This window comes from Phalangium opilio, unplaced genomic scaffold (assembly GCF_054372755.1).
Source record: "Phalangium opilio isolate 3A_F unplaced genomic scaffold, DU_Popi_V2 ptg000060l_1, whole genome shotgun sequence".
NCBI lineage: Eukaryota > Metazoa > Arthropoda > Arachnida > Opiliones > Phalangiidae > Phalangium > Phalangium opilio.
Genome location: NW_028324177.1, coordinates 6,382,875 through 6,515,053, shown reverse-complemented (window position 1 = coordinate 6,515,053; position 132,179 = coordinate 6,382,875). Strand labels below are relative to the sequence as shown.

The 132,179-nt window shown below is 37.1% G+C and overlaps 1 protein-coding gene, 1 long non-coding RNA gene and 109 other non-coding genes across 113 annotated transcripts; 110 read left to right on the top strand and 1 right to left on the bottom strand.

Annotated features, from left to right (window-relative positions):
* Positions 1–47,115: 47,115 nt before the first annotated feature.
* TRNAT-CGU (transfer RNA threonine (anticodon CGU)) lies at positions 47,116–47,188 on the top strand. The gene has a single exon. It is a non-coding gene; the product is annotated as a tRNA-Thr (tRNA).
* Positions 47,189–47,499: 311 nt separating this feature from the next.
* Positions 47,500–47,572, top strand: TRNAT-AGU (transfer RNA threonine (anticodon AGU)). Its single transcript has one exon. It is a non-coding gene; the product is annotated as a tRNA-Thr (tRNA).
* A 124-nt stretch (positions 47,573–47,696) lies between these two features.
* TRNAT-CGU (transfer RNA threonine (anticodon CGU)) lies at positions 47,697–47,769 on the top strand. Its single transcript has one exon. It is a non-coding gene; the product is annotated as a tRNA-Thr (tRNA).
* A 508-nt stretch (positions 47,770–48,277) lies between these two features.
* Positions 48,278–48,350, top strand: TRNAT-AGU (transfer RNA threonine (anticodon AGU)). The gene has a single exon. It is a non-coding gene; the product is annotated as a tRNA-Thr (tRNA).
* A 321-nt stretch (positions 48,351–48,671) lies between these two features.
* Positions 48,672–48,744, top strand: TRNAT-CGU (transfer RNA threonine (anticodon CGU)). The gene has a single exon. It is a non-coding gene; the product is annotated as a tRNA-Thr (tRNA).
* Positions 48,745–48,868: 124 nt separating this feature from the next.
* TRNAT-CGU (transfer RNA threonine (anticodon CGU)) lies at positions 48,869–48,941 on the top strand. Its single transcript has one exon. It is a non-coding gene; the product is annotated as a tRNA-Thr (tRNA).
* Positions 48,942–49,055: 114 nt separating this feature from the next.
* Positions 49,056–49,128, top strand: TRNAT-AGU (transfer RNA threonine (anticodon AGU)). The gene has a single exon. It is a non-coding gene; the product is annotated as a tRNA-Thr (tRNA).
* A 321-nt stretch (positions 49,129–49,449) lies between these two features.
* TRNAT-CGU (transfer RNA threonine (anticodon CGU)) lies at positions 49,450–49,522 on the top strand. Its single transcript has one exon. It is a non-coding gene; the product is annotated as a tRNA-Thr (tRNA).
* A 114-nt stretch (positions 49,523–49,636) lies between these two features.
* Positions 49,637–49,709, top strand: TRNAT-AGU (transfer RNA threonine (anticodon AGU)). The gene has a single exon. It is a non-coding gene; the product is annotated as a tRNA-Thr (tRNA).
* A 124-nt stretch (positions 49,710–49,833) lies between these two features.
* On the top strand, positions 49,834–49,906 carry TRNAT-CGU (transfer RNA threonine (anticodon CGU)). Its single transcript has one exon. It is a non-coding gene; the product is annotated as a tRNA-Thr (tRNA).
* Positions 49,907–50,030: 124 nt separating this feature from the next.
* On the top strand, positions 50,031–50,103 carry TRNAT-CGU (transfer RNA threonine (anticodon CGU)). Its single transcript has one exon. It is a non-coding gene; the product is annotated as a tRNA-Thr (tRNA).
* Positions 50,104–50,414: 311 nt separating this feature from the next.
* TRNAT-CGU (transfer RNA threonine (anticodon CGU)) lies at positions 50,415–50,487 on the top strand. Its single transcript has one exon. It is a non-coding gene; the product is annotated as a tRNA-Thr (tRNA).
* A 124-nt stretch (positions 50,488–50,611) lies between these two features.
* On the top strand, positions 50,612–50,684 carry TRNAT-CGU (transfer RNA threonine (anticodon CGU)). Its single transcript has one exon. It is a non-coding gene; the product is annotated as a tRNA-Thr (tRNA).
* A 124-nt stretch (positions 50,685–50,808) lies between these two features.
* Positions 50,809–50,881, top strand: TRNAT-CGU (transfer RNA threonine (anticodon CGU)). Its single transcript has one exon. It is a non-coding gene; the product is annotated as a tRNA-Thr (tRNA).
* A 114-nt stretch (positions 50,882–50,995) lies between these two features.
* TRNAT-AGU (transfer RNA threonine (anticodon AGU)) lies at positions 50,996–51,068 on the top strand. The gene has a single exon. It is a non-coding gene; the product is annotated as a tRNA-Thr (tRNA).
* A 321-nt stretch (positions 51,069–51,389) lies between these two features.
* Positions 51,390–51,462, top strand: TRNAT-CGU (transfer RNA threonine (anticodon CGU)). The gene has a single exon. It is a non-coding gene; the product is annotated as a tRNA-Thr (tRNA).
* A 311-nt stretch (positions 51,463–51,773) lies between these two features.
* TRNAT-CGU (transfer RNA threonine (anticodon CGU)) lies at positions 51,774–51,846 on the top strand. Its single transcript has one exon. It is a non-coding gene; the product is annotated as a tRNA-Thr (tRNA).
* Positions 51,847–51,960: 114 nt separating this feature from the next.
* On the top strand, positions 51,961–52,033 carry TRNAT-AGU (transfer RNA threonine (anticodon AGU)). The gene has a single exon. It is a non-coding gene; the product is annotated as a tRNA-Thr (tRNA).
* A 321-nt stretch (positions 52,034–52,354) lies between these two features.
* TRNAT-CGU (transfer RNA threonine (anticodon CGU)) lies at positions 52,355–52,427 on the top strand. The gene has a single exon. It is a non-coding gene; the product is annotated as a tRNA-Thr (tRNA).
* Positions 52,428–52,738: 311 nt separating this feature from the next.
* TRNAT-CGU (transfer RNA threonine (anticodon CGU)) lies at positions 52,739–52,811 on the top strand. The gene has a single exon. It is a non-coding gene; the product is annotated as a tRNA-Thr (tRNA).
* Positions 52,812–53,132: 321 nt separating this feature from the next.
* Positions 53,133–53,205, top strand: TRNAT-CGU (transfer RNA threonine (anticodon CGU)). The gene has a single exon. It is a non-coding gene; the product is annotated as a tRNA-Thr (tRNA).
* A 311-nt stretch (positions 53,206–53,516) lies between these two features.
* On the top strand, positions 53,517–53,589 carry TRNAT-CGU (transfer RNA threonine (anticodon CGU)). Its single transcript has one exon. It is a non-coding gene; the product is annotated as a tRNA-Thr (tRNA).
* A 114-nt stretch (positions 53,590–53,703) lies between these two features.
* On the top strand, positions 53,704–53,776 carry TRNAT-AGU (transfer RNA threonine (anticodon AGU)). Its single transcript has one exon. It is a non-coding gene; the product is annotated as a tRNA-Thr (tRNA).
* Positions 53,777–54,097: 321 nt separating this feature from the next.
* Positions 54,098–54,170, top strand: TRNAT-CGU (transfer RNA threonine (anticodon CGU)). Its single transcript has one exon. It is a non-coding gene; the product is annotated as a tRNA-Thr (tRNA).
* A 311-nt stretch (positions 54,171–54,481) lies between these two features.
* Positions 54,482–54,554, top strand: TRNAT-CGU (transfer RNA threonine (anticodon CGU)). Its single transcript has one exon. It is a non-coding gene; the product is annotated as a tRNA-Thr (tRNA).
* A 124-nt stretch (positions 54,555–54,678) lies between these two features.
* On the top strand, positions 54,679–54,751 carry TRNAT-CGU (transfer RNA threonine (anticodon CGU)). Its single transcript has one exon. It is a non-coding gene; the product is annotated as a tRNA-Thr (tRNA).
* Positions 54,752–54,875: 124 nt separating this feature from the next.
* Positions 54,876–54,948, top strand: TRNAT-CGU (transfer RNA threonine (anticodon CGU)). Its single transcript has one exon. It is a non-coding gene; the product is annotated as a tRNA-Thr (tRNA).
* Positions 54,949–55,259: 311 nt separating this feature from the next.
* TRNAT-CGU (transfer RNA threonine (anticodon CGU)) lies at positions 55,260–55,332 on the top strand. Its single transcript has one exon. It is a non-coding gene; the product is annotated as a tRNA-Thr (tRNA).
* A 114-nt stretch (positions 55,333–55,446) lies between these two features.
* Positions 55,447–55,519, top strand: TRNAT-AGU (transfer RNA threonine (anticodon AGU)). The gene has a single exon. It is a non-coding gene; the product is annotated as a tRNA-Thr (tRNA).
* A 321-nt stretch (positions 55,520–55,840) lies between these two features.
* TRNAT-CGU (transfer RNA threonine (anticodon CGU)) lies at positions 55,841–55,913 on the top strand. The gene has a single exon. It is a non-coding gene; the product is annotated as a tRNA-Thr (tRNA).
* Positions 55,914–56,027: 114 nt separating this feature from the next.
* Positions 56,028–56,100, top strand: TRNAT-AGU (transfer RNA threonine (anticodon AGU)). Its single transcript has one exon. It is a non-coding gene; the product is annotated as a tRNA-Thr (tRNA).
* A 321-nt stretch (positions 56,101–56,421) lies between these two features.
* On the top strand, positions 56,422–56,494 carry TRNAT-CGU (transfer RNA threonine (anticodon CGU)). The gene has a single exon. It is a non-coding gene; the product is annotated as a tRNA-Thr (tRNA).
* Positions 56,495–56,805: 311 nt separating this feature from the next.
* On the top strand, positions 56,806–56,878 carry TRNAT-CGU (transfer RNA threonine (anticodon CGU)). The gene has a single exon. It is a non-coding gene; the product is annotated as a tRNA-Thr (tRNA).
* A 114-nt stretch (positions 56,879–56,992) lies between these two features.
* Positions 56,993–57,065, top strand: TRNAT-AGU (transfer RNA threonine (anticodon AGU)). Its single transcript has one exon. It is a non-coding gene; the product is annotated as a tRNA-Thr (tRNA).
* A 321-nt stretch (positions 57,066–57,386) lies between these two features.
* Positions 57,387–57,459, top strand: TRNAT-CGU (transfer RNA threonine (anticodon CGU)). Its single transcript has one exon. It is a non-coding gene; the product is annotated as a tRNA-Thr (tRNA).
* A 114-nt stretch (positions 57,460–57,573) lies between these two features.
* On the top strand, positions 57,574–57,646 carry TRNAT-AGU (transfer RNA threonine (anticodon AGU)). Its single transcript has one exon. It is a non-coding gene; the product is annotated as a tRNA-Thr (tRNA).
* Positions 57,647–57,967: 321 nt separating this feature from the next.
* Positions 57,968–58,040, top strand: TRNAT-CGU (transfer RNA threonine (anticodon CGU)). Its single transcript has one exon. It is a non-coding gene; the product is annotated as a tRNA-Thr (tRNA).
* A 114-nt stretch (positions 58,041–58,154) lies between these two features.
* On the top strand, positions 58,155–58,227 carry TRNAT-AGU (transfer RNA threonine (anticodon AGU)). Its single transcript has one exon. It is a non-coding gene; the product is annotated as a tRNA-Thr (tRNA).
* A 321-nt stretch (positions 58,228–58,548) lies between these two features.
* Positions 58,549–58,621, top strand: TRNAT-CGU (transfer RNA threonine (anticodon CGU)). The gene has a single exon. It is a non-coding gene; the product is annotated as a tRNA-Thr (tRNA).
* Positions 58,622–58,745: 124 nt separating this feature from the next.
* TRNAT-CGU (transfer RNA threonine (anticodon CGU)) lies at positions 58,746–58,818 on the top strand. The gene has a single exon. It is a non-coding gene; the product is annotated as a tRNA-Thr (tRNA).
* Positions 58,819–58,932: 114 nt separating this feature from the next.
* On the top strand, positions 58,933–59,005 carry TRNAT-AGU (transfer RNA threonine (anticodon AGU)). The gene has a single exon. It is a non-coding gene; the product is annotated as a tRNA-Thr (tRNA).
* Positions 59,006–59,326: 321 nt separating this feature from the next.
* Positions 59,327–59,399, top strand: TRNAT-CGU (transfer RNA threonine (anticodon CGU)). Its single transcript has one exon. It is a non-coding gene; the product is annotated as a tRNA-Thr (tRNA).
* A 124-nt stretch (positions 59,400–59,523) lies between these two features.
* TRNAT-CGU (transfer RNA threonine (anticodon CGU)) lies at positions 59,524–59,596 on the top strand. The gene has a single exon. It is a non-coding gene; the product is annotated as a tRNA-Thr (tRNA).
* A 114-nt stretch (positions 59,597–59,710) lies between these two features.
* On the top strand, positions 59,711–59,783 carry TRNAT-AGU (transfer RNA threonine (anticodon AGU)). The gene has a single exon. It is a non-coding gene; the product is annotated as a tRNA-Thr (tRNA).
* Positions 59,784–60,104: 321 nt separating this feature from the next.
* Positions 60,105–60,177, top strand: TRNAT-CGU (transfer RNA threonine (anticodon CGU)). The gene has a single exon. It is a non-coding gene; the product is annotated as a tRNA-Thr (tRNA).
* A 124-nt stretch (positions 60,178–60,301) lies between these two features.
* Positions 60,302–60,374, top strand: TRNAT-CGU (transfer RNA threonine (anticodon CGU)). The gene has a single exon. It is a non-coding gene; the product is annotated as a tRNA-Thr (tRNA).
* Positions 60,375–60,498: 124 nt separating this feature from the next.
* TRNAT-CGU (transfer RNA threonine (anticodon CGU)) lies at positions 60,499–60,571 on the top strand. The gene has a single exon. It is a non-coding gene; the product is annotated as a tRNA-Thr (tRNA).
* Positions 60,572–61,079: 508 nt separating this feature from the next.
* On the top strand, positions 61,080–61,152 carry TRNAT-CGU (transfer RNA threonine (anticodon CGU)). The gene has a single exon. It is a non-coding gene; the product is annotated as a tRNA-Thr (tRNA).
* A 114-nt stretch (positions 61,153–61,266) lies between these two features.
* Positions 61,267–61,339, top strand: TRNAT-AGU (transfer RNA threonine (anticodon AGU)). Its single transcript has one exon. It is a non-coding gene; the product is annotated as a tRNA-Thr (tRNA).
* Positions 61,340–61,660: 321 nt separating this feature from the next.
* Positions 61,661–61,733, top strand: TRNAT-CGU (transfer RNA threonine (anticodon CGU)). Its single transcript has one exon. It is a non-coding gene; the product is annotated as a tRNA-Thr (tRNA).
* Positions 61,734–61,847: 114 nt separating this feature from the next.
* Positions 61,848–61,920, top strand: TRNAT-CGU (transfer RNA threonine (anticodon CGU)). Its single transcript has one exon. It is a non-coding gene; the product is annotated as a tRNA-Thr (tRNA).
* Positions 61,921–62,044: 124 nt separating this feature from the next.
* Positions 62,045–62,117, top strand: TRNAT-CGU (transfer RNA threonine (anticodon CGU)). The gene has a single exon. It is a non-coding gene; the product is annotated as a tRNA-Thr (tRNA).
* A 124-nt stretch (positions 62,118–62,241) lies between these two features.
* TRNAT-CGU (transfer RNA threonine (anticodon CGU)) lies at positions 62,242–62,314 on the top strand. The gene has a single exon. It is a non-coding gene; the product is annotated as a tRNA-Thr (tRNA).
* Positions 62,315–62,428: 114 nt separating this feature from the next.
* TRNAT-AGU (transfer RNA threonine (anticodon AGU)) lies at positions 62,429–62,501 on the top strand. The gene has a single exon. It is a non-coding gene; the product is annotated as a tRNA-Thr (tRNA).
* Positions 62,502–62,822: 321 nt separating this feature from the next.
* Positions 62,823–62,895, top strand: TRNAT-CGU (transfer RNA threonine (anticodon CGU)). Its single transcript has one exon. It is a non-coding gene; the product is annotated as a tRNA-Thr (tRNA).
* Positions 62,896–63,019: 124 nt separating this feature from the next.
* On the top strand, positions 63,020–63,092 carry TRNAT-CGU (transfer RNA threonine (anticodon CGU)). The gene has a single exon. It is a non-coding gene; the product is annotated as a tRNA-Thr (tRNA).
* Positions 63,093–64,191: 1,099 nt separating this feature from the next.
* Positions 64,192–64,264, top strand: TRNAT-CGU (transfer RNA threonine (anticodon CGU)). The gene has a single exon. It is a non-coding gene; the product is annotated as a tRNA-Thr (tRNA).
* Positions 64,265–64,378: 114 nt separating this feature from the next.
* On the top strand, positions 64,379–64,451 carry TRNAT-AGU (transfer RNA threonine (anticodon AGU)). Its single transcript has one exon. It is a non-coding gene; the product is annotated as a tRNA-Thr (tRNA).
* A 321-nt stretch (positions 64,452–64,772) lies between these two features.
* TRNAT-CGU (transfer RNA threonine (anticodon CGU)) lies at positions 64,773–64,845 on the top strand. Its single transcript has one exon. It is a non-coding gene; the product is annotated as a tRNA-Thr (tRNA).
* Positions 64,846–64,969: 124 nt separating this feature from the next.
* On the top strand, positions 64,970–65,042 carry TRNAT-CGU (transfer RNA threonine (anticodon CGU)). The gene has a single exon. It is a non-coding gene; the product is annotated as a tRNA-Thr (tRNA).
* Positions 65,043–65,363: 321 nt separating this feature from the next.
* TRNAT-CGU (transfer RNA threonine (anticodon CGU)) lies at positions 65,364–65,436 on the top strand. Its single transcript has one exon. It is a non-coding gene; the product is annotated as a tRNA-Thr (tRNA).
* A 124-nt stretch (positions 65,437–65,560) lies between these two features.
* Positions 65,561–65,633, top strand: TRNAT-CGU (transfer RNA threonine (anticodon CGU)). The gene has a single exon. It is a non-coding gene; the product is annotated as a tRNA-Thr (tRNA).
* Positions 65,634–65,747: 114 nt separating this feature from the next.
* TRNAT-AGU (transfer RNA threonine (anticodon AGU)) lies at positions 65,748–65,820 on the top strand. Its single transcript has one exon. It is a non-coding gene; the product is annotated as a tRNA-Thr (tRNA).
* A 321-nt stretch (positions 65,821–66,141) lies between these two features.
* Positions 66,142–66,214, top strand: TRNAT-CGU (transfer RNA threonine (anticodon CGU)). The gene has a single exon. It is a non-coding gene; the product is annotated as a tRNA-Thr (tRNA).
* A 124-nt stretch (positions 66,215–66,338) lies between these two features.
* Positions 66,339–66,411, top strand: TRNAT-CGU (transfer RNA threonine (anticodon CGU)). Its single transcript has one exon. It is a non-coding gene; the product is annotated as a tRNA-Thr (tRNA).
* Positions 66,412–66,525: 114 nt separating this feature from the next.
* On the top strand, positions 66,526–66,598 carry TRNAT-AGU (transfer RNA threonine (anticodon AGU)). The gene has a single exon. It is a non-coding gene; the product is annotated as a tRNA-Thr (tRNA).
* Positions 66,599–66,919: 321 nt separating this feature from the next.
* On the top strand, positions 66,920–66,992 carry TRNAT-CGU (transfer RNA threonine (anticodon CGU)). The gene has a single exon. It is a non-coding gene; the product is annotated as a tRNA-Thr (tRNA).
* A 311-nt stretch (positions 66,993–67,303) lies between these two features.
* On the top strand, positions 67,304–67,376 carry TRNAT-CGU (transfer RNA threonine (anticodon CGU)). Its single transcript has one exon. It is a non-coding gene; the product is annotated as a tRNA-Thr (tRNA).
* Positions 67,377–67,500: 124 nt separating this feature from the next.
* Positions 67,501–67,573, top strand: TRNAT-CGU (transfer RNA threonine (anticodon CGU)). The gene has a single exon. It is a non-coding gene; the product is annotated as a tRNA-Thr (tRNA).
* Positions 67,574–67,697: 124 nt separating this feature from the next.
* On the top strand, positions 67,698–67,770 carry TRNAT-CGU (transfer RNA threonine (anticodon CGU)). Its single transcript has one exon. It is a non-coding gene; the product is annotated as a tRNA-Thr (tRNA).
* A 124-nt stretch (positions 67,771–67,894) lies between these two features.
* TRNAT-CGU (transfer RNA threonine (anticodon CGU)) lies at positions 67,895–67,967 on the top strand. Its single transcript has one exon. It is a non-coding gene; the product is annotated as a tRNA-Thr (tRNA).
* Positions 67,968–68,091: 124 nt separating this feature from the next.
* On the top strand, positions 68,092–68,164 carry TRNAT-CGU (transfer RNA threonine (anticodon CGU)). The gene has a single exon. It is a non-coding gene; the product is annotated as a tRNA-Thr (tRNA).
* A 124-nt stretch (positions 68,165–68,288) lies between these two features.
* Positions 68,289–68,361, top strand: TRNAT-CGU (transfer RNA threonine (anticodon CGU)). The gene has a single exon. It is a non-coding gene; the product is annotated as a tRNA-Thr (tRNA).
* A 124-nt stretch (positions 68,362–68,485) lies between these two features.
* On the top strand, positions 68,486–68,558 carry TRNAT-CGU (transfer RNA threonine (anticodon CGU)). Its single transcript has one exon. It is a non-coding gene; the product is annotated as a tRNA-Thr (tRNA).
* Positions 68,559–68,682: 124 nt separating this feature from the next.
* TRNAT-CGU (transfer RNA threonine (anticodon CGU)) lies at positions 68,683–68,755 on the top strand. Its single transcript has one exon. It is a non-coding gene; the product is annotated as a tRNA-Thr (tRNA).
* A 124-nt stretch (positions 68,756–68,879) lies between these two features.
* TRNAT-CGU (transfer RNA threonine (anticodon CGU)) lies at positions 68,880–68,952 on the top strand. Its single transcript has one exon. It is a non-coding gene; the product is annotated as a tRNA-Thr (tRNA).
* A 124-nt stretch (positions 68,953–69,076) lies between these two features.
* TRNAT-CGU (transfer RNA threonine (anticodon CGU)) lies at positions 69,077–69,149 on the top strand. Its single transcript has one exon. It is a non-coding gene; the product is annotated as a tRNA-Thr (tRNA).
* A 114-nt stretch (positions 69,150–69,263) lies between these two features.
* On the top strand, positions 69,264–69,336 carry TRNAT-AGU (transfer RNA threonine (anticodon AGU)). The gene has a single exon. It is a non-coding gene; the product is annotated as a tRNA-Thr (tRNA).
* Positions 69,337–69,460: 124 nt separating this feature from the next.
* TRNAT-CGU (transfer RNA threonine (anticodon CGU)) lies at positions 69,461–69,533 on the top strand. The gene has a single exon. It is a non-coding gene; the product is annotated as a tRNA-Thr (tRNA).
* A 124-nt stretch (positions 69,534–69,657) lies between these two features.
* TRNAT-CGU (transfer RNA threonine (anticodon CGU)) lies at positions 69,658–69,730 on the top strand. Its single transcript has one exon. It is a non-coding gene; the product is annotated as a tRNA-Thr (tRNA).
* A 124-nt stretch (positions 69,731–69,854) lies between these two features.
* TRNAT-CGU (transfer RNA threonine (anticodon CGU)) lies at positions 69,855–69,927 on the top strand. The gene has a single exon. It is a non-coding gene; the product is annotated as a tRNA-Thr (tRNA).
* A 114-nt stretch (positions 69,928–70,041) lies between these two features.
* TRNAT-AGU (transfer RNA threonine (anticodon AGU)) lies at positions 70,042–70,114 on the top strand. Its single transcript has one exon. It is a non-coding gene; the product is annotated as a tRNA-Thr (tRNA).
* A 124-nt stretch (positions 70,115–70,238) lies between these two features.
* On the top strand, positions 70,239–70,311 carry TRNAT-CGU (transfer RNA threonine (anticodon CGU)). The gene has a single exon. It is a non-coding gene; the product is annotated as a tRNA-Thr (tRNA).
* Positions 70,312–70,435: 124 nt separating this feature from the next.
* Positions 70,436–70,508, top strand: TRNAT-CGU (transfer RNA threonine (anticodon CGU)). The gene has a single exon. It is a non-coding gene; the product is annotated as a tRNA-Thr (tRNA).
* A 125-nt stretch (positions 70,509–70,633) lies between these two features.
* Positions 70,634–70,706, top strand: TRNAT-CGU (transfer RNA threonine (anticodon CGU)). Its single transcript has one exon. It is a non-coding gene; the product is annotated as a tRNA-Thr (tRNA).
* A 124-nt stretch (positions 70,707–70,830) lies between these two features.
* On the top strand, positions 70,831–70,903 carry TRNAT-CGU (transfer RNA threonine (anticodon CGU)). Its single transcript has one exon. It is a non-coding gene; the product is annotated as a tRNA-Thr (tRNA).
* Positions 70,904–71,027: 124 nt separating this feature from the next.
* On the top strand, positions 71,028–71,100 carry TRNAT-CGU (transfer RNA threonine (anticodon CGU)). Its single transcript has one exon. It is a non-coding gene; the product is annotated as a tRNA-Thr (tRNA).
* Positions 71,101–71,224: 124 nt separating this feature from the next.
* TRNAT-CGU (transfer RNA threonine (anticodon CGU)) lies at positions 71,225–71,297 on the top strand. The gene has a single exon. It is a non-coding gene; the product is annotated as a tRNA-Thr (tRNA).
* Positions 71,298–71,421: 124 nt separating this feature from the next.
* TRNAT-CGU (transfer RNA threonine (anticodon CGU)) lies at positions 71,422–71,494 on the top strand. The gene has a single exon. It is a non-coding gene; the product is annotated as a tRNA-Thr (tRNA).
* Positions 71,495–71,608: 114 nt separating this feature from the next.
* TRNAT-AGU (transfer RNA threonine (anticodon AGU)) lies at positions 71,609–71,681 on the top strand. Its single transcript has one exon. It is a non-coding gene; the product is annotated as a tRNA-Thr (tRNA).
* Positions 71,682–71,805: 124 nt separating this feature from the next.
* TRNAT-CGU (transfer RNA threonine (anticodon CGU)) lies at positions 71,806–71,878 on the top strand. The gene has a single exon. It is a non-coding gene; the product is annotated as a tRNA-Thr (tRNA).
* A 124-nt stretch (positions 71,879–72,002) lies between these two features.
* Positions 72,003–72,075, top strand: TRNAT-CGU (transfer RNA threonine (anticodon CGU)). Its single transcript has one exon. It is a non-coding gene; the product is annotated as a tRNA-Thr (tRNA).
* A 124-nt stretch (positions 72,076–72,199) lies between these two features.
* On the top strand, positions 72,200–72,272 carry TRNAT-CGU (transfer RNA threonine (anticodon CGU)). The gene has a single exon. It is a non-coding gene; the product is annotated as a tRNA-Thr (tRNA).
* A 125-nt stretch (positions 72,273–72,397) lies between these two features.
* On the top strand, positions 72,398–72,470 carry TRNAT-CGU (transfer RNA threonine (anticodon CGU)). Its single transcript has one exon. It is a non-coding gene; the product is annotated as a tRNA-Thr (tRNA).
* A 124-nt stretch (positions 72,471–72,594) lies between these two features.
* On the top strand, positions 72,595–72,667 carry TRNAT-CGU (transfer RNA threonine (anticodon CGU)). The gene has a single exon. It is a non-coding gene; the product is annotated as a tRNA-Thr (tRNA).
* Positions 72,668–72,792: 125 nt separating this feature from the next.
* TRNAT-CGU (transfer RNA threonine (anticodon CGU)) lies at positions 72,793–72,865 on the top strand. The gene has a single exon. It is a non-coding gene; the product is annotated as a tRNA-Thr (tRNA).
* A 321-nt stretch (positions 72,866–73,186) lies between these two features.
* TRNAT-CGU (transfer RNA threonine (anticodon CGU)) lies at positions 73,187–73,259 on the top strand. Its single transcript has one exon. It is a non-coding gene; the product is annotated as a tRNA-Thr (tRNA).
* A 124-nt stretch (positions 73,260–73,383) lies between these two features.
* On the top strand, positions 73,384–73,456 carry TRNAT-CGU (transfer RNA threonine (anticodon CGU)). The gene has a single exon. It is a non-coding gene; the product is annotated as a tRNA-Thr (tRNA).
* Positions 73,457–73,580: 124 nt separating this feature from the next.
* TRNAT-CGU (transfer RNA threonine (anticodon CGU)) lies at positions 73,581–73,653 on the top strand. Its single transcript has one exon. It is a non-coding gene; the product is annotated as a tRNA-Thr (tRNA).
* Positions 73,654–74,173: 520 nt separating this feature from the next.
* On the top strand, positions 74,174–74,246 carry TRNAT-CGU (transfer RNA threonine (anticodon CGU)). The gene has a single exon. It is a non-coding gene; the product is annotated as a tRNA-Thr (tRNA).
* A 124-nt stretch (positions 74,247–74,370) lies between these two features.
* TRNAT-CGU (transfer RNA threonine (anticodon CGU)) lies at positions 74,371–74,443 on the top strand. Its single transcript has one exon. It is a non-coding gene; the product is annotated as a tRNA-Thr (tRNA).
* A 124-nt stretch (positions 74,444–74,567) lies between these two features.
* Positions 74,568–74,640, top strand: TRNAT-CGU (transfer RNA threonine (anticodon CGU)). Its single transcript has one exon. It is a non-coding gene; the product is annotated as a tRNA-Thr (tRNA).
* Positions 74,641–74,764: 124 nt separating this feature from the next.
* Positions 74,765–74,837, top strand: TRNAT-CGU (transfer RNA threonine (anticodon CGU)). The gene has a single exon. It is a non-coding gene; the product is annotated as a tRNA-Thr (tRNA).
* Positions 74,838–74,961: 124 nt separating this feature from the next.
* Positions 74,962–75,034, top strand: TRNAT-CGU (transfer RNA threonine (anticodon CGU)). The gene has a single exon. It is a non-coding gene; the product is annotated as a tRNA-Thr (tRNA).
* Positions 75,035–75,355: 321 nt separating this feature from the next.
* On the top strand, positions 75,356–75,428 carry TRNAT-CGU (transfer RNA threonine (anticodon CGU)). Its single transcript has one exon. It is a non-coding gene; the product is annotated as a tRNA-Thr (tRNA).
* A 124-nt stretch (positions 75,429–75,552) lies between these two features.
* Positions 75,553–75,625, top strand: TRNAT-CGU (transfer RNA threonine (anticodon CGU)). Its single transcript has one exon. It is a non-coding gene; the product is annotated as a tRNA-Thr (tRNA).
* A 124-nt stretch (positions 75,626–75,749) lies between these two features.
* Positions 75,750–75,822, top strand: TRNAT-CGU (transfer RNA threonine (anticodon CGU)). Its single transcript has one exon. It is a non-coding gene; the product is annotated as a tRNA-Thr (tRNA).
* Positions 75,823–75,946: 124 nt separating this feature from the next.
* TRNAT-CGU (transfer RNA threonine (anticodon CGU)) lies at positions 75,947–76,019 on the top strand. Its single transcript has one exon. It is a non-coding gene; the product is annotated as a tRNA-Thr (tRNA).
* Positions 76,020–76,330: 311 nt separating this feature from the next.
* TRNAT-CGU (transfer RNA threonine (anticodon CGU)) lies at positions 76,331–76,403 on the top strand. The gene has a single exon. It is a non-coding gene; the product is annotated as a tRNA-Thr (tRNA).
* A 30,330-nt stretch (positions 76,404–106,733) lies between these two features.
* Positions 106,734–107,582, bottom strand: LOC149666845 (uncharacterized). Its single transcript, XR_016368242.1, has 2 exons — positions 107,434–107,582; positions 106,734–107,368 (listed from the first exon to the last, which is right to left on the bottom strand). It is a non-coding gene; the product is annotated as an uncharacterized LOC149666845 (long non-coding RNA).
* An 18,033-nt stretch (positions 107,583–125,615) lies between these two features.
* On the top strand, positions 125,616–126,686 carry LOC149666844 (uncharacterized). 3 transcript variants are annotated; one of them, XM_089841734.1, is made up of 3 exons: positions 125,616–125,722; positions 125,812–126,269; positions 126,349–126,686. In XM_089841734.1, the coding sequence occupies exons 2-3, from the start codon at positions 125,947–125,949 to the stop codon at positions 126,488–126,490; spliced, it is 465 nt and encodes a 154-aa protein (XP_089697860.1). In that variant the 5' UTR covers positions 125,616–125,722; positions 125,812–125,946; the 3' UTR covers positions 126,491–126,686. The 3 variants fall into 3 exon arrangements, with proteins under 3 accessions (XP_089697860.1, XP_089697861.1, XP_089697859.1); XM_089841735.1 differs by having other exon boundaries at positions 125,812–126,273; XM_089841733.1 differs by having other exon boundaries at positions 125,812–126,294.
* The last annotated feature ends 5,493 nt before the right edge of the window (positions 126,687–132,179 follow it).

Sequence of the window (132,179 nt, the reverse complement as noted above, 5' to 3'; positions counted from 1 at the left end):
GTTCTCTACTGTCTCGGCCAATCGGATTCTCCGATTCATCGAGGCGACAGGACTCTTCGCAGTCTAATCAGCTCGGGGCGCACAATATACCCTTGGTATCGGTGCTCGACGCGGCGACGCGTCACCCCTTTCAACAATACAACAATACAACAATACAAGTGAGCTTGTTATTTCAAGCAAAATCTTTAAAAGTGGTGTCGATCCACTGTCATGGCAATCGTTGAAAAGGTCATTTTGTGCGTCAACGTGACTATCAGTCTCGTTGCCGGTAATTATAGAGCGAGCGTGCAACCAAACGTATATTTCACAAAGGATCTCATTTCCAAGTTTTAATTGGATACAACACTTTTCTAGATTCATAATATTAGAAACACATTTAAATTCGGATTTTCAAACTAGGCGATGAATAAGGGCAACTACACCACGAATATAGATTTCAAAAGCTGCTTTTTCCACTGACAAGCAACGTAAAACTACATTTCGCCAAGAGCTTCAACTCAATATTCGTTGTACTTAAGGATTTATATGAATTCTCCGTTTGCGAAGTTTTCGAAACCGATTTATGTTTTGAACTATATTCTCATGCCGTTTAATTACAACGTTAATTAAACTATATCGACTGTTTATGTTTCAAATAAACCGTTTCCAGACAAGGAATCAGAAACTCTTCGCCAGCATTCGTTTTCGGCGAACTCCCCTATTAGTACAGTTTAAAGGAAAAAGATTTTGCAGTATCTGAGACCATCTTACTTATGGGCAGGCATACTAAAAGCGACTTAGTTTGAAATTCCGGCTCGTCAAATTATACTGATTCATGTTTAAACAATCCGCCGAAGCAATATTATAAATGATATAATAATTCTACCTCAAGTTCTCTAACACTGTTTACTTCACCATTAGCACTAGCAATGACAGCTTAGAATAAATCTCTATTGGAATATTATATAAACTTAAAGAATGTGTAGCGTTCCGCGGACACAGCCTTGTTGAATTCAACGAAACCATTTCTAAAACCTCCTCATGTTGTGAAAAGATGTGACTTTGTTTAAAGAAGAAACAAACAAGTAAACAACTTACTGAAATATATATAAGGTTAAGTTTAAATTTATGCACGTAAAATTCTATGATTTTTGTTTTCTTAGTAACGATTTTTCGACTTCTTTCTCGGACAAAAATGAAGGGTTTTGATTATAACGTAACAATTATGAATTTTGAAGATACAGTAAGTTCAGATTACAAACATTTCAAACTCAAATTGAATCTTGCTAAACGCAACTGAAAAAATGAAATATCAAAAAAGTATTTTCTATTGATAACTTTCTATTTATTAAAATGTCCCGATAAATTCGATAATTCAAAAAATGAAGCTTCAATATACCTACTTATTTCAAATTGCAATTTTGTCATATTGCCGAAAATATTAATTTTATTCAATAACGCTCAGAATATTTGGGTATCCAACTGCTACTATAATAAAAAGCTATCGGAAAAACAGTATGTTATTTTCCAAAACCTGAACTGTAAATGGGTGGTAATTTACTCGAATATAAAGTTTACAATAATTTAACATTTTTAACCATTTACCATCATAAATAGATAAATACGTTCGACCTGCGCGCCTCACTTTTAGCGTGACGTTACACTCTTTTTAAATAGCGGCTGCAATTTTGAGATAATAATAATAGAATAGAATAGAATATAAGTTTATTGTGCATTTCAGGTATGGTAAGGTTGAGCTTAGGTTCAATCGCGTAGTTAGGTTAGTTTTCCTGTAACCAATGGGAGCAGAGATAAACCAAACATGAAAATTGCCGAAACATACACTATCGCCCGTATTATTAGCTCCAACGGGTTTTTCAACTAGTACTTAAATATTCCAATGTCATTTCTAGGATCCAGGGTTGCTACCTAACGATTCATTTGACAAAATGATGTATTACATTTTCGAAAACAACAAACGTCTCAAGTATATACATACTAGCGAATATAAGGTAAATAATGATACTCGCACATGCCTAATACCATAAGCATATCAAACCTCCCGTAAGCGTGAATCAGAGGGAAATTAGCCATAGGCATTGTCTTGGCAAAACTCGTGACACGGGTCTTTCTGGTGGCACAATAAGGAAACATTTTTCAAATCGCGCAAGGGATGCTACCGGGAGCTTGGACATAAATACAAGGATTAGTATATATCTTATTCTTACCTATTATATGCTCTACCTAAATTAATACTTGTAATAATAACAAACAATTTAAACCTTGGGTTTTGATGTTCGCGTCTTTGGTAATGATCAGGGAGGGGGAGGCGTGCAAAGTTAATGTTTATTTTAATTTTATTTATTCATCTATTTATTCGGATGGGAGAGTACACTGAATTTTTTTAACGGTTAAAGTGGCGAATACAAAACTTGCGGTAACTTACTCTTTCATCTTTGGTTATTATAATATTAATTTTAAACCATATGTATTGTGTAAACTAATCACTATTAGTTTTTCTATTTTGAACAAAAATTCGAGATAATTTACGCTTAATAAACTTAAAATAACAACTGAGGTAATTGGCGGCGGTAATCGTAGTATAGAAGTAGACGACTGCTGAAATTTCCGAGTTAAAAGGTAGTAGGGGGATACGGGGAAGGAGAGAATTGCTTCGATTCCCCTCGAGGTGGCGCAGGACCTCAAATCTCTCTCTGGCGCTATTGTACAATGGTGATTACCCGTGGTCGTATTGTGAATTCATGCATACTGGTGGTATGATATGCTTATGCTAATACCTAGAGTGAAGGTTAAGAAATATGGATTTAAAATATTTTAATAGAAAATATCTAAAATCTCTTACATTATTAATATCGAAAATTAATTTTAGAACATATTTTCAGAAAGTAATGGTGATACTTCAGCCAGTAATTTATGACAAACCACCATACAACAAGTGGCTATTTGTAAAAAGAATACCAACTGTAGAACTCTTGCATTCTTGTCATAGATTTATCTCAGCAAAAAACAATATATTACCTCTCCAAGTCAAGAGGAGGACTACTTACAAACTTATTTACGTAGATATGGAATTATTTCTCTTTTCTCGATGAGCAATTGCCGAAGATAAAATTAAACAATTATTAAGCAGTACGACATTTTGCATCCAATAAGGATAGTTTTGTTCACATGAAAATCAGTCAATGGGGAAAAAAGGGGAAATGACGAGTATACATTTTGGAGAAATATTACATTTATATGTTGGTAAAGGCTCAGTTGTCTACGCCTCAAATGAGTATCCTTTATGTTCAAAGCTGTATTCAAAACTGGTTGCTGTGTAAACACTGTCCTCTCATTTATGCTAAAATGCGTCATTAAGTACAATTATCTTGGAAGTTTTCATAAGTTATACTTGGATCAGTGGAGCGTTTATTGTAAACAAATTGGATAGATAGTACCAGAAGTACAAAATACTTCTCTTCGAGAGCAGTGTACAATAAAGCTTAGTAATTGTAACATGATCTTTCCAAACATCAGAAAATTTGGAGCAAGGTTACTAAACCGAATCGCATGCGCGATAAATAGTTCTCTCATCATTACTCTATTAGCATTTTACTATTTGCCAAGGAGCGCTTGTTCATTTTTGTTCCACGTCAAGAAGGGGTTTGTGGATTGATTGCTGAAGATTTAGTACCAAACAATTATAGAAGTTTGATGAGCGGGATAGCAAACAAAAAGGGTGAGCCTGGGAAGAATAATTTACGTAACTATAGCATTAAGATGATACAGAGTGTCATCCTTTTATCATTATCCCCTTCTCATAGTACTGACTTTCCGAAGTAACTAAAGCGAAGTCACTAGCTTTAAAATATCAACAATTTCGGGACTGGTTTGGAATAGGTTTTCAGATTCTTCAAAAACAAAAAAAAGAAAGAACGAAAACAGCAGCTGCTAAACATAGTGAGAACTAACAACAAATTGTATCTTAACAAACAATTTGTAAGTGGATACGAATAAAGACAGATATGCAACTGTGTAAATATTATCAGACCTTTGGATAAGAAAGTCATCTGATGCCAGTTGATATTAACTGTTGGTACCTTGATTTCTGATTCGAGATTTTAGATTTTTCAAGAGATAAAATAGCTTCTCTAACAGGAGGGTAACAATGCATGCTACGATACCAACACCAAAGATACGAAATGCAACCTCTGTTTGAGATAGCGATACTGGTGAAAGTGTCTTCTTGGGCACTTGCCATCTCACTAGTTCAGTGACGTACGTCGATTGTAGAAAGACATTATCGAAACATTTAGTTTCAAGTATTCTCTCAACACTAAAATTTAAAAAAAATGCCATTATTATCTTGCTAGATGACTATAAGAACAGTGCATGATAACAATAACTGCTTATCGATTCGTAAAGTTTTGCCAAGCAATTGCAGGAGATCTAAAAGCGACCAAGTTTTCAAATGGCGGTCATTAAGGTTAAGCATACCAATTCTCGCACAAAGTCGAGATTATAAAAAAAATTCTTGGCCTATATATTGATAAGAAATTTAGAGAATCTATAAAAGAATTGTTAATGCACGAATATCATATTTTGCTCTTGAAATTGGATTTAAATTGTTGAGGACTTTGGTTAAACGGAACAACGTGATAATATTAAATCATATTGTAACCCTCTGTATGATAATTTAACCAAGGGAAAAATCCCCCCGAGGGCCATAAAAAAGAATAAAGACAACTTACTGTTTGTATCCAATATAAGAAGACTGATCTTCTTTAGTTTATTCTCAAAGAAGAAATAAGGGACAACGATCCCGAAACCTAACTTGGTTTATACAGAAATACTCCGTCTTAGAAGACTTTAAAAAACGGGGGAGAGAACCGCTCTCGACCCGAGACTAATCGTAACTAAACTTTTCTTGTGATCTATCTCAACAAGTAAACTGGAGGAGGAGTATGTAGCATGGAGTCTTAATACCCTGCCAGATCCAAGGAGTAGAAACTCCCGGAATCCGGCAGCCATGCTACATCCCCCCCTCGTTAGGAACTCTTCTTATAGAACAAAATATCAATTAATGAAACAAACAACAAAACAGGTTACCCCGAGGAACCTTGCAGTTTCTGACTGGGTTATCACAAAAAATTAAAAAATTTTTTGTTTTTCTTTCTTGTATTCTTGGCTTTCTTCTTTCTTATGTTTGGCATCTAAACGGGCTATCCTTCGGGCTTCTCTCCTCTTCTCCTTAGCTTTACTTCTCTTGTTTGGACAGTCCGACACGACATGGTCGCCGCTTTTATGACATCGCCAGCATATAACAGTGTTCCAAATCACTGGACGCCTTGCGTCAGGAATAGCGGAATACACTAACGTCTTCGGGAAGGTTCTTTTGGGAACCCATCCCATGGAACCAAAACGTTCCCAGTTATCGTCCTCCACCTCAGATGATTCTGGTAAAGGTTTCCATTTATGTGAAGGAGGGAGTGGGAGTGGATTCGGAGATTCGTTGACGTGCATAGGAGTAGGGTCTGCATTAGCTTGCTCCCTCAATTTACGGTAAGCAGTGATAGGTTCACGGACTGCAGTTTGTAGATCATTGGGAGGCAAATACGGAGTAAGAGAAAAAGGGTCAAAACCCGCTTGGGAGGTCACTTCTCAATTAAGGGTAACCCCAGCAGTTTCTTCTTGCCTGGGAGACGAAGAAGGCACACTCAAGGGACTCGATCCCTCAGGATTCAGGAATTCTTTTAATTCTTCCTGAGGAACTTCTAATACGAGAGACTCCTCCTCCAAGAAAGGACAATCGGTTCCCGAATGCCCTTGGGTATAGCAGTATGGGCAAGAATATGTTGAATTTCTAAATCGATTGGGTACGTAGCAATCGTTGGCGACATGTCCTAATTCACCACAGTTTCGGCAATGTACTTGATTTTGAGGATCAACTGGGCAGTACTTTTCTAATATCTCAACGGACTTGCCAGTTGAGCTTAGGGGTTTCAAAGGTCTATTCTCTTTAATTTGAACTCCTTTAGGTACTTCAAAATACCAGGGAGTCTCTTCAGGTCTTTTATTTTTCCCGTTCCCTTCGGACATCTAAAGTAAAAAGTGGTTAGTATTTTCTTTTCGTTGGTTGGGAAATAAATTCCCAAGGGAAAACAGAAATTGGCTTTCGGGAGAAACAGAAATATTCCCTTTTTAGGTTCTTTATGTTATTATTATTATTATTATTATTATTAACCTCTCTTACACACCTCTCGTCGCCATCCCAATTTAAAAGGTTCTAAATAACAATCGGGTAAGGAGGCCCTATTCAATCTAGGAGTTCTCATTGATTCCGACAACGTGGTTGATGAACTGTCTGACGCACGCTGTGATTGGGATTTCGATTGAGGTATCTGTTCAGGGTTAGATATTTCCTCCGAAGGAGTAGAAATCGGTTCAGGAGGTACTATTTCCTCCGCAAAACCAGAAGAAGGTGACTGGTGTAACGCCGGGTCCGGTACTGATTGTTCCGAAGACGTTGATTTATCTTCTGGCATTAGAATTTCTTCCGAAAAACTGGATGTGTGTATGTAGCTTAGTTTCCACGACTGATTCATGATCAGACGGGGAAGCCTCCCCTGCCGCAGAAGGCGGACTATCGTTAGAGGGATGATCGAGCTGAAAAGCCCTCATATCGTGATAGGTAAAAAGGAGGAGAGGTGGGTCTTCGAAAAGGGCCATGCCCGGTTCACTATCAGAATCTGTAGGTTGATGTGAATCATCTCGAACTGCAGGAGGGATCTGTTGATCCGCTGCTTGATCTTCTAGAGTAGTTGATGTCGAGGTTTGAAGGACATCTGGCATAACAGGAATAATCGGTTGATTGATTTCCGGACCGTCCTGAGGCGGTGACGGTGACGTAGAAGATGATGATGATTCTGATGACGTGGTTGAGGAAGTCTCCGTAAGATGGCGGGCCGCGGTACCACCATTAGTTGCGGGACTAGACTCAGGATCATCTGCAACGTTCGATTGAGAAGTGGGGGCATTTTCGGTATTGTCGAAGACAGCTACGTTAGTCCAGTAGAGTTTCAGATGCTCTAGATTAACTTTCCCTACATTTTGCCCTGAGTTAGCGTCTTCTAACTCGTAGACAACGGGAGAATGTTTTGCTACTATTTTAAAGGGACCTGCCCATTTAGTACTAAGCTTTTTCATAAGCTGACCTGTCGTACTGGATAAAGCATGAGTTTCTATCCATACTAAACTTCCTACCCCAAACTCTAAATGGTCATGGCGGAGGTCATAGTATTTCTTCTGGTGTGCTTTAGCTAACTTAGACAATTTATTACTGAATACTAATTGTTCCTTAAGAACCTTTAAAGCTTTACTACGACTAGGGTCATCAGGGTCCTAAATGGGTTCTTCAATGTCTAAATCCCCGCCCTAAATTCAAAAAGAAAGGGGATCTGCCCGTGGTTTATGGGGTGCGGAATTTATAGCGAATTGAAGAAGGTCAAGGGATTCATCCCATCTATCATGGTGATTCCCTACATAAAATGATATTAACTCGCCTATTACTCTATTTACTCTTTCGGTGGGATTTCCCTTAGGTGTGTAGGGGGTGGTAAACTTTGGGTTTATTTTAAAAGCTCTGCACATCTGCAGCCAAAGTTTCGAAGTAAACTGTACCCCTCTATCACTAAGAATAGCTTTAGGAGCTCCCCACCTAGTGATAATAGACTTGAAAGCCTGTACACAGGTCTTAGCAGTAATAGTTTTTAATGGAATCATTTCCACGAATTTAGTCATATAATCAACAAAGACTATTAAATATTTAAAGTGGTGTCTACTCTGAGGGAAAGGTCCCATTATGTCGACACTGATTTGGTCCCAAGGACGTGTTATCTCAGAGGGTTGCATTGGCCCTGGCTTCTTTCTATTCCTAGCCTTAAATTGTTGGCATAAGGTGCATCCTCTTACATAGTCCTGGACATCATTAACTATAGTTGGCCACCAATACCTAAATGTCACTTTACTGAGGGTCTTATCTTTGTCCCTGTGAGCTGATAGTGGGTGGTCATGTAATAACCTCATGGCTTCTAGCCTTAAACGAGGAGGTAAATAAATTTTTCAGGATGGTTCCTGTAAGGTGTTCTACAAAGAAGATCATTTTTCATTTCAAACATTTTATGCCTAACAGGGTTAGGTCCTTGCAAGGAATTAATAATAGGGGAATAATTCAGCTCTCGCAGCAAACAGTCGCGTGTTTTTCGCTCCGTCTCGCTTATCAGCATTGCTTATCAGCTACTAGTTTTTTATATATTTAAACATGGCAGAATTCTGTGCTAGCTGTGATAACGAAATAACGACGACTAAAGACATAATTCAATGTGTTGGTGAATGTATGAACTATTACCATGCTAAATGCACCAGTTTAAAAACCGAAGAAAATTTACGAAAGTTAGGAGCCAAGGAAACTGCCTGGAAATGTGACTCTTGTAAGCAACCGGATTCGACTAAACGAAAAAACTCAGCAACGAATCAGCCCGTAAGTGAAGTACAATCTACTGATGTTCTAAGGGAAATAATGGCCAAGATTAATGAGATGTCCCATAAACTTGATACGTTGGACACTATTAACCTGAAAATTATTGATTTCGAAAGAGCCAGGCAATTTAATTCTGATAAAATTGATGAATTCGGTCAAAATATGTCTGACTTAAAAAAATCAGTGGGTGAAGTTAAAGAAGAGTTTACCGGAATAGCATTAAAAAACAAGGAGTTAGACGACAAGTTCCAATTTTTAGAGGAAAAAGTTGCTAATCTGGAATTCACTCAAAACAAAAACTGTCTAGAGTTGTCAGGAATCCCAGAGACTAAAAATGAAGATACTGTAAAAATTGTTCAAATTGTGGGGAAAATCCTAAATTTAGAAATCCCTAATAATCTAATCGTTAAATGTTACCGTAAATATCAACCCGGCACTCCGAATACCAAAAAAATAGGCAACCCTATAGTAGTTAAATTCTATGACATTAAGTTGAGAGATCAGTTTTTGAAAACTCTAGATCTAACAAACTGGATCTTTTTTGCAATAATATTCACCAGTCGCTAAAAAATGAAAGATTCTACGTAAATGAAATTTTGCCATCTTACACAAAAAAACTTTTGTATGAAACGAAGGCTATGCAAAAAATAAGGGAATAAAATATGTATGGGTTTGAAATGGAAGCATTTTGACGCGCAAGGATGAAGGATCTAAAATAATGAAAGTTACTTCATTTCGGAATCTTCGTTCGACCTCATCGTAAAGACTTATTTATTATATATTAAACCTTTTCCGATTGTGATGCCCTTCAATAATTTTGCTGACTTTTCCGACTGCATAGGTCTACCGCACAATGAAATGTTTCCAAATATCTAAAATGATTTTTTTCAATGTCATAAAAAAATTTGTTCTCATTTAAACCGCTTTAAAATATTTCATCTGAATATTAGAAGTATCGCTAAAAACTTTGACGAACTCTGTTTCCTTCTAAATGAACTGTCTGCAAATTTTGATATTATTATATTAACGGAATGTTGGCTAGAGGGTAAAAATCCGCAACACTTCCAATTTAGCAACTCAAACAGAAGTGACGGCGTGGTGGTCTTTGTGAAAAATACTATTAACTTTGAAGGCTTTGATATAAGAATTGGTGGTTCTAGTTCCAAATATATAGAAATAAAATTAAACGGTTTATTAATGTACCGTATTTTATGTATCTACCGTTCCGGTAATAATGATTTGCAAGAATTTTATTTGACCTCAATAAAACGCTAGATAACTTTGCGAAAATAAATATTGACAACATAATCCTAATTGGCGGTATTAATATAAATATCCTCCCAAATGAGCCTAGTATACTAAATTCGGATTGTTTAGATATTCTACAACTTCATGGCTTTATCCCACTTAATAGAAATTTTACTAGAATATCAGATACATCAAAAAAATGTTTAGATCATTGCTTTATAAAGCAAAAACATTCTAGAGATATAATATCTGTAATCTTTCAAACGTTTATCACGGACCACTTCCCAATACTACTAAGTATCGATAGCGAAGTGACTATAACCAAAAAATATACTGATAATTTAAAAATACCTTCGAAAAAAGACTACCAAAAACTAAAAATGCTGTTAGGATTTGAGACCTGGCTCTCAGTTTATAAGGAACATAACGTAAATATAGCACTGGAAAATTTCACTAATAATATAAAATTCTACGTTAATTTATCTAAAACAAATATCTTAGCAAAACCTAATGATAGTAATAAAGTTAAAAAATTAAAGTTGATTAAACCCTGGATGACTCAAGCCATTGCCTTTTCTATAAAAAAAGAGATAAATAAAACTTAGAAGTCTGAGTGAACCCCTCAACTTTGGGCTAAAGGTGAAATATAAAAATTACCGCAATAAACTGTCCACCTTAATTAGAGTTGCAAAAAACAATTACTTTTTACAAAATATAAATCAGCATAGTAATGACAGCCGTAAAATATGGCAAGTCATTAACGAATCTACCTCAAGAGTCAAAACTAAACTGCCTATTATGAATATTCTTCATCCGGAACTTAATATTGAAATTGATGCTATAAAAAATCCGCAAGAATGTGCTAGACTATTCAATGATTATTTCACTAACATTGAAGGGAATATGGCTCGTGAAATAAAATACAATATTAATCATTCAAGCTTAGTCCCACCACCAGAAACTAGCAGCCTAAAGCAGTCGAGCTCCATATATCTAAGACCAGTAGATGAAGACGAACTTACCACAGAAATTAATAAATTAAAAATTTCAACCGCTACTGGATCAGTGCGATGGTACTTAAATCGATTGCAAATTATATAATTAAACCCCTAAAACACATAATAAATAATTCTATCTCTACTGGGATATATCCTGATGCCCTCAAAATAGCTATTTTCTCACCTGTACCAAAATCTGGTAGTCGCTCAAAGTTAACTAATTACAGGCCTATATCAGTACTCAGCCAACTGTCAAAACTTTTTGAAGCTTGCCTTAAAAAATGTTTAGAGAATTACTTAACAATGAATAGAATTGTATCAGGAAATCAGTATGGATTCCAAAAAAATCTCAGCACCAATGATGCTATTTATCATTTCACAAAAACCATTACTAATGCACATGATAATTGTAAAAAAGCCCTGGCAGTATTCCTTGATCTAGCAAAAGCGTTTGATACAATTTCCCATGAAATACTCTTGGTAAAACTTAGGCGATATGGTGTGAGGGGTATTGCCCTTGAGTTATTTAAAAGCTACCTAAGTAATAGGAAACAGATAGTGCGCGTGGGTAATTCATATAGTGAAGCTCTATCAGTAAAATGTGGAGTACCACAAGGCACCATTTTGGGCCCCATTATGTTCTTAGTCTATATAAATTATTTTTGTGAAGCTAAAATATCCAGCTCGTTAATATCATTTGCTGACGATACTGTCCTAATTTACATAGATGAGACATGGGAAAAGGTATACTCGGCAGCCTCGATAGGTCTCAAAAAGGCATTTAATGTATTGCAAATAAACTTGTTAAGTTTAAATATCCCGAAAACTAAATATATAACCTTTTCTATGAGATCGCCTACTGACATACCAGAAATTGAATTGAAAATACATAAAATGAATTGCTCATCATCAAACTGTTCGTGTATCAAACTTGAAAAAGTAAATTCTATTAAATACTTGGGCTTATATATAGACTGTCAACTGAAATGGGATACTCATATACAGCATGTTACTAAAATATTAAGATTCGTATCTTTTAATTTAATAACCTTGAGTAAATTCTTAAACTTAAAACTATTAAGAATGGTATATTTCGCCTTGGTCCAATCGCAACTTCAATATGGTCTAATAGCATGGGGCAATACGCATTATGCGATTTTACGCCCATTAATTGTTCTTGTTAATAGGATATCGCGTATTTGTTTACATAAACAATATGACTATCCAACTAAACTCTTGTACGAAGAATTCAATGTTTTCTCGGTATCTAAATTATATGTGTATAATATCCTACTGAATGGATTTAATAAACGATTTAAAACTGCTGCGATAAGCCATGGAAGGAAAACTAAGTTAGTTTTAAAAGGTAGCCTGGCTCTACCCAGGGTGTTTACCTCTCTGGGACAAAAACATGCTTCGTATACAGCAATAAGTTGTTTTAATAAGTTGCCTCAGAACATAAAGAGTCTAAAAAATTATAATCAATTTAAAACGGCTGTTAAATTTTACATAAAAAATAATGATATAGAACTAACCTATTAACATTGAACTGAATTTGTAATTAACATATTATTTAATGTGTAATTAATATATAACTAAATTTGTAATTTATATGTAACTAAATTTGTAATTAACTTTGTAATTTATATGTAACTAAATTTGTAATTAACTTTGTAATTTATATGTAACTAAATTTGTAATTAACTTTGTAATTAATATGTAACTAAATATGTAACTAAATTTGTAATTAATGTGTATCTAAATTTATAATTAACTGAACTGGAAATTAATACGTAACTGATCTGGAAATTAATATACAACCGAATTGGTAACTAATATATAACTTAATTGGAAACAAATGAAAAGCCGCGAGATTAGCCTGCGCGCGAGAACAATAAATAACAGATTAACATGTCGCCCGCATACAAGTCTTACTTAGGCGGACGGCGAAATTCCTACTAAATAATCATGTCAAAAATATGTAACAATTGTGGAAAGTAAAAAATATCAAATATCAAATATCAAAAAAATGGGTCTTCCCTTAGACTTTCTTACGTCTTCTATGGTTAAGACTGAATATAAAGCTCTAGGACCTGGAGGACGTATCCGACCTTCAACAGAATCACTAGAGGAAGTTGAATTTCTACTACCGGTAGAATTTTGACTTGTACTACTACTAGTGGGATCTTGATTACTAGTAGAATTAGAAGTAGAAGAGCTAAAGTTAATACTTAAAACGTTTATCGGGGCCCTCGACAAAGCGTCAGCTACTGCGTTTTCTACTCCTTTCTTATGCTTGATTGTAAAGTCAAATGTTTGAAGGTACATTGCCCATTTAACTAGACGAGAATTAGGTTCCCTAATATTAAACGACCACTGTAAAGCCTGATGGTCAGTGAGGACAGTGAATTTACGACCTTCTAGAAAGGGCCTAAACTTCTTAACCGCCCAACAAATGGCTAAACACTCTTTCTCGCTAGTGGAGTCCCTAGTTTCCGCATCTTTTAATCCTGTACTAGCATAAGCTATAGGAACTTCTACACCATCTTGTATTTAAGAGAGAGAAGGGCACCTAACCCTGCATCACTAGCATCTGTAGTGAGAATGCACGGGGAATCCCTTCTAAAGGAAGCTAAGGGATGAGAGAGAGTATAGCTGCCAGTATACGGATAAGATGTCCGTATAAAGGCGGCTTATATATAGCCCTAGGCATTTACTAGGCCTGTGCGAGTCCAGTTTTTTCGGCTTCGAGTCGAGTCTCGAGTCCCAAAAAAGCTCTTATAGAATCTCGAGTCGAGTCTTTTAACTGGTATCGAGTCCTCGAGTCCTAAAGTCAGCTTCAAAACTACGTTTCAAGCCCAGTGTCGAGTCCTGATAAATTATATCAAGCCCCAGTCGAGTCCTAATAAATTATTTCATGTCAAAATCAAGGCTAAATATACTCATATCTTTTATTTTTTATTCTTCATTTGTTCAAATATCACAGCTTAGATATAAAAAGTAACAAACGTCAATAAACATGTTCTAGCTGATGTAAAATTTTTGTCCAATCCCCTGTCTTCTCTAAAATCTAAATCGGTAAAACCCCACTAGATCCCGCGCTCTACTAGATATTCCGAGTCACCGAAATCAGGGGAAATACATGGATAACGGATGAACGTGAAGAAATTTGTTTTCACGCGAGAGGGTAGGCAACTCCCTACCTCAGAAGGCAGCTTATTCGATATATACTTTGTTGCAGCTTCAGTTGTCAGCACGGGAAAGCTAGGCCTCTAAGTAATGTAGACTTGTGTGTGCTGACAAGAAGAAGAATAAATTCTTTATCCATGGTAAATATTTTTGGACTTGATATGGTGTTAAACCTCGGTTCGAGTCCTCCTCGAGTCCAGTAGTGAGGATTTTTGAGGACTCGAAATTATCCTCAAGTCCTAAAATTTTGATTTTCAAGTCGCGAGTCGAGTACTCGACTCGAGACTCGATCGAGTACTCGCCTTTGATCGAGTACTCGCACAGGCCTGGCATTTACCCCCAACCCATTTGTTGCCCCCCTTTTCTATCTATCTTTCCTCTAGGTTGTGCCGTGCTTGAGGGGTGGGGGGGCATAACCATTGTCATGCCCCCTAGTTGTGGCGGGAGATCTGGTTGATTATTACTATTTGCCAAGTGTGTATCATGCCTGAGGGGGTGGGGGGTTGGGAGGAATTGACAACGTTACGTGTCACGTGATGTTGTTGGCGGGAAATTTGAATTTATTTTTAGTGTATTGGTATGACGTCATGTGACTCGGTGAAGGCATTCATCGTCCATAGTGTAGTTATTTTGGTGCTATTTTATTTATTTTAGGCTATTGTATACATTTAGTGGATGATTTCTTGGTAATCCTATAGGTTCAGTAGACCCTTTCTGCATCTACCCTTCCAGTAATGTTGTTCTTTGTATGATTTTAATTTATCTCCATGTATGATTATGTTATACTAAAGAACTAGATTTAAGTGAGATAAGGTTTACATTACAAAAGGTACAAACTAAACTATGATGATGTTCTAGGTGTACTCGTGTTTTGTATTGTTATTATTAGGTGTATCTTTAGGATATTGTGTACATTTAGGATATGATTTATTGGTAATTCTATAAGTTCAAGTAAACCCTTTCAACACCATCCTGTAATGCTATTCTCTGTATGATTTTGAGGTCTCTCCGTGTAGGCTTATATTATACTAAAGAACTAGTTTTAATTGAGATATGGTTTACATTGAAAAAGGGTACAAATTACACGCGGTTCTAGGTGTAATCATGTTTTGTATTGTTATTATTAGGTGTATCTTTAGGATATTACGTTCATTTAGGGCATGATTTATATACAGTGTGGAAAACATCAGAGTGCCCAAATTTTTCGGAAATTTTATAAAATAAACTCAAGATCAATGAGGAAATTAATTGTAGTACATTTTCCAGACTCATGGAAATTTAATTAAAGAATTCTCTGGCATCCACTCAACAAATCGTTCATGTAGTTTCAAATTATCACAAAAATGAGAATTTGTAAGAAATCAATACAATAATGTTAATGAAAAATTAATTAGTTTTTGTAAGATATCATAAATTTTGCAAGATTAATCCTGCAACAATTAGGAAATTAATGTCCTTTAGCGCAAATGTTCGATGTGTCTACCATCCTGATGTAGGCATTCTTCAAGTCTACTGGCCATTGATGCGCGGGCGTGGCGAAGCATTCCTGGGGTGATGTTGGCAATGGCGATTCTTATTCTGGCTTTAAGGTCGTCGGGTGAATCTGGTTCAGTTGCGTATACCTTTCCCATGACATAGCCCCAGAGGAAGAAATCTAACGGAGTTAGGTCAGGAGACCTTGGAGGCCAGAGCGTTGGTCCACCCCTACCAATCCATCGGTTAGGGAACTCGTTATTCAGCCACTCTCTTACGGGTACGGCGAAGTTAGCCATCCTGTTGGAACCACATATCCGTCACTACTGCCAATGGTAAATCATTAATGGCATCAGTAAATTCTTGACGCAAAAACTCCAAGTAACGTTGCCCGGTGATGTTCTCGTCAAAAAAGAATGGCCCAATGATTCTGTCGCCAATGATGCCAACCCACAAATTGGTTTTCAAACGCACCTGATAATAATGCTCCCGAAGCCTGTGAGGATTTTGCTGTGACCAATAGTGAAGGCTTTGTCTGTTGACGGTTCCAACTTCTTCAGAGAACATAACCTTGCTAAGGAAACCTGGCATTTCTTCATCGAGGAACCGCATTGGCATACAAAAGTCCTGACGCCTAAGATAGTCATCCCCTGTTAACGCTTGGTGTAGGTGAATTCGATAAGGATGGAATCGGTTCCGATGCAAAATCGACAGAAATGTACGATGGCTAATGCCACACTCGTCTCGTAATGCTCTACTGCTGGTGTGAGGGTCGGCTTTGAACCTTGCCACAATGTCCATCTCTCGAGCTTCGTTTGCAACTATCCGGTCAACCCTACGTTGACGTTTTTTGAACCGTAAAGCTGTAGCTTTCTGCTAGTATGTTAGCTTCTAGCTTACCAAAAGTCCTTCGAGCAGGTGGCCTTCGGTTCGGAAAGCGTTCGGTGTACAAAATAACTGCCAGGCGAGAATTTCCTCGGCATTCACCCATAACGTAAATCATATCCAACTTTTCGCGATTAGTAAAACGCGCCATCATAACCAAGTACCAAGCTAATTTAATTCGTAGGTCGGGCACACTTCCGAAGTAAACTACCGTGAGATAACCACGTATTTACGGCCTAGATGTCACAAACCTAAAAAATAACCTTTAATGCACATTGGCCCTTGTTAACAGCCGCAATAGTTCTGCCTTTCATGGCAGTAGGTGTTTTTTTGTTGTCGTTAGAAGGACATTAATTTCCTGTTTTTGCAGGACTAATCTTGCAGCATTTATGATAAAAAGCAAATTTTTCATTAACATTATTGTATTGATCTATTAAATTATCGCATTTTTCTGATTATTTGAAACTACATGAACGATTTGTTTAGTGGATGCCATAGAATTCTTTAACCGATTCCATCCTTTTCGAAATCCCCTACACCAAGCGTTAACAGGGGATGACTATCTTAGGCGTCAGGATTTTGTATGCAAATGCGGTTCCTCGATGAAGAAATGCCAGGTTTCCTTAGCAAGGTTATGTTCTCTGACGAAGCTACATTCCATCGAGATGGAACAGTCAACCGACATAACCTTCACTATTGGTCACAGCAAAATCCTCACTGGCTTCGACAACATTACCATCAGGTGCGTTTTAAAACCAATGTGTGGGTTGGCATCATTGGCGACAGAATCATTAAGCCATTCTTTTTTGACGAGAACATCACCGGGCAACGCTACTTGGAGTTTTTGCGTCAAGAATTTACTGATGCCATTATTGATTTACCATTGGCAGTAGTGACGGATATGTGGTTCCAACAAGATGGCGCCACCCGTAAGAGAGTGGCTGAATAACGAGTTCCCTAACCGATGGATTGGTAGGGGTGGCCCAACGCTCTGGCCTCCAAGGTCTCCTGACCTAACTCCGTTAGATTTCTTCTTCTGGGGCTATGTCAAGGGAAAGGTATACTCAACTGAACCAGATTCACCCGACGACCTTAAAGCCACAATAAGAATCACCATTGCCAACATCAGCCCAGGAATGCTTCGCCACGCCCGCGAATCAATGGCCAGTAGACTTGAAGAATGTCTACAACAGGATGGTAGGCACATCGAACATTTGAGCTAAAGGACATTAATTTCCTGTTTGTTGCAGGATTAATCTTGCAAAATTTATGATATCTTACAAAAACTAATTTTTCATTAAAATTATTGTATTGATTTCTTACAAATTCTCATTTTTGTGATAATTTGAAACTACATGAACGATTTGCTTAGTGGATGCCAGAGAATTCTTTCATAAAATTTCCATGAGTCTGGAAAATGTACTACAATTAATTTCCTCATTGATTTCGAGGTTTTTTTTTATAAAATGTCCGAAAAATTTGGGCACTCTGATCTTTTCCACCCTGTAGGTTCAGTAGGCCCTTTCTACACCATCCTGTAATGCTATTCTGTGTATGATTTTAAGGTCTCTCCATGTAGGCTTACTAAAGAACTTTATTGAAAATTAAGCTACGACGCGGTTCTAGGTGTTCTCTTGTTTTGTATTGGTTAGTAAACGAAATACAAGTTTAGAACAATAGTGCATTTTAATATCATAAAAGGGGAATTACGACAGTTTTTACACAATTTGGTATTATGTAAGTAGTTAAAATGAAAAAATACTCCTAAAAAGTCAGAAACGGCGATTTACGCTAGTTTTGATAACAAACAAATTTACTAAAATGCAAAATATTACTTATAAAACATCAGAAAATACGAATAACATAGAATAAGCACAAATAGGTAGTTATTAAACTAAACAAACATATAGGATTAACTAAAAATTATATATTTTCCTACGCGCTAAAATATTGATATACAGTTAAAATGGGCAATCATTACTAAAGAACATCATTAGAAAATACGAATTACAATGGTTTTAAATAACAAACAAATTTACAAAAATGCAAAATAATACTAATAAAACATCAGAAAGTACGAATTACATAGAATACATGGCGAATAAGCACAATTAGGTAGTTATTAAACTAAAATGTTCACAGGATTGACGAAAAAATATATTTTTTCTGACGCGCTATACACGCTAAAATACTGATATACGATTAAGGATGAAAATATGAAAATATTACTAAAAAACGTTACGATAATCATCATCAAAAAAAATTACACTTATACAAAACAATTCAATACTAATTTTTAAACTAAAGTGCTAATATATACCAATTAAAAAAAGCTTACTAAATGCACAAATATTACTAAAATCGCTGCGTATTCGTTAAAATGTTGTTACATGTTAATAGTGAAATACAAAAATTTTACTAAAAATTATACTTTAAATATTAATTAAAATACTATTTCTGGGTGTCTAAAATATATACAAGTAACTTATGTTAAAAAAGTCAATGATTCTATTTAATATAACCGTATGGGGTAGTTTTATAATCGGGTAGAATTCTAACTTTATCCACTACGACCTGATATGTTTTAGTCTGAGTGATAGTGATCAGAGTATGATCTGGAAGACGTCTGATTTGTGGGCCAATAGGAAATTGAACCTATAATTTTCAGTAGAGGCGTTTAAATAAAATCCTATAACTTTAATAATGTTGGTTTTAGTGCCGGTTTTAGGGTCGAGAATGTCCATAGAATAGTTCTTTGGTCCAGCACTCCCCCATTCACAAATATACGCATCTTGTCCATAAGGTTCTAACTCATTTTTAAGTTGCCCCAAATAATCGCCTGTGGGTAGCACATGAGTGCCATCTGGTGAGAGGTAGACTAAACTATCAGTGTCATAATAAAAACAAAGGTCTTCGACTAATTCAAGATGCTTTAATAAATGTAACCGCGCCATAGCTGTTGTGTAACAACCGATAACTACGTTTGTATGTTTGTGTATGATCTCGTTTTCGAGAATGTGTTCGTATTTTACGAGTACTGTGTTTTCGTTAATTGTTAATAGACTTTTAAACCTCTATATCAGGATTTAATATTAAGCCGTATAATTTGTGGGCATCTTTGATTAATTCAGTAGAGGTGTGTCTTGTTTTTTGGCCAAATTTACCCCAAAAAGAGTTAAGCATAAGTTTGCTGAGGCATCTCAGGCCTTCATTATCTTCGGAGCTATGCCATTTTAAGATATCTAAATTTTTCCTTGTAAAATATTGACAACCAATAGCTTCGATAGGGGGGCAGATTAGTTTCTATAACATAGCTGGTTTCAATCTGTCTATTTACATCAAAATTGTTACCTCTCCGTGTGACGTAGTCCAGGAGAGGTTCTGTAACGGCCGTGTCTGTGTGTGTGTGTGTCTGTCTGTCTGTCTGTCCGTTGTTACACCCACGTGACCGCGTTCGCAGTTTGCGTATCGGAGCAAACGTGTTCGCCATTTCCGAACTGCTTTCACAGTCACGGAAATGGCTCTTCTACTTGAGTTCTCACACCACTATCTTCTGGTCTTTGTCCATCACACACGGACACCAGTCTGTTCTTACTGGCTTCAAAGCACCACCATCTTTTGGTCTTCGTCCATCCCACACGGACACCAGTCTGTTCTTACTGGCTTCTAATCACCACCAGCTTCTGTTCTTTGTCAATCCCACATTGACACCAGTCTGCACCTACACTAGCTTCTAACACCACCATCCACTGGTCTTCCGTCTATTCCACATAGACACCAATCTGTATCATTGCCTTCTAGTTACTCCATTATCATCGTTTGGTTTTAGGATATACGCGGCGATCAGCTAGGGTTACGAGAAACGTCTAGCCTCCCTAAGGTGGGATCGCCACCAAAGGTTTTCGCAATTGCGCTTTTTCCTTACTATTATAATGGAAACGAATCGTATATATACCCCAAAATTTGAAGAAAGCGGGCAAGAGGGTTACCCTTCACTTTAAACGTCAGTATTAGCAAAGTTTGAGATGATAATAGGTATAACTTTATTTTAAACGATTTAACTATTATTAATGTTAATTTTTGAAGATTAAAATAATTAAAAATAATTATATTTATTTAAATATTAAAGATAAACCTCTCGTGCAAAGAGAGAGATTATCATCGCCTCCTATATCTATCAAGGCCCGTGCATTGTGATATATTTCATTCATTGCCTCCTATATCTATCAAGGCCCGTGCATTTCGATATACTTTTCAAAACAACAACCAAAATGGGAAGCTCCTCTCAGAAACATAATAACTTCTTTTCTCTGTATATGAAATGAAAATATGGATAATATTGCGCTCCTTCTTTAATGGTATGAATCCTTGCCTGTCTATTAATATTTTACGTAGGAGTAATACGTTTTTAGTGAAGTCTAGAGAGGATAAACATAAGCGAGATTGTTTCGGAAAAAAATACTGCTTCCACTAATGGGTTTATACTCCTTGTTACTGTTGTATAGAGTAATCATGATAAAAGCTTAAAAAATTACGAGAGGACAGAGACAGACCTTTTTTATCCTCTTGTTTTTATTCTTAATAAGAATATAAAACATTTATTTTGTATCAAAAAATATTTTTTGGTGCTAAGATTGCTTTAAAAAAATCCTAACGGTTAGGCATTGGTAAAAAAGACAAATGATATTTTTCAAATCTAATGAGATAACGCCCACCTAGTAGAAAATCGCCCTTTTTTATCCGCGGGAGCCATTCATAATGAGAATTTCGATGCTAGTAGGTTGTCAATTAAACTACCGGTATATTATTGTTGTTGGAAATTAAGTCAAATTAAGTGGTTGTAAAGAGCCAGCAGGTTTTTGCCGCTTCTTTTGGTGAGTATTTGATTTTTTTATGTAAAATGGAGGAAGATAATGTTTAGAGTAAAGATGAAATGGGGAAGCGCAAATCGCGGGAAAGGATGAGGGCAAAAAGGTCGACGTTTTCATTGGATTCTTAAGTTTACATAATCTTCTCGACACGGAGAGGTAATATTTTGGTTTTCCCAACTTGTGTTCTATTACATTGAATAACAAGTCGGGAAACCAAAATTAACCTCTCCGAGCCGAGACGAATTTACTTTCCAAACACAGGTCCGCCAGCCAATGAGACAAACCGGAAATACATAGTTCAAATCGGCGAGATATTGCCAAGATCATTTGTAAAGTTTAAAGCGTTTAATAATTTCCTACGTATCATCAATAATTCTAATGAGGACCTAATATCTATCACTTAAATGTGTATTTAACTTTCGGCTCACTCTGAACCGTTAAGACCTCCTATAAGAGGTCACGAAACAAGGTCAATTCTGGTTAAAATCTAGGGTATCTTATCTCAAAGACCCAATCGTTTCAACATCCTTATTATTTAATGAAGCTAAAAGTTACGTTTACACTATATATAAATGTAGTAATGATGAATTAAAAAGTAAACACCAAATTTTAAATGTTAATATCAAAAGATGTTCTTGGAATATTGAGATGATACAGAGCTTTATAGCTACACAACTACTGAAAGAATCGTAATGCCGAAAAATATTTAAGTATTTCCATTTAATATTCTGCAAAGAGAAAATGTTATCGTTTTGTAACAGATCTTTTCATCCTACTCGCTTTATATTAACTTTGATATGCGTGTAGTGTTTCGATTCAGATGCAATCTTCATTACTCGTTCTATATTAACTCTCACTTGTGTCAGTACATAGAAATAAGTTTATCTTAAATAATTAATTAAATATAAATGATATTAATTATTTTAATCGCCAGTAAATAACTTTAAAAATAGTTAAATTGTTTAAAATAAAGTTGCTCCTATTATCTTTCCTAACTTTGCTAATATTGACGTTTAAAGTGAAGGGTACCCCTCTTGCCCGCTTTCTTCAAATTTTGGGGTATATATACGATTCGTTTCCATTATAATAATAGATAAAAACGCATTCGCGTGAACCGATGGTGGAAGCCCTGCCATTGGGAGGCTAGACGTTTCTCGTAACCCTAGCCGCTCGCCGCGTATATCTTAAGCCTAACGACGATGATGGAGTAGAAGCCATTGTAGCAGATTGGTGTCTATGTGGTATAGACGAAAGACCAGTAGATGGTGGTGTTAGAAGCCAATGTTGCAGATTGGTGTCTATGTGGTATAGACGAAAGACCAGTAGATGGTGGTGTTAGAAGCCAATGTTGCAGATTGGTGTCTATGTGGTATAGAGGAAAGACGAAGAACAGAAGATGGTGGTGTGGGAACTCAAGTAGAATAGCCAGCGTAGACAAACACAATTTCCCATATTTCCGTGAACTGTCAATGCAGTCCGGAAATTGGGAACACGTTTGCTCCGATTTGTAAACTGCGAACGCGGTCACGTGGGGTCTGACAGACAGACAGACAGACACACACACAGACAGACAGACAGACAGGGCCGGTGTAATACCTCTCCGTGACGTCATCGTCACTCGGAGAGTTAAAAAATGTTAAGAAAGTACCCTTTGGCAGTATTGGGTATACCGAAAGTGGCGGGAAACTTTGCTAAGGCTACAGGGATGAAATTATAGGAGTCCAAGAATAGCAAATTAAACAATTTCATTTCTAAAATTCGAGTTCCGTTAATTTCAAAGATGGGACAAATTTTTCATCTCTATTTATGATTTCTCTAATTAGTAGTTGATTATCATAATTACTGCCATAGTGAGACAGTATAATGACGTTCTTAACGGCATGCAATTGCATTAAATAATCTAAAAATAAAGCTATTGGATTTCCGCCTGAAAATTGTTGTTTACGCTTACCAAACTGACTACACATAATACAGTTAAAATTTAGGGATGTGTCATCTATACAATGCTCGCACACGGTTATCCTGACTAACAGGATAGCTTGTTGTTCATAGGCTCCTAACCTTTCCTGACATACCTTCGTTTGCACGCATTCTATATCAAAGAAAATGTACATAAGGTTTGGCTGATTAGGTCTAGGTTTCTTAACGGAGGGAACTTTCAGCGGTTTGTCTGTGATAACCTGAATATAACACACGTGATTGCTCGGCTGATATTTCTTACAGACCTGACAAAATATCTCCTCACACGTATGCGTTTCGGTTCTTCGAGAAAAATCAATAATATTTAAACAGCCTTTACAGTGAAAAAGACGCTCACATAGCGGCTTTTTATTGCTTGAAGATGCTAAGTGGCTTTGATAGCAGTCATCGCCTAAGAATTTTCGTAAACAAGACTCACAAGCTATCTTGGGGCCTTGGCAGATAGTGGGTCTCATGCAACTAAAGCAAAAGTCATTACATTTATGCGATTGTATTCGCCAATAAGGGATAAGGCACTTTTCACAGAATCGGTCGTGGTTGAAGAGGGGTTTTAAATTTGTAATAACGTTATAATGGTTATTTTTATTCAATAAAAAGAGGCGGGGCCTAGTATCATCGGGATCGTTTTCGCCTAAAATCAAGATAGGGTCGCTATTTTCGAATTTGTAGACGAAAATCGAATATTGATTAAAATAAACTTTGAACCTTTCAAAAGACTCAGGCGTCCCACACTCACTAACTCTTACTCCTGCCTTAAGACATAATTTTAAAGCAGCTTCTTTCTGCATTTTGTTCTCATCTATAGCTTTAGATATTGATTCGTAATGGGTTTTCAACGCTTTGTTATTTTTGTTGTTTATGTAGTCACGATGAGAAATAGCTACACAAAGGGCTCTAGCTTGACAGAGATAATCTGAATTGACTATGCGTACAATACCTCGTCTATCTTTACAGAATAGATTAAAAGGTTTAATCCCTCGGGCTACAGAACGCCCTTTACCCACCGGTATTTTTACAATGCTAAAAATCAGTTTAATAGGACCTAGGAAAAATGATTCCATTTCGTCATCATAGAGCATAACACTAAGCTGTTCAAAAAGAATTTTGGGGTCGACTTGATCTGCTCTTCTAAAAGATAATTCTAGTTCGGACCTACAAATATTTGCCGCACTCTTTAAAGTAATTTGGACGTAATCTGTAGGCCTGTACTTACTAAGGACGCATTTGGTTACGGTACATACACTAGCGACGGGATCTTAAGTAATTCTAAGAACTACCTCTCGACCATACATGTTAAAATGTTCGTAAAATCTCTCACTTTGTCCTATAATCTCGCAAGAGGGTACGGTGTCAATAGGTGTGGGCGGGTCCTGGGCTCCTGCTCCCCATTGTTCATCAATTTCTTCGTCAAAATTCGTCTCTTCAGAACCGTTCTCCCTCGGTAAGGTATCGTTCAATAGTGTCTCCTCTAAGGGTGGTCCTTGATCTTTTCCGTCTAAAAATGCGGCTATCTCTTTGTCATATTGCGAGCTGTTGAAGTCGGAGATTTGAGCTTCTTCGTGTACACCCAGCTCAATTTCCTCTTGTCGTCTCGCTAGGCGATCTACGTATTCAGTTCTTAAGGGACTCGGAATTAGATTCCTAAGGTTTTCCAATTCTTCTATGGTATTACAGTCCTCTGGTACTCGAGCAACTGTTTGCATATAATCGAGTAAGTCGAGGCAAGCTCGAATAGCATTTAAGCCACCACGTACTACGAGTTGTGGTAGAGTCTGAGGTCCGTACAACGGATCTATTCGCAGATAGTCGCATAGGAAGATATAAAACTCGTATATTGACCGTAACGGCCAGGGTCTATTTATAGTCAGTTCGTTCAACGTTGTGCGAAGAGTTTCAGGATCCATGTTTATCTCTCGGTGTTTGATGATCGACTGCATATTTTGATCATTTCCTTAGCCCCTTTTATACCAAATTTCTTAATAGACAAGCCCACATTCCTCAATCGTTTAACAATATCTTGATTTATTGCTTAGCAGTCACCAGATTTTATCTCACAATGCATTTCGGACCCATGCCTGTTAGCAGTTTACCGAATTTATATCTAAAGAACGTTGGATTTGCTTTATGTCAAAAAAATGTCCACAAAAGAGTGGCCTATAAATAGAATTTTGTTATAAACACTGCAAATAAGAGACAATACTTTATTGGGATAATAAATAAAAAACAGGGTGTGTAAAGCGTTTCTGGAGATTCTCAATTGTGACAATATCCTTTGTTATCTTCACGTCTGTTAAATAATAAGGTTCCGAATTTCTCTAATGGGTCATAAAATTATTGTACATTTTTCAAAAAAAATCCTACCTTAAGCTAACGAAATTTGTTAGTAGACGCGCCCACATTCCTCAATCATTTAACAATGTCCTGATTTATGGTCTATCAGTCTCCAGATGTTTTCTCACAATGCATTTCGGACCCACGCCTGTTAAAAGCTTACCGATTTTTATAACAAAAGAACGCTGGCTTTGCTTTATGCCAAATAACTTGTCAACAAAAGAGTGGCCTATAAATAGATTTTTGTTACAAACACCGCAAATAAGGGACAATTTTATTGGGGTAATAAATAAAAAAAAAATAGTGCGTAAAACGTTTCTAGTCATTCTCAATTGTGAAAATATCCTTTGTTATCTTCACATTATACACTTTTCAAAAAAAAATGCTAACCTATGACAAGATATTCTCGCCGTCATTAATAACACTATGATTGTGTAGGCGAGAAGTCAGCCTACTCAATTAAAAAAGCAATGAATCACTCTAAAAGTAAATTCCAATGATAACAAATGGTTCGATCAACCCCCCAAGGCCCTTGCCTGAACGTGTTTACGGAATAGGCAATAAAATATTTTTAATCAGCACGGTAGCAACTAGACATTTAAATATAACATATTTAATTCCTTAAGAGGCTAAATTTCTAAACTTTTAAAGAAGAGACAGTGCCCACTGAGCTAGTTTTCGTTATGAAAAGGTTCATTAACGGAATGAAATTCTCAAAACAAGTCGAATAGCAAACATTAGGCGTCTTTCGCATGGATTAGAACAAAAGACCTTTCTCCACCGATGTGTATACAAAACTCGTATAAAAAAGATGTAAATGCGTATAAAAATTGAGATTGATTGGGATGATTTCAGAGTACAATGATAATTTTCGCTACTTACTAATATAGCGATTGACTGTAGTACCTTGAAAAAAGGACACAATTGATTGTGAAAGTCTTGTAAATAAAGGAAGCTAAACCCAGAGCAATTTGGTCCTATATGTACAAAGAATTCTAGTGCTCCAAAATAAAATTATAATGGTTTCGATACGATTTGGTACAAATATTAGGCTAGTTATTCTAAAAAGGTCACTGTCCGTCTAAGGAGGGATTAAGGCTTTGAAGCGCTTAATTTTAAAAATGTTAACGCATTCGTATCATGGGGACGATAGAATCAAGTGATTTCTCTTATCATTCATTAATAAAAACGGCACACAACAACGTTTCGTCTTCTGACGTTTATTTGTAAACCCTAATTAAATAAACCTGTTAACCTCACTAAAAAATCGGAGACTTCGTGAGAATGACTGAAACAAACAAGGATTTGAGCATGATTTTTCTACCAAAGTATTCTTAATCTAGTTCTGTATAGGCGTAAATATCTGGCAAGGACTGTTTTACTCTACCCAACTTGCTAACAATGTTGAACCCCCAACTATTTAAGATCGAGCGGGAAAATCACAATATATTGTATGGTTTGCGATAAAAAGGTTAAAAAATGTACTGTTTTTAACAAATGCTTTGATTAATCCTAGATTGATACAGAGTTTACTTGAGATGTAAGCACTGAAAGCTTTTGATTTAGCTGCCAGATTGAAGGTAAAATTGGGTATTTAGGATAGCTTTGTTACATTATTTGCTACGTTAAAGATGATAAAAGAGCGTTATTTCGTGCATCTTTAAAAAAGAACGAAGTTAGTCTCGTAGTCTGTAGTTCTGGAAAAATACTCATATATTTTCATGGTTTCGGTTAGCGCAACAAAGACATAACTTGTTGAGACTTGTCAGGATAATGCCTTCAAGGCAAACCCCTCGAATCAACTAAATGTTTCGTGGTAGGAAGAGTCACCAACTAACAAAGCAATAAATCAAAAAAATAAATTCCATTCATAACAATACAAATGGTTCGACCATGCCCCTAAACCCATTAAGACACGTCTTTATAGTAAAAATAAAAACGGATGGGGATAAATCCTTTTGTTATGGATGAAGTTCGACCTCTTCCCCCTAACCCCCTTTTAATGTCATAAAACCAGGTGGGTGGTTCAATTAAAGAAAGGACAATAAATTCCAATGTATCTAAAAAAATCTATGAGCATCAGACAACAATCGAGGGAAGCACCACCCTAAAGTCTGAACATCTCAAGAATAAGCGACCCTAACCACTAATAATAGTGTTATATTAAATTTAGTCAAAGCAGGCGTCAAATTTTGTAACTATTAGTGTAAAAACCAGTATTTTTCATGATATTCAAATGTATTATTAAGGAACATTTTTAATGACGTAACTGAATGTTTAAATTTAACCATTTCGTAAGATTTCTCTCTTTTGTTACTTCATTTGTATGTCTCTGTTTGTAATATTCCCCGTTTGTATATACTCTCGTATTGTATCTAAACTCTTGTGCCATGGAGGAGGGTCGTACTCAAGCCCTTGCGGCTTCACGACCCTATCCCTCGAGCCTTGATAAATAAATAAATAAATAAATAAATTGCAACGATAAAGTAAAGCTAGTTTTGAGGTATAGAAAATTAAATTCCTTAAGTCTGTAACACCATCTAGTTATGTATTGAAATTAATGATTCTGAACTAAATGAAAATATGCTTTTCATCGAATCATTTTGATAAATATTGCAAAAATCATCGCAACGTTTTAGTCATGTGAACTGTTTTTCAAATGACTCGTTTCGTCATTTTAAGGCAACTAAAGAAACAAAGTGAGTTGGATTAACTGAAGTCAGTACTTTTTCAAATTTTGTATGCAATTCTTTGGGGAATTTAGGAAACCCAAATAAGCATTTTTATAGAAAAATGTTGGCGTAAATATCTGACAAGAAATAATAAGATACACCCGCCAACTTGTTAACAGTTTTGAACCCCCAACTATTTAAGATCGGTTTAAGAGACTTCATCGATCGGGGAAAATCACAATATATTGTATGGTTGCGATAAAAAGGTTAAAAAATGTACTCTTTTTAACAAATGTTTTGATTAATCCTAGATTGATACAGCGTTTACTTGTAAGCACTGAAAGTTTTTGATTTAGCTGCCAGATTGAAGGTAAATTGGAGTATTTAGGATAGCTTTGATACATTATTTGCTACGTTAAAGATGATAAAAGAGCGTTATTTCCTTTAAAAAAAGAACGAAATTAGTCTCCTAGTCTATAGTTCTGGCAAAATACTCATATATTTTCCTGGTTTCGGTTAGCGCACCAAAAATATCTTGAACATATAGAGACTTGTCAGGATAATGCCTTCAAGGCAAACCCCTCGAATCAAATGTTTCGTGGTAGGAAGAGTCTTCAACTAACAAAGCAATAAATCACAAAATAAATTCCATGGTGGTGGAGGGAAGCACCACCCTAAAGTCTGAACATCTCAATAATAAGCGACCCTAATACTAGTGTTATCATATTAAATTTAGTCAAAGCAGGCGACAAATTTTGTAACTATTGGTGAAAAAACCAGTATTTTTCATGATATTCAAATGTATTATTAAGGAACATTTTTAATGACGTAACTGAATGTTTAAACTTAACCATTTCGTAAGATTTCTCTCTTTTGTTAGTTCATTTGTACGTTTCTGTTTGTAATATTCCCCATCTGTATATACTCTCGTATTGTGCCATGGAAGGGGGGGGGTCGTACCCAAGCCCTGGCGGATTCACGACCCTATCCCTCGAGCCTTGTTAAACAAATAAATAAATTGCAACTATAAGAGTAAAGCTAGTTTTGAGGTATAGAGAATTAAATTTCTTAAGTCTGCAACACCATCTAGTTATGTATTGAAATTAATGATTCTGAAATAAATGAAAATATGCTTTTCATCAAATCAATTTGATAAATATTGCGAAAATCATCGCAACGTTTTTAGTCATGTGAACTGTTTTTCAAATGACTCGTTTCGTCATTTTAAGGCAACTAAAGAAACAAAGTGAGTTGGATTAACTGAAGTCAGTACTTTTTCAAATTTTGTATGCAATTCTTTGGGGAATTTAGGAAACCCAAATAAGCATTTTTATATGTTAGAAAAATGTTGCGTACAATATTTCCTTCTATTGCTAGAAATCCACGATTCATGCACTGACATTAGCTAAATGACACTCTGTGTTGTACTTTGAACTTTTCGCTGGTGCTATATTCTGCTTTAGTATATAGGGATGTATGTCTTTTCTTAAGGTGTTAGTTAAAATCTGTGTTTTTCCCTAGAACAGTGTAAATAGCAGTGAAATTCTAGTGTGAAACTATGTAAATGATTAGGCATTGTAAACATATACTTTGGTATTTTAATACTCGTGGTCAATTTGATTGACTTTTCTGTATAATTAGCTTAGTCTTTGTTATAGTAAAAGATTGTTATACTAGTTTCTGCGAAGAGGGGGGGGTCAAGAGGTAATAAATTTTTATTTAAATAGAAAAGAATTGGTAAAATTTTGCTAAATCAAAAGTGTTTTTGGTGAAGCATAGAGTAATTTTGATAAATTTAGCTAAAATTTATCGAAACGATTTTAACAATTGAAATGTTTTTTCAAATGACTCGTTTCGTGTTGCTAAAATGCAATGTACATGACTGTTTTCGTTTCGGTGGATTATTAATTTCCCCATGTATTCCTATGGGATTTTAGGAATTTTATATGATCGTTTTCGTGTCGGTCAATTGTAACGTAGTTGATCAAAAACGTTTCGATTGTTTTTTACTTCTAACACGAAATGCGTTGTGAATGATGCTTCTTTCATTACCGTTTTACGTTTTCCACAAATTTTTGATTACGTTGCCGATAATTTTGATAAATATAGTACGTATTAGGTTAATGTTTCGGTTTAATGATATATTGCCTTTCTGTTAACACAACGGAAACATCTTAAACGTGTTGAGACTTGTCCGTTTAATGCCCTCAGGGCAACCACCTGGAATCAATTAAATGTTTGAACCCCATTGTAGGATGTGTTACCGCCCCGCTCAATGACATAAACTTGGACATAACACATTTGTGTGAGTTATAAATCACTCCAAATATAAATTCCATTGATTCAATACAAATGGTTCGACCCTCCCCCCAAAGCCCATGCCTGGATATGTTTACGTATAGTAAAAAATAGATGGGTATAAACGTTCACTACCTTTTAATGTCATAAAACCTGGTGGGTCCAATTAAAGAAAAATAAATTACATCGATAGCAATGCAAGGAATCTAGTGGCACTGCCACGCCCCCCCTAAGCCCTTTACGTGTTTACATATAAATAGAAACAGATGGGGATAAATTCCTTTGTTATGAACCAAGTTCGACCTCCTCCTCCCCCTTAATGTCATATAACTTACACCTGGTGGTTGGGTGAAAGAGGATTTTGGAAGCTTTGGAGAGTAATTTCAATTCCGAATTCTGGACTAAAAGGTTGGTGAAAAGGCTAGTAAGAAATCATGTATCTCCTCCGCTACACAACTCCCACCCCCTCAGACACGGCACACCGTGATTTTTTTAGGTGGTGCTATATAAATGCTAGTATTTTAATCAATATTCATGTGTATTTTAAGCAGTATTCAGCTCTAACTTTTGCATGTATTTTATATAAATCCCTTGTAGTTTAGTATTACTCGTATGAAATTCAGTATCAGTTTCTAATAAGTGCAGGGTAAAATTGGGGTTTTAAGATAGTATTATAAAAATGTGAGTATTTTAATCAATATTCAGGTGTATTTTAGCCAGCTATAACTTTTGCATGCATTTTATATAACTTTTGCATGCATTTTATACAAATCTCTTGTAGTTTAGTATTATTAGTATGAAATTCAGTATTAGTTTATGATAAGCCTTATGTACATGGTAACATTAGTGATTTTTAGGTAGTATTGTATAAATGCCCGTATTTCAATCAATATTCATTTGTATTTCAGTAGTATTCGTATGAAGTTCAGTATTTATTTCTAATAAATTGGGGTTTTAAGATAGTAATATGGATCAATCCAAATCAATGTTCATGTGTATTTTAGTCATTAATCAGCTATAACGTCTGCATGTATTCTATATAAATCGCTTGTAGTTTAGTATTATTCGTATGAAGTTCAGTATAGTTTCTAATAAACCACTTGTGCAGGGTTAAATTGGTGTTTTTAGGTAGTATTATATTAGTGCCGGTATTTTAGTCAATATTCATGTGTATTTTAGTAGTAGTCAGCTATAAAAAATCGGTATTAATTTCTAATAAGTCACTGGTGCATGGTAAAATTGGTGTTTTTCAGATGGTATTACATAAATGCTAATATTTTAATCAGTATTCTTGCGTATTTCAGTAGTGTTCAATGTTCTAAACCTAATACAAACTCTGATTCTTCCGCCTATACAACTAGAATAACCTAACATAAGCCAGTGTTTCAGGATCTATCATAGAATAACGTAGCATAGACCAATCATTCAGGATCTAACATAGAATAACCTAGCATAAGCCTATCTTTTTCAGGATCTACCATAGAATAACCTAGCATAAGACTATATTTTTCAGCATTTACTAAGAATAAACCTAGCATAAACCTATCTTTCAAGATCTAATATAACATAAACCTACCCAAATCTACCATGGAATAATCTAGCATAAGCATATCTTTCACGATCTACCATAGAATAAGCCTAGCAAAAACCTATCTTTCAAGATCTAGTATAGCATAAACCTACCACGATCTACCATAGAATAAGCCTACAATAGCCTAAGCCTATATTTTTCAGGATCTACAGTAGCATAAGCTTTTGTATTTTAGTCAATTAGTATCGTACTTATTCTCCCTAATCGTATCAAAACTAGTGTAATTTTCTGATGAGGTTTTACAGTAGTACTTGTTTATTTTAACAAATTTTCTGTAATTATACTTGTTAATCTACAACAAAATTGTGTAATAAATGTCGTAATTCCCCTTTTATGATATTAAATTGTATTATTGGTTCAACCCTGTAACTTGGCAACCAAACACAAAAGAAGTACACCTAGAACAGCGTCGTAGCTTAATTTTCAATAAACTATGTATACCTTATCTCAATTAAAATTGGTTCTTTAATATAATAGAAACAAAGGCATACATGGAGACCTCAAGTCCATGTAAATAATAACATTATGGGAAGGGTGTGTGTAGAAAGGGCCTACAGAACCTATAGAATTACACGTAAATTATACCCTAACTGTACACAATATCCTAAAGATATACCAAAATAATACCACTATGGATACTGAGCGCCTTCACCAAGTCATAACAATACACGAAAAAATAAATTCAAATTTCGCGCTTTCATCAGGAATCGTAATAATAGACAAGATCTCCCGCTATCACCAGTGGACGCGACAATCGTCGTACACACCCAACTCCTTGAAATACCCCCCCCCTCCTACGACACAACACAACCGAGAAGGAAGAGAGAAAAGGTGGGGTAGTAAAATCCGAAAGCCCCCCCCCCCAACCAGCAGCGTAAACGCGGGTAAGTAGGGGAGATGTTCTACCTCGGCTAGATGCATACATGTATACGACATCTTGGAAAGTGGCGTATACAGGCTGCTATACTCTCTTATCTGGGACCCCAAAGGGTATTTCGATTTCATTTTCATAGCTTTAACATATCTGTAATTTGTGAAATTAAAATTTGTTAACTTACACAGAAAAAAGGAAAAGAAAACATGAAAAAAAAGAATGCCAACATTAAAGAAATGAATGCAATATACAATCAAATGTTGAAAAAAAAAACAAAGAAGAAATGAACATTTGTTAAAAAAATAAAAATTACTATTATTGGTTGAAAAAAACAATAATAATATTTGTAAATTATAAAAAAATCGAAGTGTAAATACAGGCCTATCAGCTCCTTAAATCAAATCCCCAAAGTACCGGAGATAATTGTCAATCGCCAAATACACCACCATCTATAATGTAGCAACTTCTTCACATGAGCCCAACACGGGTTTCTTACAAAACCTTCTAGCTATGAACCAATGGACAACTTGGCTAGGTGAAGGACACAATGTGGTATGTGGATGTTATCTACACTGATCTCTCTAAGGCCTTTGACTCTATCCCCCATGCTAACTCGGTAGACGCGTTTAATAAAGCTGGCATATCGGGTCTCGCATTAGATTGGCTTCAAAACTATTTGCAGAGCCCTTCAGATCGAATGACCCTTAGCGGAGTACATTCCGATTGGGTACCAATTGAACGAGGAGTTAACCAAGGCTCAGTTCTCGAGGCCCTTCTATTCATAATCTTTATCAACTTTATGCCAGACACGGTCAAGTACTCTCAGATTCTACTTTTCGCATCATGATACTAAACTTTCATAATTAATATATACGCACGCGGACTCTCAACTACTACAATCTGACCTTAATTGAGTGGAATGTTGGGCTTCAAAATACGGCTTGAGCCTTAATGTTGGTAAATGGGCCGTACTTGACCTGGAATCTTTATTTCGCAATCTAGGGACCCATGATCTTTGCTTTTGCAAAAAATGCAGAACCCTTTATTTTGATTTATTTTGTTGACCCTGGTTCCAAAGGCCCTTGCCGTGGTCGTGTGCCTTTGCCTATCCCTATCTCTACTATTAGAATTTGAATTGAAATTGTTGCGAGGTTTAAATTGTTCCTCAAATTTAGAAATGGTTTTATGATTTTTTTCACCGAGAACTGCTGCCATTTCCCTGCTCTCAATTTGATCCCTCACGAAATTCATTAGCATCCCAATTGAAATTGCTTCTCGAAGGTTTTCGACTAACACATTAATCGGTTCTAATATCATCTGGTAAACATTCTAATATACTAGGGCTGGGAGTATCGAAGATTTTTGGTATCGATACCGGTATCGAGTACTGAATATTGTACTCGATACCGGGTATCGGTATCGGAGAAAAAAATACTCGATACCCAAAGTATCGAGTATGTTTTTTAAAGCGCCACCTATGATAGATTTTGCGTATTTAATTATAATAAGCTTTGTAATTAGTTTTTATTTCTTGGAAAAGCATTGCTGCAATATTTTAACATTTAATTTAAATTTATTTAATCTAATTTTTAAGATGTGATTTAAGTTTAGTTAATGCTATTCACATAAATTTTCTGAAAGCTAGAATCCTTTTAAGTATAATAAAACACGTCGAAACGCGTCTAAGTTAAATTTCAGGTCATTTGTATCAATAGGACGAAGGAACTGGCCAAAAAACATACCTCCTCCTATAGAACTTAATATTAATTTTCGGTTACTCCGAATTGTCTTCAAAAGTCGCGCTTATATATGTAAATCCAATTCTTTTATCGGGATTCTATAGCACGAGCAGGTTGCGTCGTTTTGTGCGCGATCGAATGGGCTATGGTTGAAGAAGCTACGTCTGACGTCAGTCTACTCTAGGGATGGAGTATAGAGACTAAACTATGTCGACGAGGGAAACATTCACGTGTTAAAATATAAAGCAAATGATTGGCCGCAAGTTTCAAAAAGAAACGTTCCTTCGATTCCAGGGGAGAAAGATAGGGGGATAAAGTACTCGATGCTTCGGATTTTTCGAAAGTACTCGATACCAGTATCGGATCCCAAAAACGGTACTCGATACTGGAATCTAAAGCCTGAAGTACTCTATACCAAGTTGGCATCGAGTAGTATCGAACAGCCCAATAATATACTAGGACAATAAAGGACGCTTTCTCTTTTACGTCTATCCCCAAGATCTCGAGACTACGAAAACTGATCTAACATGAATCTAACAAATTTCGCAAAGCTTTTAAATTTTTCGAATCATGCACGGGCTGAATTTCTTTGAGTTTATTCATATATTAATGTAAATCTAAACCATCCAGCGAGAATTTATTAGTTAATAATCTTACGGCTTCATTGAAAGAGGCGTCCGTCTCGAATAGGCCTTTGACGGTTTGTAACGCGTCGCCTTTAAATATCGAATTAAATAAATATATTTTTCTACCTTAGTTAAGCGGGGATTAAAGTCCACTGTGGTACGAAATCTTGCCCAAAAATTGTTCCACTCCTCGTGGTTTCCGGTAAATAGTGGGATGGTTAGTTCTGGTAGGCGAACTTCCGGTCGTTCTTGGGTTATGTTTGATCCAGCGTTGGATGGTGATGCGATGTTCTGGACGAGGCTGCCGATTGTTGATCCTGATGCTGCCGGTGCTGCTTTTCTAATTTTCCGGGCTAAAGCTGATTTTATGGTTCCAATTTTCTCCTTGTAGTTAATTGTGTCAGTGGTTTCTTTCTCCATCTCATCGGGTCGATGATTAGGGCTTCGATCTTGGCGTCGATTTGCGTCCTCTTCTTGTATGATAGCGTCTAGAGCGTCTTCCAATTGTTCCTCTGATGTTTCTGGCGCGATCATCATAGCGTCAATTTGATTAATTTTAATTGTTGCCGCGGTTCGGATACTTTTCCTTAAAGCTTTCGCGAGTTTAAGTAAGTTCCGGTTTGTTTGTCCGCTGCTAGCTCCATTCTTTGAAGCAGTGTTCTCGCTTCCCGCCATTTTACGCGCTTAATTTTAATTGAGTTTAATTGAAGTAATTGTTCGGAACTTATCAATTTATCTAAAAGTTCAAGTTCCCGGGTTTCAGAACCATGAAACTATCGGTATTCCGGTACGCGAGTACCAGAAAGAAATAACACGATGTGTAATAATTGCACCGTGTAACAATTTTCCGTAGTGTAATTTAATTGTGGGAGAGCTAGGCGCGTTACGTTGATATCAGTATTCCGGACTGAAACAAAATACTAAGTCGAATTGAAACGTACGTCCTTAATTGAATTTAAATTGCGTAAATTGAAGCACGATAATTTGAAATAATTGATGCGATTTTAGTTTAAACTTATTAAAAAAACTAACTTTATTTCATAAAGTAACTGAATTTCACTAAATTGGTAAAGACTTTGACAATAATTGAGTCTTACCTCGTCCGAAAATTGGGATTTATGGACTGCAGAAAAATTGTATCCAATGTGAATTGAAGAAAAATTGTGTTTTTTAAACGGAAAAAGGGGGACCTTTTATAAGTTTTTAGTGAGGGGCACGCTCGAAAGCTTTGACCTATAATGTGCGAGCTTTTTGGGGTATTGCGAGCATGGTTGATAAAAGACTACCAATCAGCTATGAGCTTTCTTGGGTATTTGCGAGCCTGCCTTTCCCTGTTGTTGTAAAAATTCTTTACAATAACATGTTTTTCTGCCTAGTTTAAAAATATTTTTGTAGTATCTTGTTTTGAATCCTTGGGGTTTTTTCTTAATTCTAGACTTATTTTTGTACTAGCATGTTTTTTAAGGCCTATTTTTTAACTAAATTGAGTTTCTTAATTTAAATTTTTACTAGAAATTTAAACGTAATTTTTATATTATGTTTTGAATTTTAGGCGTAATTTTTATTTTAGGCTTAATTTTAATTTTTAGATTTTAGAATTTTAGGGATGCTCTTTGTATTATTCAACACTTGGCATACAACCATTCATATTAATATCCTTATTCATTTTCATTTGAAGTATTTTTAATTATCACACTTCTATATTTAAATTTGAGATACTTATATTAAAGATCTATACTTTTATTTCTTGAAATTTGTAATTTTCTTTATCAAAACATTTAAAAATTAATATTAAGAAATGTAACCAAAACAAATTGAAATATCACATGTTACTTAAAAGCGATAACAAGTATACTAAATAGACAATTACGTTTAGGAATAATATTATATATACAGGGTGTTTCTGATAAGCATGTCATAAATTAAAGGGTGTGTTCTTTGGGTCAAACTGAGTGAAAAGTGTCAAGCAACAACTGTTAGTTCAATTTAGTTTAAATGTGTGGTGCGGAATTGTTGGCTCACATTAATTAGGGCCTCATTTTCTACCACCCAGACTAAATGGAGAGGCATATCTCGAGTTTTTAAGAGAGACTTTACCGCAACTACTTCAGGACATACTGTTAGCATTGCTACGTGACACAACCACGCTTCAGCCGTATTGTTTGAGAACATCTCGATGCTACATTTCCTTTGAGGTGGATTGGCCGGCGAGATCTCGCGATTTGAATCCGTGTGATTTCTACTTTTGGGGTCATCTCAAGGACTGGGTGTACAAGAGTGAAGTCCGTGATGTGGACCACTTGCGACAACGAATATTTGAAGGGTGTGAAACAATCCGAAACACACCAGGCATCTTTCATTATGTCCAAGAATCGTTCGTTAGACGGGCCCATGTTTGCGTTAATGCTAATGGTGGGCATTTTGAACAATACCTCCAAAACTGCTGCTAGCTTTGTACATGTACGAATAAATGATACATTAACTGGAAACACTTCTTTGTTCGTCACTTTGAACCAACTTTTATTGACCAGTCCTTGCACAATTCTACATTTAATAATAAGCCTTTGCTAGAAAATGGCTCATTAGAATTCTAAGATTTGAGGGTATTGGAATTCTCTAAACAAGATGACCAAGCTTATATGTCTTACTCCACATTTGTGACATTTTTCACGTTTTGGGGGACAATGTTTGGGGGCCCGTACCTCCGAATCTAAGCGTTGTAGACCCCATGTTCTTTGACACTTTTCACTCTCGAAAAAGAGAAAACGCACTTTTTGGTACTGTACCTATGTGGTCGTTCCATATTTTCATTCCAAAATTACGGGTTAATAATTTTGATTGCGAGTTAACGGGAAATACAAACTCCATTAACGTAGCAATTAATTTTTAGTTATTTTTAATAAATTTCCTTTTTGTTCTTTTTTTTAAATAGATATCGTCTTTTTCTCCGTCTCCCCAACGGACGATTATATTTCAGTCGGTAATCATCCGGTTCTGAATTCCAATTACTCCCGCTCCCCCACAAATACTGACGTTATTTATGATAAGTGTTACAGGTAATCATTTTAGCACTGTTAAACATAGCGTGTTTTTCCTGTTTGTGTCGCACAATTACAGTCGTAACAGAAATAAATTCATTGAAGAAAGCGTAGCGCATCGAGAGGTTAATTTTAAAATTTTAACTCGACGAGTCGCGTCTTTTCAACGGAATAGTTTACCTAATCATAGCTGGATTATAGGAATGATGTGGCTTTAATAAGGGTCTTGAGCATCTGGTTTTCATTTCTTACCATTGCTTTCCTTCTAAGACCAAATGAGTATTGATTAACGTTTCCACGTAGGTAGAAGGTTCAGCTTAATTTTTACTATCACTGCATCGAGCTTTTTGGATATTTAATTTAATGTGTGTTCTAAAGACTTATTTAACGCTTCGAGGTTTTTAACTGTATTCAATTAATTTTCATTAAGGTTTTAGGACAGATTATTTTATTGTAAATCTAGAATTTTCCGAGAATGCACTGCTGACATTCGTAATAAGTTTGGTTAGAGTAATTAGGGTTATTTCACACGCATCGTGGTACCTATTGCGGCACATGACGCTCATAACACAATGCATTGTATTATCAAATCCAGGGCAAATAAATGCACCACATTAAGTGTCGTTTTGGTTGATATACTTTCTTAGCCATGTACTAATTTCATCTTCTGTTTGTCCGAATTTTAGAGGCATATTTTTCCATAGTTTCAAGGCAATCGATTCACTCTTTGGTACTGAAATATTTCTTTCGTTCTTTGCATATTTAGGTCTAATTTTTTGCCGTTTTCGACGGTAATATTAATGAATTAACAAAAATGCCCATTTCCTACCGTGTAAACTAAGTTTTGGCAAGACAGTCCTTTCACCTTTCAAAAATGAGAAGAAGTAGTACAATACAAAAACACCACAGTCGTTGTAAGATAAAGACTGGGTAGGACAGTCATAACAGACTTGTAAGGACCAATTTTCTCGCTCGAGAGGCAAGTTATTAGTGTGATAAGTAAGAATAACAAAATTAATGAGCGTTTTTACGTGCTTTGAGATGGGTTTGTGTGCATTCCATCTAAAACGCAAATCATTTTTCTTTCAAAATTAATTAGCCCCAATAACCAATGTTTACCAGATCTGTTCATTGCATCTAACGGAAATAAAATGGCCAAAACATCTTTATTTGCGACTTCATTTCGGTCTAGATATTTGAATACTGTTTCATAGTACCGTTTGGCGAGGTTAAGTTCGTATCATCGTCGTCAATATTAAGCAGCCCATCAAGAGATTTGTGCAAATTAACAAACATTCCGGTTTCTACTACGAAGACGTGTTTCTCGGCATTACACGCTTTTACCAAATTTTATATGCAGTTTTCAATAACGAAACTGCTCCCTTCTTTATTCAACATAAGGGGTTTTGTTTGTTTTATTTACTGTAAGTCTTTGTAATGAACTAGTCCTTGTACAGACTGTTAAAAAAGTCTTTGCGCGTTGCGTTTTTCGCACATATTTTACTATATTTCAAAAACTATTCAAGCTAGCGCTCTGGAATAAAGTGCGTTATAAACGTTTTGCATTTCTCTTTCATATTTTACCCGTTCCAAAGTTGTCCTTTGCATACTTATACCGGAAACCGGAAATGTCAAAATTATCAACTTCGAAAATATTGGATTCTCGAGGATATAAATGCGATTTTCGGAATCCTTGGGGTCGATTCATATTTGAAAAGTGTTCACCAAATTCAATTCGGATGAATAGGTCACGAGTAATCAGCCTTTATTCAAAATCTCGCAAACTTGGTTAGATTGGCGATAATTCATAATCGAGTATCGAATCTTTGTCGTAATAATGCTTGTTAGATGTTATGACACTTTATGCCTATATATATGATTGGTCTTTTTGCGCAATACTTTGAAACAAATCAGACGTTCATTAAAGGGATGGTGAAGTGGAAAATAAAGTAATTTTTGTTAATTCTTCTATAAGACCAATCTGCATCGTGAAACATCCAGGAAATAACACCGAACGATTTTTAAACGACAATTAGTTTGAAATTTCATGGATAATTTTAAATAGGGATCTCCGACCAATCGCGTAGCGCCCCGCCTTTTTATTAACAATTTTCTCTTGGCACGCTCCGTGTTGAATAAATTTATCGCGAGACTTGAAAAAAATTGCACGATGTGACAATTGTGGCGCGAGACATGGAGTGTGCCACGAAAATTTGGTAACGCAAAGGCACGGCGTTACGGGATTGGTCGGAGTTCCTTTTTTGAAATTATTCTTAAAATCTTAACCTAATTTGAATATTAAAATCAATGGGAGGTATTTCCTGAATTTTTCATTATGCATACTGGTAGAAGAATCAATAAAAAAAATCACTTTATTTTCCACTTCCCACTCCCTTTAAGAGAAAACTAGCGTCTTTTGAAGAGGAGAAGCGGTTGGAAAATTTTGTTATTTGGGCCATGATATCACAATATTTAGAACTCATATTAATTACGTCTAGGTCTTCAGCCCGATTCATTGCAGCCTAGAGATAATCTCATTCATGATGGCGTTTGCGCTTCACGAGATCCCTTCAAATAGACATATTCGACTATTCCAAATAAGAAACAACTTCAGAGGAGAGGGCTTCTATGCTAGGAATGTTCGCTACCCGATTGAGCTTCGCTAAACGGAGCCTGAGGTTGGCTATAGCCTCCCGCGTTTATCGCAAATGTGAGGCCAGGGATAGATTTAATTTTAGAAGTGGGAATAGAGAATAGAGTAATCTAGGAGCGCGTCAAATTCCCGGACCCTCTTCCACGGAAAGGAGGGGTATGAAAGAAGAGGCGTGTCAAAGCGACAAAAGTTAAAAGGAATAACGTCATAAAAAACTAGTTTAAGTGAGCCAATCTGAAAATTTAAACTTTTTATTACCTGTTGGAGGGAGGGGCTCTATACTGGGCTCAGAGTCGGACTGAATTAAACGCTAACCGTTCTCTATTCCTACCTCTAAAATTAAATCTTTCTCTGTTGAGGCTTTATAATAAAGCCGACCGCAACCAAAAATGGGCAAAGGCGTATTTCACAACTGACGTTCAAAGCTACCGATGGCAAAATGTAAAAATTAAATGAAAAAAAAAACAAAACGAATGCCAGTAACAATGATCATAACTAAAAATAACAGCTAACAGCTAAAACGAACCCGAACGGTAAACACTTGAAGTTGGTCTCTCTGCGCTGCTGGTCTGCTACTCCTTTCGTTTATTTTCTATGGCAAAAATACTAACTTTGGGAGGTATTGGGATATTAGGCCATTTTGTGTTTTAAGACTTTTATTGTGTAGGAAAGAAAACTAGCCTTTTTAAAGAAATTTTGGATAACTATTAATATCATTATTGATAACTAGTTAAAAGTTGAAAAATATTTATAAAATTTGGACGAAAATTTTCAAATAACAAGACTTCCTTCGAGTTTCAAATTGAAGAGTGCTCGTGTGCTTTATTGAACTATTTAATACAAACAAGACAGTCACTTTCAGCTTTAATTATGCTTGATATTTTATTGGACATCCCCTAGCCCTCAAAGGGAGGATGAAGAGGACAATAAAGTGATCTTTTTACTATTCTTCTTCTAATTATAAGACCATTTTGCATAGTGAAACATCCAGGAAATACCGTCTGCGTTCTTGAACTATTTATTACAAACAAGACTGTCACTTTCAGTTTCAATTGTAGCCATATATTTTACTTAACCTCCCTTAGCCCTTAAACACATTTTTAATCTTTTATTAAATGACAGACATAAACGCTAAATCGGGTTCAAGTCGGGCGAGAGTGCGGGCCAATCCTAAGCGTCAATTCCTTCGTTCTCCAGAAATCTTGCAAGGAATCTGGACGTATGGGCTGGGCAATTGTCCTGCTGAGCCTGAAACCATACACTAAAACAATGTTTTAAGTTAGTTATTAATATTAATACCGGTCACGACGTGGGCTGGTTACTCATACGGAGAAAAACATACCAGCGAACAGGGCGGATCTCTATTTTTAATATTACAATGCTTTACCTCCTAATTTCATTAGAGTTTATGTCTGTCTTTTAGAATACGATTGAGAATGTGTTTAATGGGAGGGTGAAATGAAAAACCAAATAATTTTTTATCGATTCTTCTACTAATTATAAGACCGTTCTGCATAGTGAAACATCCAGGAAATATATCCGAATGATTCAAATTAGGTTCAGATTTTACGGAAAATTTGAAATAATGACCTCCGACCCATCGCGTAACGCCCTGCCTTCCTATTGACAAAATTCTCGTGGCGCGCTCCACGCCGAATGAAATTTATCGCGAGATTTAATAAAAGTTGCTTGCGATATGACTATCGTGGCGCAAGAGCGTGCAACGGAAACTTTGATAACAAGAAGGCATGGCGTTAAGCTATTAGTCAGTGGTGCTTATTTCAAATTATCTTTAAAATCTGAACCTAATTTGAATTTTAAAATCATTCGGAGACTGTATTTCCTGGATGTTTCACTGTGCATATAATGGTCTTATAATAAGAAAAATCGATCAAAAAATCACTCTATTTTCTGCTTTATTATTCCTTTAACGGCTAGGGGATGTCCAATAAAAGCAACAATTGAAACTGAAAGTGACTGTCTTTTTTGTAAAAATTTGTTCAATAAAGCACACGAACATTCTTCGATTTGAAACTCAAAGGAAGTCTTGTTATTTGAAAATTTTCCTCCAAATTTTATAAATAAATTTCAACTTTTAACTAAATATTAAAAATTATCCAAAGTTTCTTTAAACAGGGTCGTTTTCTTTCCTACACAATAAAAGTCTTAAAACACAAAATGGCCTAATATCCCCAATACCTCCCAAAGTTAGTATTTTTGCCATAGAAAATAAACGAAAGGAGTAGCAGACCAGCAGCACAGAGAGACCAACTTCAAGTTCGGGTTCGTTTTAGCTGTTAGCTGTTATTTTCGGTTGTGATCATTCTTACCGGCATTCATTTTTTTTTTCATTTAATTTTTAGGCTTTTCTATTTGAACGTCAGTTGTGAAATACGCCTTTGCCCATGCTTTGGTTGCGGTCGGCTTTATTATTAAGCCTCAACAGAGATAGACTTAATTTTAGAGATAGGAATAGAGAACGGTTAGCGTTTAATTCAGTCCGACTCATAGCCCAGTATAGAGCCACTCCCTCCAACACGTAATAAAAAGTTTAAAATTTCAGATTGGCTCACTTAAACTAGGGGTGCGTTCAGTAACGCTCAACGGAGACCAAACGCGTTGAGCTCCGTTGATCAACGTGACGTCATGTGACGTATTAGGCTACTGAACGTTTTTGCAAACTTTGCGTTGCGTCGTCTGCTTACTGTTCATGGAAATGGATATTCGAGGGCCTGCTAACCAAAATAAGAGAAAACTCTGACTAGTAACTTAGCCAAGGCTTAAGCTTTAAAACCCAATAACTTTTTAAGCTTCATAGATATAGTCGAAAAAATTTCATAAAATACTTTCCAGGCATTACTCTATCGCATTCAATCGCTGCTACACCGATTTTATAAATATTTCCGAAATTATTCATCAAATTAACTCCTCAAAATCCTTCAGGGAGATAATTTTCCGCCATTGCTGCTACGTCACAAATTGCGTTGCTCAACGAAGTTATCGGCTCTTATAACCGATGACTTCGATGCCTATTCGCTTACAATCGTGACGTCAAACCGGAAGTTCCGAAAATCGTTCAGTGGCAAATGCGCATTCAACGGAGCCTTCGTTGAGCGTTACTGAACGCAGCCTAGGTTTTTATGACGTTGCTTACTGGGACGGCGAAAAATACGTAATTCCTTTTTACCTTTGTCGCTATGACCAGCCTCTTCTTTCATATCCCACCGTCCCGAGGAAGGGGGTCCGGGACTTTGACTCGCCCCACATTACTATGTTCCCTATTCCTGTTTCTAAAATAAAGATCTTTCAATGGCCTCACATTTGCGCTAAACGCGGGAGGCTATGGGCAACCCAAGGCTCCGTTTAGCGAAGCTCAATCGCGTAGCGGATGTTCCTAGCATAGAACCCATCTCCTCTGAAGTTGTTCCATGTATGGAACAGTCGAATGTTTCTGTTTGAAGGCATCTCGTGCAGCGCATACGCCATCATGAATGAGATTTTCACTAGGCTGCAATGAGTCGGGCTGAAGACCCAGACGTAACTAATATGAGTTCTAAATATTATGATATCATGGCCCAAATAACAATATTTTCAAACCGCTTCTCCTCTTCAAAAGACGCGAGTTTTCTCTTCAAGAGAGGGTGAAGTGGAAATCAAGAGAGGGTGAAGTGGAAATCAAGAGAGGGTGAAGTGGAAAATTAAGTGATTTTATTTATCGATTCTTCTACTAATTATAAGACCAGTCTGTATAATGAAAAATTTAGGAAATACCTCTCATTGATTTTAATATTCAAATTAGGCTAAGATTTTAAGAATAATTTTAAATAAGGACCTCCGACCAATCGCGTAACGCCGTGCCTTTTTGTTAACAAAATTCTCGTGGCACGTTCCATGTCTCGCGCCACAATTGTCACATCGTGCAATTTTTTTCAAATCTCGCCATAAATTGATTCAACACGGAGCGTTCCAAGAGAAAATTGTTGATAAAAAGGCGGGGCGCTACGCGATTGGTCGGAGATCCCTATTTAAAATTATCCATGAAATTTCAAACTAATCGTAGTTTAAAAATCGTTCGGTTTTATTTCCTGGAGGTTTCACTATGCAGATCGGTCTTATAGAAGAATCAATAAAAAATTACTTTATTTTCCACTTCACCATCCCTTTAATGAACGTCTGATTTGTTTCAAAGTTTGCGCCACAAGACCAATCATATATATACGCATAAGGTGCCATAACATCTAACAAGCATTATTACGACAAAGATTCGATACTCGATGATGAATTATCGCCACTCTAACCAAGTTTGCCAGATTTTGAATAAAGGCTGATTACTCGTGACCTATTCATCGGAATTGAATTTGGTGAACACTTTCAATTATGAATCGACCCCAAGGAATCCGAAAATCGCATTTATATCCTCGAGAAATCAATATTTTCAAAGTTGATAATTTTGACATTTCCGGTTTCCGGTATAAGTATGCAAAGGACAACTTTGGAACGGGTAAAATATGAAAGATAAATGCAAAACTTTTATAACGCACTTTATTCCAGAGCGCTAGCTCTAATAGTTTTTGAATAATAGTAAAATATGTGCGAAAAACGCAACGCGCAAAGACTTCTTTAACAGTCTGTACACCATCCCCAGACCTGATATCGTCAACAATCGCATGGTTCTAAACAAGGAGGTTTTAAATATTTTAGCAAAAATCCGTTCGCAAAAATCTAAATCTTCCGGAAGGCGAGCGAAAAAATAACCAGTTCCCAGACCGGAACAACGAATACGCTTAGTTAATGTATGAGAAGCTGATAATTATACTTGAACTATGTCTGTCGCACATTAAATAAAAGAGAAATTGCTGTGATTACAACTAAACGAGCGAAATTATTTATATAATTGCAATTTTAATTTAATTTGGAATAGGCCTATGTGATTTCCTTGTAATTCTTGTGATTTCCTCAGAATTCTTGTGATTTCCTCAGAATTCTTGTGATTTCCTCAGAATTCTTGTGATTTCCTCAGAATTCTTGTGATTTCCTCAGAATTCTTGTGATTTCCTTGTAATACATGTGATTGCCTTGTAATTCTTGTGATTTCCTTGTAATTCTTGTGATTTCCTCAGAATTCTTGTGATTTCCTCATAATTCTTGTGATTTCCTTAGAATTCTTGTGATTTCATAAAAATTTAGATTGAATTCATATGAAATCCTTGGAAATCAGATTGAATTCATATGAAATCCTTGGAAATCAGATTGAATTATTATTAACTCATATGAAATCAGATTGAATTCATATGAAATCCTTGGAAATCGGATTGAATTCATATGAAATCCTTGGATATCAGATATGAAATCCTTGGAAATCAGATTGAATTCATATGAAATCCTTTGAAATCAGATTGAATTCATATGAAATCCTTGGAAATCAGATTGAATTCATATTAATTCTATGAAATGATTAGAAATCAGTTTGAACTCATTGGAAATCAGTTTGAATTCATATGAAATTACATGAATTCTTTGGAAATCAAATTGAATTAATTTGAAATCAAATTGAATTAATTTGAAATCAAATTGAATTAATTTGAAATCAAATTGAATTCATTGGAAATCAGATTGAAATCATTGGAAATCTTTGAACTCGCTTGAAGTCATTTGAAATCGCATGAAGTCAATTGAAATCGCTTGAAGTCATTTGAAATCACTTGAAATCTGAAATCACTTGTACACTTTTTCGCCTAGTGGCTAGCCCCTCGGGTTAAAGCGCCTGTCTAGTAAACAGGAGATCATGAGTTCGGTTCTCGTCGGAGCCTCGCTGTTATGTTACTTGAACTAGTTTTCGATGCTGTTAAATTTTGAAAAATTAAAACAATGGGGTAAAAGTTCCGATGAGTTAATTTACTGAAATATTCAGCATTCATATCGCTTCAAAGCAAGGGCCCCGTGGCTTTGTGGTTAAAGCGCCTGTCTCGTAAAAAGGAGATCATGAGTTCGATTCTCGTCGGAGCCTCGCTGTTATGTTACTTGAACTAGTTTTCGTAGCTATTCAATTTTGAAAAATTAAAACAATGGGGTAAAACTTCCGATGAGTTAATTTACAGAAATATTCAGCATTCATATCGCTTCAAAGCAAGGGCCCCGTGGCTTAGTGGTTAAAGCGCCTGTCTCGTAAACAGGAGATCATGAGTTCGATTCTCGTCGGAGCCTCGCTGTTATGTTACTTGAACTAGTTTTCGTAGCTGTTAAATTTTGAAAAATTAAAACAATGGGGTAAAACTTCCGATGAGTTAATTTACAGAAATATTCAGCATTCATATCGCTTCAAAGCAAGGGCCCCGTGGCTTAGTGGTTAAAGCGCCTGTCTCGTAAAAAGGAGATCAGGAGTTCGATTCTCGTCGGAGCCTCGCTGTTATGTTACTTGAACTAGTTTTCGTAGCTATTAAATTAAAACAATGGGGTAAAAGTTCCGATGAGTTAATTTACTGAAATATTCAGCATTCATATCGCTTCAAAGCAAGGGCTCCGTGGCTTAGTGGTTAAAGCGCCTGTCTAGTAAACAGGAGATCATGAGTTCGGTTCTCGTCGGAGCCTCGCTGTTATGTTACTTGAATTAGTTTTCGTAGCTATTCAATTTTGAAAAATTAAAACAATGGGGTAAAACTTCCGATGAGTTAATTTACAGAAATATTCAGCATTCATATCGCTTCAAAGCAAGGGCCCCGTGGCTTAGTGGTTAAAGCGCCTGTCTCGTAAACAGGAGATCATGAGTTCGGTTCTCGTCGGAGCCTCGCTGTTATGTTACTTGAACTAGTTTTCGATGCTGTTAAATTTTGAAAAATTAAAACAATGGGGTAAAAGTTCCGATGAGTTAATTTACTGAAATATTCAGCATTCATATCGCTTCAAAGCAAGGGCCCCGTGGCTTTGTGGTTAAAGCGCCTGTCTCGTAAAAAGGAGATCATGAGTTCGATTCTCGTCGGAGCCTCGCTGTTATGTTACTTGAACTAGTTTTCGTAGCTATTCAATTTTGAAAAATTAAAACAATGGGGTAAAACTTCCGATGAGTTAATTTACAGAAATATTCAGCATTCATATCGCTTCAAAGCAAGGGCCCCGTGGCTTAGTGGTTAAAGCGCCTGTCTCGTAAAAAGGAGATCAGGAGTTCGATTCTCGTCGGAGCCTCGCTGTTATGTTACTTGAACTAGTTTTCGTAGCTATTAAATTAAAACAATGGGGTAAAAGTTCCGATGAGTTAATTTACTGAAATATTCAGCATTCATATCGCTTCAAAGCAAGGGCTCCGTGGCTTAGTGGTTAAAGCGCCTGTCTAGTAAACAGGAGATCATGAGTTCGGTTCTCGTCGGAGCCTCGCTGTTATGTTACTTGAACTAGTTTTCGATGCTGTTAAATTTTGAAAAATTAAAACAATGGGGTAAAAGTTCCGATGAGTTAATTTACTGAAATATTCAGCATTCATATCGCTTCAAAGCAAGGGCCCCGTGGCTTTGCGGTTAAAGCGCCTGTCTCGTAAAAAGTAGATCATGAGTTCGATTCTCGTCGGAGCCTCGCTGTTATGTTACTTGAATTAGTTTTCGTAGCTATTCAATTTTGAAAAATTAAAACAATGGGGTAAAACTTCCGATGAGTTAATTTACAGAAATATTCAGCATTCATATCGCTTCAAAGCAAGGGCCCCGTGGCTTAGTGGTTAAAGCGCCTGTCTCGTAAACAGGAGATCATGAGTTCGATTCTCGTCGGAGCCTCGCTGTTATGTTACTTGAACTAGTTTTCGTAGCTGTTAAATTTTGAAAAATTAAATCAATGGGGTAAAACTTCCGAAGAGTTAATTTACAGAAATATTCAGCATTCATATCGCTTCAAAGCAAGGGCCCCGTGGCTTAGTGGTTAAAGCGCCTGTCTCGTAAACAGGAGATCATGAGTTCGATTCTCGTCGGAGCCTCGCTGTTATGTTACTTGAACTAGTTTTCGTAGCTATTAAATTAAAACAATGGGGTAAAAGTTCCGATGAGTTAATTTACTGAAATATTCAGCATTCATATCGCTTCAAAGCAAGGGCTCCGTGGCTTAGTGGTTAAAGCGCCTGTCTAGTAAACAGGAGATCATGAGTTCGGTTCTCGTCGGAGCCTCGCTGTTATGTTACTTGAACTAGTTTTCGATGCTGTTAAATTTTGAAAAATTAAAACAATGGGGTAAAAGTTCCGATGAGTTAATTTACTGAAATATTCAGCATTCATATCGCTTCAAAGCAAGGGCCCCGTGGCTTTGTGGTTAAAGCGCCTGTCTCGTAAAAAGGAGATCATGAGTTCGATTCTCGTCGGAGCCTCGCTGTTATGTTACTTGAACTAGTTTTCGTGGCTATTCAATTTTGAAAAATTAAAACAATGGGGTAAAACTTCCGATGAGTTAATTTACAGAAATATTCAGCATTCATATCGCTTCAAAGCAAGGGCCCCGTGGCTTAGTGGTTAAAGCGCCTGTCTCGTAAACAGGAGATCATGAGTTCGATTCTCGTCGGAGCCTCGCTGTTATGTTACTTGAACTAGTTTTCGTAGCTATTAAATTAAAACAATGGGGTAAAAGTTCCGATGAGTTAATTTACTGAAATATTCAGCATTCATATCGCTTCAAAGCAAGGGCTCCGTGGCTTAGTGGTTAAAGCGCCTGTCTAGTAAACAGGAGATCATGAGTTCGGTTCTCGTCGGAGCCTCGCTGTTATGTTACTTGAACTAGTTTTCGATGCTGTTAAATTTTGAAAAATTAAAACAATGGGGTAAAAGTTCCGATGAGTTAATTTACTGAAATATTCAGCGTTCATATCGCTTCAAAGCAAGGGCCCCGTGGCTTTGTGGTTAAAGCGCCTGTCTCGTAAACAGGAGATCATGAGTTCGATTCTCGTCGGAGCCTCGCTGTTATGTTACTTGAACTAGTTTTCGTAGCTGTTAAATTTTGAAAAATTAAAACAATGGGGTAAAACTTCCAATGAGTTAATTTACAGAAATATTCAGCATTCATATCGCTTCAAAGCAAGGGCCCCGTGGCTTAGTGGTTAAAGCGCCTGTCTCGTAAAAAGGAGATCATGAGTTCGATTCTCGTCGGAGCCTCGCTGTTATGTTACTTGAACTAGTTTTCGTAGCTATTAAATTAAAACAATGGGGTAAAAGCTCCGATGAGTTAATTTACTGAAATATTCAGCATTCATATCGCTTCAAAGCAAGGGCCCCGTGGCTTTGTGGTTAAAGCGCCTGTCTCGTAAAAAGGAGATCATGAGTTCGATTCTCGTCGGAGCCTCGCTGTTATGTTACTTGAACTAGTTTTCGTAGCTATTCAATTTTGAAAAATTAAAACAATGGGGTAAAACTTCCGATGAGTTAATTTACAGAAATATTCAGCATTCATATCGCTTCATAGCAAGGGCCCCGTGGCTTAGTGGTTAAAGCGCCTGTCTCGTAAACAGGAGATCATGAGTTCGATTCTCGTCGGAGCCTCGCTGTTATGTTACTTGAACTAGTTTTCGAAGCTGTTAAATTTTGAAAAATTAAAACAATGGGGTAAAACTTCCGATGAGTTAATTTACAGAAATATACAGCATTCATATCGCTTCCAAGCAAGGGCCCCGTGGCTTAGTGGTTAAAGCGCCTGTCTCGTAAACAGGAGATCATGAGTTCGATTCTCGTCGGAGCCTCGCTGTTATGTTACTTGAACTAGTTTTCGTAGCTGTTAAATTTTGAAAAATTAAAACAATGGGGTAAAACTTCCGATGAGTTAATTTACAGAAATATTCAGCATTCATATCGCTTCAAAGCAAGGGCCCCGTGGATTAGTGGTTAAAGCGCCTGTCTCGTAAACAGGAGATCATGAGTTCGATTCTCGTCGGAGCCTCGCTGTTATGTTACTTGAACTAGTTTTCGTAGCTATTAAATTAAAACAATGGGGTAAAAGTTCCGATGAGTTAATTTACTGAAATATTCAGCATTCATATCGCTTCAAAGCAAGGGCTCCGTGGCTTAGTGGTTAAAGCGCCTGTCTAGTAAACAGGAGATCATGAGTTCGGTTCTCGTCGGAGCCTCGCTGTTATGTTACATGAACTAGTTTTCGATGCTGTTAAATTTTGAAAAATTAAAACAATGGGGTAAAAGTTCCGATGAGTTAATTTACTGAAATATTCAGCATTCATATCGCTTCAAAGCAAGGGCCCCGTGGCTTTGTGGTTAAAGCGCCTGTCTCGTAAAAAGGAGATCATGAGTTCGATTCTCGTCGGAGCCTCGCTGTTATGTTACTTGAACTAGTTTTCGTAGCTATTCAATTTTGAAAAATTAAAACAATGGGGTAAAACTTCCGATGAGTTAATTTACAGAAATATTCAGCATTCATATCGCTTCAAAGCAAGGGCCCCGTGGCTTAGTGGTTAAAGCGCCTGTCTCGTAAACAGGAGATCATGAGTTCGATTCTCGTCGGAGCCTCGCTGTTATGTTAATTGAACTAGTTTTCGTAGCTATTAAATTAAAACAATGGGGTAAAAGTTCCGATGAGTTAATTTACTGAAATATTCAGCATTCATATCGCTTCAAAGCAAGGGCCCCGTGGCTTTGTGGTTAAAGCGCCTGTCTCGTAAAAAGGAGATCATGAGTTCGATTCTCGTCGGAGCCTCGCTGTTATGTTACTTGAACTAGTTTTCGTAGCTATTCAATTTTGAAAAATTAAAACAATGGGGTAAAACTTCCGATGAGTTAATTTACAGAAATATTCAGCATTCATATCGCTTCAAAGCAAGGGCCCCGTGGCTTAGTGGTTAAAGCGCCTGTCTCGTAAACAGGAGATCATGAGTTCGATTCTCGTCGGAGCCTCGCTGTTATGTTACTTGAACTAGTTTTCGTAGCTATTAAATTAAAACAATGGGGTAAAAGTTCCGATGAGTTAATTTACTGAAATATTCAGCATTCATATCGCTTCAAAGCAAGGGCTCCGTGGCTTAGTGGTTAAAGCGCCTGTCTAGTAAACAGGAGATCATGAGTTCGGTTCTCGTCGGAGCCTCGCTGTTATGTTACTTGAACTAGTTTTCGATGCTGTTAAATTTTGAAAAATTAAAACAATGGGGTAAAAGTTCCGATGAGTTAATTTACTGAAATATTCAGCATTCATATCGCTTCAAAGCAAGGGCCCCGTGGCTTTGTGGTTAAAGCGCCTGTCTCGTAAAAAGGAGATCATGAGTTCGATTCTCGTCGGAGCCTCGCTGTTATGTTACTTGAACTAGTTTTCGTAGCTATTCAATTTTGAAAAATTAAAACAATGGGGTAAAACTTCCGATGAGTTAATTTACAGAAATATTCAGCATTCATATCGCTTCAAAGCAAGGGCCCCGTGGCTTAGTGGTTAAAGCGCCTGTCTCGTAAACAGGAGATCATGAGTTCGATTCTCGTCGGAGCCTCGCTGTTATGTTACTTGAACTAGTTTTCGTAGCTATTAAATTAAAACAATGGGGTAAAAGTTTCGATGAGTTAATTTACTGAAATATTCAGCATTCATATCGCTTCAAAGCAAGGGCCCCGTGGCTTTGTGGTTAAAGCGCCTGTCTCGTAAAAAGGAGATCATGAGTTCGATTCTCGTCGGAGCCTCGCTGTTATGTTACTTGAACTAGTTTTCGTAGCTATTCAATTTTGAAAAATTAAAACAATGGGGTAAAACTTCCGATGAGTTAATTTACAGAAATATTCAGCATTCATATCGCTTCAAAGCAAGGGCCCCGTGGCTTAGTGGTTAAAGCGCCTGTCTCGTAAACAGGAGATCATGAGTTCGATTCTCGTCGGAGCCTCGCTGTTATGTTACTTGAACTAGTTTTCGAAGCTGTTAAATTTTGAAAAATTAAAACAATGGGGTAAAACTTCCGATGAGTTAATTTACAGAAATATACAGCATTCATATCGCTTCCAAGCAAGGGCCCCGTGGCTTTGTGGTTAAAGCGCCTGTCTCGTAAAAAGGAGATCATGATTTCGATTCTCGTCGGAGCCTCGCTGTTATGTTACTTGAACTAGTTTTCGTAGCTATTCAATTTTGAAAAATTAAAACAATGGGGTAAAACTTCCGATGAGTTAATTTACAGAAATATTCAGCATTCATATCGCTTCAAAGCAAGGGCCCCGTGGCTTAGTGGTTAAAGCGCCTGTCTCGTAAACAGGAGATCATGAGTTCGATTCTCGTCGGAGCCTCGCTGTTATGTTACTTGAACTAGTTTTCGTAGCTATTAAATTAAAACAATGGGGTAAAAGTTCCGATGAGTTAATTTACTGAAATATTCAGCATTCATATCGCTTCAAAGCAAGGGCCCCGTGGCTTTGTGGTTAAAGCGCCTGTCTCGTAAAAAGGAGATCATGAGTTCGATTCTCGTCGGAGCCTCGCTGTTATGTTACTTGAACTAGTTTTCGTAGCTATTCAATTTTGAAAAATTAAAACAATGGGGTAAAACTTCCGATGAGTTAATTTACAGAAATATTCAGCATTCATATCGCTTCAAAGCAAGGGCCCCGTGGCTTAGTGGTTAAAGCGCCTGTCTCGTAAACAGGAGATCATGAGTTCGATTCTCGTCGGAGCCTCGCTGTTATGTTACTTGAACTAGTTTTCGTAGCTATTAAATTAAAACAATGGGGTAAAAGTTCCGATGAGTTAATTTACTGAAATATTCAGCATTCATATCGCTTCAAAGCAAGGGCTCCGTGGCTTAGTGGTTAAAGCGCCTGTCTAGTAAACAGGAGATCATGAGTTCGGTTCTCGTCGGAGCCTCGCTGTTATGTTACTTGAACTAGTTTTTGATGCTGTTAAATTTTGAAAAATTAAAACAATGGGGTAAAAGTTCCGATGAGTTAATTTACTGAAATATTCAGCATTCATATCGCTTCAAAGCAAGGGCCCCGTGGCTTTGTGGTTAAAGCGCCTGTCTCGTAAAAAGGAGATCATGAGTTCGATTCTCGTCGGAGCCTCGCTGTTATGTTACTTGAACTAGTTTTCGTAGCTATTCAATTTTGAAAAATTAAAACAATGGGGTAAAACTTCCGATGAGTTAATTTACAGAAATATTCAGCATTCATATCGCTTCAAAGCAAGGGCCCCGTGGCTTAGTGGTTAAAGCGCCTGTCTCGTAAACAGGAGATCATGAGTTCGATTCTCGTCGGAGCCTCGCTGTTATGTTACTTGAACTAGTTTTCGTAGCTATTAAATTAAAACAATGGGGTAAAAGTTCCGATGAGTTAATTTACTGAAATATTCAGCATTCATATCGCTTCAAAGCAAGGGCCCCGTGGCTTTGTGGTTAAAGCGCCTGTCTCGTAAAAAGGAGATCATGAGTTCGATTCTCGTCGGAGCCTCGCTGTTATGTTACTTGAACTAGTTTTCGTAGCTATTCAATTTTGAAAAATTAAAACAATGGGGTAAAACTTCCGATGAGTTAATTTACAGAAATATTCAGCATTCATATCGCTTCAAAGCAAGGGCCCCGTGGCTTAGTGGTTAAAGCGCCTGTCTCGTAAACAGGAGATCATGAGTTCGATTCTCGTCGGAGCCTCGCTGTTATGTTACTTGAACTAGTTTTCGAAGCTGTTAAATTTTGAAAAATTAAAACAATGGGGTAAAACTTCCGATGAGTTAATTTACAGAAATATACAGCATTCATATCGCTTCCAAGCAAGGGCCCCGTGGCTTAGTGGTTAAAGCGCCTGTCTCGTAAACAGGAGATCATGAGTTCGATTCTCGTCGGAGCCTCGCTGTTATGTTACTTGAACTAGTTTTCGTAGCTGTTAAATTTTGAAAAATTAAAACAATGGGGTAAAACTTCCGATGAGTTAATTTACAGAAATATTCAGCATTCATATCGCTTCAAAGCAAGGGCCCCGTGGCTTAGTGGTTAAAGCGCCTGTCTCGTAAACAGGAGATCATGAGTTCGATTCTCGTCGGAGCCTCGCTGTTATGTTACTTGAACTAGTTTTCGTAGCTATTAAATTAAAACAATGGGGTAAAACTTCCGATGAGTTAATTTACAGAAATATTCAGCATTCATATCGCTTCAAAGCAAGGGCCCCGTGGCTTTGTGGTTAAAGCGCCTGTCTCGTAAAAAGGAGATCATGAGTTCGATTCTCGTCGGAGCCTCGCTGTTATGTTACTTGAACTAGTTTTCGTAGCTATTCAATTTTGAAAAATTAAAACAATGGGGTAAAACTTCCGATGAGTTAATTTACAGAAATATTCAGCATTCATATCGCTTCAAAGCAAGGGCCCCGTGGCTTAGTGGTTAAAGCGCCTGTCTCGTAAACAGGAGATCATGAGTTCGATTCTCGTCGGAGCCTCGCTGTTATGTTACTTGAACTAGTTTTCGTAGCTATTAAATTAAAACAATGGGATAAAAGTTCCGATGAGTTAATTTACTGAAATATTCAGCATTCATATCGCTTCAAAGCAAGGGCTCCGTGGCTTAGTGGTTAAAGCGCCTGTCTAGTAAACAGGAGATCATGAGTTCGGTTCTCGTCGGAGCCTCGCTGTTATGTTACTTGAACTAGTTTTCGATGCTGTTAAATTTTGAAAAATTAAAACAATGGGGTAAAAGTTCCGATGAGTTAATTTACTGAAATATTCAGCATTCATATCGCTTCAAAGCAAGGGCCCCGTGGCTTTGTGGTTAAAGCGCCTGTCTCGTAAAAAGGAGATCATGAGTTCGATTCTCGTCGGAGCCTCGCTGTTATGTTACTTGAACTAGTTTTCGTAGCTATTCAATTTTGAAAAATTAAAACAATGGGGTAAAACTTCCGATGAGTTAATTTACAGAAATATTCAGCATTCATATCGCTTCAAAGCAAGGGCCCCGTGGCTTAGTGGTTAAAGCGCCTGTCTCGTAAACAGGAGATCATGAGTTCGATTCTCGTCGGAGCCTCGCTGTTATGTTACTTGAACTAGTTTTCGTAGCTATTAAATTAAAACAATGGGGTAAAAGTTCCGATGAGTTAATTTACTGAAATATTCAGCATTCATATCGCTTCAAAGCAAGGGCTCCGTGGCTTAGTGGTTAAAGCGCCTGTCTAGTAAACAGGAGATCATGAGTTCGGTTCTCGTCGGAGCCTCGCTGTTATGTTACTTGAACTAGTTTTCGATGCTGTTAAATTTTGAAAAATTAAAACAATGGGGTAAAAGTTCCGATGAGTTAATTTACTGAAATATTCAGCATTCATATCGCTTCAAAGCAAGGGCCCCGTGGCTTTGTGGTTAAAGCGCCTGTCTCGTAAAAAGGAGATCATGAGTTCGATTCTCGTCGGAGCCTCGCTGTTATGTTACTTGAACTAGTTTTCGTAGCTATTCAATTTTGAAAAATTAAAACAATGGGGTAAAACTTCCGATGAGTTAATTTACAGAAATATTCAGCATTCATATCGCTTCAAAGCAAGGGCCCCGTGGCTTAGTGGTTAAAGCGCCTGTCTCGTAAACAGGAGATCATGAGTTCGATTCTCGTCGGAGCCTCGCTGTTATGTTACTTGAACTAGTTTTCGTAGCTATTAAATTAAAACAATGGGGTAAAAGTTCCGATGAGTTAATTTACTGAAATATTCAGCATTCATATCGCTTCAAAGCAAGGGCCCCGTGGCTTTGTGGTTAAAGCGCCTGTCTCGTAAAAAGGAGATCATGAGTTCGATTCTCGTCGGAGCCTTGCTGTTATGTTACTTGAACTAGTTTTCGTAGCTATTCAATTTTGAAAAATTAAAACAATGGGGTAAAACTTCCGATGAGTTAATTTACAGAAATATTCAGCATTCATATCGCTTCAAAGCAAGGGCCCCGTGGCTTAGTGGTTAAAGCGCCTGTCTCGTAAACAGGAGATCATGAGTTCGATTCTCGTCGGAGCCTCGCTGTTATGTTACTTGAACTAGTTTTCGTAGCTATTAAATTAAAACAATGGGGTAAAAGTACCGATGAGTTAATTTACTGAAATATTCAGCATTCATATCGCTTCAAAGCAAGGGCTCCGTGGCTTAGTGGTTAAAGCGCCTGTCTAGTAAACAGGAGATCATGAGTTCGGTTCTCGTCGGAGCCTCGCTGTTATGTTACTTGAACTAGTTTTCGATGCTGTTAAATTTTGAAAAATTAAAACAATGGGGTAAAAGTTCCGATGAGTTAATTTACTGAAATATTCAGCATTCATATCGCTTCAAAGCAAGGGCCCCGTGGCTTTGTGGTTAAAGCGCCTGTCTCGTAAAAAGGAGATCATGAGTTCGATTCTCGTCGGAGCCTCGCTGTTATGTTACTTGAACTAGTTTTCGTAGCTATTCAATTTTGAAAAATTAAAACAATGGGGTAAAACTTCCGATGAGTTAATTTACAGAAATATTCAGCATTCATATCGCTTCAAAGCAAGGGCCCCGTGGCTTAGTGGTTAAAGCGCCTGTCTCGTAAACAGGAGATCATGAGTTCGATTCTCGTCGGAGCCTCGCTGTTATGTTACTTGAACTAGTTTTCGTAGCTATTAAATTAAAACAATGGGATAAAAGTTCCGATGAGTTAATTTACTGAAATATTCAGCATTCATATCGCTTCAAAGCAAGGGCTCCGTGGCTTAGTGGTTAAAGCGCCTGTCTAGTAAACAGGAGATCATGAGTTCGGTTCTCGTCGGAGCCTCGCTGTTATGTTACTTGAACTAGTTTTCGATGCTGTTAAATTTTGAAAAATTAAAACAATGGGGTAAAAGTTCCGATGAGTTAATTTACTGAAATATTCAGCATTCATATCGCTTCAAAGCAAGGGCCCCGTGGCTTTGTGGTTAAAGCGCCTGTCTCGTAAAAAGGAGATCATGAGTTCGATTCTCGTCGGAGCCTCGCTGTTATGTTACTTGAACTAGTTTTCGTAGCTATTCAATTTTGAAAAATTAAAACAATGGGGTAAAACTTCCGATGAGTTAATTTACAGAAATATTCAGCATTCATATCGCTTCAAAGCAAGGGCCCCGTGGCTTAGTGGTTAAAGCGCCTGTCTCGTAAACAGGAGATCATGAGTTCGATTCTCGTCGGAGCCTCGCTGTTATGTTACTTGAACTAGTTTTCGTAGCTATTAAATTAAAACAATGGGGTAAAAGTTCCGATGAGTTAATTTACTGAAATATTCAGCATTCATATCGCTTCAAAGCAAGGGCTCCGTGGCTTAGTGGTTAAAGCGCCTGTCTAGTAAACAGGAGATCATGAGTTCGGTTCTCGTCGGAGCCTCGCTGTTATGTTACTTGAACTAGTTTTCGATGCTGTTAAATTTTGAAAAATTAAAACAATGGGGTAAAAGTTCCGATGAGTTAATTTACTGAAATATTCAGCATTCATATCGCTTCAAAGCAAGGGCCCCGTGGCTTTGTGGTTAAAGCGCCTGTCTCGTAAAAAGGAGATCATGAGTTCGATTCTCGTCGGAGCCTCGCTGTTATGTTACTTGAACTAGTTTTCGTAGCTATTCAATTTTGAAAAATTAAAACAATGGGGTAAAACTTCCGATGAGTTAATTTACAGAAATATTCAGCATTCATATCGCTTCAAAGCAAGGGCCCCGTGGCTTAGTGGTTAAAGCGCCTGTCTCGTAAACAGGAGATCATGAGTTCGATTCTCGTCGGAGCCTCGCTGTTATGTTACTTGAACTAGTTTTCGTAGCTGTTAAATTTTGAAAAATTAAAACAATGGGGTAAAACTTCCAATGAGTTAATTTACAGAAATATTCAGCATTCATATCGCTTCAAAGCAAGGGCCCCGTGGCTTAGTGGTTAAAGCGCCTGTCTCGTAAAAAGGAGATCATGAGTTCGATTCTCGTCGGAGCCTCGCTGTTATGTTACTTGAACTAGTTTTCGTAGCTATTAAATTAAAACAATGGGGTAAAAGTTCCGATGAGTTAATTTACTGAAATATTCAGCATTCATATCGCTTCAAAGCAAGGGCTCCGTGGCTTAGTGGTTAAAGCGCCTGTCTAGTAAACAGGAGATCATGAGTTCGGTTCTCGTCGGAGCCTCGCTGTTATGTTACTTGAACTAGTTTTCGATGCTGTTAAATTTTGAAAAATTAAAACAATGGGGTAAAAGTTCCGATGAGTTAATTTACTGAAATATTCAGCATTCATTTCGCTTCAAAGCAAGGGCCCCGTGGCTTTGTGGTTAAAGCGCCTGTCTCGTAAAAAGGAGATCATGAGTTCGATTCTCGTCGGAGCCTCGCTGTTATGTTACTTGAATTAGTTTTCGTAGCTATTCAATTTTGAAAAATTAAAACAATGGGGTAAAACTTCCGATGAGTTAATTTACAGAAATATTCAGCATTCATATCGCTTCAAAGCAAGGGCCCCGTGGCTTAGTGGTTAAAGCACCTGTCTCGTAAACAGGAGATCATGAGTTCGATTCTCGTCGGAGCCTCGCTGTTATGTTACTTGAACTAGTTTTCGTAGCTGTTAAATTTTGAAAAATTAAAACAATGGGGTAAAACTTCCGATGAGTTAATTTACAGAAATATTCAGCATTCATATCGCTTCAAAGCAAGGGCCCCGTGGCTTAGTGGTTAAAGCGCCTGTCTCGTAAACAGGAGATCATGAGTTCGATTCTCGTCGGAGCCTCGCTATTATGTTACTTGAACTAGTTTTCGTAGCTATTAAATTAAAACAATGGGGTAAAAGTTCCGATGAGTTAATTTACTGAAATATTCAGCATTCATATCGCTTCAAAGCAAGGGCTCCGTGGCTTAGTGGTTAAAGCGCCTGTCTAGTAAACAGGAGATCATGAGTTCGGTTCTCGTCGGAGCCTCGCTGTTATGTTACTTGAACTAGTTTTCGATGCTGTTAAATTTTGAAAAATTAAAACTATGGGGTAAAAGTTCCGATGAGTTAATTTACTGAAATATTCAGCATTCATATCGCTTCAAAGCAAGGGCCCCGTGGCTTTGTGGTTAAAGCGCCTGTCTCGTAAAAAGGAGATCATGAGTTCGGTTCTCGTCGGAGCCTCGCTGTTATGTTACTTGAACTAGTTTTCGTAGCTATTCAATTTTGAAAAATTAAAACAATGGGGTAAAACTTCCGATGAGTTAATTTACAGAAATATTCAGCATTCATATCGCTTCAAAGCAAGGGCCCCGTGGCTTAGTGGTTAAAGCGCCTGTCTCGTAAACAGGAGATCATGAGTTCGATTCTCGTCGGAGCCTCGCTGTTATGTTACTTGAACTAGTTTTCGTAGCTGTTAAATTTTGAAAAATTAAAACAATGGGGTAAAACTTCCGATGAGTTAATTTACAGAAATATTCAGCATTCATATCGCTTCAAAGCAAGGGCCCCGTGGCTTAGTGGTTAAAGCGCCTGTCTCGTAAACAGGAGATCATGAGTTCGATTCTCGTCGGAGCCTCGCTGTTATGTTACTTGAACTAGTTTTCGTAGCTATTCAATTTTGAAAAATTAAAACAATGGGGTAAAACTTCCGATGAGTTAATTTACAGAAATATTCAGCATTCATATCGCTTCAAAGCAAGGGCCCCGTGGCTTAGTGGTTAAAGCGCCTGTCTCGTAAACAGGAGATCATGAGTTCGATTCTCGTCGGAGCCTCGCTGTTATGTTACTTGAACTAGTTTTCGTAGCTATTAAATTAAAACAATGGGGTAAAAGTTCCGATGAGTTAATTTACTGAAATATTCAGCATTCATATCGCTTCAAAGCAAGGGCTCCGTGGCTTAGTGGTTAAAGCGCCTGTCTAGTAAACAGGAGATCATGAGTACGGTTCTCGTCGGAGCCTCGCTGTTATGTTACTTGAACTAGTTTTCGATGCTGTTAAATTTTGAAAAATTAAAACAATGGGGTAAAAGTTCCGATGAGTTAATTTACTGAAATATTCAGCATTCATATCGCTTCAAAGCAAGGGCCCCGTGGCTTTGTGGTTAAAGCGCCTGTCTCGTAAAAAGGAGATCATGAGTTCGATTCTCGTCGGAGCCTCGCTGTTATGTTACTTGAACTAGTTTTCGTAGCTATTCAATTTTGAAAAATTAAAACAATGGGGTAAAACTTCCGATGAGTTAATTTACAGAAATATTCAGCATTCATATCGCTTCAAAGCAAGGGCCCCGTGGCTTAGTGGTTAAAGCGCCTGTCTCGTAAACAGGAGATCATGAGTTCGATTCTCGTCGGAGCCTCGCTGTTATGTTACTTGAACTAGTTTTCGTAGCTATTAAATTAAAACAATGGGATAAAAGTTCCGATGAGTTAATTTACTGAAATATTCAGCATTCATATCGCTTCAAAGCAAGGGCTCCGTGGCTTAGTGGTTAAAGCGCCTGTCTAGTAAACAGGAGATCATGAGTTCGGTTCTCGTCGGAGCCTCGCTGTTATGTTACTTGAACTAGTTTTCGATGCTGTTAAATTTTGAAAAATTAAAACAACGGGGTAAAAGTTCCGATGAGTTAATTTACTGAAATATTCAGCATTCATATCGCTTCAAAGCAAGGGCCCCGTGGCTTTGTGGTTAAAGCGCCTGTCTCGTAAAAAGGAGATCATGAGTTCGATTCTCGTCGGAGCCTCGCTGTTATGTTACTTGAACTAGTTTTCGTAGCTATTCAATTTTGAAAAATTAAAACAATGGGGTAAAACTTCCGATGAGTTAATTTACAGAAATATTCAGCATTCATATCGCTTCAAAGCAAGGGCCCCGTGGCTTAGTGGTTAAAGCGCCTGTCTCGTAAACAGGAGATCATGAGTTCGATTCTCGTCGGAGCCTCGCTGTTATGTTACTTGAACTAGTTTTCGTAGCTATTAAATTAAAACAATGGGGTAAAAGTTCCGATGAGTTAATTTACTGAAATATTCAGCATTCATATCGCTTCAAAGCAAGGGCCCCGTGGCTTAGTGGTTAAAGCGCCTGTCTCGTAAAAAGGAGATCATGAGTTCGATTCTCGTCGGAGCCTCGCTGTTATGTTACTTGAATTAGTTTTCGTAGCTATTCAATTTTGAAAAATTAAAACAATGGGGTAAAACTTCCGATGAGTTAATTTACAGAAATATTCAGCATTCATATCGCTTCAAAGCAAGGGCCCCGTGGCTTAGTGGTTAAAGCACCTGTCTCGTAAACAGGAGATCATGAGTTCGATTCTCGTCGGAGCCTCGCTGTTATGTTACTTGAACTAGTTTTCGTAGCTGTTAAATTTTGAAAAATTAAAACAATGGGGTAAAACTTCCGATGAGTTAATTTACAGAAATATTCAGCATTCATATCGCTTCAAAGCAAGGGCCCCGTGGCTTAGTGGTTAAAGCGCCTGTCTCGTAAACAGGAGATCATGAGTTCGATTCTCGTCGGAGCCTCGCTATTATGTTACTTGAACTAGTTTTCGTAGCTATTAAATTAAAACAATGGGGTAAAAGTTCCGATGAGTTAATTTACTGAAATATTCAGCATTCATATCGCTTCAAAGCAAGGGCTCCGTGGCTTAGTGGTTAAAGCGCCTGTCTAGTAAACAGGAGATCATGAGTTCGGTTCTCGTCGGAGCCTCGCTGTTATGTTACTTGAACTAGTTTTCGATGCTGTTAAATTTTGAAAAATTAAAACAATGGGGTAAAAGTTCCGATGAGTTAATTTACTGAAATATTCAGCATTCATATCGCTTCAAAGCAAGGGCCCCGTGGCTTTGTGGTTAAAGCGCCTGTCTCGTAAAAAGGAGATCATGAGTTCGGTTCTCGTCGGAGCCTCGCTGTTATGTTACTTGAACTAGTTTTCGTAGCTATTCAATTTTGAAAAATTAAAACAATGGGGTAAAACTTCCGATGAGTTAATTTACAGAAATATTCAGCATTCATATCGCTTCAAAGCAAGGGCCCCGTGGCTTAGTGGTTAAAGCGCCTGTCTCGTAAACAGGAGATCATGAGTTCGATTCTCGTCGGAGCCTCGCTGTTATGTTACTTGAACTAGTTTTCGTAGCTGTTAAATTTTGAAAAATTAAAACAATGGGGTAAAACTTCCGATGAGTTAATTTACAGAAATATTCAGCATTCATATCGCTTCAAAGCAAGGGCCCCGTGGCTTAGTGGTTAAAGCGCCTGTCTCGTAAACAGGAGATCATGAGTTCGATTCTCGTCGGAGCCTCGCTGTTATGTTACTTGAACTAGTTTTCGTAGCTATTCAATTTTGAAAAATTAAAACAATGGGGTAAAACTTCCGATGAGTTAATTTACAGAAATATTCAGCATTCATATCGCTTCAAAGCAAGGGCCCCGTGGCTTAGTGGTTAAAGCGCCTGTCTCGTAAAAAGGAGATCAGGAGTTCGATTCTCGTCGGAGCCTCGCTGTTATGTTACTTGAACTAGTTTTCGTAGCTATTAAATTAAAACAATGGGGTAAAAGTTCCGATGAGTTAATTTACTGAAATATTCAGCATTCATATCGCTTCAAAGCAAGGGCTCCGTGGCTTAGTGGTTAAAGCGCCTGTCTAGTAAACAGGAGATCATGAGTACGGTTCTCGTCGGAGCCTCGCTGTTATGTTACTTGAACTAGTTTTCGATGCTGTTAAATTTTGAAAAATTAAAACAATGGGGTAAAAGTTCCGATGAGTTAATTTACTGAAATATTCAGCATTCATATCGCTTCAAAGCAAGGGCCCCGTGGCTTTGTGGTTAAAGCGCCTGTCTCGTAAAAAGGAGATCATGAGTTCGATTCTCGTCGGAGCCTCGCTGTTATGTTACTTGAACTAGTTTTCGTAGCTATTCAATTTTGAAAAATTAAAACAATGGGGTAAAACTTCCGATGAGTTAATTTACAGAAATATTCAGCATTCATATCGCTTCAAAGCAAGGGCCCCGTGGCTTAGTGGTTAAAGCGCCTGTCTAGTAAACAGGAGATCATGAGTTCGGTTCTCGTCGGAGCCTCGCTGTTATGTTACTTGAACTAGTTTTCGATGCTGTTAAATTTTGAAAAATTAAAACAACGGGGTAAAAGTTCCGATGAGTTAATTTACTGAAATATTCAGCATTCATATCGCTTCAAAGCAAGGGCCCCGTGGCTTTGTGGTTAAAGCGCCTGTCTCGTAAAAAGGAGATCATGAGTTCGATTCTCGTCGGAGCCTCGCTGTTATGTTACTTGAACTAGTTTTCGTAGCTATTCAATTTTGAAAAATTAAAACAATGGGGTAAAACTTCCGATGAGTTAATTTACAGAAATATTCAGCATTCATATCGCTTCAAAGCAAGGGCCCCGCGGCTTAGTGGTTAAAGCGCCTGTCTCGTAAACAGGAGATCATGAGTTCGATTCTCGTCGGAGCCTCGCTGTTATGTTACTTGAACTAGTTTTCGTAGCTATTAAATTAAAACAATGGGGTAAAAGTTCCGATGAGTTAATTTACTGAAATATTCAGCATTCATATCGCTTCAAAGCAAGGGCTCCGTGGCTTAGTGGTTAAAGCGCCTGTCTAGTAAACAGGAGATCATGAGTTCGGTTCTCGTCGGAGCCTCGCTGTTATGTTACTTGAACTAGTTTTCGATGCTGTTAAATTTTGAAAAATTAAAACAATGGGGTAAAAGTTCCGATGAGTTAATTTACTGAAATATTCAGCATTCATATCGCTTCAAAGCAAGGGCCCCGTGGCTTTGTGGTTAAAGCGCCTGTCTCGTAAAAAGGAGATCATGAGTTCGATTCTCGTCGGAGCCTCGCTGTTATGTTACTTGAACTAGTTTTCGTAGCTATTCAATTTTGAAAAATTAAAACAATGGGGTAAAACTTCCGATGAGTTAATTTACAGAAATATTCAGCATTCATATCGCTTCAAAGCAAGGGCCCCGTGGCTTAGTGGTTAAAGCGCCTGTCTCGTAAACAGGAGATCATGAGTTCGATTCTCGTCGGAGCCTCGCTGTTATGTTACTTGAACTAGTTTTCGTAGCTGTTAAATTTTGAAAAATTAAAACAATGGGGTAAAACTTCCAATGAGTTAATTTACAGAAATATTCAGCATTCATATCGCTTCAAAGCAAGGGCCCCGTGGCTTAGTGGTTAAAGCGCCTGTCTCGTAAAAAGGAGATCATGAGTTCGATTCTCGTCGGAGCCTCGCTGTTATGTTACTTGAACTAGTTTTCGATGCTGTTAAATTTTGAAAAATTAAAACAATGGGGTAAAAGTTCCGATGAGTTAATTTACTGAAATATTCAGCATTCATTTCGCTTCAAAGCAAGGGCCCCGTGGCTTTGTGGTTAAAGCGCCTGTCTCGTAAAAAGGAGATCATGAGTTCGATTCTCGTCGGAGCCTCGCTGTTATGTTACTTGAATTAGTTTTCGTAGCTATTCAATTTTGAAAAATTAAAACAATGGGGTAAAACTTCCGATGAGTTAATTTACAGAAATATTCAGCATTCATATCGCTTCAAAGCAAGGGCCCCGTGGCTTAGTGGTTAAAGCACCTGTCTCGTAAACAGGAGATCATGAGTTCGATTCTCGTCGGAGCCTCGCTGTTATGTTACTTGAACTAGTTTTCGTAGCTGTTAAATTTTGAAAAATTAAAACAATGGGGTAAAACTTCCGATGAGTTAATTTACAGAAATATTCAGCATTCATATCGCTTCAAAGCAAGGGCCCCGTGGCTTAGTGGTTAAAGCGCCTGTCTCGTAAACAGGAGATCATGAGTTCGATTCTCGTCGGAGCCTCGCTATTATGTTACTTGAACTAGTTTTCGTAGCTATTAAATTAAAACAATGGGGTAAAAGTTCCGATGAGTTAATTTACTGAAATATTCAGCATTCATATCGCTTCAAAGCAAGGGCTCCGTGGCTTAGTGGTTAAAGCGCCTGTCTAGTAAACAGGAGATCATGAGTTCGGTTCTCGTCGGAGCCTCGCTGTTATGTTACTTGAACTAGTTTTCGATGCTGTTAAATTTTGAAAAATTAAAACAATGGGGTAAAAGTTCCGATGAGTTAATTTACTGAAATATTCAGCATTCATATCGCTTCAAAGCAAGGGCCCCGTGGCTTTGTGGTTAAAGCGCCTGTCTCGTAAAAAGGAGATCATGAGTTCGGTTCTCGTCGGAGCCTCGCTGTTATGTTACTTGAACTAGTTTTCGTAGCTATTCAATTTTGAAAAATTAAAACAATGGGGTAAAACTTCCGATGAGTTAATTTACAGAAATATTCAGCATTCATATCGCTTCAAAGCAAGGGCCCCGTGGCTTAGTGGTTAAAGCGCCTGTCTCGTAAACAGGAGATCATGAGTTCGATTCTCGTCGGAGCCTCGCTGTTATGTTACTTGAACTAGTTTTCGTAGCTGTTAAATTTTGAAAAATTAAAACAATGGGGTAAAACTTCCGATGAGTTAATTTACAGAAATATTCAGCATTCATATCGCTTCAAAGCAAGGGCCCCGTGGCTTAGTGGTTAAAGCGCCTGTCTCGTAAACAGGAGATCATGAGTTCGATTCTCGTCGGAGCCTCGCTGTTATGTTACTTGAACTAGTTTTCGTAGCTATTAAATTAAAACAATGGGGTAAAAGTTCCGATGAGTTAATTTACTGAAATATTCAGCATTCATATCGCTTCAAAGCAAGGGCTCCGTGGCTTAGTGGTTAAAGCGCCTGTCTAGTAAACAGGAGATCATGAGTTCGGTTCTCGTCGGAGCCTCGCTGTTATGTTACTTGAACTAGTTTTCGATGCTGTTAAATTTTGAAAAATTAAAACAATGGGGTAAAAGTTCCGATGAGTTAATTTACTGAAATATTCAGCATTCATATCGCTTCAAAGCAAGGGCCCCGTGGCTTTGTGGTTAAAGCGCCTGTCTCGTAAAAAGGAGATCATGAGTTCGATTCTCGTCGGAGCCTCGCTGTTATGTTACTTGAACTAGTTTTCGTAGCTATTCAATTTTGAAAAATTAAAACAATGGGGTAAAACTTCCGATGAGTTAATTTACAGAAATATTCAGCATTCATATCGCTTCAAAGCAAGGGCCCCGTGGCTTAGTGGTTAAAGCGCCTGTCTCGTAAACAGGAGATCATGAGTTCGATTCTCGTCGGAGCCTCGCTGTTATGTTACTTGAACTAGTTTTCGTAGCTATTAAATTAAAACAATGGGGTAAAAGTTCCGATGAGTTAATTTACTGAAATATTCAGCATTCATATCGCTTCAAAGCAAGGGCCCCGTGGCTTTGTGGTTAAAGCGCCTGTCTCGTAAAAAGGAGATCATGAGTTCGATTCTCGTCGGAGCCTCGCTGTTATGTTACTTGAACTAGTTTTCGTAGCTATTCAATTTTGAAAAATTAAAACAATGGGGTAAAACTTCCGATGAGTTAATTTACAGAAATATTCAGCATTCATATCGCTTCAAAGCAAGGGCCCCGTGGCTTAGTGGTTAAAGCGCCTGTCTCGTAAACAGGAGATCATGAGTTCGATTCTCGTCGGAGCCTCGCTGTTATGTTACTTGAACTAGTTTTCGAAGCTGTTAAATTTTGAAAAATTAAAACAATGGGGTAAAACTTCCGATGAGTTAATTTACAGAAATATACAGCATTCATATCGCTTCCAAGCAAGGGCCCCGTGGCTTAGTGGTTAAAGCGCCTGTCTCGTAAACAGGAGATCATGAGTTCGATTCTCGTCGGAGCCTCGCTGTTATGTTACTTGAACTAGTTTTCGTAGCTATTAAATTTTGAAAAATTAAAACAATAGGGTAAAACTTCCGATGAGTTAATTTACAGAAATATTCAGTATTCATATCGCTTCAAAGCAAGGGCCCCGTGGCTTAGTGGTTAAAGCGCCTGTCTCGTAAACAGGAGATCATGAGTTCGATTCTCGTCGGAGCCTCGCTGTTATGTTACTTGAACTAGTTTTCGTAGCTATTCAATTTTGAAAAATTAAAACAATGGGGTAAAACTTCCGATGAGTTAATTTACAGAAATATTCAGCATTCATATCGCTTCAAAGCAAGGGCCCCGTGGCTTAGTGGTTAAAGCGCCTGTCTCGTAAACAGGAGATCATGAGTTCGATTCTCGTCGGAGCCTCGCTGTTATGTTACTTGAACTAGTTTTCGTAGCTGTTAAATTTTGAAAAATAAAAACAATGGGGTAAAACTTCCGATGAGTTAATTTACAGAAATATTCAGCATTCATATCGCTTCAAAGCAAGGGCCCCGTGGCTTAGTGGTTAAAGCGCCTGTCTCGTAAACAGGAGATCATGAGTTCGATTCTCGTCGGAGCCTCGCTGTTATGTTACTTGAACTAGTTTTCGTAGCTATTCAATTTTGAAAAATTAAAACAATGGGGTAAAACTTCCGATGAGTTAATTTACAGAAATATTCAGCATTCATATCGCTTCAAAGCAAGGGCCCCGTGGCTTAGTGGTTAAAGCGCCTGTCTCGTAAACAGGAGATCATGAGTTCGATTCTCGTCGGAGCCTCGCTGTTATGTTACTTGAACTAGTTTTCGAAGCTGTTAAATTTTGAAAAATTAAAACAATGGGGTAAAACTTCCGATGAGTTAATTTACAGAAATATACAGCATTCATATCGCTTCCAAGCAAGGGCCCCGTGGCTTAGTGGTTAAAGCGCCTGTCTCGTAAACAGGAGATCATGAGTTCGATTCTCGTCGGAGCCTCGCTGTTATGTTACTTGAACTAGTTTTCGTAGCTATTAAATTTTGAAAAATTAAAACAATAGGGTAAAACTTCCGATGAGTTAATTTACAGAAATATTCAGTATTCATATCGCTTCAAAGCAAGGGCCCCGTGGCTTAGTGGTTAAAGCGCCTGTCTCGTAAACAGGAGATCATGAGTTCGATTCTCGTCGGAGCCTCGCTGTTATGTTACTTGAACTAGTTTTCGTAGCTATTCAATTTTGAAAAATTAAAACAATGGGGTAAAACTTCCGATGAGTTAATTTACAGAAATATTCAGCATTCATATCGCTTCAAAGCAAGGGCCCCGTGGCTTAGTGGTTAAAGCGCCTGTCTCGTAAACAGGAGATCATGAGTTCGATTCTCGTCGGAGCCTCGCTGTTATGTTACTTGAACTAGTTTTCGTAGCTGTTAAATTTTGAAAAATAAAAACAATGGGGTAAAACTTCCGATGAGTTAATTTACAGAAATATTCAGCATTCATATCGCTTCAAAGCAAGGGCCCCGTGGCTTAGTGGTTAAAGCGCCTGTCTCGTAAACAGGAGATCATGAGTTCGATTCTCGTCGGAGCCTCGCTGTTATGTTACTTGAACTAGTTTTCGTAGCTATTAAATTAAAACAATGGGGTAAAAGTTCCGATGAGTTAATTTACTGAAATATTCAGCATTCATATCGCTTCAAAGCAAGGGCTCCGTGGCTTAGTGGTTAAAGCGCCTGTCTAGTAAACAGGAGATCATGAGTTCGGTTCTCGTCGGAGCCTCGCTGTTATGTTACTTGAACTAGTTTTCGTAGCTATTCAATTTTGAAAAATTAAAAGAATGGGGTAAAACTTCCGATGAGTTAATTTACAGAAATATACAGCATTCATATCGCTTCAAAGCAAGGGCCCCGTGGCTTAGTGGTTAAAGCGCCTGTCTCGTAAACAGGAGATCATGAGTTCGATTCTCGTCGGAGCCTCGCTGTTATGTTACTTGAACTAGTTTTCGTAGCTGTTAAATTTTGAAAAATTAAAACAATGGGGTAAAACTTCCGATGAGTTAATTTACAGAAATATTCAGCATTCATATCGCTTCAAAGCAAGGGCCCCGTGGCTTAGTGGTTAAAGCGCCTGTCTCGTAAACAGGAGATCATGAGTTCGATTCTCGTCGGAGCCTCGCTGTTATGTTACTTGAACTAGTTTTCGATGCTGTTAAATTTTGAAAAATTAAAACAATGGGGTAAAAGTTCCGATGAGTTAATTTACAGAAATATTCAGCATTCATATCGCTTCAAAGCAAGGGCCCCGTGGCTTAGTGGTTAAAGCGCCTGTCTCGTAAACAGGAGATCATGAGTTCGATTCTCGTCGGAGCCTCGCTGTTATGTTACTTGAACTAGTTTTCGTAGCTATTAAATTAAAACAATGGGGTAAAAGTTCCGATGAGTTAATTTACTGAAATATTCAGCATTCATATCGCTTCAAAGCAAGGGCTCCGTGGCTTAGTGGTTAAAGCGCCTGTCTAGTAAACAGGAGATCATGAGTTCGGTTCTCGTCGGAGCCTCGCTGTTATGTTACTTGAACTAGTTTTCGTAGCTATTCAATTTTGAAAAATTAAAACAATGGGGTCAAACTTCCGATGAGTTAATTTACAGAAATATACAGCATTCATATCGCTTCAAAGCAAGGGCCCCGTGGCTTAGTGATTCAAGCGCCTGTCTCGTAAACAGGAGATCATGAGTTCGATTCTCGTCGGAGCCTCGCTGTTATGTTACTTGAACTAGTTTTCGTAGCTATTAAATTTTGAAAAATTAAAACAATGGGGTAAAACTTCCGATGAGTTAATTTACAGAAATATACAGTATTCATATCGCTTCAAAGCAAGGGCCCCGTGGCTTAGTGGTTAAAGCGCCTGTCTCGTAAACAGGAGATCATGAGTTCGATTCTCGTCGGAGCCTCGCTGTTATGTTACTTGAACTAGTTTTCGTAGCTATTAACTTTTGAAAAATTAAAACAATGGGGTAAAAGTTCCGATGAGTTAATTTACAGAAATATTCAGCATTCATATCGCTTCAAAGCAAAGGGCTCCGTGGCTTAGTGGTTAAAGCGCCTGTCTCGTAAACTGGAGAGCATGAGTTCGATTCTCGTCGGAGCCTCGCTGTTATGTTACTTGAACTAGTGTTCGTAGCTTTTAAATTTTGAAAAATTAAAACAATAGGGTAAGAGTTCCGATGATTTAATTTTCTGAAATATTCAGCATTCATATCGCTTCAAAGCAAGGGCTCTGTGGCTTAGTGGTTAAAGCGCCTGTCTCGTAAACAGGAGATCGTGAGTTCGATTCTCGTCGGAGCCTCGCTGTGGTGTTACTTGAACTAGTTTTCGAAACTATTAAATTTTGAAAAATTAAAACAATAGGGTAAGAATTCCGATGATTTAATTTTCTGAAATATTCAGCATTCATATCACTTCAAAGCAAGGGCTCCGTGGCTTAGTGGTTAAAGCGCCTGTGTCGTAAACAGGAGGTCATGAGTTCGATTCTCTTCGGATCCTCGCTGTTGTGTTACTTGAACTAGTTTTCGAAACTATTAAATTTTGAAAAATTAAAACAATAGGGTAAGAATTCCGATGATTTAATTTTCTGAAATATTCAGCATTCATATCGCTTCAAAGCAAGGGCTCCGTGGCTTAGTGGTTAAAGCGCCTGTCTCGTAAACAGGAGATCGTGAGTTCGATTCTCGTCGGAGCCTCGCTGTTATGTTACTTTAACTAGTTTTCGAAACTATTAAATTTTGAAAAACTAAAACAATAGGGTAAGTGTTCCGATGATTTAATTTTCTGAAATATTCAGCATTCATATCGCTTCAAAGCAAGGGCCCCGTGGCTTAGTGGTTAAAGCGCCTGTCTCGTAAACAGGAGATCATGAGTTCGATTCTCGTCGGAGCCTCGCTGTTATGTTACTTGAACTAGTTTTCGTAGCTATTAAATTAAAACAATGGGGTAAAAGTTCCGATGAGTTAATTTACTGAAATATTCAGCATTCATATCGCTTCAAAGCAAGGGCTCCGTGGCTTAGTGGTTAAAGCGCCTGTCTAGTAAACAGGAGATCATGAGTTCGGTTCTCGTCGGAGCCTCGCTGTTATGTTACTTGAACTAGTTTTCGTAGCTATTCAATTTTGAAAAATTAAAACAATGGGGTAAAACTTCCGATGAGTTAATTTACAGAAATATACAGCATTCATATCGCTTCAAAGCAAGGGCCCCGTGGCTTAGTGGTTAAAGCGCCTGTCTCGTAAACAGGAGATCATGAGTTCGATTCTCGTCGGAGCCTCGCTGTTATGTTACTTGAACTAGTTTTCGTAGCTATTAAATTTTGAAAAATTAAAACAATGGGGTAAAACTTCCGATGAGTTAATTTACAGAAATATTCAGTATTCATATCGCTTCAAAGCAAGGGCCCCGTGGCTTAGTGGTTAAAGCGCCTGTCTCGTAAACAAGAGATCATGAGTTCGATTCTCGTCGGAGCCTCGCTGTTATGTTACTTGAACTAGTTTTCGTAGCTATTAACTTTTGAAAAATTAAAACAATGGGGTAAAAGTTCCGATGAGTTAATTTACTGAAATATTCAGCATTCATATCGCTTCAAAGCAAGGGCCCCGTGGCTTAGTGGTTAAAGCGCCTGTCTCGTAAACAGGAGATCATGAGTTCGATTCTCGTCGGAGCCTCGCTGTTATGTTACTTGAACTAGTTTTCGTAGCTATTAAATTTTGAAAAATTAAAACAATGGGGTAAAACTTCCGATGAGTTAATTTACAGAAATATTCAGCATTCATATCGCTTCAAAACAAAGGGCTCCGTGGCTTAGTGGTTAAAGCGCCTGTCTCGTAAACTGGAGATCATGAGTTCGATTCTCGTCGGAGCCTCGCTGTTATGTTACTTGAACTAGTGTTCGTAGCTTTTAAATTTTGAAAAATTAAAACAATAGGGTAAGAGTTCCGATGATTTAATTTTCTGAAATATTCAGCATTCATATCGCTTCAAAGCAAGGGCTCTGTGGCTTAGTGGTTAAAGCGCCTGTCTCGTAAACAGGAGATCGTGAGTTCGATTCTCGTCGGAGCCTCGCTGTTATGTTACTTGAACTAGTTTTCGAAACTATTAAATTTTTGAAAAATTAAAACAATAGGGTAAGTGTTCCGATGATTTAATTTTCTGAAATATTCAGCATTCATATCGCTTCAAAGCAAGGGCTCCGTGGCTTAGTGGTTAAAGCGCCTGTCTCGTAAACAGGAGATCATGAGTTCGATTCTCTTCGGATCCTCGCTGTTGTGTTACTTGAACTAGTTTTCGAAACTATTAAATTTTGAAAAATTAAAACAATAGGGTAAGAATTCCGATGATTTAATTTTCTGAAATATTCAGCATTCATATCACTTCAAAGCAAGGGCTCCGTGGCTTAGTGGTTAAAGCGCCTGTGTCGTAAACAGGAGATCATGAGTTCGATTCTCTTCGGATCCTCGCTGTTGTGTTACTTGAACTAGTTTTCGAAACTATTAAATTTTGAAAAATTAAAACAATAGGGTAAGAATTCCGATGATTTAATTTTCTGAAATATTCAGCATTCATATCGCTTCAAAGCAAGGGCTCCGTGGCTTAGTGGTTAAAGCGCCTGTCTCGTAAACAGGAGATCGTGAGTTCGATTCTCGTCGGAGCCTCGCTGTTATGTTACTTTAACTAGTTTTCGAAACTATTAAATTTTGAAAAATTAAAACAATAGGGTAAGTGTTCCGATGATTTAATTTTCTGAAATATTCAGAATTCATATCACTTCAAAGCAAGGGCTCCGTGGCTTAGTGGTTAAAGCGCCTGTCTCGTAAACTGGAGATCATGAGTTCGATTCTCGTCGGAGCCTCGCTGTTATGTTACTTGAACTAGTGTTCGTAGCTTTTAAATTTTGAAAAATTAAAACAATAGGGTAAGAGTTCCGATGATTTAATTTTCTGAAATATTCAGCATTCATATCGCTTCAAAGCAAGGGCTCTGTGGCTTAGTGGTTAAAGCGCCTGTCTCGTAAACAGGAGATCGTGAGTTCGATTCTCGTCGGAGCCTCGCTGTTATGTTACTTGAACTAGTTTTCGAAACTATTAAATTTTTGAAAAATTAAAACAATAGGGTAAGTGTTCCGATGATTTAATTTTCTGAAATATTCAGCATTCATATCACTTCAAAGCAAGGGCTCCGTGGCTTAGTGGTTAAAGCGCCTGTGTCGTAAACAGGAGATCATGAGTTCGATTCTCTTCGGATCCTCGCTGTTGTGTTACTTGAACTAGTTTTCGAAACTATTAAATTTTGAAAAATTAAATCAATGGGGGAAAAGTTCCGATGAGTTAATTTACAGAAATATTCAGCATTCATATCGCTTCAAAGCAAGGGTTCCGTGGCTAAATGGTTAAAGCGCCTGACTAGTAAACAGGAGATCATGAGTTCGGTTCTCGTCGGAGCCTCGCTGTTATGTTACTTGAACTAGTTTTCGAAGCTATTAAATTTTGAAAAATTGAAACAATGGGGTAAAACTTCCGATGAGTTAATTTACAGAAATATTCAGCATTCATATCGCTTCAAAAGCAAGGGCCCCGTGGCTTAGTGGTAAAAGCGCCTGTCTCGTAAACTGGAGATCATGATTTCGATTCTCGTCGGAGCCTCGCTGTTATGTTACTTGAACTAGTTTTCGTAGCTATCAAATTTTGAAAAATTAAAACCATGGGGTAAAAGTTCCGATGAGTTAATTTACAGAAATATTCAGCATTCATATCGCTTCAAAGCAAGGGCTCTGTGGCTTAGTGGTTAAAGCGCCTGTCTCGTAAACAGGAGATCATGAGTTCGATTCTATACGGAGCCTCGCTGATATGTTACTTGAACTAGTTTTCGTAGCTATCAAATTTTGAAAAATTAAAACCATAGGGTAAAAGTTCCGATGAGTTAATTTACTGAAATATTTAGCATTCATATCGCTTCAAAGCAAGTGCTCCGTGGCTTAGTGGTTAAAGCGCCTGTCTCGTAAACAGGAGATCATGATTTCGATTCTCGTCGGAGCCTCGCTGTTATGTTACTTGAACTAGTTTTCGTAGCTATCAAATTTTGAAAAATTAAAACCATGGGGTAAAACTTCCGATGAGTTAATTTACAGAAATATTCAGCATTCATATCGCTTCAAAGCAAGGGCCCCGTGGCTTAGTGGTTAAAGCGCCTGTCTCGTAAATATGAGATCATGAGTTCGATTCTCGTCGGAGCCTCGCTGTTATGTTACTTGAACTAGTTTTCGAAACTATTAAATTTCGAAAAATTAAAACAATGGGGTAAAACTTCCGATGAGTTAATTTACAGAAATATTCAGCATTCATATCGCTTCAAAGCAAGGGCCCCGTGGCTTAGTGGTTAAAGCGCCTGTCTCGTAAACAGGAGATCATGAGTTCGATTCTCGTCGGAGCCTCGCTGTTATGTTACTTGAACTAGTTGTCGTAGCTATTAAATTTTGAAAAATTAAAACAATGGGGTAAAACTTCCGATGAGTTAATTTACTGAAATATTCAGCATTCATATCGCTTCAAAGCAAGGGCCCCGTGGCTTAGTAGTTAAAGCGCCTGTCTCGTAAAAAGGAGATCATGAGTTCGATTCTCGTCGGAGCCTCGCTGTTATGTTACTTGAACTAGTTTTCGTAGCTGTTAAATTTTGAAAAATTAAAACAATGGGGTAAAACTTCCGATGAGTTAATTTACAGAAATATACAGCATTCATATCGCTTCAAAGCAAGGGCCCCGTGGCTTAGTGGTTAAAGCGCCTGTCTCGTAAACAGGAGATCATGAGTTCGATTCTCGTCGGAGCCTCGCTGTTATGTTACTTGAACTAGTTGTCGTAGCTATTAAATTTTGAAAAATTAAAACAATGGGGTAAAACTTCCGATGAGTTTATTTGCAGAAATATTCAGCATTCATATCGCTTCAAAGCAAGGGCCCCGTGGCTTAGTGGTTAAAGCGCCTGTCTCGTAAACAGGAGATCATGAGTTCGATTCTCGTCGGAGCCTCGCTGTTATGTTACTTGAACTAGTTTTCGTAGCTATTAAATTTTGAAAAATTAAAACAATGGGGTAAAACTTCCGATGAGTTAATTTACAGAAATATACAGCATTCATATCGCTTCAAAGCAAGGGCTCCGTGGCTTAGTGGTTAAAGCGCCTGTCTCGTAAACAGGAGATCATGAGTTCGATTCTCGTCGGAGCCTCGCTGTTATGTTACTTGAACTAGTTTTCGTAGCTATTAAATTTTGAAAAATTAAAACAATGGGGTAAAACTTCCGATGAGTTAATTTGCAGAAATATTCAGCATTCATATCGCTTCAAAGCAAGGGCCCCGTGGCTTAGTGGTTAAAGCGCCTGTCTCGTAAACATGAGATCATGAGTTCGATTCTCGTCGGAGCCTCGCTGTTATGTTACTTGAACTAGTTTTCGTAGCTATTAAATTAAAACAATGGGGTAAAAGTTCCGATGAGTTAATTTACTGAAATATTCAGCATTCATATCGCTTCAAAGCAAGGGCCCCGTGGCTTAGTAGTTAAAGCGCCTGTCTCGTAAAAAGGAGATCATGAGTTCGATTCTCGTCGGAGCCTCGCTGTTATGTTACTTGAACTAGTTTTCGTAGCTGTTAAATTTTGAAAAATTAAAACAATGGGGTAAAACTTCCGATGAGTTAATTTACAGAAATATACAGCATTCATATCGCTTCAAAGCAAGGGCCCCGTGGCTTAGTGGTTAAAGCGCCTGTCTCGTAAACAGGAGATCATGAGTTCGATTCTCGTCGGAGCCTCGCTGTTATGTTACTTGAACTAGTTTTCGTAGCTATTAAATTTTGAAAAATTAAAACAATGGGGTAAAACTTCCGATGAGTTAATTTACAGAAATATTCAGCATTCATATCGCTTCAAAGCATAGCCCAGGACTTTCAGGGTTTGACCTAGAACATTTGAACATAAAGATGAAAATTGGTACATGTGTTGTTTTTCACCCAACAAAAAATATACTAAAAGTCCCCTGCTGTAGAGCGCGAGCTTTCGCCGCCATCTTGGAAAATGGCCGCCGGGAATTACAGCTACAATGTATTCCACGTTCTTCTTCAAAAATTATGAAAATTGGTACACATAATGTTTGGACCCACATGAACATCATGGAAGAATTTTACAGCTCTGTGTTCAATAGTTTGGTCGCCATATTGGAAAATGGCCGCCGTGAATGCTAGGTACAGTATATTTCATTATTTTGTTGGAAAATTATGAAAATTTATAGATTTTATAATCAAAGCTGTGTGAACCTCATAGTAAAATATTGAAGCCATTCATGAGATAGTTTGGGCGCCATGTTGGAAAATGGCCGCCATCAATGTCATTTAGATACTGTATATGGTTCAAAAATTTTAAAAATTGGTAATAATTATGATGAAGAGCGTTTAAACATCATACTTGAATATTGAAGACGTGCTACTGTTAGTTTGGGCGCCATCTTCGAAAATGACTTCTGGAAATGCTAAATATATTTCAAATATGTAAATCTTTTTGAAATTCTTATTTTGAATAGATGATTTTTATTAACGTAATAAACAACAAAAAATAGATATCTCGAAGTTGAAATTATCGACGCCATCTTTAAAAATGGCCACACGAAAATTATTGCCCTAAATTCTGAAAGAGAGAAAAGTTATTCAAAGCTGTTATTCTCAACATGTTGATTAGAGAATATTCTTTAATATAGGGTTTATATATTCTAGTGTTGTTTAAGATTAGATTTTAGACAAATCTCTAACATTTCATTCATATACATCGTCATCCTGAAGATTTTTCATAATAATTGCATGTCAGAACCCTTGATTAGGCGCTACACTTAGCTGGGGGCCTTATCAGCGCCCCTCCCCATCATATTCCAAATTGAACCTGCGGAACCGCCGTCATGGCACACGGGAGCAGCCAGTGGGACCGACAAACGCCACTTGAGCAGGTGACAGAAGCTGGACACCGTCAACGTCGAGCCCAGTCATAAGGTGGTCGGTGACAGGGAAGGATTAAGGCAGCAGAAGACTCGAAGAGACGGGGGAGTTCTCTCCAAGCACAACAGTGCCATACGGCCCAAACAAATAGTGTATACGCGACCCCTAGAGGGTTGCCAATAGCGGGGGCGAGCCAAGACAACACCTGGGCGTGGGCGAAGCGGCCGGGAAAAACCTTCACGGATTGGGATAAGGAACGCTCTGAACCAAGGGCGAACCCAAGGAACTCCCGAACCGTCACACCGAATTCAGGCCCCCTCCGCATCGACAAGTCCTTTGAGTTAAAAAGGTTAAAAGAACACTTCTTTCATTTACGTGCTGTAACTGGGTTTGGTTATGATAAGGCGTGGTTTAAAGTAATGACAGATAATCAACATTTTACTAATTTGTTGGGCTTTTTAATGACCATATTGCATCTAAGGAAGCCATTGCTGCCGAAGAGAGATTTCTTTTCGCATTTCTTAGGGTGATAATTGACACGTCCAAGCTTCAACTATGTAGATATTAGACGTATAATGGAACCCTTGCCACACATACTGTCAAGTCCTCATTTGATCTCGCTAAGTTTCATCCAACAACAGACGCCGCAAAACTGCATTTTTCCGAGCGTATCTTCAAGTCCAACAATAGCTGGGAAACGATTTATTCCTGAACAGTGGGGATTGGTTCGCGATCGCGAAAGTCGAAGACCCATTCACACCATTCTCCTTCCGGCATCAGATGAACTTATAACACTCATTATTTGTACCTGCAGTCTGCAGAACATCTTGTATAAAGAACTGTGAATGTAGACGATCTGGATTAGCTTGCTGGGTCATGTGTGGTCATTGGCAAAGTATTAGCCGTAATAAAAAAATCTTCAGGATGAAGAGAAATATGAACGAAATGTTAAAAATGTGTCGTAAATATAATCCTTAACGACACTAGAATGTGTACACCCCATATAAAATGGTTTTTCCTAACCAAAATCCGAGTAATATGGCATTCCTTTTTTTCAGATTTTAGATAGTAATATTTCAGCGACCATATTTGAAGACGAGTCAAAAATTTAGACTCGAAGATAGTTAATTTTATGACATTTAATACGTTCATGAAAATCATCTACTCAATAAAAAAATATTGAAAAAAATTAATATATCGGTAATATATTTGGCATTTCAAACAGTCATTTTCGAAGATGGCGCCCAAACTATCAGTAGCACGTCTTCAATATTCAAGTATGATGTTCAGACGGTCTTCAACATAATTATTACCAATTTTCATAATTTTTGAACCATATACTGTAACTAAATGACATTGATGGCGGCCATTTTCCAACATGGCGGCCAAACTAACCGACTAATGGCTTCAATATTTTACTATGAGGTTCACACAGCTCTGAATATAATACCTATCAATTTTCATAGTTTTCCAACAACATGGTGAAATATACTGTACCTAGCATTCACGGCGGCCATTGTCCAATATGGCGACCAAACTATTGAACACAGAGATGTAAAATTTTGCCATGAAGCTCATATGGTTCGATTCATAATGCGTACCAATTTTCATATTTTTTGAAGAAGAATGTAGAATACATTGATGCTGCCATTCCCGGCGGCCATTTTCCAAGATGGCGGCGAAAGCTCGCGCTCTACAGCAGGGGACTTTTAGTATATTTTTTGTGGGGTCAAAAACAACCCATGTTCCAATTTTCATCTTTATGTTCAAATGTTCTAGGTCAAGCCCTTTTTTGGCCTATCTGTCCTGGCCTATCTTTCCCCGGCCCCCGATTGAACTATACCACCCGCAGCCCGACATTCAATCGGTATGATTGGAATTTCTTCGTCATCTGAAATGTCGAAAATACCTCTTAAGCGATTCCCTGCCATTCAGTACCTGCCGGCCCTTCAGCGGCACCCTGCCCTTCAACGCCTTCCTGCCCTTCAACGCCTTCCTGCCCTTCAACGCCTCCCTGCCCTTCAACGCCTTCCTGCCCTTCAACGCCTTCCTGCCCTTCAACGCCTCCCTGCCCTTCAACGCCTCCCTGCCCTTCAACGCCTTCCTGCCCTTCAACGCCTTCCTGCCCTTCAACGCCTTCCTGCCCTTCAACGCCTTCCTGCCCTTCAACGCCTTCCTGCCCTTCAACGCCTTCCTGCCCTTCAACGCCTCCCTGCCCTTCAACGCCTCCCTGCCCTTCAACGCCTTCCTGCCCTTCAACGCCTTCCTGCCCTTCAACGCCTTCCTGCCCTTCAACGCCTTCCTGCCCTTCAACGCCTCCCTGCCCTTCAACGCCTTCCTGCCCTTCAACGCCTTCCTGCCCTTCAACGCCTTCCTGCCCTTCAACGCCTCCCTGCCCTTCAACGCCTTCCTGCCCTTCAACGCCTCCCTGCCCTTCACGCCTCCCTGCCCTTCAACGCCTCCCTGCCCTTCAACGCCTCCCTGCCCTTCAACCCCTCCATGCCCTTCAACGCCTCCCTGCCCTTGAACGCCTCTCTGCCCTGCAACGCCTCCGTGCTCTTCAACGCCTCCCTGCCCATCAACGCCTCCCTGCCCTTCAACGCCTCCCTGCCCTTCAACGCCTCCCTGCCCTTCAACGCCTCCCTGCCCTTCAACGCCTCCCTGCCCTTCAACGCCTCCCTGCCCTTCAACGCCTCCCTGCCCTTCAACGCCTCCCTGCCCTTCAACGCCTCCGTGCTCTTCAACGCCTCCCTGCCCATCAACACCTCCGTGCTCTTCAACGCCTCCGTGCCCTTCAACGCCTCCCTGCCTTCAACGCCTCCGTGCTCTTCAACGCCTCCCTGCCCCTCAACGCCTCCGTGCCCTTCACCGGAACCCTGCCCTTCAACGCTCCCTGCCCATCAGCGTCCCGTCTTTCCTGAACTTCTGCTGGCCCTTCTACTTGACCATCGACCTCTACTTCCCGACCCTCTTGTTGAACCGCATCTCCCCGACCTTCTGCCAGCCCTTGCCCTACTTGCGCTTTCCCTAAATTAACCGTACCTTTCCCAACTTCAACTCCGTGACTTTCTCGTCCTTGACCACCTTCCCGTGCTACAGATGTACTATGATGATTCTTAAATTTATAGAGTGTAATTCTATCTTCCAGGTACACTAGATTTGAGTGACAAAACCTGACTTTTTCATGTTCAAATAAATCGGTAGTAGCCATTCCCGGTTCGGCTATTTTGAAGAATAGTACCTGCACCCTGAAATATAATAAAATATATACCAAATTAAAGCTCACACCTTCCTCTATTCATTGCATATCATTATAATAGGCGCTAAAGATAATTAAGGGTAATATATACAAAACGCGCATGCGCGAGAGAAAATTAGAGATAAATATAACCTCAAAAACGAAAGGTTGCAACGACCCGGTAGCCGAGACGTTATAGCCGCTGCAACGTGGAACCAGCCTCAGCAAGCACTCGCAGGTTCGAGCCCATCCCATGGTGAGTTAAAAATATTCATAATTAATTTCATTATTTCATATTAATCTCGTTTATTTACAGGTGTTTCAGGGTGAAAATATACTGGAATTAATGATGGTGCAATGACAATATTAGGAAACAATTTTCAATTTTTTGTTGGGAAAATGTCACTAGAAGGCGTTAAACACATGTATAAACTAGAAATAAAACTAAACCTACAAATAAAAGTGAAACTAGAACTTGAGTTGTTATTTCAATTTTTTTGGACAAACACATTTCACTATTACTTCAAGCTTTCTTTTAAAATGTCGGACTCTTTCAGCTCTTCGGAGCGAGATTTATCTGATTTTGCGTCATCTTCATCGGATGAAGATGACCATTTGGTTCCAGAGGAAGATTTGATCACCAGTTTTGAAATACATGATATGTGCAAGGACAAGGCGAATGTAATACGTTGGCTACAAGACAAAAATTTAATTGCCAAATCTACAAAATGTAATACGTGCGGTCAGGAAATGACACTATCTTTGCGAGATAACATTGATGGTTATGTTTGGCGATGCCAGAGAAGGCAAAAACTGCCCAAAAAAAGGTTTTAAATCCTGCGACACTGCGACAACCATACGAGCAAATTCTTTTTTTTTCTAAATCAAAACTCAGTTTTCGTGAAATTTTGCTCGTAGTGCATTACTACGTTTACAATGTAAACCCCCAATCGTATGTCTCTCGCGAGTTGTACATTTCGCAAAAGACACTAGTTGATTGTAGAATGTTTTGCTGCGAAGTCGCGTATGACAGTGTCATATGTAATAGTGAAAAAATAGGAGGCCCCGGAAAAATTGTCGAAATTGACGAATCAAAATTTGGAAAACGGAAATATAACAGAGGTAAACGGCAGGAAGGACAGTGGATATTCGGAGAAATCGAAAGGGAATCTTCAAAATTTTTCATGGTCCCTGTTGAAAAAAGGGATGCTGCAACTCTGATACCAATGTGTACACCGATTACGCCAAGTGACTGGCCCCTCGGATTTTAAAGTATCATATTTATAACTAATAAATCTATAAAAAGTACACTTCACCATAGCAAAATATTAAGATAGCAATTTTGCATCTCTTATTTTCTATAGACTTCCACCCCTCCCACCGCCCAGTTTTAAAAGGTTTCTGATAAAATGAAGCCCACGAGAAACTGCGCTGTTTGCTTTTCATCTTTCGAGACAATCGAAAATTACATGAAACATTACAAACTCCACCAGAATGTGCCCAATGTTCAATATCCTTGCGACTTTGATTCATGCGAGCAAATATTTTCAAATTATAACTCTCTAAAAAGCCATTGTCAAAGACAGCATAGAAAAAGACCACACGTTTAAAACGACACAAGAAATATACCTGGCACAAATTTAGCGCATTCCATCCAGTGTTATGTTGGGGATTGCAGTGAAGGTTTTATGAATTTTAAGGGTCTAATGAGACATCTAAAATCTCACATAATGCAAGGCATTGGCGTGGCCTGTCCTTACAAATGCAAAGAACTAAAATACTTCACAATAATATCTTCCTTTATGGCACATATATCACGATATCACAAAGGGGAAATAGAACCCCCCGAGAAGCGTGATCTCACAAAAAGATCTTTATCTTCCCCGGAAAAAAATTGCCCAAAACTCCACTGAGTTTAATTTCGACAACAGGGATAATAATGTTTCAAAAATAAATTATAATGAAGAAACCGACTGTAGTGATCCTGAAACCCACTTTGCTAGAAATTTAGGGCTTTTTTATTTAAAACTTGAAACGAAAAGGCTAATTCCGGTATGAACCATACAGACCATAATCGAAGAGTTTCAATTTTTAAGAGATATTAAAAATGATTACAATGAAAGAAAATTAAGGGTTAAACTTAATGATATGGCACTTGACGAAAACGTTGTTTCGGAAATTTTGAGAGCAGTAAAAGAAAGCGATTTACTAAAAACAACAAATGACTACAATTTTAAAACTGCATATTGCCGTGACGCATTTAACGAATCACATCTGAACTTTGTATCTCCAGTTAGCGTTTCACTTGGGTACCACGAAGGGAAAAAACTATTTTACCACTATGTCCATATTTAATCTTCGCTTAAAACATTCATATATAACCCCGAAGTACCAAAAACCCTTCAATTTCCAAAGCCCACTTACAAAAAGGGCTCCAATTATGTTCTAAGACGTAACAGATGGTAAAGTTTATAGCGATATTTTTGGGTCTTCGGAATTAAATACAATCTACTTAATAGTGTTTCAAGATGGGTTTCCGATAGTTAATCCACTTGGCTCAGCAAAAACCAAAAATAAACTAATTGGGGTGTATTATACGGTCTTAAATCTTCCCTCAGAAAAGAGGTCCAATATGGACCATATTCAATTAATATCTCTTTGCAAGGAATCGGACATGAAAAAAGGGTGTGACGAAATTCTTTAGTAAGCTGGTGGATGATCTTAAAGATCTCGAAACAAATGGAATCGAGTTGTCTAACGGAAAACTTGCAAATGTCAAGCTTTTCTGCCTAGTAGGGGATAATCTTGGTTCTCACGAAGTAGAGGGTTTCCAACTCGCGTTTGCCAATGGGAAAATCTGTCGTTTTTTTGAAATTGACCATGTAGATATTGAAAATGATGTTGAAGCCCCAAAAAGATCTGTTGAAAATTACCAATCTGCTGTACTAGAGTTAAACACGGGTGAGAATGACTCTGTAAAAGGAATTAAATTCAATTCCCCATTTCATATTTTGAAAGTCTTTCACGTTTGTAATCCCGCATTACCACCCTGTTTAGCCCATGACCTCTTTGAGGGAATCGTGGCTTACGATCTACGTCTTTTTCTAAATAACTTGATTAAAGTTAAAAAATGGATAACATTACCACACCTAAATTTTCTAATTACCCACTTTAAATACCTTGGAAGTGACGCTAAGAGCAAGCCGTTCCCCCAAATAGATACATCTACAAAGCTAACAGGAAATGCCTCTCAAAATTGGTGCATGCTTAGGATGCTTTCCATGATTTTCCGGGATTGCGTTAAAGATGCATCCGATCCAGTGTGGTCTCTTTATTTACAATTGAAGTTAATTGTTGAATTCATTTGTGGCCCAAAAATATCGAAAGACGATGTATCTATTCTAATTGGGCTGCTAGACCAATACAAATCAGATTTAGTAGAGTATTTTCCTAACTATAGACTTAAAGCTAAACATCATTACGTCTTTGCACATTATCCAGAGTTAATATTGCAATTTGGTCCGTTAATAAGGGTTTTCACTCTAAGATTCGAAAGCAAAAATGGTTTTCTTAAAAAATTCGCTAGGCAAACCAAGAATTTTGTAAATCCAACGAAATCTCTCGCAGTCAAGCACCAAAAACTCCAAGCCTATTTATCAAGCGGATCATATTTTGGCCCAAATTTGGATTTTAATTTTCACGGGGGTACAAAATTTTCAAGAAATTATTTTGACGATGAGTGTGTTAAAGAAGCAGCGGGAAGGTTTGATCTAAATGAAATAAACAGTATATCTATCCCCAAGCTCTCTTATTTGGGGACAGAGTACGAAGTAGGCCATTTCATTGTCATTCGCAGTACCGAAGATGGCATTGATTTCGGGAAACTTGAGACTTTAATAGTAAAGAACAATGAGATATTTTTCCTAATGCGGAAATTTTCGTCAGTGTTAAATCTCACTCTCTTCGTTTATGAATTGTCTGAACTGAATGAATCGACCATAATACCGATTAAAGATGCCAATGATTTCTACCCTTTACGAGGGTACCGATTTAATGGGAAAGAACACGTCTCATTAAAGCACCGAGTACATCACAGTCTTAGAGATGTCTCGTTGTAAAATGTAAGACAGACATTTATGAAGTATTGTGGAATTACAATAATATTTAATAATAATAATATCATTAGGGTTAGGTACTTGTGTATAAAGAAACAATTTAAATTAAAATAACATAGATTTTAAGTATGCCTCTGAATGCAGTATGGCAAAACAAGTCGTCTAACGTTCTTAACGGTTTTAATATTTTAATAAATGCATTAAATGTGTAATTAACGTCTTTTTTAATGAAAACTATTTAATTTCTATTAGAGTCAATGTAAAAAGGATAATTAGAACATTTAACAGTTTTAAAACTTATATAGGAAGTATAAATTTATTTACAGATGGCCAGTAATGAAGCTATGGAAACGGGTGAAGAGGAAACTATGACTCTCATTGAAAAGCATTTGTTACTCGCATTGCCGCAACTGTCAAAAAATCAAACTAGTCTAGCCAAGGTATCGGTTGTATATTAGCGCTAGGAGTTGAAAAACCGTCAGAATTTCACCTTATCAACCAAGATGATATCGACAAATCAATTTTGAACCCTATTCAAATTAGAAAAATTCAGCAGTACGTAGAAAAAGACACTGAGACAAGTGATGAAACTATATCGAAGATTTCTGACGATCAGCCAAAAAAGTAAAAATAACTTTTTCTAATTAACTTCCCTAAGTGGTTTCCACCATTAATTAGCAAAACTCTTATACTCCAACCAATTTTATAAAGGCAGTTGAATATAATTTAAAAAGAAAGATACTGCATTGACTACCATATCTTGTTCCCTGCCGCTAACTTTAAAATTATCAAATTTATATCAAGCGCAACTGCACATAACCTATAAAAACGATTGTCTACCATTGGGTCGAATCCCATTGGATCGAATGTCTCGTTCGACCGAATCCCATTAGACCGAATACCGCAATTTGGGCGGTTTTCCAATCATGAATTTTCCTTTCAATCCCATTTTTCTATTGATTTTCCTATTAAACTTCTTGTTATTGCAGAAAATACTAAACCAAACGTAACCTAATATAACAGTAATGTTTTGGAAAAGGCATATTTTTGGAGTAGTCAATGAAGCTAAATTTCAATATTTTGGAAAAGGCGTAACATTGTTAAAGGATTTATAAATTATTACTAACCTAATTTAACCAAACCTAACCTAACATAGAAGTAATGTTTTGGAAAAGGCATATTATTTGAGAAGTCAATGAAGCTAAACATCAATATTTTGGAAAAGGCGTAACATTGTTAAATGAATTATAAAATATTACTAACCTAACCTAACCTAACCAAACCAAACCAAACCTAACCTAACATAACAGTAATGTTTTGGAAAAGGCATATTATTTGAGAAGTCAATGAAGCTAAATTTCAATATTTTGGAAAATGCGTAACATTGTTAAATGATTTATAAAATATTACTAACCTAACCTAACCTAACCTAACCAAACCTAACCAAACCTAACCTAACCAAACCAAACCAAACCAAACCAAACCTAACCTAACCAAACCAAACCAAACCAAACCAAACCAAACCTAACCAAACCAAACCAAACCAAACCAAACCAAACCAAACCTAACCTAACCTGACCTGACCTAACCTAACCTGACCTGACCTAACCTAACCTGACCTAACCTAACCTAACCTAACCTAACCTAACCTAACCAAACCTAACCTAACCAAACCTAACCTAACCTAACCTAAACTAACCTAACCTAACCTGACCAAACCTAACCTAACCTAAAAATAAAATTAATTTTCTTATTAAACTTCTTGATACTGCAGCAAATAATATGTGTTCACCAATAACATTCTTCAATAAATTTCAGAAAATAACTTCCATTTTTGGAAATTGTCTAACCCTAACCTAACCATACCTAACGTAATCTAACCTTACCATTAAGAGATCTCCCTCCCAAGTACTGACGGCGCTCGATGCTGCTTAACTTCTTCGATCATCCAAATCACTTTATCCATTGCGCTACTGGAGCCCGGCAACTCAAGGAAAACGCTATGATTTTATATGTGTAAACCCATCCCATTCAGTCGAAAGCTCTTCCATTTAAATATTCCCATTCAGTAGAAAATCGCTCTTTGGGCTATAAATTGTTTTAAATTTGGCTACAATTTTAGAAATTTGAATTCGATCCAACGGGATTCTATCCAATAGGATATTACCTATAAAAACAGTAAACAAATAAGGGCGAGGGGGTAACCACTACGTGAAGTAAGTGTACATTTGGTTTCGTAATATTTGCAGTATGAAAAAAATACCGAAAAGTAATGTGAAGTATATTCGTAATATTGAAATATTGCAAAGTATGGTGTATTAAGTGTAATACATGTAATACGAAGAATATACTGAGAATATGAAGAGTATAATGATAATATTCGAAGTATTTCGCGAATCCTTACGAATATCAAGAATCTTAGTGTAATATTTTATAAAGTCTCGCAGGATTTTATGTTTTCATCCCATATTATTATCTCGGATTTTAGTCCAAATTACGGAACTTTCTCACGGTAGATACCGTGTTCATACTATAACCATCTTAACACAAAAATCGAAATAAAATTTACAAATAATCTTTAAATTAACAACGAAATACCTTAAATTACCCCTTTAAAACAAACTGAAAAGAAATTCACGGTTTCCAAAAATAACTACAATGAAAGAGGAAATAGCCCATCAAAATTGACAGCGAACTTTCTAGAACTATCCTATACCACAGTTTCCACAGTGCAAAATGAAACACCTAGCTTCGAAAACTTTTTCCAAGAAACCAGAGAAATACTACGCTTATTTAGAGCACCAAGCAACAAGACTTTGAGTTACTATCCTGGTACGTGGCCCGAGAAACTTCTAGAACAATTTTTTTTAACCCTTAAACTGACCAATCCGTATTTGGTCCCAAAACAAAAAGTTTTGCCTATTCGCTGACAACATGAATCCGCCCGGCTACGTCATAAATATGGTCCACTATTCGCCAAACCGAAGTCAATCAACAAACGTCATTATCCCAGAAATCCTCGCGAGAAACTAGACGTTATATATACGAAGTCCCTCCTGTCCCATTGTCAGTCGGTACCTGAACTGTCTAAACGAGACCCTGTCGGCTCACCCTTAAGAAACCCTTAGAAGTCCGGAGTATTATTTTATATCGGAGATTTTATTTTATTCATTTTGATACCTTTATTTTTCGTCAATTTGAATCCTTAATTTTTCGTAAAAGAAACTCGGAGACATTTATTTTTAACCCCTAGAAGAAGAGAAGGATCGCGAGTGCGCGAATAATTATTAAATCGCGAGAAAAGAAAATAATTAACCCTTAAATCGAGAAAGAAGAAAAAAGATCCTGAATTAAAACCCTTAAATCGAGAAGAAGAAAAAAGATCCTGACCCCCTAAGATGAATCTGGAAGAGGAGCTACTTGGCGTAAGAAATTAAAAAACTTGAAACTATTGATAAACTGGCTTGAAACTATGGTTAAAGAACTTGGGTTATGGTTGACGGATTGGTTCATTTTTTAAAATCTTAACTTTCTATTTTTGAACATTATTATTTTAGTGCATAACTGAGCAATTTTAACCTAAACACCCCTAAAATTTAAATTTGAAACTTAAAAGGAGACATTCAAAAGAGGTTATAAAGTGCAAACCTCCCTTAGATATAAGCTTAATTTTTGTTTAATTTCTTTTTTAACCCCTATAAAAGTTTGTGAAAATTGATGAACAAGATTGAATATTATGTTGAATATTAAAAATTGGATTAGAATCTATTTTGACTCTCAATTGACACATACCATCAAACGCGGTCACTTTTGATTCAGAAATTTTATAAGCCCCTCGTTCCCGTTAAAAGGCCTTAACTCTCCACAACTGACTGCATTCTAACATCTTGTCTAGCGTTAGCGAGGTTGAATCATAAGTGAAAGGAGGTAGGTGTTTGTCTTGCATCTTCACCCCTCTAGTAAGACGTCGAACACACCACCCCACGCCATAAAAACAAATGAAGAAGGTAGAAAAAGTCTAATATAACGTGGAACCCAAAATGACAATAAATGAAATTTAACTAATAAGAAGTTATCGATATATTAAATACAGGCAATTTTTGCGTTTTAAATCGTAATTATGTGATCGATTTGAACAATAACCTTTTCTTTTTATAGATACGTGCACGAAAGTCCACTCATCATGTCGATAATTAAGTTGGATAGCACTGCCCTCCCGCACCTACCTTTAAACAGTGCTCTGAAACTTTGGCCTAACACTTAACGTCGGGAAACTTTGACAATACCATAAATAGAAATGCTCGAGCGAAGAAAGTCTTGCTTTCAGATATCGAATTTCCTAAAAGTTCAAACCTTAAATTTTAACGAAGGTTTGAAGCGTTATGTTAAACTCTATACTATTCTCATTACGAGTATAATTACCCGAAGTCTTTAACAAACTTTGTTCAAAAGTCATCCAACCGTAATATCATTTAAATGGCGTGTAATGCGGGCCTGCTTCTAACTGAATTCAATCTTAGAAAGGGTGAATATTCCCGTTGGCAGCGGATCCTCTTTATGTCCACCTCTATCCAATCTCGGATTAATAAAACTTTCAGAAATAAAATTTACTTGTTTAAAGCGTCGTTTAATAATAGTAATATAAACCAACTTAACTTTAATGTCGAAATTAGACTGGTGATTTCGCCAAAACATTTTCCGCGCTTCGTTTAAAGCACAGCATTTAGAGTTTTGTAAGCAGGATTGATTGGTTAAGAGCAGGAATTGTTCAAGCGCTCGCAATGACGCGTTACACCAAAACTGCGAGGTAGTTCCAAGGAACGAGTCAAGAATTACTTGATGCCATAATTGTGCTTAAATAATAGTGCAAAACATTCTTTCAACTCAAAATATTATGGATTATAGGTTTGTTACATTTATTTCACTTTTTCCTTAACTTTAAGGGCTGTATTTATGAACAATTAATTGGCGTCATCAAATAAAGGACGTTGGCTGCCCTTGACAGTAATACAATACAGCTTAAAACAGCACCCTTACAATTTCTTTCTAGGCACTAACTTAAATCACGAATCATAGCGTTTTACTAAATACTAACACTTGCCTGAAGTTTAAAATAGCGGTTTTAGTTTATCATTCTAGTCCATCTGTGTTTAATGGTCTTAGGTTGAAGCGAGAGGGATGGTGGAAAAGCATTTGGCTGTGGTTCCTCGTACCCTTGTTTTTTGGCAAACGTTCCTAGTTCTTTTCAACACTAGGCTTTCTCCTAAAAACCTTTTTAAACTTAGCTTCTTTATATACTAAAGTAGGATAGGAATGAGTCTTTCACGTCAGTGACGCCCAGTTGACGCCTAATGCGACATCCCACCTCTATCACCACTGTTATAACGGCTCTTGAAGAGAAACTTAAGAGACAAACAATAAAACAACTTTATTTTTAGAACTCAATCAGACCGAATGTCCTTTTCCATATAGTTAAGATTTGATATATATATTCAGAACTTAAAAAACATTTGATAAGGTAAAAAAACAGGCAACATATTAGTAGATTATATTGGAGGAGTTCCAACAAGTTCAATCAGAAATAATAAAATTTTTAACATAAAAGAGAAATGATTGTACCGAAATAGAAAAGTTTGAACAGAAATAATGAAAATTTAAACAAAAACATGAAAAGCTTAGAAAAAATAAAAACTTTTCAACAAAAATAAGAAAAGTTTGAACATTGGTAAAAAACGTTTCAGCAGAAATAACAAAGGTGTCAACAGAAATGTCTGAAAGGAATAGAGAAGAATTGAACAGAAATAGGGAAAGCTTGAACAGAAATAGGGAAAGCTTGAACAGAAATAGGGAAAGCTTGAACAGAAATAGGGAAAGCTTGAACAAAAATAGTAAAATTTGAACAGAACTAGTAAACATTTGAACAGAACTAGTGAAAATTTGAACAGCAATAGTGAAAGTTTGCACAGAAACAGTGAAAGCTTGAACAGAGATATTGAATGTTTGAACATAAATAAGGAATGCTTGAAGCGAAATAACAATTGTTTAATCAACAAAAGAAATGTTTGAACTGAAATAAGAAATGTTTTGAACTGAAATAAGAAATGTTTGAAATGAAATAAGAAATGTTTGAAATGAAATAAGAAATGTTTGAAATAAAATAAGAAAAGTTTGAAATGAAATAAGAAATGTTTGAAATGAAATAAGAAATGTTTGAAATGAAATAAGAAAAGTTTGAACTGAAATAAGAATTGTTTGAAATGAAATAAGAAAAGTTTGAACTGAAATAAGAAAAGTTTGAACTGAAATAAGAAAAGTTTGAACTGAAATAAGAAAAGTTTGAACTGAAATAAGAAAAGTTTATACAGAAATAAAAAAGTTTATACAGAAATAAGAAAAGTTTATACAGAAATAAGAAAAGTTTCAACTGAAAAAAAGAAATGTTTGAACTGAAATTAGAAATGTTTGAAACGAAATATAAAATGTTTGAACAGAAATAAGAAATGTTTCAACAGAATTAGGAAAAGATTGAACTGAGTTAAGAAAAGTTTGAACAGGATTAAGGAAGGTTTGAAGAGAAATAAGAAATGTTTTGAACTGAAAGAAGAAATGTTTTGAACTGAAATAAGAAATGTTTGAAATGAAGTAAGAAAAGTTTGAACTGAAATAAGAATTGTTTAAACTGAAATAAAAAATGTTTGATCTGAAATATAAAATGTTTCAACTGAATAAGAAAAGTTTGAACTCAATAAGAAAAGTTTGAACTGAAATAAGAAAAGTTTGAACTGAAATAAGAAAAGTTTGAACTGAAATAAGAAAAGTTTGAACTGAAATAAGAAAAGTTCGATCTGAAATAAGAAAAGTTTGAACTGAAATAAGAAAAGTTTGAACTGAAATAAGAAAAATTGAAATGAAATAAGAAATGTTTGAACTGAAATAAGAAATGTTTGAACTGAAATACGAAATCTTTGAACTGAAATAAGAAATCTTTGAACTGAAATAAGAAATCTTTGAACTGAAATAAGAAATCTTTGAACTGAAATAAGAAATGTTTGAACTGAAATAGGAAATGTTTGGAACTGAAATAAGAAATGTTTGAAATGAAGTAAGAAAAGTTTGAACTGAAATAAAAGTTTGAACTGAAATAAGAAATGTTTGAACAGAATTAAGTAAATATTGAACAGATTTAAGAAATGTTTGAACAGGATTAGGAAAGGTTTGAACAGAAATAAGAAAATTTTAAATAAGAAGCTAGAAAAGTTTGAAAATAAAAAAGAAAAGTTTGAACAGAATCAGGAAAAGTTTGAACAGAATCAGGAAAAGTTCGAACAGAATCAGGAAAAGTTCGAACAGAATCAGGAAAAGTTCGAACAGAATCAGGAAAAGTTGGAACCGAAACAAGAAAAGTTGGAACCGAAACAAGAAAAGTTGGAACCGAAACAAGAAAAGCTTAAACCGAAACAGGAAGAACCAAAAAATATAAGAATTTACCTAACTCTTATAAAAACCAAAAAAAAATTTGTAAAGAAAACGGATCAATGGCCGAGCAAGTAAAAATCTAATCTCCATAAAACATCACTCTTTTTCTCTCTTCCTCGACCATACCCAAAAATATCCTAAAACTTTTCAAAAGCCAAAAAAAATATCCATGCGTCACACTAAACCCGTATGGAAAAAATTAGAATCCATGCAGTGACGATGGACAAAAAGCCCCCAAAGTTTAAAATACACCCCTTTTCATTGGTCATACAAAAGATTAAAAAACCTGACAAGAGGTTTATTGTAAAATAAAATCGCCTTTAACAAGGCACTTCCTTTTGAGTCTGACTCTCTGAGGAGATAACAACTCAAAACTCGTTAACCTTTAAAACTTCTTAAATTAAGTCTTCATTTAAAATAGCAAAAAAAAAAGGAACTATTCCGCTTTAAGAAATAAGAAGAGTTTGATCGGAAATATGAAAAGCTTCGACAAAAATAGACTTTCAACAAAAATTTGAAAAGTTTGAACAGTAATATGAAAATTTTGGAAAAATTTTCAATAGAAATAAGAAAATTTTGGACGGAATAAGGAAAGTTTGAACGGTAAAAAGAGACGTTTGAATAGTAAAATAAAAGTTGGAAAAAGAACATGGAACGTTTGAACACAAATATGAAGAGTTAGAATAGAAATTTGGAACGTTTGAACGGAAATGAGGAAATTTTGAAGAATAATAAGAAAGGTTGGAATAAAAATAAGAAAATTTTCAGCACTAGTTAAAACAGTTCGAACATAAATAAGAAAACTCTAAGAACAATAACAAAAACTAAGCAGATGATGGGAAAATTCAGCAGATGAAGGAAGAATTAAGTAGATGATTTACAAATTTAGCAAATGACGGAAAAATTAACTAGATTAATAAAACATTTAGCTGCTGAAGAAGAAATTAAACAAATTGAAGGTTAGTTTTAATCTGACAGGTGCATTTTTCAACCATATTTCCCCAGGTTGACAAAATCGACATGACGCCGTTATGTTATGTCCGCGTAGCAGCCCTAGTCTGTCAACTGAAAATTGATTCACCATAAAAAGAATTCACCCCCCCCCCTCCCTTAAAGAGATGAAAATTCAATATTTTAGGAAAGCAGGTTTGTTCCGCACGTGATGAGCTACTCTGCCAAAACTTTTCATTTCTTAAAGGGAGGGTGAAGTGGAAAATTAAGTGATTTTTTGCTGATTCATCTTCTAATTATAAGGCCAGTCTGCATAGTAAAACATTCAGGAAACACTTCTGAATGATTTTAAAATTCAAATTTGCTTCAGATTTTTAGGATAATTTGAAATTAGGACCTCCGACCAGTCGCGTAACGCCCTGCCTTTTTGTTGACAAAATTCTCTCAATGTCTCGCACCACGATTGTCACATTGCGCGCAAATTTTTTCAAATCTACAGCTAACTTTCATTCGGCATGGAGCGTGCCACGAGAATTTTGTTAACAGAAAGACAGTGCGTTACGCGATTGGTAAGAGGTCCTAATTTGAAATTATCCTTAATATCTGAACCTAATTTGAATTTTAAAATCATTCAGAAGTGTTTCATCAATGTTTCACTATGCAGACTGGTCTTATAATTAGAAGATGAATCGATAAAAATCACTTGATTTTCCACTTCACCCTTCCTTTAAAGTTTTTTTTAATATGAATTACGAATTTTGCTTTATCTTTAATCTCGTTAGCGATAAGGCTTCGAATTTATCCATTATATTTAATTAAATACCGTCTTTAAAAAACATTAGCACGCCACACAATACAACGTCGCCGTAAAATAGTAACAAGTTGGGAAAGCCAAAATATTACCTCTCCGTGTCGAGAAGATTATATAAACTTAAGTATCCAATGAAACCGTCGACCTTTTTGCCCTCATCCTTTCCCGCGCTTTGCGCTTCCGCATTTCATCCTTACTCTCAACATTATCTTCCTCCATTTTACATACAAAAATCAAATACTCACAAAAAGAAGCAGCAAAAACCTGCTGGCTCTTTACAACCACTTAATTTGACTTAATATCGAACTTCCAAACACAAATATTTACTGGTAGATAAATTGACAACCTACAAGCAAAGAAAAATTCTCAAGAATGGCTCCCGCAAATTTACTAGGTCTATTTTCAACTAGGTGGGCGTATCTGATTATATTTAAAATATATATTTTTGAAATTTTTGGTCTGGCTGTTATCTACACCTAGATGGTTTTCAGTGAAACAAATAAGGAGCATAAACACAATAGTGGAAGCTTCAGTCTTATTTAAAACATGTAAAACAATTATCATATCTGCAAATAGCTTACACATGTCTTTTTTACCAATGCCTAACCGTTTGGTTTTTCTAAAGCAATCCCAGCACCAAAAATATTTTTTGATACAAAATAAATGTTTTATGTTCTTATTAAGAATAAAACAAGAGGATAAAAAAGGTCTGTCCTCTCGTAATTTTTTTTAAGCTTTTATCATGATTACTCTATACAACAGTAACAAGGAGTATAAACCCATTAGTGGAAGCAGTATTTTTTTTTTCGAAACAATCTCGCTTATGTATATCCTCTCTAGACTTCGCTAAAAACGTATTACTCCTACGTAAAATATTAATAGACAGGTAAGGATTCATACCATTAAAGAAGAAGCGCAATATTATCCATATTTTCATTTCATATACAGAGAAAGGAAATTATTATGTTTCTGAGAGAAGCTTCCCATTTTGGTTATTGTTTTGCAAAGTATATCGCAATGCACGGGCCTTGATAGATATAGGAGGCAATGAATGAAATATATCACAATGCACGGGCCTTGATAGATATAGGAGGCAATGAAGGAAATATATCACAATGCACGGGCCTTGATAGATATAGGAGGCAATGAAGGAAATATATCGCATGCACGGGCCTTGGTAGATATAGGAGGCGATGATAATCTCTCTCTTTGCACGAGAGGTTTATCTTTAATATTTAAATAAATATAATTATTTTTAATTATTTTAATCTTCAATAATTAGCATTAATAATAGTTAAATCGTTTAAAATAAAGTTATACCTATTATCATCTCAAACTTTGCTAATATTGACGTTGAAAGTGAAGGGTACCCCTCTTGCCTGTTTTCTTCAAATTTTGGGGTATATATACGATTCGTTTCCATTATAATAGTAAGGAAAAAGAGCAATTGCGAAAACCTTTGGTGGCGATCCCACCTTAGGGAGGCTAGACGTTTCTCGTAACCCTAGCTGATCGCCGCGTATATCCAAACGATGATAATGGAGCAGAAGCCAATGATACAGATTGGTGTCTATGTGGAGTAGACGGAAGACCAGTGGATGGTGGTGTTTAGGAGCCAGTATGTACAGCCGCGCCACCCGTATTTGATAAAGATTCATGCTCGACAAAAGGTGTCTCGCGAAACGTCGATCTCGTGATCTCACGTTGTGACTCTAGGTTTAATATATATACTCTATTTCATTGGGGGTGACGGGTTTTTCCCCGCCAAAAATCTGACGTCAAGTTTGAGGACGCCATCTTGGTCTCAGGTGTCAACTCAGTGTCAGGCGTAAACTGGGCGTCACTGACCTGAAGGACTTATTCCTATTCTACTTACTAAGAACCTAATTTTTTGGGATGTGGATAGAGACTTTTCAAGAAATTACATTTTACTTTTTATTCTTTGAATTGTTTAAAGGATTTTGTGATTTATTTATTGCTTTTGGATTTTTTACTTTTTTTTTGAAATGAGCGAGAAAAATGTTTTATTTTACTACTATTAAACACTCCTGTTTTTTAATAGTATTTATTTGTTACTAATTGTAAAATTATCAGCAACTTTTTATTGACTTCGAAAGTTTCACATTGAATTCTTGCAAGTATTAACGTAGAACCCAAAATGGCATTGAACCCATTCAAATTTCTTGGAAATAACCGATATTTTAAGTACAGGTAATCTTCTGCATTTTCAGATCGTGATGTTGTGCGGATTACAAAAATAACTTTTTTCATAGGTACGCCAAGGAAACTGGTATAAACGTGACGACAATTACGGTAAGTGTTACGTCAACATTGGTGGCGAATCTTGGAGAATGGTTTTTTCTTATGAAAATTAAACGTTTAATTTTTCTTGTCAGGAATCGTGGGATTTAGAGCGTGCGGGGTCAACTTACAGATTCGTAGCAGAATATCTAAAACGATCCTACAACATAAAGTATACTGCTTTGAATTAAAAATTGGGCCGAACCAGATAGAATTGCGCCATAGTCCTCGCTCGCACGTTCGGTCAAATGAGGGCGCGAATGTTCAAGAATGTCAATAAATTCTTTGCCTTGTTCGACTCGATTAATTTGGAAATTTAAACTATTAATCGAGAAGCGTTTGTTTATACGTTAGAAATTCGAGAAATCAAATCGAAATGAATATTAGCTATCTTATGGACTTATTTTATATATCAGTATTCTCTATACTGTCTATAATTTATTATAGGGTCTCTTTCGATGAGCATAAAGTTGACTTTTCGGACATAACCACAATATACGATGAGCCTGATGCTTTCAATGTAAGTGAAACGGAAAGAAATCAGACCGAAATTAAACAAAGTTTTAATGATCCTTCTTAACTCTGGTTTTAGAAATCAAATATTATCATGATTCCCTTTCCACTGTCGATTTTCTATGGCCGACAAGAAAATTTCACTCCGTCTCCGGTGTTCGAAACTGCCAGGATTATTATAGTGTCAGCTGCCCCAAAAAGAGTCTTGTCCACGTCCTTGTCCTTCTTAAATATGGACACGAATGTACACATGGCTGAATAACAATCCAATTCATTTAAATAACTACATTATTCGCTTAATTAGGTGGTGATTTTTATTGGATTTACATTGGTGCTCCTGTCACTTTTGCTCGCCATTCACTCCATCGTAACCAACAAATACAAGTCGATGACTAACAAGAAAGTTCTCAAGAAAATGGCGCAAGAAACCATAGAAAATGTCTGGGACAACGCGTCGCTTTTGTGCGCCGAACGTAAGTGATGACTTTTATTTAAAAAGAATACCTCAATATGTGAGATTGTAGCACAAAACCGCTCCGTATGGAGAATTGAAAGATGCACATATTGTGTTCCCCTTACGAAAAGTGGATAGCGTTTCAATCAAACACAATAACATTCCATAGCAATTCCCTTCATTTTGCCACACATTACTTGTCGTCTGATCACTTCGTCGTGGCTAATCGGAGTAACTTTCATTCTGTTTTTCTTGGGTTGTTTCTTGAGTACGGAGTTCACGATGGAAAGTTACAATTGCATCGATACTCTCTCGGACTTGATCAAATCGGGAATTCCAACTACAATGTTCGAAGAATCTGGAACTCTTGACTATCTGAAAATATTGGTAGATAAGCATTTCCGTGTTAAGTTATTATATTCTACAAAGACCATTTTTGCGTATATGTAGGCAGCGCAAGACCCAATTGTTAAGGGGTGGCTAGACAAACTCGACAAGGACTATATTTTCACCAACCCTGTGGAATATCTATCTCTCGATGGATACATTCCTCTACTTTCTGGAGAAAAAGCTCTTATCTCGAGAGACACTTTTCTAATTTGGTTCTTGGGACAATTTTTGCTATCAGATTATGAAAATAAAGAATTCTTTCTGAGCAACGGAGGATTTTATTTTTCGCAACAAGAACTTGCCTTGTACATGTCATGTACAACACCTCTTGGATGAAAAGCAGCCACATCGTGCACGAGCTCGCCCAACTGATGTCGGTATGAATTATACAGGGTGTATCTGAAATGGACGTAGGAGCGGAAGTATTTGGGTTCCTGGGGCCAATATAAGGCGAAACTGTTCTATGACATTTTGTCGTACGCCAACCCATTTGGAAGTTACTTGAATCTAGCCCTTGCTAGTTTGCATAAATCACAGCATGTTGACTTCGTCTAAAACAGTAGGAATTAAGTTCAAGATAGGATGATTATTGCAAATTAGTGGTTGCCAGCTAAAACAAAAATAGTCTCATAGCCATAGAGTAAATTTTTAAGGAGTAGAAAGTTGTACAGTTGGTGACTCATAACGAACATCATTGTAAAACAACATGTTACGATTAGTTTGTTGAAACAACTGACCGATACCCACGGGAAACTGACAGCGATAACTAGCAGAAACTAATAAGGAACACCGACATTTTGCTTCATTCTTCAAACAATCGAAAGGTTGTAAAAGCGTTCATTTTGGTTTGTGTACAAGACTACATATCCGGCGACGTCTTGCTTCCATCAAATTAGTAAATTATTTTTTACATGCTTTAAAACACTTTGAACCTTTAAAAGAAGTAGCTTTTTTACCGTTTTTAATTTCAATTTTCATAGAAAAATTCTAAGGAGTAAGAATGTACATTTTCTTATGGGTACATTACATTGCATCTCGCATTGCACGTATGTCTCCTGTCATTCTCAACGCTGGCAGATTGCTACCAGTTAGTAAACGTCATAAGTCTAAAGTTTTAGGGCGGTCTGCAAATTTGCTAAGGTTTAATCGTTTATTAATTTATTTGCGAAGTTTTTTCTTAGTTTAAAGTCAACCCTCCACTTTTGGTTTTTTCTCAAATTTTCTTTAGCTTTATTTTCGGTCATCCGTTCGGTTCCGAGGTGAACAACGAAAATTTCTTCTTAAAATTTTTTCTCTGCTATTACTTTTGGTGGTACCTCGTAAAAAGTGTAGGGCAATCACGAGCCTTTCAACCCTTTCTTGAACAAGTTAGTTGGGTGTGACCTTGAGAAGGAATGCTAGGTTTTATGAAACCCACTCCTAAGTACGCTATTCAACATGGCGCAACTAATTTGTTACGGGTGAGGCACCAAGAAAAATGCCATTACTCCCTCACTGTAATTTTTTGGAGAAAGGAATGTTCCCTTTTTTGGTCACTTTGAACCATAAAAAGTTTTAATTCATTTTCAACATTTAGGTTTCATCATTATTTGTTGATTTTTATAAGGGTTAAATTTTGCAAATTTTGCATTTTACTGCTCAGTTTTAACAGGCGTTGCCCAACATCCCATCCCAAACATTCGCCCACTAACATTTATTCACGAATACCGATTTCGATAAGTTGCAACATTAACCTAATCTTTAAACTAAATGCAACCTTTCGATTGTTTGAAGAATGAACCAAAATGTCGGTGTTCCTTATTAGTTTGCGCTACTTATCGCTGTCAGTTTACCGTTAGTATCGGTCAGTTGTTTCAACACACTAAATCGTAACATGTTGTTTTACATTGATGTTCCTTTATGAGTCACCAACTGTACAACTTTCTACTCCTTAAAAATTTACGATAAACTCTATGGCTATGAGGCTTTTTTTCTTTTAGCTGGCAACCACTAATTTGCAATAATCATCATATCTTGAACTTAATTCCTACTGTTTTAGACGAAGTCAACATGCTGTGATTTATGCAAACTAGCAAGTGTTAGGTTCAAATAACTTCCAAATGGCTTGGCGTACGACAAAATGTCATAGAACAGTTTCGTCTTATATTGGCCCCAGGAACCCAAATACTTACGCTCCTACGTCCATTTCAGATACACCCTGTATAATAAAATCATTATTGAGCTTGAGGAATGTTCTATTACAGCTTGGAACCATTATTCGAAACGCAACGTTGGACTATCTGGATCTCGAGGTGCATCATTTATTTGGAGAGGTTACTTGGAAGAGACCGATGAAAAGCGCTGCTGATTTGGACCTGAGTAGCGTTAGTGCTCCTTTCTACTTAATTCTCACGCTGTTGTCCGGAACAGTTGCCGTGGTAATTACCGAAATGATCTTCAACCCCTTTGGTTAGACGTAAGAAATTTAATATGTGACAAAATGAAATCGAATTTTTCTATTATCCACCATATTTTTCCACTTAAATCAAGAATACGATCATAATTGCTCCATTTTACTTAACTTTAAATGTTCCATTAAACTTATAGGTGGTAATCACGCACTCAGTGATAATTTAATTGCAATTGAGTGTAAAATTAGTTAGCAATCCAATAAATAAATGTGTTACATACTGGCATCTATCTCCATCATCTTCGGCGAATGGCCAGGGTTACGAGAAACGTCTAGCCTCCCAACGGTGGGGCTTCCACAAAAGTCCACGCAATTGCGCTGTTCTTATCCATAGCTAAGATTTGAAACCTATATACTACCGATGTGAGTAAGGCGAAACATCAGTATTAGTCTAGTTCCTCAAGAAGGTTCAATAGTTATTTTTTAAAACGATGAAACGCTCAAAAAGCTTAATAACTATCAAAGAAAATGTATAATATTAATGAAATATTAATATAATCTTGTTTGTCAACTTAGACACAAAGAATAACAAAGTCGGCTCGGCTAGTGGAGTGTCTGTATGTGTGTGTCCATCGATCACTAGTGCACCGCTTTAGCAGTTCGACTTTTAAAGAAATCCAACAAAATCTTAATATTTTCCTTTTTCCATAATATAATGTGAATATGGGGAAATATTTTTTGTAATTACGATGCCTTAGTAGTTTTGTAGCTTTAAGGAACTGTTTCATTTTGATATGCCACGGATATTTTTTAATATTATTATTTGAAATGGCTTTTTATATTACTTAAGCTATACTTCATCTGTATATAGAATAATTCTTGCTTTAGTGATTACATGAAGTAAGCTAAGGCCTAGATGCTCTCTTATAAATCAAGTATTATCAGTAATAGGCTTAGTGAACCAAAGATAATATAATTGAGACCCGAGGTGAAGTAAACTATGGGTTTTGATTTGCGTGTCTGTATTGAATTGGCATTAACGGTTACGAATGAGCCGAAAGTTAAATACACGTTTAAATAATAAGGCTTAGATTTTATAAAAGAAGAAAGCATCATGGTGGCAATTAGATCACTGAAAGGGTTAATCGTAATCGGGTTGTAGCTTCGGAGTTTTCACTCTTGTTATGGTGCGCATTGACTTTCATTGCGTCTAACCACAAGTCAGCTTTAGTGATATCTAATGTTAACAGTCATGTTGGCAAACTAAGAATATCGTTTAGGTCAAACGAGACAATAGTGTTTATACTGCAAACCAGTTGTGAATGTAGATATGAGAATATAGGGCTAACAGTTGAGGCCTAGACAATTGGGCCTTTTCAAACACATAAAGGTTATCTCTCTCCAAAATCTATACACTTCATTTCCTGTTTTTTCCATTGACTGATTTCCATGTGTCCAAGACATATCTTTATTGGATGTAAATGTCGTGTGCTTTACTGTATATTCGATATGCTTGGAATACTGCTTTAATAATTCGTAAATTTTTTACTTCGAAAAAGAGAAATAATTCTATATCTAGGCTGATAAGTTTGTAGTAGTAGTCCTACTCTAGACTCGAAGAGGTAAAACTTTGGTTTTTCCAACTTGTTTTACTCGCAAGAACATTCAAATTAACGCCTATTTTAAATTGGAACGATGTTCTAAGAACCGTAAAAAGTGATTTATATAAAAAACCTACCAAAATAATAATAAATAAATAAATTCAAATATAAAAAAGATTCGAGTGAAATCCACTAAAATAGCACTGAAAAATAACTTATGAAAAGAATTGAAAAATAACTTATGAAAAGAATTTTTAAATTATATTTAAATGGAGACAGGGTTAACAGAGGCAGTAGCCTCGATAAATTCTCGCCCCGTAAGTTATTGTTATAAAGATCACTAATTACACACGCTGATTTTCTGATAGGTACATGAGTTGACTCATTTCAAAATGTCCATGAAAATCAGATTGTATATTAGAATTTAAAAAAAATCAAATATTTATAAAATGTTACCAATAAACTTTAGAAACATTTTCACGATACTTAATGCAACTGTTCAGAGCTGATTATGGTTTAGAAATTTGTGAATAAATGTCGCTACCTAAAAATTAACAATAAAAAAATACAACTCTTGAAAAATGTAATTAAAACAGAAGAATAAGGAGTAATGATAACCGGCCACAGTGCTTAGAAACTGAACAATAAGCACTTTAAAGTATAAAAATATATATTAAAAATAATAACAAAATAATCCTAGCCCTAGAAATCATTATTATTAACAGAGGTAATAACCACGATAAATTCTCGTACCGAAATTTATTGCTATAAAGATCACTAATTACAATTATGACTGCTGTTTTCTGAAAGGTAGATGAGCAACTTCTCTGGCCCGTTTCAAAATGTCAATTAAAATCAGCATGTAGATACGAAAAAATAAATAAATAAAATATATCTAAAAAACTGAGCACTGAACACTTTAAACTTAAAAAATGTATGAATAAAAGTAACAAAATAATCCTAGCCCTAGAAATAATTGTCACGAACTTTCACCTCTTTATAATATCACTATACCTTTTCGATGAGAAAAATATTTTTCCAAACTATTGTTGTAATTTTAAAGCGTAATATGTAGACCCTCAACTTCTATCTTATCGAGGCTTAAAACCAATTACTTATGTGTGGTAAAAGAAGTTTCACCACATAATATGAATTTATATTGACAATAGCCGTCTAATCTAATCTCTGTGTTACATTTGGGTGAGACTCAATCAATGGTGACATCAGTAACGTTTTGAAATTTCTTTCCTCTCGCTTAAACAAGAAGCAGAAACTGCTGGTTCTTTAGAGCCAAGGCTTATGATTTCGTGAGCGATAGATGCTATTGGTCCTCCTTAAATAGTTTTGCCACTCTTCAGTTTTTTAGTGCCATGGTTCACCCCAAATATTAACAATCCACCAATGGTTAGGGTTGAACCAAGAAAACCAACGGTTATACTATTGTAAAATTATTTAGCAATAATTGTAACACACTCTTCTTTAAAGCAATTAAAAATCATGATAATAACATTTGTGGACCACATTCGACTATAAAAAATGGTAGCCAGCATTTTTGTTTGGATCTTTTCCACTAGAAGACTGTCAGATAACGAAGTCTTTTCAATTTTATTATCCATATACTACTAGCCCTTTAACAATACCGATAACAACGTGAAGAACAAACATTAATGGCGATAAGTTACTTCCTAAAAACTATAGTTTATTTCTGGGCATAAGTTTTACACTTCAGATAAAATAAGGGGTTAAATAATCCTAATTTTATTTTATTTTCGTAAGTTAAACTTTATTATAATTTAATTAAAGTAAGGATTTAGCCGATAATTTTTAAATCCACTGATTTCACTAAGCCTCGGTCAAAAGTTCAAGACAGGCTGATTGTACTATTGTAGACTAGAGACCAATTTGCCGTGTTGCGTTCGTTTTAAGGTGTTTCACCTGGTGCCATCGGCCAACGATAGCCGCTAATTAGGTAATTTGTTTAAATTAAATAAATTTTTGTTGTTTAAAGTAGATTAATGCAAACTACGCACAAGGGTTCGTTCCCTGGTTTCTAGACTGGTGCCATCAGCTAACGGGTACCGCTACGAAGATACGTTTTTTACTGGTAATATAAACAGAAGTAAATAGAGTATAAACAAGAAGTTAATATCTCCCCGGCATGGGCGCGTTATGAAAGTTGAGATTCCCGCTCCTATTCCGCGGCAGCGCACAAATGGCGTAGCACCTAGCGAACCACTTGACATGTACCTAACGTATCTAGTGTCGCGCCGCTCAGACAAAGTAGTGCGGGTTGTTGAAGGTTTAATCGACGCGCATGCGTTCTAAAGGTAATTTCAATCAGCTGTCTGCTGTGAGACTGTAACAGTATAGCCTAGGCCTAGTACAAAATCTGTGAAGACTACATGTGATTGCCTCTGAATGTGATAAAATAGTAATATGAAAAATGGATAAGGAATATGATTATGACGAATTCGTGAAACAAAAAGATGAACGTAAAACAATACTACAATGTTGGGAGAGCCAAGGACGTTTGAAAACTTTTGTTTGCAACATGATGGAAGAGTATGCGGTATTATTCGTAGGTTTCAGATAAAAATTGCTCTGGGTCGATACCGAAGGCGAAACTAACATCGTTTTTTACGCGGCATTATGAAACTAATTACAGTTTTAGACTTTAGTATTTTAATATAATTTACCATAATTCAGCAATTACCCGCACTACTACGGCTACCAATGATATTGCCCTAAATTTACTCCCATGATGCTCAGTAATTTGTACTGCTTTCCAATATCTCTTGTCGCTTCTATGACGTCATGCGACTACCTATTGGTTACAAGCAAGCCACGTGATACTCGATACTCATTTTACATAGCATGCAGGCGGGAAGGTATGATTGACTTAAAGCTGTTAACTTTTTGATATCTATTTGCTTTTGATATAAATGATAGATTCAATCACACTATCACTAAACCCTGTCACCAAATCAACCAGTATTTTTAATTCAGGTTCTTCCAATCATTTGTACTAGGTAACAATTGAGTTATTAATTATTTTGCGCTCATTCTAACGTTACCTAAGAAAACAATAAACAATGGCCAGATTGCCAACGATAAACGCTACAAAGATTATATCTGGTGCAACCGGCAAACGATAACCACTGCTTAGATCATTTTGAATGTTTCATTAGTGGTAAAATAATTGATAGATTAAATCACACGATCACTAAACCCTGTCAACAAACCAACCAATGTTTTTTATCCCGGCTCTTGCAATCATTTTTATTAGGTAACAGTTACGTTTTTAATTACTATTTATAACCGCTATTTAGAATAAACTTTTTTGTTTAAATTAGATACATTTTTGATGTGTTAAGTAGATTAACTCAAACTACGCAGAAGGGTTAATTTCCTGGTTTCTAGACAACAGTTACCGCTACGAAGATACGTTTTTTGCTGGCAAAATAAATGATAGATTCAATCACACTATCACTAATTACTGTCATCAAATCAATATTTTAAATTCAGCCTCTTCCAAGCACGAAATTACAAATTAAAGGGGTGTACAGTGTGTTAATTATTTAATATAAATTTTGGATAAATATGTAACACACTATCATTATTAAATTTCTGAAGAGAGGAAAAAAGGTTGAAATTAATTTTCTTTAAATTTTAAAAGCGAATTTGGCTCAGAAAAAACCGAGGGGGAAACCACTTGTGAAATCAGGTGTACAAATTTTTTGAAATCACAATTGAAGTCCATAAATTGTTTTTGAAGTCTCTATAAATCGCAAAGTTTAGTTGAAATCTCGGAAATATTAGGAAGTCATGCGAAGTCCTTGGAAATCGCTTGAAGTCAGTCGAAGTCTCTCGGAAGTCTCTTGAAGTCATACGAAATCCCTTTGAAATCTCTTGAAGTCTCTCTGAAGTCAAGAGAAGTCATACGAAGTCCCTTTGAAATCTCTTGAAGTCTCTTGGAAATCTCTTGAAGTCTCTCGGAAATCTCTTGAAGTCTCTCGGAAATCTCTTGAAGTCTCTCGGAAATCTCTTGAAGTCTCTCGGAAATCTCTTGATGTCTCTCGGAAATCTCTTGAAGTCTCTTAGAAGTCATACGAAGTCCGTTGGAAATCTCTTGAAGTCAAATGAAGTGGTAGAAAAATCCTGTGAAGTCTATTGAAATTCCGTCTTTCATAAGTGGAAATTTCCTTTTCTTCAAATTTTATCTTCAATAGTCTTGATCAGGGCCGGAAATAAGCACAGGACACTGGAATTTTAAAATGTGCCATAGTTTTGTTAAAAACTAAGGGGGTCACTGGACAGTTTGACCAATAAAATTTTGGAAGTTTTGATAGCTTGACTATGGAGATGTGATACTATTTCTGCACACTACAGTGGACAATGTCCTATAAATTTTCCAGTCAAACAGGGGGGGGGCTGGTCTCTATCCCTCAATTTTCGGCCGTTTTCGGAGGTGCAATGCTACCAGACTCTCGTGCCAGACACTGTTCCCCAGAAATTTTTCCTTTTTGGACTTATTGTCGGCTGCTAATCATTCCGTTTTCAAGGAATATTCGTAAAAACGATATATTTTTGTTTGTGGCGAAGTTTAATTGGCTTAATTTAAACTACTATTTAACTAAATTGGGAACCTTCGAAATACAGCATACAAGCAGCCAATTTAAAAATTGTGTCTTCTAGTTCTCTGAACTATGAATTCGAGTATGAATCAGACGATAATCAGTTTCAAAAACCTGAGGGGTCGGACGTTTTGGAAAAAGTGTACGGGATTTCGAAATCCAATTTGATTTCTTCGGATTTCGTTTGATTTCGTCGGATTTTGTTTGATTTCAAAATTCGATAAAATCCAACGGATTTTGCAATTTTTCCCGTGATTTCGTCGGATTTTGTTTGATTTCAAAATTCGATAAAATCCAACGGATTTTGCAATTTTTCCCGTGATTTCCTCGGATTTTTTCCATGATTTCGGCAGATTTTGGGATATTTCAATTGATTTCGTTGGATTTTGTGATTTCTTTTGAGTTTGGATTTCGTGAATTTTGTAATGGATTTCGCGATTTCGTTACTGATTTTGTGATTTCTTTGTTGATTTTGTGGTATCTTTACTGATTTTGTAATTTCTCTACTGATTTTGTGATTTCTCTACTGATTTTGTGATTTATTTACTGTTTTGTTATTTCTTTATTGATTTCGGATTTTTTATGAGATTTTTTAAGTTGGATTTCGCGGGTAGCGTACGGGATTTCATGAATGACCGACCCCTTGCAAAAACTACTGCCCAAGCGCTCACTGGCGTGATTGAGTTAGCTATGCCACGACAAAAACTTCTTTCCGTAAATAGCGGCCGATCACGTGATCATATTTTCCCGCGTGAAACGTCGCAGAATTCTTGAGACATAAGCGACGATCAAATGGATCAGTATACTATCCGGGCTTGTATCTGCGCCATATAATCAAGAAGGAATTTACTATAAGAAGGCCTAAAAAGGCGTCCGGTGCGCGCGTGATAGTCGACAATCCCCCCTCATGGGTGGGGGGAGGCTGGAAAAGAAGGCGGGACTTAATATTTTATCTTACTCTATGTTTCCACCATCTATCTCTTTTACCTTCTCGTTAAGCCTTGGTTTGGTTTTTGGAACTCACGAAATCATAAGTATAGTACACTTGATTCGATTTAGAAACAATTATAGAACGAACGATTTTCACGTAGAGACAAGTATTCAAAATCCATTAAGTTAGGTTCAAAACCTTTAACTAACTTGCTAATGGCAATTAAAAACCATTCCCTAACCGTTTCAGCACCGCTGGCAGCTTCCATTTTCTGCTTACTTTGCTAGACGTTTTCTTTCTCTATTCGGAATACGTCAATCGCGTCTGTATGACCTATCCCCGCGGGATCCAATAGGAAAGCGCAGAGCAATGAGGGACATGAAAGGGGTGGGGCTTACTTGTCCACTAACACCGGCGTAAGAGTAACAGCGTAAAATCTAGTGACTTAGGCATTCTTATAGTAAATTAATTCTTGATATAATTCTTTACAAATTCTATTGAAGTCACTTGAAGTCTATAAAATGTAATGAAGTCAGTTGAAGTCTATAAAATGTAATGAAGTCACTTGAAGTCTCTAAATTATATTGAAGTCACTTGAAATCTTCATAAATTGTATTGAAGTCACTTGAAGTCTTTATAAATTGTATTGAAGTCACTTGAAGTCTTTATAAACTGTATTGAAGTCACTTGAAGTCTTTATAAATTATATTGAAGTCCCTTGAAGTCTTTATAAATTTTATTGAAGTCATCTGAAATCAAATACAGTTAGTGAAGTCTTTGAAGTCGAATGAAGTCTTTGATAGTTCAATTGAAGTCATTTGAAATCTGAAATCAGGTGTACAAAATTTTCTTAGTGGTTTCCCCCTCGCATTTTAGTTGTTTACTTGCGACTGAAAGGCAACTCTGCAATCTAGGCTCATGATACCGTCCAGCTTGTATGTAAACGAAGGAGCGGGTGGAGCAGCGGGAACAAACGCTTTTGTTAGACGCGATTTTTTTAGGCGCGAGAAAATGATTCGACTTTCAACTTCGACTCTCCGCTTTAAGCTTAGTTCTCGCGCACATGTAAACGAGCCTTTACCTTAACGGGTTCATTTTTACTTGCCCCTCATAAGCCAGTGAAGAAGAATGGTGCCAAGGCTTCGGAGAGTGTACCTTTAAATTCCAAGAAAAAGCTAGCCAATGGAGCTCCAAATTAGTAGTAAACTATATTCGGATATTTAAGCCTCGGTTGTGTTTTCATATTGAATAAATTGCGTTGCTTTTCCATGTTGTTCTTTAATAGTCTGTTATATAACTTCAATAATTGATCGAAATTGCAAATAAAATTTACGGCATTTTTAGACTCACAATTTTTGTTTTCACAAATTCCATCACCCTAAGACATCTCCAAGGTTGAATTAAGGATTATAAACTTGTAAGTTATTGTTAATTTACGCTACATGTAAATCTAATTTTCAGAATTATAGGCGTTTTAATATTGAACATATATAATAATAGACCTTGCGTTGCGAAAGATTTTCAGTTTTTTTCTCATAAAATTTTGATGCATGGGAGTTGTGGTTGTGGAGTGTGTGTGTGATGTTTGGAGATAATACATATTTGAAAAACACCCTGTATAGGAGTAGAAACATAAGTCTATTATGTAAGGTCCCCATAAGTCAGAAACAATGTCAATTTAAGTCATTAGCAAATGCCCCTCATAAAGGAAGCGGGTAAGGAAACTTCGTCGGACTCTGGAGCTACCACAAAGCGGAGCTGACGTCAACGAATTTCGTATTGCGCGTGTCTTAGTCTTAAAGAATGAATAGTCGGCAGGTTTAAAAATGGCGGCGGCCAGGAATGGAGCTGCGAGGTATAAGTAGTATTTAAACGAAGAAGTGCGTATAATTAACACATAAAGAGGTAGGTAGAATGTAATGTAAGGTTAGTAGAAAACAATTTGCACAAAAAGTATCTAGTCTTACTATTAGATTATCTAGGCCTGTGCGAGTCCAGTTTTTTGGAATTCGAGTCGAGTCTCGAGTCCTAAAAAAAGCTCTTATAGAATCTCGAGTCGAGTCTTTTAACTGGTATCGAGTCCTCGAGTCCTAAAGTCAGCTTCATAACTACGTCTCAAGCCCAGTGTCTAGTCCTGATAAAGTATATCAAGTCCCAGTCGAGTCCTAATAAATTATTACATGTCAAAATCAAGACTAAATATTTACATGTCAAAATCAAGACTAAATATTTTCATATCTTTTATTTTTTACTCTTCATTTGTTCAAATATCACAGTTTGGATATAAAAAATATCAAACGTCAATAAACATGTTCTAGCTGACGTCAAATTTTTGTCCAATCATTTGTTTTCTCTAAAGTCTAAATCGGTAAAACCCCACTAGATACCGCGCTCTACTTGAAATTCCGAGTCACCGAGTTCAGGCGTAATACATGGATAAAGGATGAGCGTGAGGAAATTTGTTTTCATGCTAGAGGGTAGGCAACTCCCTATCTCCGAAGGCAGCTTATTCGATATATACTTTGTCGCAGCTTCGGTTGTCAGCACGGGAAAGCTAGGCCTCTATGTAATGTAGATTTGTGCGTGCTGACAAGAGACGAAAGTAGAATAAATTCTTTATCCAAAGTAAATATTTTTGGACTTGATATGGTGTTAAGCTTCGGTTCGAGTCCTCCTCGAGTCCAGTAGTGAGGATTTTTGAGGACTCGAAATTATTCTCAAGTCCCAAAATTTTGATTTTCAAGTCTCGAGTCGGGACTCGATCGAGTACTCACCATTGATCGAGTACTCGCACAGGCCTGAGATTATCTACTTAACACCGTGCCATTTAAAGTCTTATCAAGAAAAACTGCCAGATCCATTATTTCAGTCTGCAGTTAATTGAAAGTGTAGCTTGTTTTCATCTTGTAACTTAACTTAATCCTCCACGCAAAGATGACAATGACCGCTTTTATTTGTCTCCGCCGTTATATTAAAAGTATGTGACATGATTTTACCAAATAAACAGCAATGTAAACGGTACCCGCCGCCCGCCATTCCCCAATTGGTGAAAAAGTTGATAGTCCTATCCTAACTTCCGGTATAAGCAAACAGCCTAGGAATTATAGAAGGCGCTTTTATCGTAGCCGCCAAATTTTCAAAATGTTAATACGAGTACAATGCCGCCGGTAGTATAGGATCCAATTGGGGATTCATACTTATGGGGACCTTACATAACAGACTTATGGTAGCAACTAGTTTCGCGTAAAGCACGAAACCTCGAAGTTAAAACAAGGAATACTTTTGGAAATATGACTTTCCCTTTTGAACCGTTTTATAAAACAGTAAGTGGCTGCTCTTGTTTCAAATTACGTGTCATATTCGTAGATAATGTACCTTCCCGTTTAGCAAACAAACTCTATCTTATTACGTGGTTAATATTTGACTTCGGAAAGTACAAATACAATATTTAATGTTTCGCAAAGAAAGAAAAATTGGCAAAGATAAATATCCGAGTCCCCTCCCTCCAACACCAAACGAAAAGTTTAAATCATCAAAACAGATTCAAATAACTTCGACAAGCGCTCCGTCTTTTTACGATTTGGCTGGCTATTGTTCTCGTTCGCATTCTTAAAATTCTACCATAAGTTAATCATAATACAGCTCCCTGATTACTGGACGTATCTTATGCTTTTGTAAAAAGCGTTTTCTTCCAAGACATCCAAGCTCGCCATCTATAGCTCAGTTTTACAAGGTAAGTTTGCCCATTAACGCAGATCTGTTGTTACGTTAACTTTCGGAAGTTCCAGTTGATGGCAATGGATGCCAGACTGCCGTCAGTGTCGTGATTAATGTGACTTTTGTTATCGCCTTATAATTTAGATTTAAAATGGCTTATGTTTCTTTGCTAATAGGAGAAAAAAAACTCCGAGGTTCAATGTAACTAATTACAATCGTCGCATGCCCAAATTAGATACACATAAAATGGCAAGTTTGAATAGAGCCTTCTCACATTTTAATCTGAGATAAATGGCAAACGAATTAGCGTTTTTAAGAAATATGGGCATCATGGCTCATATTGATACTGGTAAGACTACAACTACCGAACGAATTCTGTACTATACAGGACTAACCCACAAAATAGGTGAAGTACATGATGGAGGTGCTGTAATGGAGCAGTTCCCTGTAGAGCAGTTCTCGAAATAGCAACCACGATTCCAAAACTGCTGTTTTAGAAATAGCGGCTGCTGTTTTGGGAAAAAGCAGTGTTTGTGTTGAGTTTTCAGCATTTCTTAACTATACAGTTGTATTCGTTGGTTTCGAAAACAACCTTTTTCTGTGATAATTTATTCAGTAATGTGACCTACTAACGGATCGTGTTTATTAGTTTTTTTAAAGTACACTTAAATATTGTACTATTCATCAGGCTGTTATCAGTATACAATAATTTGGAAAAGGCATATTATAATTCGAGAAAGGTTATTTTATTTCGGAAGAAGATAATTGTAAACAGTAATATTTTGGAAAAGGCGTGACATTGTTACACCATTTCCATGATATTACTAATCTAAGTCTAACCAAAGGAAACAAAACCTAACCTAACCTGACCTAATACTGTTTAGTTGAAATAATCAACTTTAACCTAACCAAATTATCCATATCTGACCTAGTTCTTTTTGAGTTCATATAACCCAGCTGGGCAAGCTTACACCATAATGAAGAACTATGGTTTTTCGCATATCTGTTTTTCCGCTCTTTAGCGAACTGCTGTAACGGTATGCCGCGTTTACGAGAACCGCTGTATCGGTAATTGCTGTAATGGGTAAACTGCCATTTCAGGAACCGCTATTTAGAGAACTGAGGACCGCTATTATGGAATCCGCTCAAAAAAGAACTGCTCATGTGAAGGCTTCCCGTAATGGATTGGATGGCTCAAGAGCAAGAACGGGGGATTACCATTATCTCTGCCGCAACTACTACAGTTTGGAAATATCCCACTGTACAAGGCAAATCAAATAATCAGACGCTTACTTACAAGATTAACATCATTGATACACCCTGGCACGTAGACTTTACGGTGGAGTTAGAACGTTCTTTGCGTGTTTTAGATGGCACTATTACCTTATTTTGCGCAGTAGCTGGTGTGGAGCCCCAGTCTGAAACCGTTTGGCCTCAAGCTGATAAATATAAAGTATCTGTTTCATAAATAATATGGATAGAGCAGGTGCCAACTTCTTTAACGCGCTCAATGAGATCAAAGAAAAACTAGGCGCTAATCCAGTTCCACTGCAAATTCCTATTGGTAGTGAGGATTCATTTACCGGCATTGTGGACTTTTACCAATGAAGCAATAATCTTGAATGCACATGACCTAGGTATGACCTATCAGGTAGTACCTATTCCCGACCACTTAGTGGAAACCATTGAAGAATGGCGTCAAAAACTGATTGAAAGTGTAGCCAGTTATGATGAAACATATATGGAAAAATTCTTTGATGATCCAAGTGCTATAACGCCAAATGAAATCAGGGCATCTGTCTGAAATGCTGTTATTGACCTCTCTTTTTCTCCTGTTCTCTGCGGTTCTGCTTTTAAAAATAAGGGCGTTGAAGCATTATGGGATGCCGCATGTGCTTACCTTCCCTCTCCACTAGATTTACCCTCAGTAGCCTGTATCAATCCGGATACGGAGGAAACAGAATGGAGAAAGCCAGAAAAGGGTGAACCATTTACGGCACTCGCTTTTAAAATTGCAGCTGATCCGTTTGTAGGTAGACTTGCCTTCTTACGTGTATATGCTGGTACATTATATGCCGGATCCTATATATACAACAACAGAACAGGTAAAAAAGAACGGATCGCCCGTTTAATGCAAATGCATGCCAACAAATAAAATCCAATTAATGCTGAACAAGCAGGTGATATTTGTGCGTTAGTGGGATTTAAAGAAATTAAAAGAGGAGATACCCTGACCAGTGCAAAGAATAAGGCTCAGCTACAGACCATCACCTTTCCAAAGCCCGTGATTGGTTATTCTATTGAACCTAAAAAACAGGCAGATCAGGGTAAGTTAATCATGCCTATTGCCAAGTTGATAGAAGAGGATCCTACTTTGCGTATAGAAACCAATAAGGAAACTGGCCAAACAATCTTTAAAGGGATGGGTGAACTTCACCTAGAAATTATCATCGATCGTCTCAGACGAGAATTTAAACTTGAAATCAAATAAGGTGCACCGCAAGTAGCCTACAAGGAGGCCCTTACATCTACCGTGGAGCATAAAGAGGTTTACAAGAAACAAACAGGCGGTAGAGGTAAGTTTGCAGACATCGTTTTAGAGATAGGACCCAAAGACAAAATTGAAGGAAAGCCAGATAAACCAGGATTAGAATTTGTGAATAAAATTGTTGGAGGCAACCAAAAAACTATATGATTGAAAGGGAAGTTTAATATCTAGAGCACAAAAAATGAAAAAATTAGGTGCACGTATCAGCAAGGTTTTAGACCAACAACTGATAGATAAAGCTACAAATAACGAAGTCGTGGTAATGGATCCATAGTATAAATTTTTGCCATGCTTCTATGGTTTTCTAGGGTCATTTTTAGTGTCTTAGAGGTGGAAATTTTATTATTTAACGGCTTTATAACGTACAAGCATAAAAAAGCTAATATTGCTTGCAGTAGATACTACAACTAGTACGATTGAATGTGATCGGCTTCAAGATCAACTTTGTACAACTTGGCTATGCACAAGACGCTTAATACCATCTTGCAAAGTTATGGATGGTTTCCACCCTAATGTTTCTTTAATTTTTGTACAATTAAGCGCATAGCGTCTATCTTGACCTACCCTTTCTGCCATTAGAGCAATAAAAGAAGTATAAGACCTATTGTTCAGTGGTTTTAGATGATCTAATATTCGACAAATCATCGATGTAATTTCAAGATTAGTCCGTTCCTGATTGGTACCAATATTATAACATTGTCCATTTTCACCTCTATGAAAAACCAAATCAATAGCATTACAGTGGTCCTCCACATGCAACCAATCTCGAATACTACCACCATCTCCATGGAGTAAAATGGATTTTTGTAGCGCATTTTCTAGCACCATAGGCACAAGCTTTTCTGGATGTTGAAAAAGCCCATAGTTATTAGTTGAACGCGTAATGATCCTTTGCAACAAAAATCAACTGCGGGGACATTACTGAATTTTAACTAGCTGGATGGTTGTTTGGATCACCGGGTTTGTGACCTTAGACCGTACCCTACAGTGCGAAATGTCCGACCAGATAAGTGTCTTGCTATCCCAGTATACACGCACGTTTACTAAAGTTGATTTCAAAATACACTTAATGGATATACAATCGGTAAGCGAATGGACAAGAAATTTGCAATCTAACGGTCAGAATATCAGCAGGCGAATGGACACGAAATTGGTAGTCTAGTGGACACGAAATTGGTAGTCTAGTGGACACGAAATTTGCAAGTAAACGGTCAGAAAATCGGCAAGCGGATGGACACGAAATCAACTGATAAACGATTATGAAATTGCAAGGTGAATAGACGCGAAATCGGCTTACGGTTTGACAACATAACGGCTGGCTAATGGACACGATATCGGCTGCCAAATGGACACGATATCGGCGGACCACTGTACACGATATCGACTTGCGAATGGACAAGATATCGGCTTGCGAATGGACATCGGCTGGTAAACGGACCGTTCCAAACAATTCTATCGAAACCATATTGGGGAGGCCCCATTCGACCGAACTCCCGCGCTTTTGGCGACTTACGAAAAGTGGTAAATAGCTTCAAAATACTACACTTAACGAAAGTATTCATTGCTATTTAATCTCCGATAATAACAGGGGAACAAAGAGATATGTTTTAGGACGACTTGAAGGCTTCTCTTAATATAAGGGAACGGTGAAATAAGCCATAATACGTAACAGTTTTTTGATATTATTGTAAAAATATGCTTATAAAGATAAATTTATATTAAAGTCTGGGTAAATTAACATTTTACAGTCAGTTGTTGAGATATAATGGATTTTTTAAAGAAAGTTTTGCTTGTAGTTCAAATTTCCATCCGCAAAATCGTGGAACTTTAGTGGAGAATAAGTTTCGTTATTCTTTGGCTCTTCTTAACTTTTAATTCAACCGAAATCCTACACTTTCGGCCGTTCACGTAGAGTAAGGGAGCCGTAAGCACTTGAAGAGCATGCCGTTATCCATCGGCTGCTAGTAATCTGTCACCATAGAGCATTATTAAAAGAAACCACACAAGTCCATAAACGTTTATCATTAAAATAAAATAACAGAAGCTTCCAATGAAAAACGAAACAAATTCAAAAAATCCATACGTTGACTTGATATGGACACAATCCAGATAAATTCCAACAAGCTCGACAACGTTGGAAACTCAAAAAATAGAGCAGCCGGCAGATTGTCCCATTACAAGTCTAAATTTAGCACGCGTGAAACTTAATATACTGTAACTAGTGGACTGCCTGATTAGAGTACTAAACTAAGGAAGTCAAAGAAATATTATGGGAAAGCCACGAGAATGTCTCATTACAAGATAAAACCAAGAAAGTCAGGGACTGATATAAAGAGTAAAATAAAAGCCCATGACACCTAAAATATCAAATAAAAATACTAAATAATGGATATCAGATACTGAAATGTAGTTAGGTCTTGCATTTTCAGTTTTAGTCTGGTTATGAGACATTACGCCGGCCCTCTCTAAATTAAGTGTAGTTTTTTCATTTTTAGTCTGGTTATGGGACAGTCCGCCGGCTTCTCTATATCAAGTTGGGCACTTTCAGTTTTAGTCTGGTTATGAGACAATGTGTCGGCCTCTCTGTATTAAGTGTGGCGCGTTCAATATATAATCTTGTTTTGAGAGACTTAAACTTAAATGTGCGAGACTTAGAGAAGCCGGTGGACTGTCTCATAACAAGACTAATACTTGAATGAGTGAGACTTAACATAGAAAGCCGGCGGACTGTCTCATAACAAGACTAATACTTGAATGAGTGAGACTTAACATAGAAAGCCGACGGACTGTCTCAAAACAAGAGTATAAATTGAACGCGCCACACTTAATACAGAGAGACCGGCGGACTCTCTCATAACTAGACTAAAACTGAAAGTGCGAGACTTGATATAGAGAAGCCGGCGGACTGTCACATAACTAGACTAAATGGAAGATTATGGAGAAATATATTTGAAAGATTATGGAGAAATATATTTGGAAGATTGTGGAGAAATATATTTGGAAGATTGTGGAGAAATATATTTGGAAGATTACGGAGAAATATATTTGAAAGATTACGGAGAAATATATTTGTAAGATTGTGGGGCAATATATTTGGAAGATTGTAGAGAAATATATTTGGAAGATTGTGGATGTGGGGGAGAAATAGTTCATTTAAAGGGGGGAGAGCTTATTAGACACTAAAACCTTGCCGATTGAAAAACAAGGTTTCTTAGATAGATTAAAAATCACTAAAGCAAGAGTTGGTTCGAGGATGAAAGGCCGAGTTTTAACAACTAAAGAAAAAAGTGCAGAGTTCAATAACAAAAAAACAACTAAATTTATTTCCATTGCCTGCTAGGATAGCCAGGTCTTTCTCATACTAGTTTTAAGAGTGAAGTGACAAAAAAGTGTTTTAAAATTGTAGCCTCTCTTGACCCAGCGGAGCCTCCCAGTTGTTTCCCAAAAAATTCCTCTCTCCTCGGGTTGCGGTAAATTTCCATCTCGAGGTGAGGTCCGATGAGCTCTCAGTAGTAGCCACGTGCGCTTATTTTTTAGCGCGGAAAAACCAACCGATTAATTCTGAGTTTGGTGTATCTAAACGTGTTTTTGGAGCCTCAGCTGGGATAAAAAGAGACTATTGACAAAGTCAAGTAAATCCAAAATAGAAAAGTTTCCACAAAATGATTAATAATAGATAATAGTTTTTTCTTGAAGGCGATTATAAATATTCATAAACAATGGCAGTAATAATTCCTCATCAACACACTCCTGCCCCTTGACGGAAGGTCAAGACAATTAAGAGTAACAAGATATTTAAATTCACATTTTGTTAAACATTCTAGAAGGTATAATAATTGAACGGGGCGGCGAATAGTGTTCCCCTTTGGTAGCTTTAAAACACAAGGTCTTACTATTCCGTCCCTGCCCTTAGAAGTTTCACATACTCTACCCATTTTCCACATTAATCTGGGTATTTTAGCCTCCTCTACTAATACTACATCACCAACTTCTAGTTCCCTTGTGGGTTGGCATTTGGTCCGGTGGTGTGCCTATCTCAAGGCTAATAAGTAATCTCTCCTCCACCGAGACCAAAATCTCTCCATCAAAGTTTGACGATATTGCCATCGTCTAGTTAAGTCTGCTCTAGCTACTTGCTGTGGTTCATTGCGAGGGAAAACTCTGGATGGAAGTACTGTCAAACGTCGGCCCACCAAGAAATGAGAAGGAGTAAGTGGCATGGGTTCCGACGCGTCTTGATACGTATGAGTAATTGGGCGCGAGTTAATTGTCGCTTCAATCTCGGTAAGCACAGTCCCAATTTCTTCAAAGGTTAGCCTTGCTAACCCTACGACCTTTTTAAGAGCCACCTTAACGCTTCCTACGAGGCGCTCCCAGAAGCCGCCCCACCAGGCGGCACGATCTGCTATATATTTAAGTTTCTGGAACGAGTTCTTCTCTTACTGTAACACGATTTTTGGTCGCTTTGGACTTTTATTTGTTGTAACATTTTGTATTCATTCTTCGAGGCCTTCTTCATTTCGACTGTTTTCTCCAATTTTTCAATGTCGCCTTCAGTTTTCGAAACATTAATCGGATTTAAAACTCTTTTTACGATTTGCATCAAAGCCTTCATCGTTTGAAGCGTTTCGGTCTTTAAAAGTCCCGGTTACAACCTTTTCTAAATAGAATGGATTTATTCTCCTTGAGAGAAGACATGACTTCCTCCCGATGTTAAAGCGAACCGAATGAGGTTGTTGGATTTTTCGCTTACTTTATATAGCTTCCAAATAAAGTGGGCGGACCTGTTCCCCCTTTTGTTTTCTTCCCCCTCATTGCTTTATTATTCGACCACATCTACATCAATGATTCATGGTGTCTTGACCATATTGAATTGTCTTTTTTTGGTTAAAAAGGAAGTTCAAAATAACCCAGTTACTTTTTGACTGGCATTTCCACAAAGTCGAGGCGGAAAGTAAATTGAAAGTAACTGGGTTACTTTCTCGGTTACTATCCGCAAAGTCAAAGTGAAAAGTAACTTTAAAGTATCTGGTTTTCTTTCTCGGTTACTTAAGTAACTAGGTTACTTTCTCGGATACTCTCCGCAAACTCTAGGCGAAAAGTTACTTCAGAGTAACTGTGTTGATTCTCGGTTACTTAAGTAACAACTCTTTTGGTAACTGAAGTATCTAGGTTACTTTCCAGGTTAACTAAAGTAACTGGGTTACTTTCTCTGTTACTCTCCGTAAAGTGTTAGTGAAAAGTATATTAAAAAACTTAGTTACTATCTCGGTTTCTTAAATAACTTGGTACTTTCGCGGTTACTCAAGTAACTGGGCTACTTTATCTGTTACTCATCGCGAACTCTAGAAGAAAAGTAACTTGAAAGTTACTGGGTTGCTTCCTCGGTTACTTAAAGAACTAGGTTAGTTACTCGGTTATTCTCCGTAAATCGGAAGTGAAAAGTAACTTGAAAGTAACCTGGTTACTTAAGTAACTATGTCACTTTCTCGTTTACTCTTCGCGAACTCTTGGCGAAAACTAACTTGAAAGTTACTGGGTTGCTTCCTCGGTTACTTAAAGAACTAGGTTAGTTACTCGGTTATTCTCCGTAAATCGCAAGTGAAAAGTAACTTGAAAGTAACCTGGTTACTTAAGTAACTATGTCACTTTCTCGTTTACTCTCCGCGAACTCTTGGCAAAAACTAACTTGAAAGTAACTGGGTTACTTTCTCTGTTATTCTCCGTAAAGTGGAAGTGATAAGTAACTTGAATGTATCATCAAAATAAATTTGTAACATTCTTCCATTAAAAATGAATATACATGTATTTAATAAACAATAAATTGCTTACAAAATGAATATAGTAATATTTTTATACACTTTTTAAATTGTGATTTTTGTACTTTTTTTAATAATGCACTGTCCAAATTTTAATTTTTAAATTTTGGAATTATTTCCGAATCTGAGTCTGAATTTTCACCTTTACTTTCACTACCGTTGTAATCATTTTCATTTTCTTCTATCTGTTTGAGATTATCGTCTATAATATATACAAGGAATAAAATTAGTAAATTATATTTAGGTAACTAATAATCTTACCCTTACCACTAGACTCTTTGCCTGTAATTGACTCATTCTCACTAAAATCGTCCACTTTTTCCTTTTCTTCATTGTTTCTGGAGTTTAGTAGTTTATCCATTTTGGCTTTATCCTCTTTGGCCTTTTGTTCTTTTTCCTCTTTTCTCTTCTGCCTTTTCTGCTTGTCTTCCATTTTTCGTTTTTTCTCTTCCACCTTTTTTCTTTCTTCAATTTTTTTCTTTCTTCCTCTTCTAACTTCCTTCTTTTTTCCTCTTGAATTTTTTGAATTTTCTCCTCCTTCTTTCTCTTGTTAGCCTTTAGCTTTGATTTTTCATATTCATGGTCATTTGCAATTTCGTTTTTTATTTTTTTGGAGGTTTCGGTTGTAGGTGTTTCTTCTCTTTGTTCTAGTGTGGTCGAGCAACTGGGTTCTCCCGAACCTTCTTCTTTAAAAATATGTACTTGTTAGCGTTTCTCTAAATAATAGTAAGTAAATCACCAACCTTCGAAATTTCTTCCAGGAGTAGCTGGAATCGAAGAAACCTCACTTTCATTTCCTAGAAGAATAAATGTAATTAAAAGAATATAAAGATTAGAGAGTATAAGTATCCTCTAAACGCGTTCGTGTAGGTACATTCCACAGGGCATTAGACCTATGAACAGTCAAAGTTACACTTACGCGTGTTGCCATCACCTAAAGGCCTACATGTATCAATTAACATTGCTTTGGTCCAAAGCATTTTCGAATGTCTAACTAACCTGAATCAATAAATAGTCTTGCATTTACAGCAATTCTTTTTAGGGTTCGGCAAACATTTTCGTCGCCGAAATGAACTTTCATTCTGCCCAAAATGTCCAATACTTTCGGAAAATCAGATGGAGTCATGTACTCTTTCACGAGAGCCCCCAACCTCTCGTTCTCTTGTTCTTGAGCAACTTTTTGCTTAAAACGTTTGATTTTCTTTAAATTTGATTCGATTTTTTCCTCAATCATTTTAACTTCCATCAAATATTCCCTTTTATTTGCTTCTAAAAAAGCGTTTTCATTTTCCAATGCTTCTATTATGCTTGGTAGTAGGGAATAAGGGCCGTCTACATTTATCTCTGGCAATTTCGATATTCCTCCTATTTGCATAAAATTATTATTAACGTGATGAGATTTACCTGCGCTCGCAATGGCGCTGTGGCTGACAATTGAAGCTGAAAGATCAGTCTCATTAGATGGTTTCTTCTCGGAGTTTCAACATTCGTAAAAAACCTCTTAGAATAAGGTCCATCTTTCAGCTTAAAATTCCACCGCCCTTGCGAACCCTGAAATTAATAAAGCATCTAACCTTGGACGCCAAAACGCGGTTCCAAGTGAGTTGAATCTCCGCAATGTGGGAACATTTTTAAATAATTTGAAGGCAGACACAAGGGCTTGGTCCATAATGCCTCTTTTTTGCAAGTGTTTTCGAAACACCGAACCACGCTTTCGGGTAAATGGTCGTGAAGATTAAAACCGACTCCCTTGATCCCTTCTATAATTTTAGTTTAATTAGCTATATACTTGTTGCGTTATTTTTTTAAAAAAACTTAAAATACTTACGAAGAAGCTTGACAATTAGGGCTACGATAGTGTAGACAAATGATTTCCGTTGTAGTTCTTTTTCTTCATTTAAGGAAAATAGGATGGAAAATTTCTTTGAGAAGTCGCAAATGGCTTTAAACCGCAACTTCCTTTGATAAATCATATATTAAATACTTTAAAATTTCATAAAATATGACACTAAATAGCACTCACTGATTTTCACTAAAAAAGTCTTTTTGTGGGGAAATGGTTCTCTGGAAAATGTCTTTCCAAAGTAGCCAATTTCTGTCAATTTTGCTATACTCCTTATCAACTTTATCTCTACTTAGAAATAACTTTATGGAGCATTCTTTGCTTCCTTCAAACCTCTCCCCAAAAACATTGACTAAACTGTCAGTTAGTTCTGAAGCGGTGAAATATTTGCTGACTGGAAATGGCTTCTTGTAGTTCTCGTTCAAAATGCCTTTTACGGCCTCAATTGTTAAAAATGACATCAAGACCGTCCTGTGCGGAGCCAAATTGTAGAATGAGCTTATAACAGAATTGTCAATCCTTTATAAACAATTCAGAGTTCATCCGATACTGGGCGTGTCTACATCTAAGCCAATCGCACAACGCGTACATAACCCGAGTATTATACATAATATCCTATGTCGACTCTGCCTCCAATAGTATAACTCCTCCCTATCATTTCCCCCCCGTTCGAAATTACTTTTGCGACTATATTTTCCCGCCCCCTATTTATTTAAAACTTAATTATCAATTTTTGGTGAAAAATTAAATTGATACTAACTGAGTTACTTTCTCGGTTACACAAGTAACTGGGCTACTTTATCGGTCACTCAAGTAACTAGTTTACTATATTGGTTACTCAAGTAACTAGTTTACTATATTGGTTACTCAAGTAACTAGTTTACTTTATCGGTTACTCAAGTAACTAGTTTACTTACTCAGTTACTCAAGTAACTACTTTACTTCTCGCTTACCTAAGTAACTAGGTTACTTTCTCGGTTACTCAAGTAACTTGGTAACTTTCTCGGTTAGGTTAGTAACTAGGTTACTCCCTCGGTTACTTAAGTAACTAGGTTACGTTCTGGGTTACTCTCCGCGAACTCCAGGCAAAAGGAAACTTGAAAGTAACTGGATTACTTTCTCGGTTACTTAAGTAATCCAGTTACTTAAGTAACTGGATTACTTAAGTAACCGAGAAAGTAAGCTAGTTTTTTTCTCGGATACTCTCCGCAAACTGTAGGCGGAAAGTAACTATGAATTTTTGATAGTGAAAAACTCCAGCACTTACTATTTCTGGTAAAGGATGAGTAAGAAGAACAATATCAGTCCAAACGATTTAGGAAGTAACTTTCTTGATGAAACAGTTAATCGCATGTACTTTCTCTTGACCGTCCTGTGAGCAGCCAAATTGTAGAATGAGCTTATAACAGAATTGTCAATCCTTTATAAACAATTCAGAGTTAATCCGATACTGGGCGTGTCTACATCTAAGGCAATCGCACAACGCGTTACATAACCCGAGAATTATACATAATATCCGATGTCGACTCTGCTTCCAATAGGATCACTCCACCCTATCATTTTCCCCCCTTTCGAAATTACTCTTGCGACCATATTTTCCCGTCCCTATATTTCAGCCCCCTATTTATTTAAAACTTAATTATCAAGTTTTGGTGATAAAATGAAATTGATAGTAACTGAGTTACTTTCTTGGTTACTCAAGTAACTAGGTTACTTCCTTTCTGCGAGTGTAAAGTCTAAGGGAACACGGGAACCTACTTACGGTAAGTCTAGTTACTTCCCTTCTGCGAGTGTAAAGTCTAAGGGAACACGGGAATCTATTTACGGTAAGTCTAGTAACTTCCCTTCTGCGAGTGTAAAGTTTAAGGGAACACGGGAACCTACTTACGGTAAGTCTAGTTACTTCCCGTCTCCGAGGGAACCTACTTACCTTGCAGTTACCTTGGTAAAAAATGGTTTCCGTTAATGGAGAGTTTAAGCATCATCCAAACGCGTACGTATAGGTATGTTCGATAGTGTGAGGTACCAATGCTTTGTCGAAAGTAGCTACACGTACGGATAGGATGACGAAATTTTACTTAAGGCCGTAAAGGCAATCAAGGGAGATTTTTCTGCACGTGGAATAACGTCAAACTCTTTATGGGGTAAAATAGCGGAACTATACAATAAAGAAGACAAATTCCATCAACGCTCTGCTACAAGTCTAAGGAGTAGATTCTTGGAACACCTACAACCGAGATTTATGGTAAGTCAACGAAACAAGTTCATTTCAAAAATTTGGTTCTGAAAAGAAATTGTTTTTCTTTTAGAAGCCTTAAGTTAAAAAAGATGACTCAGATGAAAATTTGACAAAAATAAAGGCTAGCCAAAAAACCAAGAAAGTCGGACAAAAAGTGACGACAATATTCAAGTTTTGGAAGAAAGTGATTCAGAAGATGACATTGCCCCTAATCCTCAACTTAAAGATTTGGCCGAGAACTTCAATCAACAATTGAGCGTTAATACTTCTAATGAAGCTTCATTATACCTCATAAATATGGCACTAAAGTAAACATAATACTTCATTTACAAAGTAGCACAATTCTTAAACTAAATTTTTATTTTAGGTCGTTGCGCATATTTTATTGTCAAGCCAAAATTCTTGCGAAAGAAACGATTGATAGTGCATTTCCTATGGGCGAAGCCGAAATTTATTTTCTTCTACGTTTAAGCGAAAGTAGTGACGAGTTGACGACATGCTTTCCGAGATTGGAAGTCATACAATACAGTAATTTTTATTAATATATTTATATTAATAAATTTAATGAGAATCATTTATTTAAAATTTAATCTTTTCTTCTAGATTTCTCGCATATTTCTGTGACCGAATTAGGGTCGAAAAACATTCCGACACTGAACAAACTTGAAATCCAAGACATTTTACTTAAATTTGAATGTAGCCATAAAAATATAAACAACAAAAAATATAACGTTTAATTGGGAAATAAAAACATATAAACCACTACTCTAAAAGTCTCTTTATCCTTCGGTTTTCCTCAAAACTTTACTTTACCATACCATTTTATTTATTGAAAGTAAGTAAAATAAAATTAATTAATAAATAAAATAAAATACGATAAATAAAGTAATGAGATTTAATTAACAACGCATTTAAAAGTATTTAAACTTAGTTTTAATTGCCAAAATAAAGTAACTCGGAACTACACCACGTATAATTCTATTTATTTAGCTACTCGGCGGATTTTATTCCACTGAAATTCGCTTGCGTCGCGTTGCGCGTAATCTAGTGGGCTATGGGTGAAGCCAATGTAATAACCAATATATCCTCGAATCGAGTACAAAGACCCTCATATCTTGAATGAGACTATCACATCCAAGCTCAAATCAGTAATTCCGAGGCCACGACGTCGTGCACTGACCCAAGCTGCGTCTTTATTTATTTATTTATTTATTTATTGAGTGAATGATTGCCCACAAAGTCAACAATGTGACGTGTGAATGGGCATCGTACATAGTTACAAATTGTCGATTGAACACTTGGCTGACAAGGAAAAGGCCAAAAGGCTATTCGCAACAACAATCCAAATTGTGGACATTTAGGTGTTTAGGCGCTCGCCCAAGTTATTTCTCCGACTCTCTTCGCAAGTATCTCATCCGTCATCTTCATCCGCACCTTTTTATTGTCGGCTATAAAACGTTCTACGTTCCTCTATTCCTACATACGTTTTTCCCATCTTTCTAATAAGACTAACCGCGCATTGATAGGCCCATTATTTTCAAAGTTACGGTGACTTGCCTTTTCTTTGGTAACGGTAATGCTATTTTCTTTTTACGGTATTTTTCGTGTGTGGGTTCTGCTCGGCCGTGTTTCCGTGATCGATACCTACTCACGACGGTCTTTCGTTTGCGACCATGCGCGAGACTCTGCGAGCATTATTTATGAAGATATTTACTTTTTAAATTTTGCCCTTTTTCCGTCACAGCAGCTAGTTTCCGGATTTTCGTTGCTATGTTTTTATTGTCTGATATCAAACGTTCCACATTCCACTATTCCTACATACCTTTTTCCGATCTTTCTAATGAGACTAACCGCGCATTGATAGGCCCATTATTTTCAAAGTTATGGTGACTTGCCTTTTCTTTGGTAATGGTAATGGTCTTTTCTTTTTGCGGTATTTTGCGTGTGTGGGTTCTGCTCGGCCGTGTTTCCGTGATCGGTACCTACGTAACTCACGACGGTCTTTCCTTTGCGACCATTCGCGAGACTCTACGACCATTATAGCCCTTTTCGCATCCAAAGGGCCAAAAAGGGGGAAAAACAACTCGCGCATGCGCTAGAAGCTCCTGGGGGCCAGTTAAGCAGACTACCCTTGTAGTCTATGGAAAAAATGCATTAAATCCCAACTTCAATTTGTTTGGTGAGTTGTAAGAGAGTTAAAAATATACAAATAAGTAGATTTTTAAATTATAATAATAAAACTTTTTTAAAAAATAATTTTTTATGTAGTTCTTCTAAAATTTCGATTCTTGGTTTTTAATATTGAGTTAAAAAGTTAAGCCTTTGCGAGCCAGTGAACAATAATCATGCCTTCTAAGTTCTTGCTGTGTTGTTGGTTGTAAGAGTCACTCTTCGAAGTCCAAAATGGAAAAGACAAAATTTCATAGAATTCCAGTTAAAAGACGAAAACTGTGGGAGAAAATAATAAATAGACAAAACTGGAAGGTTGGACGAGATGATAAAATCTGTAGTAAGCATTTGGTTAGCGGCTACCCTGGGTGGGATAAACACGACGTGGACTGGGTGCCTACGTTGTATATGAAACCCACTATGATTGAAACTATCACTTCAAAAACATTGCCAATCGAAAAAGAACGTTCTTCATTAATCGCGCAAGAAATTAATGAAACTGAACCAAGTTCATTTGCGGAAGAAGTGTTTCCATTGAATTTGTCACGAGAAGAGAGGCAAGTACGCCGGAATGCCAAGAATGTAAAACCTGTAATTTTAAAGTTTCCCAATACATGTTAATGAATTCAATTTTAGAGGGAGTCAGACGAAGACCAATGGGAAAAGAATTGGTATAATTATTCAATTCAGTCATCATTATCTTTTCATGATTATACTGATGGAAACCCATCAAAACCTGAATTACGTTACGAATTCATGTAGAGAGGGCAATTGGTAGGATAAAAAACTTTCACATTCTAGATGGGGTGTTTCCCATATCACAAATTAAAATAATTAGTCAAATATTTAGTGTATGTTCAAAATTAACCAACATTAAGAAGCCAGTAGTTGGAAAATAGTTGTATTTTTATGAATTTCTTACACATTTAAATAAAAAGAAATTTTTAAATACTATCCCCTGAAGGGAATTAAAACAGTGTTCATTGTTTAACATAACAACATTGCCATGACTACATATAGGAACTTCATCACAAATGTTTTAGGAGCTAAATTACGTAAGGTACAACAACATGGTGGTATTTCCACCGGGTCGAGTAATTTAAACTGTGTCCGATAATACGGAAGCACTTCAGGATTTTTATTTTCCAAAATAAAATCATGATGCGTGGATGATGAGGAACCAAAACTTAATACTCGGTTGTAAGCATCTGACTTATTTGTTGGTTTTGTAATTTGCAAACGCTGTTGTTGAATATTATCGATGCATTTGAGCTTTGATGATTCTTTTGCGACTTGAATTGATATGAGCGGCTAAATGTGTGCCTGTTTTTGTTATTATCAAGCTTTATCAACTGAATAAATTTCCCCTTTTCCAAAATTTTACTAAATAGAATATGTTTTTACCCCTAATTATTGGTACCTTTCCAAATTATGGCTAATTAGCTTGTTTATTGCCACCTTTTCGAAAAAATTGATATTTTTAGTTTCTTTCTACCCTTAAAAGAGGCGCACTTTTAGCCATTCATGAATTGATGATCCTAAGCCTTGGTCGTATTGAGGGGTATTTTCACTTTCATGCTTACAGAGTGCCTCAACGAGAGCTGGTTTTCGCCAGTTAGTTTTATATGGAATATTTTTCCTTTATAGAATATCTTTGAGTTCAACAACCTTTAATTTATTATATACCGGATCAAAAATCCGGAGCTTAGTTTCGGTCCCATCCATTTTCAACGCAAGTTCAAAGCGTAGTCTGCTTAACTGGCCCCCAGAGTTATTCTGAGCATGCGTGCATAAAATTACGAAAAGAGCTATTACGAAGTTACGGCCGTTTTTCAGTCTCAGCCACCGCGGCCATTTAATTCCACAGCCCCCTCGATCGCGCGCATGTCGACTCCAGCTGTCTAACTAGATTTTTTGAGGCGTTTTCTCGCGTGGTGCACCATGTCTGGGCAGCTGTAATAGCGTTTTAAAGCTAATTAAATTCCTTTTTCTAAATTAATATTACTCGTATACGATAGCAGCGTCCTAGCGAACAAACTGTCGACTTAAGACGAATCGAGTTAATTTTCTCTAATAGCGTTTTCCTTTGGGTCCTCGCGGAGCATTTCCATTGAGGAATAAAACTAGGAGATCCTATTCTTCAAAACCAGTCTTTAAAAAGCTGGAAACTACTACTACCATTTTTATTGCTCCTTGGGAGTGCTCCGCGAGGACCCTAGGAAAACGCTATAATAAATTAAGAGATATCAACATTGTTTACTTTTAGCCACACGAATTTCAACGTGGGCTGAAATGGGGCGTATGAATGGTTAACATTTTCTAGACCTTTTCTTTTATGGCTGGCCGTTAGAAGAGCCGAACGGAGTAAGTAATATGTAATATTCCAACTTAATACACTTAATTTAAGGCGTTAATTTTGACTTATAACCATAATTTAAAACTTGCCTCGTTACGCCTCGGCCTCAAAGCAGACGACACTAGCCGTGTAGAGAGAAAGACGCCGTAACCAGGCAACGGAATCAGAGCGCACGCGCTGAAGCGTCCAATCATTTTTGTGGGAGCCAAATTTGAAATGCGGTTCTTTAAACCTTAACACAGAGGGCAATTGAACGCAGATTTTATGTAAATTATGGCGATTAAAGACACATTTCACTCTAGTTAACGCCATTTATTGAAAAAATACAAATAATTTAAGAAAGAAACTTAGTTTTCCTTTCAATTTGTACACTCTAAGCTCGGAATGTTGAAACCCTGTCCTGACAAGAACTCCAACTTCATTCGTAATTTAAATTAAGATTAATTAATCCCATTTGATACTACGTTAGACTGCGTTAATATAACGAAAAGCGACACCAACCTTTGTCGCTTATTTAGGTTTGTTCAAAACTATTCAAGCAAATCGCGATAGCGCCTCCCACAGTATCTTGGTCTCTATTCGCGCCTTTTAAGTAATCTATTCTTCTCTAATTGCCGTTTGGTAATAAACAGCTTCCAAAGAGGTTAAAGGTTAAATTTCAAGACAATCAGGGTAGTGCTTGACAAGAAATTGACGTTAACGCACGGAGAGTTCAAATTTCCAGGGCTAAACAAATTTATTTGCTCAGGAACCCTAACTTGAAAATTAACTTAAAAAATTACTTACCTTGGAGCGATTGAATTGAAACTTTCTCCCATAAAGCTAATCGTATGGCTGCTTTCAAAGATACGGACACTCGTTGGTTCATGATATATTAGACAAACGACACAAAATTTTGATACTATTAAAAATGATCGGCTTACAAGCGGAATAGTTTCACGAAAAAAATACCATTTTATAAACGTCCCGGTTCGCTTCGTCCTTCAAATTTTCGTCTCATTCCAGCCATTATTCAAAATAATACTGAAAATCAGCCAAGTTCATCAAACGTTACCGCAGAATGGAAATCTCAACTAGAGGCAAAAATTAATATTGAACACTAATTTAATGGTACTAAGGCCAGTTAAACTCTACCCGACGCCCAATTAACTCCTTTCGAGGTTCTTGATTGTAGTAATGAATGTTAAATTAATTAAAATCATCAACCATTAAAACCAAAGATATACAAAACTGTAATAGTGTAAATGTAAGGTAACTTTGAAAGGCAACCAGCGAACAAACTGTCGACTTAAGACGAATCGAGTTAATTTTCTCGAATAAATTAAGAGATATTCACATTGTTTACTTTTAGCCACTCTTATTTCAACGCAGGCTCAGGCTGAAATGAAGCGAGTGAGTGTTTAACCTTTTCTAGACCTTTTCTTTTAAGGGTGGCCGTTAGAAAAGCTTAACGGAGTAAGTAATATGTAATATTTTAACTTAATACACTTAATTTAAGGCGTTAATTATGATTTAGAACCCATAAGTAAGAAACTGCCTCGGCCTTAAAGCAGACGACGCTTGGCCCTGGAGAGATACGGACGCCGTACATAGCAACGGGATCAGAGCGCACGCGCTGATTAGCGTCCAATCATTTTCGTGGGAGCCAAATTTGGAATGCGGTTCTTTAAACCTTAACACAGAGGGCAATTGAACGCAGATTTTATGTAAATTAAAACGATTAAAGACACATTTCACTCTAGTTTACGCCATTTATTGATAAAATACAAATAATTTATGGAAGAAACTTAACTTTCCTTTCAATTTGTACACTGTAAGCTCGGAATGAAGAAACCGTAATTTAATTTAAAATTAATTATTAATCCCATTTGATACTACGTTAGGCTGCGTTAATACAACGAAAAGCAACAACAACCTTTTTCTCTTATTTCGGTTTGTTCAAAACTATTCAAGCAAATCCGAATAGCGCTTCCCACAATATCTTGGTCTTTTTGGCGCCTTTTAAAGGGATAGAATCAATGTTTTCCGACTAGTACAAGATGAGGGCAGTTTTAGGTAAAAAAATGTGCCTAAAATTATGTGTGCTAAAAAAATCGAATTAAAACGTTTAAAATTAACAAAAGTACGTTAGATATTTTGAAATTCAAACTAGCCGTGAAATACCACCCAACTTGTTTTTCACACAGTGACGTTGCTAATGTCTCTTGATTCATTGGTTGTTTGGAAATAGGAGAATGTAGGGAGCTCTAGACCGTGTATAGTAGCTTTTCACCTTCACTGGCGAAGCGGCGCATTATTGAGAAGACCCTTGCGCTATTTTGGCAAAGGCTTAGCTTCCTTGTATAATAATGGTATGACTTTATTTTAGCCTAATGGCCCTAATCTATGCTTTAACATATTTTTAATTGTAATTAAACATAGTAAAACTATTACTTTGAACACCAAAATTACAGTGAAACTATTTACCTTCCTTTATAACTATCAAAGCATCCGTATCGAAATGAGTTATATTATTTTGGCGAAAATGCAGAATAGTATGAAAACTACTTTTAGAAGTAAATCTACCATATTCCCGTGTGAGAGGAGGAAGGTGGGGGTAATTTAGTTTTTTCGCTCGTGTTTTTGCAAACGACTGTAGAGGGAGCGGTGATCGGAGCGGCACCGAAAACTAATACTTTTAAACATTAATTAAAACAAGTTAAGTTATTAAAACTATCAATATCTATATATTTTTGAAAACGTAATTTTGGGTTCTATCTGATTTAAAAAAATGAAAGCTTTTCATAAGAAGTCAAAAGATTGATTCTATCCCTTTAAGTGATCGATTCTTCTCTAACTGCCGTTCAGTACAAAGTGGTTAAAGGTTAAGTTTCAAGACAATTAGAGGAGAGCTTCGGCCACGATGCCACTCCGACGCCTAGCTTCGGCCACAATGCCACTCCGTCGCCTAGCTTCGACCACAATGCCACTCCGTCACCTATCTTCGGCAACAATGGCACTCCGTCGTCTATCTACGGCCACAATGCCACTCCGTCGCCTATCTTTGGCAACAATGGCACTCCGTCGCCTATCTTTGGCAACAATGGCACTCCGTCGCCTAGCTTTGGCCACAATGCCACTCCGTCGCCTGGCGTCGGCCACAATGCCCCTCCGTCGCCTAGCTTCGACCACAATGCCACTCCGTCGCCTAGCTTCGACCACAATGCCACTCCGTCGCCTAACTTCGACCACAATGCCACTCCGTCGCCAAGCTTCGGCCACAATTTCACTCCGTCGTCTAGCTTCAGCCACAATGCCTCTCCAACGACTAGCTTCGGCCACAATGCCACTCCATCGCCTAGCTTCGGCCACAATGCCACTCCGTCGCCTATCTTCGGCAACAATGGCACTCCGTCGCCTATCTTCGGCAACAATGGCACTCCGTCGCCTATCTTCGGCAACAATGCCACTCCGACGCCTATCTTCGGCAAAAATGCCACTGCGTCGCCTATCTACGGCCACAATACCACTCCGTCGCCTAGCTTCGGCCACAATGCCACTCCGTCGCCTATCTACGGCCACAATGCCACTCCGTCGCCTATCTTCGGCAACAATGGCACTCCGTCGCCTAGCTTAGGAAGCAACATCAGTTCTGGCTTAGGGTACAATGTGACTCCATCGGCTAGCTTGGGTAACAATATCAGGTCATCGGTAGCACTGGGCAACAGTTTCACTCCATCGATGCCTCTACATCGGTGTGTTGCGGTAGCAGTTCAAATCCATCGATAAGTTTTAATAACAATGTATCTTCGTCAGCTAAGGACAGCCATAATTTTCCTTCATCTTGTTTCGATAATAATGTGACGCCATTGGCTTTGAACCAAAAAACATTGGCAACACCGTCAACAGCACAAAGAAACCATCTAGAAACTCCCTCATTGGGAAGGAATATGCCATTAACTTTATCTGCTAATGCAAACCATTCAAGAGAAAACACCAGAAATGAAAGTTCTCCAATTATCCCATTTAGAACAAGTAATTCAGTGGAAACATCATATAACATAACCAGAGATACATAACAATGGCAACCAAACAGTTTTTCACAATGCACACAAGTTGCCGAGTACGTCGC

Excerpts from the sequence above, each read along its gene's own strand:
- LOC149666844 (XM_089841733.1), top strand. The coding sequence starts at position 125,947 with ATGGAAAAGACAAAATTTCATAGAATTCCAGTTAAAAGACGAAAACTG. Across the intron at positions 126,295-126,348 it reads TACGCCGGAATGCCAAGAAT|AGGGAGTCAGACGAAGACCA; the intron begins GTAAAACCTGTA and ends ATTCAATTTTAG.